At 39.9% G+C, this 144,179-nt stretch overlaps 3 protein-coding genes and 1 long non-coding RNA gene across 10 annotated transcripts in view; 3 read left to right on the plus strand and 1 right to left on the minus strand.

Annotated features, from left to right (window-relative positions):
• Positions 1-42,086: 42,086 nt before the first annotated feature.
• ACSL4 (acyl-CoA synthetase long chain family member 4) lies at positions 42,087-87,301 on the plus strand. 7 transcript variants are annotated; one of them, XM_075184330.1, is made up of 16 exons: positions 42,087-42,185; positions 62,052-62,093; positions 65,764-66,297; positions 67,799-67,976; positions 70,018-70,127; positions 70,208-70,346; positions 71,072-71,222; positions 72,301-72,424; positions 75,527-75,598; positions 76,722-76,861; positions 77,095-77,267; positions 78,573-78,647; positions 80,514-80,705; positions 80,795-80,909; positions 81,605-81,762; positions 83,769-87,301. In XM_075184330.1, exons 3-16 carry the CDS (start codon positions 65,947-65,949, stop codon positions 83,924-83,926), a joined length of 2,136 nt encoding a protein of 711 aa, XP_075040431.1. In that variant the 5' UTR covers positions 42,087-42,185; positions 62,052-62,093; positions 65,764-65,946; the 3' UTR covers positions 83,927-87,301. The 7 variants fall into 7 exon arrangements, with proteins under 7 accessions (XP_075040431.1, XP_075040435.1, XP_075040437.1 ...); XM_075184334.1 differs by having other exon boundaries at positions 66,058-66,297; XM_075184336.1 differs by having other exon boundaries at positions 42,088-42,185; positions 66,061-66,297.
• A 17,749-nt stretch (positions 87,302-105,050) lies between these two features.
• LOC142100643 (uncharacterized) lies at positions 105,051-106,457 on the plus strand. The gene is made up of 3 exons (XR_012678873.1): positions 105,051-105,167; positions 105,370-105,439; positions 106,331-106,457. It is a non-coding gene; the product is annotated as an uncharacterized LOC142100643 (long non-coding RNA).
• Positions 106,458-106,463: 6 nt separating this feature from the next.
• KCNE5 (potassium voltage-gated channel subfamily E regulatory subunit 5) lies at positions 106,464-106,793 on the plus strand. Its single transcript, XM_075186269.1, has one exon. The coding sequence runs from the start codon at positions 106,464-106,466 to the stop codon at positions 106,791-106,793; it is 330 nt and encodes a 109-aa protein (XP_075042370.1).
• A 31,863-nt stretch (positions 106,794-138,656) lies between these two features.
• Positions 138,657-144,179, minus strand: part of NXT2 (nuclear transport factor 2 like export factor 2) — a 7,127-nt gene continuing 1,604 nt past the window's right edge. The window contains exons 3-4 of the mRNA XM_075184342.1: positions 140,624-140,768; positions 138,657-139,237 (exon numbers count right to left, since the gene is read on the minus strand). Of these exons, the coding sequence (XP_075040443.1) occupies positions 139,059-139,237; positions 140,624-140,768 (324 nt within the window). The 3' untranslated portion in view covers positions 138,657-139,058. The remainder of the gene's footprint in view (positions 139,238-140,623; positions 140,769-144,179) is intronic.

The raw sequence follows: 144,179 nt of genomic DNA on the forward strand, positions 1-144,179 counted from the left end.
TCAGCTTTTTTGTTCTTGGCAGCTGGTTTGAAGGTTATTATTAACTCAAAACGGGAAAAGAAAAGAGACCATCTTGCTTGACGAGGGTTCAAGCACTGGGCAGACTGGAGATATGACAAGTTCTTATGATCTGTGAAGATCGTCACCGGATGGCGAGCTCCTTCCAGTAAGTATCTCCATTCCTCTAATGCAGCTTTGATAGCCAGTAACTCCTTGTCTCCGATAGTATAATTCTTCTCTGCGGGCAGGAGACCCCGAGAATAAAAGGCACAAGGATGAAATTTTTGCTGTTCCGAGCGTTGGGAGAGAATAGCTCCTAAGCCCACATTAGAGGCATCTACTTCCAGGAAGAAGGGGAGTGTCACATCAGGCTGTCGAAGGATTGGAGCCGAAGAGAAGGACTCTTTTAGTATTTGGAAGGCTTGAAGAGCCTCAGGTGACCATTGCTTAGGATTAGCCCCCTTCCTAGTCAAGGCCACAATAGGAGATGCAATGGAAGAAAAGTCTTGAATGAAGCGTCTATAGTAATTGGCAAAACCTAAAAAACGCTGGATGGCACGAAGAGTAGTTGGCTGGGGCCAATGTAGTACAGCATTCACCTTGTCGGGATCCATTTTCAGGCCAACTCCGGAAACTATATACCCCAAGAATGGAATCTGGGGTAATTCGAATGAACATTTTTCTAATTTACAGAACAATGAATTTTTCCGTAGCCTGGAAAGGACTTCTGCCACATGTTGGTGGTGAGAAGGCAGGTCCTGTGAAAAGATCAATATGTCGTCCAGGTAGACGACGACACATACATATAATAAGTCCCGGAAGATCTCATTAATGAACCCTTGAAAAACAGCGGGGGCATTACACAGCCCGAAAGGCATTACCAGATATTCGTAATGCCCGTCTCTGGTGTTAAACGCTGTCTTCCATTCGTCACCGGAACGAATTCTGATTAAATTGTAGGCACCACGAAGATCCAACTTAGTAAAGATACGAGCTCCCTTGATGCGATCGAATAGCTCAGTGATCAGCGGAATGGGGTACCGATTCTTGATAGTAATGGCATTGAGTCCACGAAAATCTATGCAAGGGCGTAAAGATCCATCCTTCTTTTTAACGAAGAAGAACCCAGCTCCAGCGGGAGAGGTGGAAGGTCGAATAAACCCACGCTGGAGGTTCTCCTGTATATACTCAGATGTAGCTTGAGTTTCAGGTAACGAGAGTGGATAGACCCGGCCCCTGTCTGGAGTCTTGCCAGGTAGAAGATCGATCGGACAATCCCAAGAACGATGAGGAGGAAGACGTTCAGACTGAGCTTTATCAAAAACATCGGTAAATGAAGCATATTGAGGAGGGAGTCCCGGTGAGGTAGATGAGATGGAAGATTGCTGTACTTTGAGAGGAATGACTTGGGAAAGGCAACGATGGTGACATTCAGACCCCCAAGACGTGACTTGAGGGGTGCGCCAGTCAATCTGGGGAGAGTGACACTGAAGCCATGGAAGGCCTAAGACAATTGGACTTGTCGTAACAGGAAGGATTAAAAACGATATTTCTTCATGATGCAGGGCACCAATCTGAAGGGTTACTGGAGACGTACTCTGAGTGATGAGACCGTTGATGAGACGTGATCCATCTATAGCCGTCACAGTAATGGGTGTTTTTAAGGTAATCACAGGTAGAGACCATTGATTTACTAATGATTTGGAAATAAAATTTCCTGCTGCTCCGGAATCAATCAATGCCTGTGACTCAAAGGTTTTGGTAGCACAGGAAATCGTAACGTCAAAGGCACAGACTTTAGATTTCATGGAAGATGGAGAGGACTCCAGGGACCCTAACTTCACCTCTCCAGAACTAGTTAGGGCCTGGCATTTCCCGATCTCTTAGGGCAAGAGCTGAGCATATGAGTGGAATCGGCACAATAGATACAGAGTCTATTCTTTACTCTTCGTTTCCTCTCCTCTGAAGATAATTTGGAACGTCCTATCTCCATGGGAATCACAGAGGGTGAAACTGGACGAAATTGAGGGTTAGAACGAAGAGGTGTTTTAGCCGAAGTTGTTTTCTCAGCCTCTCTTTCACGAAATCTCATATCAACACGATGGCAAAGAGAGATCAGATCTTCAAGTGACGAAGGAAGCTCCTGGGTAGTCAGTGCATCTTTAATTTTATCGGAGAGCCCCTGCCAGAAGGCGGCAACTAGAGCTTCAGTGTTCCACTGAAGTTCAGAGGCTAAGATCCTAAATTGAATGACGTACTGTCCTACTGTATGAGATCCTTGTCGCAGACGGAGGATGCTGGAAGCAGCGGAGGTCACACGACCTGGTTCATCGAACACACTTCGAAATGTAGCAATGAATTTGGCACTATCTTGCAATATTGGGTCGTTTCTCTCCCACAGAGGGGAGGCCCAAGCCAGGGCTTGTCCAGAAAACAAAGAGATAAGATAGGCCACTCTGGAACGATGGGTAGAAAAATTTTGAGGTTGGAGCTCAAAATGGACTGAACATTGGTTAAGGAAACCCCTACAAGTTTTGGGGTCCCCATCGTACTTTGACGGAGTAGGCAGGTGAAGCGTAGAAGCTGTAGACACCTGGGATGGCACTGGGGAAACGGAGGAAAGCACAGGAGCCTCAGTAGTAGCTGTCACTGTCTGTCCAGATGTTCCTTGGGAGGTTAACGATTGATAACACTGAAGTAACAGCTGTTGGCGGGCATCCTGTTGCTCTACACGGCTGACCAGATGCTGCAGCATCTCTTTGGCTGTAGGTTCCGTATCTGGGTCTGTCATGGCCTGATCTTACTGTCACGGGCACTAGGAGTCTTTACCCAGGGATCACCAGGTGGTAGGCTTACCAGAGCAATATAGATGGTAATAGGGTACTCTGGTAGCTGGGTGATCACGGAACAGGAAACAGCAGATGATGAGATGCTCACGAAAGTCTATGACTAGCAGCACTGGTAATATGGAGGTAATAGTACACGAGGAACTGTAGGACAAGGACACGTGAAGGTAGTCAGTGGTCTGCGATAGCAAGTTGTACCACTGCTATAGTGAGGAGGAATGTCCAACAGAAACGAGGAGGTGATGAGAGTCAGCGGTCTGCGGATAGCAAGTTATACCGCTGTCTGAGTGAAGGAATGGAATCCAAGTGGAGGTATCCGGGGAGTCAGTGGTCTGCGATAGCAAGTTGTACCACTGCTAGGTGAGAGGATACTGGAACAGGTGATACTGGAGACAGGGATCAGTGGTCTGCTACTAGCAAGTTGTACCACTGAATATATATGTGAGGAGGTGCACGGGGAGAGACTGCAACACAGGATATACACAGGCACCTTATATACGATCCACAGTAACATGCACAATATGTATATAAATGACTGAACAGGTCTGCAAATATAGGAAGTCTCTTGAAGCAGTCCAGCACAAGTTAACACAGTCAATGATGGCAATAGACTCAGCGGATAGCAGACTCCAGAGGAGAACCAACACAGTCCAGCAAGATATGCAATACACCAGCACAGTCAATGAGAATTATGCATACCGTGGTTCAGAAGCAGGTAGTCAGATAGGAGTGCAGGGATACCTGAGCGGCAGGAGGCCGGCTGGATGAGAAGTCCCAGGATACCTGAGGCAGCAATCAGTAGGTGCAGCGCACAGATAAGTAGACCAACAGGGACACGAATCCACAGGAATCAATAACACGTGGAACTGGACTCACGCAGGACCCAGGAGAGTGGAGACGATCCAGCAGAGGAGTAGTAGATGAGATATAAATCCAATGCAGACGGGAGGGTAGACCTGCGGGACACGTGAAGGCGTGGAGAGCGGATCAGCAGTAGATGGATGATAGCGCGATCAGCAGCAGCAGGACTCTGCGGTACACGGAGGTAACCAGTAGCAACCAATAGTTGTCAGTAGCGATGGCACACGGGATAGCAGAGCAGACCAGGAGCTGTTGATCACGGAGAGTAGCAAATGGCAATGAGAGCAGCAGTCTCGAGGAAACACAGAAGAGCTGAGAAGAGACTGCAGTGCACAGGAGCAGCGGATAGGAATCAGCTAACTTGTCACGATGATGAACACAGGCGAGTTGTAGGCTGGAGGCTGTAGTGCACGGAAGCAGCGGGTAGACATCAGCTAACAATCCCGATGATGAACACAGGCGAGTTGTAGGCTGGAGGCTGTAGTGCACGGAAGCAGCGGATAGACAACAGCTAACAGTCACGATAATGAACACAGGCGAGTTGCAGGCTGAAGGCTTATAGTGCACGGAGGCAGCGGATAGGAATCAGCTCACTGACTTGATGAGGAACAAGTGAGTGGATGTAAAGTAACGGTTGGAGTGCACAGAGGCAGCGGGTAGGAACCAGCAAACAGTCACAGTGAAATATAATAGCGATGAAGTGGATTAGAGGACTGAAGTGCACGGAGGCAGCGGATAGGAATCAGCAAACAGACACAATAATAAGTAGTAGCGTTGAAGTGGTTTGGAAGACTGTAGTGCACGGAGGCAGCGGATAGGAATCAGCTAACAGTCACGATGATATAGTTGATGGTAGAAGTGGTATGGGGACCACAGTAGTAGAAGTGGTTTGGAAACCACAGAGGTAGAAGTGGTTTGGAAACCACAGGAATCAGCAGCGCTGAAAACACGAGGAATACAGGAACACCTTCAGAGACTCATAGGGAATGAGACTCCAAGATCAGGCAACGTGGTGTTGACCACAGGTGCTTAATATAGGGAGTGTTGCCTGATCTGCCAATTGAGTTAAAGGGACATACACAGAAGTATAGGAAAGGGCTGCGCATGCGCAGACCCTCAGGATGGAGGACGGCCACGGTTCCTAAATGTCCGGGAAGAGGCACTCACGGTACGGTGAGTGACAGCTATTTTTAAAATTGTAGGCTTGCTTATGAGCAATGGACTTTATAGTAATTGAAACAGCAGAAGTGAATGATACATGAAGTGAATTAATGATACTGTTGTGAGTGTGTCTGTTTTTTTTTGATCTATACTTATTGCAAAGGCATAGTGATAGTCAGTTTATTTAGGGAATACTACATATTAGCACATAGTAATATGACTGGGGAATTGCTAAGTCCCCATCACCTGTGAAGACAGAGAAAGTAGTATACTACACCTAATGATGCTCCTGTAAAGTTGGACGCATTTTACATAAAAAACGCAGGTGTCCAACGCTTCAACAGAAACATATGGGCAGATTTGCACAAGGAGACAACAGTAGAATATGCGCTTGGTTTACTCCAGGTGTAACAAAAGCATAAAGAGTGGCCTCACATTTTAAGTAGGAAATGCTAAAGTCACATTACCCGAATTTGTATACAATATAATACTGTAATAAAGTGTGTGACAAAGGCCTCTAAGAGAGGAGTTAGGTATTCAAATGATAGTCTGCAAGTCAAGGCGGCAGACATTACATATTTGTACAGCAGCGCACCTAGTTTAAAGTTATACAGATGGAGGACATTTGTGTGACAATATAATAGTATAGAGTGTGATTTAACTTACATATTTCGAGGTAGCTTGGAAGTATCTTTTTTCACAGCTGACAGGGTGTATCTGCAGTGAGACTAATCAAGCAGACCACCTGATGAGAACTCCTTTATAAAGACGAGGTGGGAGTGCCACCTGTCCATCAAGCTAGAGCTGTGGGTTGAGTGCAATGTATTTAAGCCTGAGTTGTTCATTATAAGTGTGACCGATGCTGAACAAGGTGGCTGGTGCCTATGACTCTGTTAACCTAGTGTTAGGATCACAATAAAGTGTGTGGAACTTTGTGTTATAAATTACTTTGCCATCCTGACAATGAAAGCTAAGAAAAAAGCAAGAAAATAATCATGTGTGCATTGCCAGTGACAAGTGGTGCTGATGCCAGTGTGGATGCTTAGGGAGGAAAGTTTCTGCTACCCAACCCACCTAGACACTAACATGGAGGACATTTTGAGAGCCCTTTTGACTGTGGCGGCTGGACAGCATTAACAGCAAGCTCAGGTGCTACAAGTTGCAGAGGCACAGGAGGAAATCACCAGGCTCTAACGGGAAGAGTTAGCCCAGGTGAGGCATGAGAGAAAAGTTTAAACTAGTCCGGCTTTGCAGAAAATGTCACCAGCTGATGAGATATCTTTTGTTCTTTGAGAGAGTTACAAAAAGGGCAAATTGACCTCTTGAAGTTTGAGCTGAGAGGCTAGCACCATATGTAACTGATGAAGCTCAGCAAGCTTATATGAAACTGGATGAGGACCGAGCTTCTGATTACCCATGCTTAAAGTCTGAGATATTGGCTGGCATTGGAGTTTCAGGGCCAGGTCGAGCTCAGCGCATTCACGAGTGGCACAATGACCAAGAAAACTGCAAAGATGGGTGCTGAAGTCAGACCCAAAGTCTTATTAAAACTTGTCACAATGGTAGAGTTTTTACAGCAAATGACCAAAGCACCTGTGTTTGTGCCAAAACCAATACCACATCAAAAGCCAGGTTTGACAATCCCTGCCACGGGGCCAATGGTAAAACTGCTGTTGACAGAGGGTAGGTTACAAAGGTGTTTAATTCCGAGTGCTTCAATGTGGGAGCCAGGCCACTTCCAGGCTGAATGTCATAGATTATAGGAACCCATGTACTGTTCTGTCACGAATGTTGTGCCTGCTTATCCAAGCTGTTGTACTATCAGCCCCACATCAGGAAGTACTTGTTTGTTCTGGTTGACTCTGGGAGTGAGCTTACATTGGTTTCTAGCTCTGTCCTGGCCTAAACCATAACTGCTCGGTTGCCTAAGGCGAAAATATTTGCATACGTGGAATGCCTGAGGAATATGAGAGAACTCCTCTGTCAGTCACCCTGAAAAACCAAACTCTTATGGTGTGGTTGCCATAGCGCCTAAGCTGACGTATATGCTTATCCTTGGGAAACACTTCACACTGTTTAAAGAGGTCGTCTGTGAGCAAGTCCGGCCGACATGCCGGCAACTAATTCAACAGTCGGAAACCTAGTCTTAAAAAAGATATGACTAAGAAATCACAGTGACTGGACCTTGACTTTGGGAACTGCCAACCAGGAATGCTATCCACAAAAGTGTCACTGTTCGGGGAAGCCTGAACAATTGAAAACAGCACTGACTGGTGGCAACGAGGTTGAGTCCTCCCCACCTGTCGGTGAGGATAGTGACTGGTCCATAATAACAACTTTGTTTCCTTTGCAGGACTTTGCTCACATCCAGCTCAATGATGCAACTTTGCAACATGCATCTGAAAATGTGACTGAGAAGAACAGTGTAGCAAAAGCCACCCACCCTGCAGAAGGTATACCATTTTTGTTGTTAAAAATTATTTTCTTTAAAGAATTGGTATTGTACAAAGGGAAAAGTTAGAACAGTTAATGGTTCCTCAGGTCATGAACCTCTTGTCTTGATTTTGATGGATTTAATTGTAGTTGTCTAATAGTAGTTAGCGCTACTGAGCAAAGAGGTGCGGTATCTAACACTCTTTTGGTGTTCACCAGGGACTCCATCAAGGAGGTATGGGCTTGGCTATGTTTGACGTGCAGGTCGCAGCCCTCAGGACTGGTGAGGCAGCAGGTGCATAGAAAGATCAGGCAGGCCAAGACCAACACCAAGCAGTGATACAGGAGCTGAAACAGAATTGAAGGGGTAGTGAGGAATAGACAAAGGTCAAAGCCAAAAGATTAATGGAGCCATATCAGATACCAGTATGGGTAGTCACGGATATATAAGGTCAAAACCAGGTAGAACCGAATCAGAATCCAAAAAGGTAGTCAGGAACAGCAGCCGAAATTAAAACCAGAAATCAGGATAATGCAGGAACAATGCTGGTGCAGGCGAAGAAGACCTAATACTCTGGCACCCTAGAGGTGCCACAGTCTGCTTTATATGTAAATTGCAAATCAGCAGTCAGTGATATCACTGACCACCATTGGGAAGAAGAATAGCGTTCCATTGCCTAGCAATGGGGATGCACAGAGCAGCAGCAGGAAACTTGGGGAATCCCGTCCCATTGCTAGGCAGCAGACGTGCCCACCTGGCAATGAGATGGCGAACATCCCTGTGCCGGAGAAAGGCCGTAGGGACGCTTGATACCTCTAGTGTTCAAAGCAGCACATACACATGTCTCTGGGGGACACTTGGGGGAGATAAAATACAAAAAGGAGTTCTGCTCAGGTTTTACTGGTCCGGTGTATATATGGCAGTGAAAAGGTATTGCTGGTCTTGTCCCATTTGTCAGAAAACCTGTCTGCATACTCTTATCCCATATTTGTTGTTTGCCATTCTTGAGGTACCTTAAGCCTCAACCGGGTTTAGTCCTTTTGAGTTATTGTTCAGGAGACAGCCAAGGGGTACCTTGGATATGTTGAAAGAAGGAAGGGAACTGTAGGGCCCCAAAGAGCCAAATCCCATTACCGAAGCCAGACTGGCTGATGTGAGAAAGAAAATTGAGAATGTGGTCCACATGGATGTTATTGAGGAATCCATTAGCAAATGGAACAGCCCTATTGTGCTTGTCCTAAAACCCAAAGGGGGTATTTGGTTCTGCAATGACTTTAGGCAGTTAAAGAGCATATCCCAGTTATATGCCTACTCAATGCCATGGGTGGACGAACTGGTAGAAAATCTAGCTAGTCTTGATTTAACAAAGGAGTATTTTCAAGTTCCCCCTACTTCCTCAGCAAAGCAAAAGACTGCATTTTCTACCCCTGATGGACTCTTCCAATATAAAGTTCTATCCTTTGGGTTGCATGAGATACCTGCCACTGTTCAGCGGGACATAAATAAATTGCTACAACCCCATACAGGTTATGCAGCTGCTTACTGAGATGACATACTGATTTATATCCCACACTGGAAGTCACATCTAGCTAAAGTCAAGGCGGTCTTCATTGAGACCTGCGGGATTGACAGCTGATCCAGAAAAGTGTGCCATAGCTATGAGAGAAGCCAAATATTTGGGGTACATTGTCGTGCAAAGTCAATTAAAACCCCAACTAGACAAGGTGGAAGCAGCAGAAAACCTGACTGGGAAAGAAATCACAGTTAATAACCTTCAAATGGGTCTAGTAGGTTACTACAGGTGGTTCATAAGGGCAAGGCTGCAAACATTACACATTTGTACAGTAGTGCATCTAATTTAAATATATAAAGGTGGAGGACAAATGTGTGACAATATAATAGTATAGAGTGTGATTTAACTTACATATTTCAGGATAGTTTAGAGTTATCTGTTTCCATAGCTAAAAGCAGCTGACAGGGTGTGTCTGCAGTGAAGCTAATCAAGCAGAGCACCTGACGAGAACTCCTTTATAAAGACTATTTGGGAGTTTTGTCTATCCATCAAGATAGGGCTGTGGGAGGAGTGTAAAGTATTTAAGCCTGAGTTGTTCATTATGTAAGTGTGACTGATGCTGAACAAGTTGGTCCGTGTTGAGGGAGTTGTGTCCAAGTCTACCTTGGTTGCATTTACTTGAAGAAGCCTTTGTTATAATTGGCCTAAAAATGCTTTTTGTTTTGTTTTCGTTTGTTAGTCAGGAGTGACTTATATTTAGTTAGTGCCAGACAGGCAAAGGGCCTGTTAAAAAAAAAAAAGAGTAAGTTTGCTCCTGGACAAACTATGTTACAATTAGAGATGGGCGGGTCTGGTTCCCCGAGAACCGAACCCACCCGAACTTTGGGTATCCGAGTACCGAGCCGAGTAGGAACTCGGGGCTCGGTTCTCGCGATACTTGAAGATTATAAATACACGCCTCCACAGCAATCCATCGCTATTTGACAGAGGGAGAGAGCAGGGTGTAGTCACAGGCTGATTAGAGCAGGGACAGAGAATACAATATTCTTATTCCAATTGAGCTATCAAAAATCGCTAGAGAAGAGAGGAGGATAGAGGATTTTTTTTTTTTTTCAATATTTGGCACTCCCCAGTGCTTTTGGGGGTGTCCCCCATAATTGTGCATAAATATTTCTGGCTGTCAAAATAACTATCTGTCAGCAGTATCTTACCAAATAATTTTTAGCACTCCACAGTGCTTTTGGGGTGTCCCCCATAATTGTGCATAAATATTTCTGACTGTCAAAATTACTATCTGTCAGCAGTATCTTACCAAATAATTTTTAGCCCTCCACAGTGCTTTGGGCTCAGAATGGATTCAAAGCAGTCCACATATGATCAGAATGAGCAACCAGGTTATGTCACCAGTCCTGATGTTAGTGTTCCAAGTACGTCATCTGGGCAAGGCGATGTCAAACTACACAGTGTTTCGAAATCAGTCCAAAAAACCAAAACAATGTCCATCCAACAGTGGTATGTCTAATCGTGAGCATTCTGTTAGTGTACCCATAAAGAAGGGCCCTTTCAGCAGTTCTGCTGATGTGTACCTGAACAGCCCGAGTGTAGCCGGTGATACACAAATTGAGGATGCCACTTTGGAAATAGAAGAGGATGAGGGGGAGATTTGTGGAGGTGACGAGGGCGCTAATGAGGATGTTGATGATTAGGATGCAGACAGATACCAAATTGCCTTTCTCAATTTATATTTATATTCTAGATTATATAACGGCTGAATAGTTTTCTATTTTACTCCTAGTGGAGAGGGGATCTGATGCAGACAGATACCAAACTGCCTTTGTCCATTTCTTTGTTTATTCGAATTTCTAGTTCTACAGTCTATGCAGGCTGTTTTTTTTTTCTATTTTACTACAAGTGGATGGGGGGGGGGGGTCTGATGCAGACAGATACCAAACTTCCTTTGTCCATTTCTTTGTATATTCGAATTTCTAGTTCCACAGTCTGTGCAGGCTGCTTTTTTTATATTCAACTACAAGTGGAGGGCAGGGGTGGCATAGATAGCCACCAAACTACCGTGGTCCATTTAATTTTACTTTCTAGTTCCACAGTCTGTGCAGGCTGCTTTTTTTATATTCAACTACAAGTGGAGGGCGGGGGGGGCATAGATAGCCACCAAACTACCGTGGTCCATTTAATTTTACTTTCTAGTTCCATAGTCTGTGCAGGCTGCTTTTTTTATATTCAACTACAAGTGGAGGGCGGGGGGGCATAGATAGCCACCAAACTACCGTGGTCCATTTAATTTTACTTTCTAGTTCCAGAGTCTGTGCAGGCTGCTTTTTTTATATTCAACTACAAGTGGAGGGCGGGGGAGGCATAGATAGCCACCAAACTACCGTGGTCCATTTAATTTTACTTTCTAGTTCCACAGTCTGTGCAGGCTGCTTTTTTTAATATTCAACTACAAGTGTAGGGTGTTATATACACCCAAAGACGATGGCTACATTGCCAATAATCAAAGATGGAGGAGGTAGACAACCAGGTTTGTCTGTATAATTTGCAAACAAGTGTTCGAATTAAGGACGGCCTACCAGGGATTAAACTGTTTTTTTCATAATTTATTAGCTTTAGAATTACCTCACTTATCTAAGACACTGGTGGAGCACTAAATTAGGTTATTTTAAACAAAAAAAATGGTATTTTTTTCGAAAATAGCAAAACAAAACCAAAAACAAAACACGCAAGGGCAGTTTTGCAAAACCAAAACCAAAACACGAAGGTAATCCAGATCCAAAACCGAATACAAAACCAAAACACGGGGGTCAGTGACCATCTCTAGTTACAATGCAAGGTGTGCAAAAAAGTTTATTATTTTGCACATGAGGAAAATACTGGCTGTTTTTTCATGTAGCACATAAATACTTAATAACTTTATTTTTACACTGAAATTTAAAGTTGATGTAGGAAATGCCCTACCCCAACTATAAATCTGTCCCCTCATTTTAAATTTACCACCCCCTCCAATGCAACATGGTTTTGCCGAGGTGCAAAGTTACTCCTTTTATTTGCTTTGCTCTCCTTAATGACTCATACCAGAACATGCCTCTCAAACAACAATACAAAAATGTAAGTTGCTCAATCAATTGTTAGGTTTTCAGCAGGTGGCACAGGGTTATGTCAAGGTGGTAGAACTGTGGTGCTCAGACGAGAGTGTATTGATGGACATAGCTCCTTTGCTCAGGGGGACAGAGGTTGCCTCTAGTAGATGTTATTTATTTGCCAATCTTTTGGCAGATCAGGAGAAATTTACAAATTGTTTTACCACTGTAAATGTCTTAAATTTGGAAGTTGCAGACTAAAACTAGGTATTGCGGTATTGCATATACAGTACTTAGAATTAGTCATACGTCATAGTCACTTCAGTGTAGGTACTGCACATATACATAGTATTTAATACATACAATTTATTCTTTTTATAAAAGAGTTGTACACTGTAATTTAAAACATGAAATTACTGTATTGTATGAAAAAGCAGTCCTGCTGAACCTGAAGTAGGTGTTTGTGGAGTCTGAGCTGTAGATGTCAGTTTTGGTTGACTAAAGCTGTCATTTCACCATTTTGTTGTTTGGGTGTTGCTGTCATCTCAGAGAACCAGTGAACCTCACAGGGTCCCTTGGTGTTAAGGAACAGGATACCTCTTCCTGACTGACAGCATTTCTTACCCACTAGAGGTGACATTGACACCATATGCTAGTATTCATTTTGTCTGGAGTTACTAATAGAGTCTACAATGAAAATCCTCATTAAGGTGTTACAATCCCTCTCTTATGAAAAACTTGGTATTTCATTTTTGACAGTGTACCCTGTCACTGCTGTAAAGTAAAAACTCTAGCAAAGATATAACAGATAACTCCCTACAGTTAGTAAATGTGGGAACAAAGACACTGGTAGCTACTACATGAACAGCAAATTTCTCTCACCTGTTTTCTACTTAGCAGATACTAAGGGACATATTCAATTAGGATTCCGGTCCGCGGTAAGTACGCAGTATTGCCGGTAATACGGTACCGCAATAACGCAGATTTTTGTATGCAACCCTATGGGGTGCGAATGAAAATCCACGTTATTGCGGTACCGTGGATTAACTTTGCGGCCCGTTCCGGCGCGATCCCGCGGACCGGAAGCGTAATTGAATATGCCCCTAAAAGTAATGAATTTTTATGAGTGATGTCTATTTTTAGGAGCCAGTGGGATAGCTTCACTATTTGCTGGTCTCTATTATATGATACATGAACCATTCATTAACATTGATCTTTCAGGTAGTGTTTGGCTTACATAGATGCTATATTTAGGTAAGGCTTCATCTCTATGGCAACAGTAACCTAGAACAGATTTCATGCTTCCAGATTTTATGCAATGTCTCGTAGTAATGCCACAATTTAATATTGTGTGTTTTTGTTTCAGATAATTTTTTACAGTACTATCATAATGGATTAGATTCTACTTACACGGGGAGTCTATTAAATGTTGCTTTTGTTGGATGAAACATTTAGTGTATTAAGCTGCATGTTATAACTGCGCATGATAATCTAGATAATTTTTTTATAATTTCAAGATAAAACATTATAAAATCAAATAAACAATCCAATTGAGTATTTTATAGTAAAGAAAAGGGAACAAAGGAGAGTGAGGGAGGAATGTGATGTGCCATAAGGGGATAGGAAATAGGAGCTAAAAATATTTTAGAACCAGTATGGGTCTATTTATAACCCATTGCATATTGCTCACATTAATTTTCATTTCTTATTGCAATGATAAGAAATTAGTTAATGTGGCAATCTATTAAAATTGATTTCCTGTCCCGGCAAATATTCTATAGTAAAGTGACCGCAATTACTTTACTTCCAGCTAAGCTTTTCAGAGCTTGGTAAACAGGCGCGGGCTGAGAGAGGGAAGCCCGGGGGGTACGCAGGCGGCAGCATCACATGACAGGGGATTTTCCCTTATGTTATCCCAAATGCACCCTCTTGCCGCAGTAGGAGGGGCTCACAATGCTGCCACCACTGAGCTCCTTTATGGCGCTCAGAACCACGTTCCTTTTGGGTAACTGTCACTGCTAGTGTACTCCTGTGCTGGTACACTTGGGCTGGTAACTCCTAACCTCTTACTATAGATCACTTAATAAGACTGCGTTATAATAACATGAAAACCATGGTAGTTGCATACCCCAATGATCTTTACATCTGTGAATAACGTTTTTTTTAAAGCTAGCTCTTTCCCCCACCCCAAAGTTTTTCAACTGATTTACGTGGATATCCTTAGATAAATGTTTTTTATGGCATGTTTCAAGGTTATTAATTTTAAGTAATAGGGATTCTATTCTAACTTTTTTGTTGTTGTTTTTTAAGTAACCTAGTTGTATATATTTTTTTACCGTGATAATACATTTATGTGTTTCCCAATTGATAGTTTTCAAAGTATCTGTGTTATCATTAAAGGAAACATATTCAACAATGGCATTTTAAATTTGGGTTTTACAGTAAAAGTACCATACTTTCATTTAAACACCAGAACCATTGTCTGGGAGTTGTTTCCACTAAATGTTAGAGGGGTGCAGATACTGGACTTTGGGGACCCCTTTAAAATTTTGTTATAGGTCTCATGTAATTGTAAGTTACACGCCTGATATCCATAAGAAATGTATACATTTTACTTTATAGAGTGACAAAATATTATCCAAGGATCTACCTATATGAACACAAAACAGTAAGATTTATTTTATTTTATTTTACTTTAAGATGCTCAATTACTTATATAACCAACCACCTTAAACTTCCCATCTATCTCTTCAATACTTATATTTGTAAAATTGCTTTACACAGCATCACATATGAGCACTTTTACCATTGGATTGCCTAACTCAAATAATGATGAGATTTTGAAAATGATATAATAATTTGTATAATTTATTAGATTATGTTGTTTTATGTAATTAACCCTTTGAAAGTGAGTTTGGCTGTGGGCTTTTTCATTATTGTTGTTTCTACTTTGTTTAACATAGTTTCACAGAAGGCGTAGGGTGTACAGGCCCTTCCTCCTGAGTCAGACAAGAGTATACTAGGTTCTTCTCCTGACCAGTGCTTATTTAAAGTAAATATTGGGAGTGATATGCAGGCCTGCAAACAATTAAAAGTATCTAATCAAAACTGTGGATTCACAACACTAGCTCCAGATGACAACTGTCAAAAAACAATTACTGTGAGGATTCACAGCACTAGCTACAGGTGAAAACTGTCATAAAACAGTTCTCAATAACAGCTACATACACATTCTCTCAATTCCTGTAGTCAGTACTCTGCTAAGAACAGCAATCCAGCTAGTCACCTAATCTGAACGACTGCACAGCTTTCTTTACTCTGCAATCCGCCTTTCAGTGATAAGGTCAAGTCAGTCAGAGAACAGTTTATCTCTCCTGTTTGTGGCCTTTGTAAGTCCCTCAATTCTACCAAACTTTTGTAGAAGCAAAGTTTTGTTTTCGTGTTCTCTGCTTGTGCTTTGAAGACAACTTGTTTGATTTGACTGTACATTCCAATTTTGCCGTCTTCAATCCGTCGACCTGGGCTTCGTCCTCCACTATTCTACCTTCTACAATCCTTTCACTTCAGCATATACCTCACAACCAGTGCTCTCAGGACTAAGCAACTTGGCCTGACTTGGTGTGTCTGATAGCTACCCAAGCCAAGTGGTTCTTTCCTGGTAAATGCCAGCACTGTGACACAGATGTTTTGGTAATGGTAAACTTCTATTTATCTTGGTGAGAGTTGTTTCTGTAACGATGGTCCTTGTAGTTGTAGTTCCTGTAAAGGGTTATTTCTGTAGCTGTTGTCATCAAGTAGCTGTCCCTACCGTAGTCTATTCTAACTATACATTTACTCTCACCCAACCTATTTCAACCTCTCAAACTTGGTTTCCATAGTTATCCTGTTAATTCCCTCTCTATCTTATGTGGTCCTTTATCTGACTAAACTGTTACCATGTATCCTACTGTTCCTCTTTTGTCACAAGTAACCTCAGTCTATTCTATTCTGTTGTCTTTAGCACTCTTTCTTTATATCTCCACTGTACTTTCTTCACTCTTATCTCCCCCTGGTCTTAAACTTATTAATTATCTTAATGCTAGGTAATCCTCTCACTCTTGTCTCTATCCCCAGATGTCTTTATTTACCCTGACAGCGCTCTCCTACCCGCTCTTCTCACTATATGCCCTCAGTACTTTACTGCTACATCTCCAAATCCCTCTCAGCCCCCCTTCTCTAACCCTATTGTTCCGTTTTCACAGGCTGACAAAAGAGACCAAATTACAAAGATCTTCATGACACATAAGCGTGTTTGTTTGTATATGAACTCTTTGGAAGTAAAACAGCATAATTGCAGTTGTTGGTGCACTTAGAATTTAAGGTACAGTGCCTCCATCAAGATCCACCACAAACAATCAGCTGAGTAATAACACACATCTCTCCTCCTTTCTCCCTGATATATCTGAATGGTACACCGGAATTTTGTTTGTCACTTCTTAATGTGTAACTGTAGTCTTTATTAAGGTAAACAGCACTACCTAGCAATTTATGTCTTAAAGGAATTTGTGGTACTCATGTTATTAAAGGCCTTGAGTTTCTAGGTGCTCTCTCCCTCAGTATTACCAGCTGTGACTTGGCCTATTGTTGAGAGGAGCAGGTGGTGCTCCTGGATCTAGGAGTGTGTGTTAATTTATTTTTTGTGTTTGGCCCTCTAATTCAGGCCTGGCCAACCTGTGTAGCAAAACTACAAGTGCTAGCATGCCCTGCCAGCTCTCAGCTGGCTATCTACTGGCAAAGCATGTTGGGGCTTGTAGTTTCTTAACACCTTGAGAGCCACAGATTGGCAAGACCTGTTTGAGTTCTTGAAAAGCCATAAGTTAAGCTATATTTTCAATATTAATTTCAGCTTTGACTAACTTGCATACTCATGCTCTCAACTATTACTGAAATAGATTAATTGGAAGTCAGCATGGTTGTGATGGTAATGGGCTCTTCTTCTGAAGAGGATGTCACCAACCCCAATGCAGAGAGAGGTGAGATGCTAAACTAGGACAAGAACCAAGATCAATAGACGAGTTAAAGAGAAAATGTTTATTACTGGGAAGCAGAAAAGAATGGGGAACTTTTTGATTAAATATTAATTTCACAAATATATAAAACAAATTAGCTAAAGTAAATAATCATTAACTACTTTAAGATGATCAGTTACTTATATAACCAACCACCTTAAACTTCCCATCTGGGAAAGTACAAACTGGCCTCACCTTGCATTAAGTAATTAGCTGCTGATAATGTTACTTGTCTTGCACTGAAGACTGAGTGCTTATTTAGGCCAGTTTGTTAGAAGAACTTGATATTGCAGGTAAACTGAGTCAGCATTGAGATATACAGGAAGCCCTGTGTTTGGATCTCTACTTGTACTGGTTACTTTACCATCTGTTATCGTATGGCAACCTGAGCTAACAACCTTTCTCTCCTGCCTTTTTGTACTTATTTGTATGAGTGCAAGCTGTCATATCATTAGGGTAGGTAAAATTTAAAATTATTTATAGACTGCACAGAACAGTGCTCCATTGTGTCGATATTAACATGAATTATAATCGAACACATGCTTAGCATTACAAGCAATAACTTTAGAACAAATCATCTTCCAGCCATGGAAGCTCATTTGTTTATCCAGCATGACGAACCATAAAAACATTTTAACATAAGTAGTGCTTTGTGAATTCAGCACCAGACTGTAAAGTTGATTACTGTAGAGCGCCAATCCAAGTGCATTACTATAGGCTTCATGTGACCATACCCAACAGCACAGGGAAGCTAAAACAGAAGAACAGATGCTTCTATATGTCCTCAGTTTTAATGCATCATCATCACCATTTATTTATATAGTGCCACTAATTACGCAGCGCTGTACAGAGAACTCACTCTAATGATTTTAAAAATAATTTAAATGCCAATGGTGCTTTCTCTTATGTTGTGAATGGCAAAATAGCTCAAACAGCATATTTAAGCTATCCAGCCATTCAGAAGCAGGTATTAAAAGTGTCCTGTGTTTTCTTTTGGATGGAGGTTTTGATGGCTGTTTAAAACAAACCGCTGGCGGTATAGCTTTTTCAATCCACCATACATCGCCATTCAATTTACATTGAAGCCTCAAACCACCCGATAGTAAATGCGGCAGTTTGGACCACTAAACCACCGGTGATGGGTGGCGGTTTGAAACCGCCACCAAACTCGATTCTTAGTAAATCTAGCCCTAAGAGGTCATTTAAAAAAAAGGACAGACAAAACATTTGGTACTCACATGTCTGTGCATTCATATAAATATAACAGTCATTTTATTTACTACTCTCTTATCTGATACTTATTATCCCCACATTGTACTACATCATCAAATTAATGAATGAAAACTATTTCAGGGTCCTTCCTACAAGACTAGTTCCTACATTCAACTAGACATACATTTTATCAGAACATCTCCATAATCATTGCTATTCTATTTACAAATGGTCTTACCTGCATACAGCTTACAGCTTTCCTATGCAATAACAGCACATATTGGACATCAAGGAAATGAACTGACTAAGGCAGTTGGAAAGCTTAACACATATTACAGTATTCGGGACTAACAGTTTCTTTCTTTAATAAAACATTTTTTTTTTTAAAGTAGCAATAAAACAACAAAATGTACTTGTGTACAGTAATAAATTACCAAAAGTGGGTTTGGAAGCTTAATTTATTCTTGTTTACAGTGTGATCACATGATCACACTCTTATTGGACCAGTAGCACTGAGTTAACCTGGGACCAGTTTATTATGGGTAACAGGCTTGTTTTATTTCAATTAATGAATAGAGCCCAGGTTAATTCAGTCAGAAATTCAGTGCTGACTTTCGCCCCTGTGAAAGTATTTTAGTTGGAATGCAAATGTCTCTCCGATGAAATGGATCAGGTTAAAATCTAAGCAATGCTGGAACAGTGCAATCCCCAATGCAAAATTTTGGTAGGGGACTGGCACTTTAACAGATAATGCTTCTACTCTGCTCTTTTGAGAGCAGAGTTGGGGCATCAGTGAGGAGCAAGGATGTCCGGGGGGAATGTGGGCTGCGGAGGTGGGGGTACCTGGCAATGCCACCTCCCCACACATCACCTCAATGCCCCCATAACCGAGGCGCCACCTGCACCCGCGATAGTTTTGCCCCTGTGAAAGTATTTTAGTTGAAATGCAGTGTTAAATTACAAACTGTAATTTGGCAGGAGCTTTTAAAAAAATCATCTAATTATTGTTGTTCAGTGCTCTCTACCTAGAGTCAGCACAGAGGTATAAGGAACAATGAACAGGATGCTTCTCCCTTACAGTGGGAGCTATATTATATATATATATATATATATATATATATATATATATATATATATATATATACATATATATATATATATATATATATATATATATATATATATATATATATATATATATATATATATATAATATATATAATATATATGTGTGTGTTTAATAAGAAATATAAAAGAACTTCCATAAAGCTGCTGTCATTCACCTTCAGCAAACCTTGGATCACTCCAGAGAAGGAAATATCTGACAGCTGTAAACAAATTCCAGCAGCTGATTGGTGGAAGGATTGTCAAAGTGAACCACAGAGGTCTTAGCTATATGTAGGTGCCGGAACCCTGCTCAGTGCAACAATGTGTAAGGGAAAAGATCCCCACCAAAGTACTATTGTGTGGTAGGGTGGACATTTTAAAATATATATAGTTTAAAGTACAATATATAACAAGTTAAATACCTTTTAAGCATGCATCTGTGTAAATGTCTTTAGCTGTTTTTCTACAAATCATTATATCGTTTTCTAAATCTCTTTGAAGGGTTAACAAATATGGCTGACAGACACAGGTACAGTCAGTCAGCTACACAGACACAGGCTCTCAAAATGTAATGTGATGGCACAGAGGGGAGGGTGCATTACTGTTGACAGAGTCTAGAGGGGCGTTCCAAAGCCTCTCTGCTCACTACATCATGTTACTGTTGTTGCCATGGTAGTCTATGACACTGTACATAATTCTAAATCATTAATAGCAGCCTGAAGAAAAACACAAGGTAAAATGGTGATTCCATCATTATTGTTATAGCCTGCCACAGGATTTATGTTAAAAAAAACATTCCTAAATTTTCTTGGGATTGCTGCTTTAAATCAATGTACAGATATATCAGCATACTTATTTTGTGTACAATTTTTAAATGAGTGAGTGGAGATAGCTGAGTAAAGTATAAATTGGCTATAGGTGTATGTGATTGTGTGCTTACTCTAGGGGATTGGATTATAAAGTATATTGAATAGGTACACTCATATTTACTTTATATCAGTGCACTATGAATTACCAAATACACTTCATAACACTGTAAGTGCACTAAATATACTGGTTAGACTATACATGAGACGGACTATACACTGCATCAAGCTGACTTAATACAGGTTAAAATAATTAAATTGCACTAAACACTTTGGGCCTGATTAATTAAGGAATATAAGGCAAACAAGTAAGTTTTCTCCTAGACAAAACCATGTTACAACAATGCAATGGGTGCAAACTAGTTAATTATTTTGAACATAAGTTGAATACTGGCTGTGTTTTCATGTAGCACACAAATACTTGATAGCTTTATTTGTACACTGAAGTTAATCTAGGACATGCCTTACCCAAATTATAAATATGTCTCCACATTTTAAATTTACCTCCCCCTCCAGTGCAACATGGTTTTGCCCAGGTGAAAAGTTACTTATTTTTGTTTGCTTTTCTTTCCTTAATGAATCAGGCCCTTTATGCACAATACATCAATACTATATATATGCAAAAATATATTAATGTGTTGTTTTTTTTCTAGACATGTTTCCATTGGAAATAACAGAATAAATTGTATTTTTATTATTATCTCTTATTTATAAGGCACTGCAAGACTACCAAAGTGCTGTACATAGGGGGGTTGTTAAAACATACAACATAATGTCACAATTACAGAAGTACATACAGAGAAGAACAATGGGTACAGATAAGCAGAATAATAAATGCATGGATGTAATTAACTGAACAAATCACATGGCATACAAAGAACAATTCATCATAAAACAAAACAGGGATAGAGAGGAGTATGGAGAATGGGCAGACAGGTAGAGGACCTGGAACGTGAGAGCTTACATTCTAACGGAAGGGGGTAATGAGAGACAAAAGGAGCAAATTAGAACAATAAGTATAATGGGGTTCACTATGGTGGAGAGGTCTGCAAGATACTGAAGCAATGATTATTAATTGAAGCATGTGCATTAATAGGAAACTGTATAGACATTTCCTTTAATTGTGCTAAAATGTATAAAGTAAGTATGTTATGGATTGTTCTTTGTAATCCTATTGGTTCTAAATAAAAGAAGTGTAAGAAGAGTATACCTTTCAGCCTCCAGTGTTATTCAGTCAGTTAACAGGGCATTGATTGTCTGAAAATCTTGTTACCATGGAACAGTACGAAGTCTTTCCCAGTGTGATAACAGAGCTAAATGAGGCCAGACAGTCCCCAAAGGAAATGTTTTATAGAATGAAAATGCCAAGAAGCCAACAAAAGTAAATAATCATTGTACAGTTCCAGGCACAACTTCCATAATACGCCACGGTTTCCATCTAACAGGACATACACTGCATGTCACATTGGTTTTCCCTTTCAACAGTTTTGAAAATGTTTTTATTCTAGAGAAATTAACTTTAAATACACATTAATCAAAAATCACATAGTCAAGTCTAGGATCTTCATGGGGTTATTCCACCTTAACAGGTTTTCATGAAAATAGTCACAACATTCTTCATATATTCATAGGGGTTCTGTATTTTTTTTTTTAAACAGTTTCCTTTTTCAGTGAGACAAAGAGCTAGATTTACTAAGCTGCGGGTTTGAAAAAGTGGGGGTGTTGCCTATAGCAACAAATCAGATTCTAGCTTGCTTTCATTTTTTTAGTACTTTCTACAAAATGACAACTAGAATCTGATTGGTTGCTATAGGCAACATCCCCACTTTTTCAAACCCGCAGCTTAGTAAATCTAGCTCAAATACTTAAAGCCATAATGTTATACGCCTCTTCTCAATAGTCAACGTGAAGTAGCAGAACAGCTGTACTATTGTGAGTCACAAACCAGCATCCATGTGCTCCAGGAAATGACACAAGTATGTATAATATGGTATATCATATTATACCATATAGCACAAGCTATACTTATTGATGTCCTTTAGCCTTTCCTGGTAAGTTTTGTGATGTAGACTATGCACCATTTAATCGTACAATCTCTAATTTATTTATGTTCTTCTGGAGATACGGGGGTATATTTACTAAACTGTGGGTTTGAAAATTAATATTAATAGTAATAAACAAACATTCATGTTATGCCACACAGTAGTGCCCCAGTTCAAATTATGCCATATAGTTATGCCCCCAATTCATATCATGCCACATAACTGTGCCCCCAACTCATAGTATGCAACTGCCTCAGTTCATAGTATGTCACATAGTTGTGCCAATTCATAATTTGCCACATAGTTGAGCCTCCAATTCATAGTATGCCACATATGTATGCCCCCAATTCATATTATGTCCCATAGTAGTGCCCCAATTCATAATATCATCATCATCATCATCATTTATTTATATAGCGCCAACATATTCCGTAGCGCTTTACAATTGGAGACAAACATAGTAAACTAATAAACAAACTGGGTAAAACAGACAAAGAGGTGAGAAGGCCCTGCTCACAAGCTTACAATCTATGGATTCTATGGAATAGCATGCCACATAGTTGTGTCCACAAGTCATATCATGCCACATAATTGTGCCCCCAATTCATAACATGCCACATAGTTGTGTGCACAAGTCATATTATGCCACATAGTTGTGCCCCCAATTCATATTATGCTACATAGTTGTGTTCACAAGTCACTTCATGCCACATTGTTGTTCCCCCAATTTATAGCGCTCCTCATACTTATCTTTGGAGTCAGTACTCCTCCTTCGTTCCACAACGAAACCTGGAAGCTGGTTCACTAAAGGAGCCGATGATGGCCAAAGTGGAGCACATGTGCAGCAGCTCTGTTACGGCCATCATCGGCTGCTTTAGAGAGGCAGCTCCAGAGCTCTGGCATGCCAAACAGAAGTGATCTGTGTGCCATGTCTGGCTCGTGTGCCGGGGGGTTGCCAACCCCTGCTCTAGACCAATTCTCCAATGTACTTAGAACATTAATCATTTTGGTCAAACCCCCGCTGTGTCTCATATTACATAATTTTGTGTCATCTGCAAAAATACATACTTTGCCTTCAATACAAGTAGTACTAGTTATCACCAATAAAGATATTAAAGAAGATGAGTCCAAGTACAGATGATTGCTGTACTCCACTGGGTACCAACTCCCTTTTCTGAATCTATACCATTTACTCTCTGCCATCTATCCTTTAACCAATTTTGTATCAAAGGGTGGAACACAGCAAAATTAGGGGGAGGGCCCAGCTATGCCGATCCACCCTCCCGGTGACTGCTCTATTCCTAGGTACCTCCCCTCTACAGACTTATGTCTACTTAAAATATTGTCTTTGCATCAATATTCCTGCTGCTTAACTAAGGTTCCTTACTTCTACTGTAACTGAACATAAATACATATTTAGATGATCTGTTATACCCTTGCCTTCTTCCACAAGATTTTCTCCCTCCCGGAATGCTTCCTATTTAAGCCGGTATAACTATTATTTCTATGAATGATATCTCTTTGCAACAAACAAGAGTTTCCTCGAAAATAATGATTGTACTAATAGTCCATTTTAGACTTCAGTGATTCAGTTGTTTATTTACATGGACGACATCCTTGTGGAAACACCCAGCTGAGACCTGTTGTACTAAAAATGCTACAATAACTTAGATGGCCATCAACTGGGTAAAAACAGAGCTCAACCCAGTTCAATAGTTAAAAAAAAATGGTTGAGTCCTGATTGATACCATTTTCTAATAGTACCCCTATTAACAGAGAAAAATACCAATGCAGTGGAAGAAGCTAGGTGGTCACCGAAAGTGTCAGATGACAGCAGCAATATATTGACAACTAGTCATTTGGAAAATAGTTTAAACCTCAGATACAGTCTAGTGGGCCTTGTAACATTTGCATCCAACTCAGTTCAAGTTTCTAATCCAATGAAAGCCACAAGGGTTGCTAAAGTTTAACTAGGGTGGCAACAATTTCACATTTTGACCCAGGGAGTTTCCTTTTTACCTTTGTGCTAGATGATGATAGCAACAGATGCCACCAAAACAGAATGGGGTGCACACCTCAAAGATGAAACAGCACAAAGAACTGGACCAGTCCAAATGAGATCAAAGTCATACAACAAGAGGGAGCTAAATGTGCTACATTTACACCGAAGATTCAAGGACAAGTAGTCCAGATTTATTCAGAGAATTCCACTATTATCAGATATTTTTCCAAGCAGAATAGCATCTTCATAATAATGGCTCAGGAAATATTAATATGGGCAGAGAACAACCTTGATACATAAGCAGTCTTCATCCCAGTTATGCAAATTTAGTTATAGATATAGATATCCTAGCAGTATGACGATTAACACATATGTGGGGCAGCACAGTGGCTAAGTGGTTAGCACTTCTGCCTTACAGCACTGGGGTCATGAGTTCAATTCCCGACCATGGCCTTATCTGTGAGGAGTTTGTATGTTCTCCCCATGTTTGCATGGGTTTCCTCCAGGTGCTCCGGTTTCCTCCCACACTCCAAAATACATACTGGTAGGTTAATTGGCTACTAACAAATTGACCCTAGTCTGTCTGTCCGCCCGTGTGTGTGTGTGTGTTAGGGAATTTAGACTGTAAGCCCCAAAGGGCAGGGACTGATGTGAGTGAGTTCTCTGTACAGCGCTGCGGAATTAGTGGCGCTATATAAATAAATGGTGATGATGATGATGATGATATGTAGATGAGTATTACAATGTATAGGTACAGGAAATTTAAATGTAAACTAATTGGAATTTTCCAACCCTGTTCCAACCTAGCTCAGGTCAGTTTAAAGAAGTAAAAGGAGGAATTTTAAACTAATTAGCTTGTTTAGTACTTTTGACACATGACGTAGGAAGGGGGTTAGCCACAGATGACCATTGCCATGCTATGGTACAAGAAAAAAAAATGACAGTAATTTAAAACTTTTAGTCAATGTTTCAGGAAAGCATGTGCAGCGTGTCCAATCACTTTCTCCAACACATTTTGCTGCTCTTAATCACAATTCTCCTAGTGATGTGTCCATTTAGGAAGATGTCTTCCTTTACGGTATTTAAACATTTATATAATTTTTAGGGGAGCTTAACAGTGTATATAGACCAATGTTTCCCAACTGCAGTCCTTAGGGACCCCTAACCATCTGTGGATCTTTCAAAATGTGTCAGTTAGTAATGATTACACCTGTGCTCCAGCAAAGAGATATGGGAAAACATGCACTGTTAGGGGTACCTGAGGACTGGAGTTGGGAAACACTGATGTAGACTAATATATATAGTAATGGTCCTAAGGCCTCATAACCAATAGTGTCAAATTTGTGCATTGTACTAAGGTTTTCAACGCTTCCAATGACCCCACATCGACTCATATGTGAGCATTGCAACAGTATTACGTTTTTTCCGAAAGCTGCCAAATTTATTCATTGCATTTAACACAAGTTAAAGATATGATCACTTAGTTACAGACCTACAAATCGGCAATCAAACCGATTAATTATTTTGGGCAAACACAAATGGTGAATTTGTCTAAATTTGGTCTAAAATTAATTCGGCCATAGAAAATGTAGCATGTGTATCTACCATTATTGTCCCGCAGCTTGAAAGTTATACAAGTCTGATTTAAAGCAAATAAACAGAAACAGAAAACTTTATTTCATGTCTCACTAATTTTCACAAATTTCAGTTTGTATAACTAGAAGTGTCTGATGCATAAAATGACTGATGCTCAGATGTGAGTAGGTGGAAATGAGACAAACGCATACTGTGAGTAATACATTCATTTTACTTCCCTTTACATATATATTTATATCACACCATATATATTGCATCAAACATATGATTTCATAATAGATGTCTACACTTTCCACTCATCAGTGGGCTTCTGGCTTTTCTAATGTGTATGATTTTTTTTTTTTTCAAAAATGCATTTGAAGTCCTGAATTTGATTACAAATTAATTGGCTGGTAAGTAGCAATAATAATATGACGGTTATAATAAATCAATATCACAATATCCACCCCATACTGTGTTTTATAAGTGTCATATCCCTTAAGACAAACTTATGAGTCCATCTTGACCCATAAAAACAGGTGCAGGCGGAAACTAATTTCAGGGAAAATAAACAACCAAAAGCAACTATTTGCCTTCCAAATATATAGGTATAAGCAAACATTCATCTTTTGTGTCGCGCTGTCAAGCAAACACATGGCTCTATCATTTATAGTATTGCAGGCCCAGGAGGTAATTTGCATACCAACAAAAGAAAAACCATCCAGTCAAAGTTCTGCTACCACCAGCTTACATGCCATCTTAACAGCATTATAGGCCCACGGGCAAAGCAGTGCACTGGGGCCCTACCTACGAAACCACTCACAGGAATAAAAATGTAGATTATGGTTGAAATTAACCTTATATTTATTGTTACTTCCACCCAAATCAGTGTTTAAACATAACAAAACATGCAGTACTGCCCCCAAATCACATTATGCTATACTGTAGTGCCCCTGGTTCAAATTATGCCACACAAGAGTGCCCCCGGTTCATTTTATGCCACACAAGTGCCACCAAATCATATTATGCTATACAGGAGTGCCCCCAGTACAAGAAAGGATGGTTACAAGGTAATTAAATATACACTGCATATGGGAAAATATATTAACATACTTAGTAACCTGTGTTCTGATCTCCTGCCGGCCCAGTATTACTGGGCACGCCGGTGGAGGAAGGAGCCGCAGCTGTCATTTATCCTTTGATCCTAAAGACGGGCAGTCTTCCAAGATGTGCGCACCCGCCAGGAGCCAGGGAGAAATGTTAGAAGGAGGAGAGGAGGTAAGGATCAGAAAGGGGGGAGCAGCTCTGGGCTGATCCGCACGGCACATGCATTACAGTGTACAGTGGCTGGTTCCAGCCATCAGGAACTAAATCAATGATGGGGTCGGATCGTAATAGGCTAGGGCCGGCCCTATTGGCTTGGGCCACACAGACTTCCGTGCCGCATCCTATGTATATATATATATATATATATATATATATATATATATATATAAAAGTTGGTAAGCTTTTGGGTCCCCTATGCTTGTAGGCCCCCTGTGCCATTTGGTAAGACTGCCCTGCCAGCTTGATTCATTTCAACTTTTTCATGTGCTCCTAAAATACTGCTTGTTGGTGCCTTATGGATGTCTTAAAGAAGTCATGAGGGTTGATGCCCTAAGCTGAGCACTTTTCTATACAAATTGCCACAATTGCCACAATATCTAAACATATAGATGCATAACATTACAAAATGGAATTTGTGATGTGGGCTCACATTTTTGTATTCACAGCAGCCATCCAATCAGTGTTACCAAAACAGTGAACTAGGTGCTGTTTCATTTGAGCTTCTCCAGGGAGTTGAATACTGAAGAGGGACCTCTACCAGATGCAAAACTGTTAGACTAGTAATTCTAATAGGATAAAACAAACCATGGTGGGAAATAGACATGTTCAATTGCAACCAGTCCTAATTTTCTGTCTCTGACAATGCCCTTGTCTCTTAAATTTCAGGGTCTACTCTTCTTAATCATATCTAACTGCACCATACCAATTACCACATTATGTACGAGTACTGTCCTGAGTATCTTATCTTTTTTTCTATGTGTGAAAAACTAAACTTAACAAATTCTCATTTTGTTTGCTGGATGTACAATAGTTCTCTTTGTGTATGTGCTGACAAATGAACAGCATACCTGACTACTGTCATGATTTAGGTGGGACATTAGGGGGGAACTATCCTGACAGCAAGGAGATTTGTCCCATTATAATTGTGTGCACCAGTAGCAGTGCAGGACTGTTATTAGGGGAGGGGGTATGGAGATGGTCCAGCACTCCATGCCACATCCCTGGGGGATGTGGCATGACCCAACGTGCCAACCCCCCTTTTCGAAGCGCACCACCGTGTCCTGAATTGGGAACATCAAATGTTGAGAGGGATAGAATATTACAATTTACAGTCCTAAGGTCACGTATCTGCAGACTATTTAGTGGATCCCTATTCTCTGTCAGTGAGTGGTACTCACTCAGGAGCGCGGAGTCTAACGTGTAGGGGGTTTTCGCCAGTGACCCCCGCAAGGAGGTATGGGCTTCGCTGCTCCTATCCCGCAGGTCGCGGTCTCCCGAATGAGTATTGACAGATAAATAGTGGAGCTTGAAACAACGGATTGTTAACTCAGGGCAACAGCAGGAAGATCACTGATCCAGCAACAGTTCAGATAATCAGTGAGGATGGATTAGAACTAGCTGGCTTGTAATTAGTAACTCAAGGTAACAGCAGAAGAATCATTATTACTGCAACAGTTCAGATAGTCAATGAGGATGGATTAGAACTAGCTGGCTTGCAATTGGTAACTGAGAGTAACAGCAGGAGAATCATTGATACAGCAACAGCTCAGATAGTCAATGAGGATGGATTAGAACTAGCTGGCTTGTAATTAGTAACTCAAGGTAACAGCAGAAGAATCATTATTACTGCAACAGTTCAGATAGTCAATGAGGATGGATTAGAACTAGCTGGCTTGTAATTGGTAACTCGGTGTAACAGCAGGAGAATCATTGATACAGCAACAGCTCAGATGACAATAACAAAGATAGGACTAGCTGATCCAAGAATGGTAACTCAGAGTAACAGCCGAGGAATCGCTGATACAGCGGGAGTTCAAACAGGGGCAGACATGGAATAGAACTTTAGCTGATCCATTAATGACGATTGTAACTAACTACAGGTGAGTTACTGGTTACAGCGACAGTTCAATATACAAAATAATAAGGAAGGAGAATTTAGCTGATCCATGAATGGTGATTCCAACAACGGGTGAGTTACTGGTACAGCAGCAGTCCTAGCGTAGAGGCAGCAGTGGTGTTGAGCTAGCTGATCCGTGAATGATGATTCTAGCAACAGGTGAGTTACTTGTTACAGCGGCAGTCCCAGTGTAGAAGCAGCAGTTGTGCTGAGCTAGCTGATCCGTGAATGATGATTCTAGCAACAGGTGAGTTACTTGTTACAGCGGCAGTCCCAGCGTAGAAGCAGCAGTGGAGTTGAGCTAGCTGATCCGTGAATGATGATTCTTGCAACAGGTGAGTTACTTGTTACAGCGGCAGTCCCAGTGTAGAAGCAACAGTGGAGTTGAGCTAGCTGATCCGTGAATGATGATTCTTGCAACAGGTGAGTTACTTGTTACAGCGGCAGTCCCAGTGTAGAAGCAACAGTGGAGTTGAGCTAGCTGATCCGTGAATGATGATTCTTGCAACAGGTGAGTTACTTGTTACAGCGGCAGTCCTAGCGTAGAAGCAGCAGTTGTGCTGAGCTAGCTGATCCGTGAATGATGATTCTAGCAACAGGTGAGTTACTTGTTACAGCGGCAGTCCTAGCGTAGAAGCAGCAGTTGTGCTGAGCTAGCTGATCCGTGAATGATGATTCTAGCAACAGGTGAGTTACTTGTTACAGCGGCAGTCCTAGCGTAGAAGCAGCAGTTGTGCTGAGCTAGCTGATCCGTGAATGATGATTCTAGCAACAGGTGAGTTACTTGTTACAGCGGCAGTCCTAGCGTAGAAGCAGCGGTGGTGCTGAGCTAGCTGATCCGTGAGAAGATGATCCCAGGGCAGCAACCAGGAGTCCAGGTGCAACGGGTAATTCGTAGGTAGTATCCGGAGAAGGGGATTCAGCTGATCCAGAACAAATAAGCGAGGCACAACGGAGGAAACAAACCAACGGAAGCCAAGTCCTATAGAGAGTGTATGTAACTCGAAGAACAGGCATTGGGCAGAGAGACCATGGGAGGTTTAAATAGCGCTCCAAAATCCTAAGCACCAATGGGAACGGGTAGGAGGTAATAAGTGAGGGCAACAGGCGGCACATGCGCAGAACCAAATACAGATGAGCCTTGATACCGAAGTAGTAACCTAGATCCCCGCTTCCAGGAAGAAGGTAATGCCGGTACTTGTCTATGGGACCGACGTGTGACACCTACTGTCTCAGTAGTTGTGCATCTGGCTGTATTATCCCAGCAATAGACAGTTTAGTAAAGTTGGGAGATTCATGTTATGTTTAGGTTGCTATAGTATTTATGGCAGTCTAATAGCAAAACACTGTATCAAACTTTAGTTAGAACACATGTGTAGGAGATTGTTTCACTTCTCTCTAAGTGAAAAGTTAAACATGAAAGTGTAGGAATACGCACTCAATTCAAAGCATTGTGACCTCTGTTACACAATTTACTTTATACTGTTTTATATTGTGAGTTTAGCTTTGTCACTGTGCAATGTGAAATAGATGTTTTACACATTACGTACATCTCTGGGCTTTGCCCATAATCCAGATCTTTAAATAGGACACTGTAACTGTATACTGTACTTTACTTGGTATGTGCACTCAAAGTTACTGTTAGCTAAAGGTTGTTTTGTAAAATGGTTTTAACAATTGAATCTTTTATCCGTCTGTCTGAATAATAAGACAATTATAAAAAAAAATTTAAAAAAAAATTATATTATATTCAACGTTTGTTTATAAGGTGCAACAAAATCTGTGCAGTTGTGGGATACAATAAATATAATAAGAGATACAGATAATAACAGATACATTAAAACAATAATCATAATAACACATACATGTTCCTGAGTTGGCAAATATAGCTAGCATGGAAACTGTTACGGCTAGCAGCTATTATCATAAGCTTGCAGAACTACGGGTCAAAAGTTTTGAGAATGACACAAATATTGGTTTTCACAAAGTTGGCTGAGAAGCAACCCCACACATGAATGGTCTCAGGATGCTTTACTGTTGGCATGACACAGGACTGATGGTAGCGCTCACCTTTCCTTCTCTGGGCAAGCGTTTTTCCAGATGCCCCAAACAATCTGAAAGGGCATTTATCAGAGAAAATTACTTTACCCCAGTCCTCAGCAGTCCAATCCCTGTATATTATGCAGAATATCAGTCTGTCCCTGATGTTTTTCCTGGAGAGAAATGGCTTCTTTACTGGCCTTCTTGACACCAGGCCATTCTCCAAAAGTCTTCACCTCACTGTGTGTGCAGATGCACTCACACCCACCTTCTGCCGTTCATGAGCAAGCTCTGCACTGGTGTTGCCCCGATCCCGCAGCTGAATCAACTTTAGGAGACTGTCCTGGTGCTTGCTGGACGTTCTGGGCACCCTGAAGCCTTCTATACAACTATTGAACCTCTGTCCTTGAAGTTTTTGATGATCAAATAAATGGTTGATTTAGGTGCAATCTTACTAGCAGGAATATCCTTGCCTGTGAAGCCCTTTTTGTGCAAAGCAATGATGACTGCACGTGTTTCCTTAATGGTTAATAGAGGAAGAACAATTATTTCAAGCACCGCCCTCCTTTTAAAGCTTCCAGTCTGTTACTCTAACTCAATCAGCATGACCTCCAGCCTTGTCCTCGTCAACACTCTCACCCTTGTTAATGAGAGAATCATTGACCTGATGTCAACTGGTTCTTTTGTGGCAGGGCTAAAATGCAGTGGAAATGTTGTTTTTGGGATAAAGTTCATTGTCATGGCATAGAAGGACTTTGAAATTATTTACAATTCATCTGATCAGTCTTCATGATATTCTGGAGCATATGCATATTGCCATCATAAAAACTGAGACAGCAGACTTTGTGAAAAATAATATTTGTGTCATTTTCAAAACTTTTGGCCATGACTGTAGAAGTAGAGGTCTTTGCCTATAGCAGCCGCCTTTCCCTTAGATCTTGTCGCGCTCACAGGTACTCAGATGCCCCTAGGTCGTAAACTGAAGCGTAGTGTAAGCTTATGAGTAATACTGCAGCGCGGATTAGGAGGTGGTGTCAGGATCTGCCTCGCTTCCTCTGCAGCATCGTCTCACGACGCTGCTCCATCTTTGCAGCTCCTGCCACTAGGAGATTGGACTTTATTATTGTGTTTCATTGTATGTATATTCTGGCAGTACCTCTAATTCACCAGAGGTGCTGCTATTGCACTTTTATCCTTCTCACTACTAGGGGTTAACCTGTTGCACTAATTATCTCCTATACCTGGTGGTTCCCTGTTTATACCTGCCCCTCTCTGTTACCTCTGCTGGTCATTGTTGTTTTGTTGCCTTTTCTTATGGTTGTGTTCTCCTGCTTCTCGTGTGCTCTGGGGTTTTCACATGCTGCTGCTGATATCACTACACCGGATTTCTCTCCACTCATCCATTCTACCTGCATCTGCTGTATACCATTGCTACCAGTATTCAGCCTTACTCAAAAATCCCTGTGCAAGTATCAGCAATATTCGGTTTGTACTATTTTCTGTATCTTCTGATTAAAACCTGCTCAATAAACACCTTATACTTTCATCACATCCCAAGCTCCATAGCTGTGATTTCCATTAAAGCGTGACAGGTGGTAACAGATGATAGCGGTAGTCAGAGGCAAGCTGAGGTCTAGGGTCCATAGCGGATAGCGTGGTCAGAAACAGGCAAAGGATCAGGGCTGGCAGCGAATAGGGAAGTCCAATAACTAAGCCAGAGGTCAGGGCAATCAGCAAACAAACAGCGTCCAGTTCAAGGCAAAGGGTCAGTAACAAAAAATCAATCCCAGATCAGCTGAACATACAAATGCAGGTCAGCTGTCCAGGAAATGTGCGCTATAACCGGCAGCGAGGCTAAGCCCTCTCTGTGTTATATACACAAATGGGCCAATCGCATGCTGGGACAACACCAAGTAATTGGCCCCAGGATATCCAAATAAATTAACAACGCCCCTAAGGGCTAATGAGGAATACACTCATATATTCTGCGCACTTGTCAGGCTGCCACCTAATACCTATTGCCTAGGAGACGGTCGGAAGTGACGTCCTGCCTATTGTCATGGCGACCGGGACGCGGCAGCTTGGGCATCTCCGCAGCTCGTCACAGATACAGAGGATTCAGCTTAAGACATGATAAAAGGGTTGTATTGGGAAGACTGATTTATTCTAAAAACAGGTTAAAAAAACCATAATATTTTCAAAGTACAGGCATCTAGCCTTTTCATCATCATCAACATTTATTTATATAGGGCCAGCAGATTCCATAGCGCTTTACAATTTTGTTGAGCACATATAGTTTCTGTTACGTAGTCAAAAGATGTATTTTTAATGTAATGAATAAGGAAAAGGAGGGAGAAAACTGTAGACAATAGAAGAAGAAAATGTTCACAGTCAGTAATGGAGTTTGAGAGCATCAATAAGAGTGGCTTTACAAAATAACATCCAATCAGCATAGGTAAATCAAATACTGAAAAGATATGTCCTTAAGTTATCTTAAAGGTTAATGTTTTTATTAACAGGTGATGAAACAGCATGGAGCTGGGCAGTTACTCTCTTTTGCTATGATCTATTAGCAAATTGGACCCTCTGCATGATTTCAACAATAGCCCCAATAATGCAGATGAAAGTGGTTCCAGATGAAGGATCCCTACAATTCAGGTCACGGCGAGGATTTCTTTTTCAAATATTGATAAAAAATGGAATATACCTTTAATGGTTGTGTATTTGAAGTTTGTCTGTCACCTGCACATAAATTTTAACATTACTGAGATATGATACACAAAGTTCTATTAACTCAATGCCATTGAAACAAGAAAATCTCATCATAGGCATAATTTGATTCCAGACAAAACTCTCACATTTGGACATATAAAAATTAGGATAAAATAGGCTACTAAACCCTGTTCCACTCCATCCCTTTTGGGGTCAAAAACAGAACTATTAAGTGGTTTGCTCACGCTGAAAAAGTCTGAGATCCTGTGACGTAAAATAAAATTATACTGCATTCCTGTAACATGAATACACAAGATTACACACAGACCACAAGAGTCATATCTGACCTGTGGGCAAATTTGACACAGTGACTCCTTTATACACCAAATTCTTGTGTCAGCACATGGAGGATACAGATATACAGAAAAGGAAGGATGAGTTATGTCTACGAAAATATAATGGATTTAAAAAAATAACAGGAAGTTTATCTTGTTTTTCTTTGCATTTTTAGTAAAAAATGTAGCATCTAATCACTGAATTTCTCTCCTGATATAATTAGGGCTGTATGAGGCCCCAGACATTCAGCTTGTCGCCACTCAGTAAAATTTCACCTCAAAATCTCCCTTCAATTTTTGCTCAGATTTTAAAATAACGAAAAAGGTAAAGTGACCCTTTCCCCCCGACCTCAGTGTCAGTCTTGATTTTACAGGGATTGCATTGTTGAAAGTAAAAAAGAAGCAAATAATTAAAAGGCCCATACTTTTAATGGGACCCATTCAGCAAAGTAATTAATTTGCTTGTACTATTTTTACTGTATAGATTAATTTAATATTATATATTTGCTTTAAAACTTCGGATTCTGTGTAACACAATTTTTTCTCGTTATACCTGCTTGTTGCCGATTGTATTCGATTGATGCTGAATAAAATGTTTTAAAAAAAAAAAGGAATAAATTTGCAGGTGCACTTGCCACCTGTAATAAAAGACCAAGAAGATACAAGAAAGTTGTTGGAAGATAATGTGTGGCTGATTGTCCTTAAAGTGTCGTATACACTACCCCCTGCCATTAGCAGCATGTAAAGAGTTGTTAACCCTCCAGGCTGATTCATGTGCAGGCTGCATGAATCAGCCTGGAATGGTTAAAGGGACAGGAGGGTGGATTACATCCTGCCAGGCTATGTGTCCAAAATTGTATAAAAAGAGCCTTGTTTTACCATGAAATGTATTTTCTCATCTGTACTTCTGGAGATTATTAGTACCTCAAACTAGTGTGTAACTCTCCTCCTAAGGACTACTTGAGCTAATAAAAAATCATTGTTTCAAAATCCTGCTTTGACACCTACTTACCTGCTGTAATTCCTGTGACCTACAGATTAATCCAATCTAATCCGTTATCCGGCTGTACTGAGGTTGGGACTCAGCATTTAGCAGCTCTAGCATTGTGAGAGGCAGGGGGAATCATCAACTGCAACCCTGAACTAAAGGAAGAGGTCAGGTGTACCATCCCAGGTGCCCAGCAAGGGGGTGGACTAGAAGCAAGAGTTACTCAGAAGGAAACCACTCCTATTGCGTTTAGAGGGGTGCAATTGGGATAAAGAAAGGGGACGATGGCAAGGCAAGCCCAGCCAGTCCCTAGCAACACGACAGGGTGGCATAGGAGGTCCATCCTGTCACAGATTTCTGGTGGCAAGCGGTGGGATAACCCTACATGAATTTTTGTGCACCAGTCAGGAGAGCCGAGTTTTTCAGGAGAGGAATAACTGAAGCCAGGAGAATGCACAGGATGTCTGCATATGCCAATATGTCCAGGGCGAACCTTGAGACTCTGTGCATTGGAAAGGGCATTAATATCAGGCATCCGCCAAACAGGTAGATAAGAGCAGCACTGATAGAATGGCATCTACAGCATGGTACCCAGTCGGAGGAAACTGATGGCTGCAGTGACCAAGGTGGCGGTCCAGTTGAAAACCAGGAACAAGGTGAACAAGACCCCCAGAGAGCAGCATCCTCTTCTCAATAGATGGTACCAACAGAACCAGCCCCTCTGTCCTATGATGAGCGCAGGGCAGCCGGGCTAAGGATCCAGCTGGCAGCCTTAGGGGACAAGGCAACAGAAGCTGTGCAAGCACAGGTCATCGAGGCATATCACCAAGAGGGAAGGGCACTTGACGCGCCGCCCAGGGGGAATCACACCCTAGCGGAACTGGACTGTCATTTCTAACTTGCCCTAAATTTGAGGACAGTGTTGGTAATACTGATGAGCACCTGCAAGTATTTGAAAAGATCTGCAGGCTACATGCTGTATGCAGACTGGTATGCGTCCAGCATTTCGTGCCCACACTACAAGGACATGCCGTGGAGGCCTATCGTGGAGTGAGGTCAGAGGACTGTGCGGACTCTGATATAGTAAAAATGGCCCTCCTTAAACGGTACACTATTATTCCAGAGACCTATTGACAAAAGTTCCGGGACCCTGCCAAATACCTCTATGCCACACATGAGGAGTTTGCTAACCTTCTGCAAGTGTCTGCCAGGAAGTGGGTGCGCTGAGCTGGCGCCCAGGTCATGGAGAAGGTAATAGACTTAATGTGCCAAGATAACTTCCACCACTGGTGCACAGAGAATGTGCAAGAATGGATGCTGGACAGGAAGCCAGAACCTTGGACACAGCCGCCCAGTTGGTGGATCAATATGTGGCTGTTAGGCAATGCCGGGTTAAGTGTTTAAACACTTAACCTTCAGGGGCCCGACATTGCCGCTTTAAATTCAGAGGAATAGAAGTCGCAATGACAGGAAAGTAGTTCCGGACACCTCTTCAGTCAAAATCAGTTGCAGTCAGCATTTTCCCTCATCGGTGATCTTCAGAGTCGCTTTAAAGGTAAGTCTAATAATATTGCCATTGTTTTTTAACTCTTTCGGTTTTTATTTGTAGGTAAAGTGGGTGTCGTAATGGTGGTAATCGTATTAACATTTACCACCGGACAGGGTGGCATAGGAGGTCCATCCTATCACATGATCTATTTCTTATTGTTTTACTTGTATATACTGGGCAGCATGATGGCTAAGTGGTTAGCACTTCTGCCTTACAGCACTGGGGCCATGAGTTCAATTCCTGACCATGGCCTTATCTGTGAGTTTGTATGTTCTCCCTGTGTTTGCGTGGGTTTCCTCCGGGTGCTCCGGTTTCCTCCCACACACCAAAAACATACTGGTAGGTTAATTGGCTGCTAACAAATTGACCCTAGTCTGTGTCTGTCTGTGTCTCTGTGTGTGTTAGGGAATTTAGGCTGTAAGCCCCAATGGGGAAGGGACTGATGTGAGTGAGTTCTCTGTACAGCGCTGTGGAATTAGTGGCGCTATATAAATAAATGATGATGATACTGAACGCTATGAAACAAGCAATTAATGGTTAAATTCAGCACCCATGGAAGCAAAGAATTTTACACTGGATGAAATCGGTTATAGCAATATACTCTTTTACTACCAATTTATTACCTTGATATACAAGTCAACAGGAGAGACCCAGCCTTATACTGTGTGTATCTCCCAAAAATCCCACTGGGATGCATGTTGTGACCAGGGAAAAATGTAAATAATACACACCATTTTATTTTACATGCGCCCCTGGTGCACTACAGGTCTCTGCGGCCATGGCTGCCAGGGCATGCTGGCATTTGTGGTTCGCCCAGTGCCAGATGCCCTAGCAGCCATGGTTATACTGACATTTGTAGAACTAAAAGTGCCAGTATGCCCAGACATTTAATGATGGCCTGGGCATGCTCAATCACCATGGATCACAGACCACGGGAAAATAGCCAATTTTTTTTATAATTAACCCACACCCACCACATCAGGGGTTTGAGAATAACCCTAGTGTTTTTCAGCTGTTTAAATCAAGGTGGGAGGGGGAATAATTCTTTTGCAGGCCCGATCCTCCTAGAAAATCAAAAGCAAAATCTAGTGCTGGTACTAGTAAATTTTGGGGGACATCGCGCTGTTTGACGCCCTCCTTGATTTTGCAAACCTAGGCCAGCAGCAATAGGCTTTTTTTGAGGGTTGGTTCATGTAAAGACATTGCAAAGTTTTTGCTGATGGTCATCTTCATCTGCATGGATCTTGTACCAAGGGGAAGTCACCGCAACAGGTACCCCAGTCCCTCCCCCATTCTGCCTCTAAGCATAGAGACAAAATGGAGAGATACATCTCAGTCTGACAGCAGACTGAAACGGAAATTATTCTACTGCACATGTGCAATTCAAGATGCACGTCTTGCCTTTACCAGTCAGATGTATGTCCACTCACATATGACTGCTCATATATTATGAAGATAACATGCCTGGTATTTTGCATCTGTGTGACAGAACTCCTAATTCACAGTAAGGGACACTTAAATATTAACTCAGTTATTGCTATGTTGCAATTCAGGGATATATTTTGTTTCTGTTTATTATTACAGATATTTCCCTTCTCAGTGGATGACCAAAAAAATTAATTTCACAAATTCTACCACAATTGGATGAAATTTATCCCTAAAGTTACGATTCTTTTTATATAGCCTTGAATTCACATGGAAAATGTAAGTAATAATATCAACCTGTGAGATTGTCCACTTATTTTATGTGCTGCATAGAGATAAGCATATTATTTACAAAAAAATGTATTAAACCAATGATGAAACCACCAGGTGAAAAGGTATCAGCATAAATCCTAATATTATGGAGATTATATGTACAGATAGCGAGTATTTTTAATTATTTTAATTTACATATTTCGCTTATTTTAAACCAAATACCAAATAAAAGTTATATTTTATATAAATAATCCAATTCTCATCATCGGGAAGTGTCAGTGCACCTACAAAATAACTTCTTTCCCTCTCTTTTCCTAGAAAAGGTACAAATGTAAGGGGTTTGTGAGGGTTGGGAGCCAACTACAGATGGTATTAGGTTAAGTCACGTGCTTCTGGTATTCGGTTAAGTCTTTTCATGCCCAGAACAAAAGAGTATGACACAAAAAAGAATGACATATGGGATGATTTAGGAATGTAATGAAACACAATGACACAACATACAGCACACGATACTCCCTTTTGTTGATAGTCTTTAATTGTAAATATTATCATTGTGAAGATGCAGACTAACCAAAATATAGACAAAATGTGAGAATATGGATAAAACTGCCATAAATGCTTCTTTAATAATCCACGAGTCATCTTTGTTTTTCCTAATTCATTCTTTCCGCTTTCTGAAAATGGTAGTCAGGGTTTGTATACATTAGTGTTCAAATCAGGCTTTCAACATGTGCCAGCATAGCTTACAAAACACTTTCTGACACCAGTGCACAAAAAAGAAATGTAAGTGAATGAACATCTAAACACACACTTTCTGACAAGTGTTCTTTTTGTGTTGCATCAATTCTCAATGTTACCTGCAGAGTTTACAAATGCTAATACCCTTAAAATATAATTGGGTTCATTTAAAGCAATATTTTATAACACTATGCTGCAGTGTTAATTAATGCATCTCAAAGTTCCAAAGAGGCAAGGTCAAATTACCTCCACTTAACGAGAATTGTTTTTCAATGACCATGTATGTGTACATCGCCTTAATAAGTAGCCGGCGAATTTCTATACTCTATTTTCCTATTATGTTACTAATGGATGTGTTAGTGATAAAATTATTATACTGTCTGCATTATTGCATGTCAATCCATAATAACGTTTGCATATAATGCAGAAACATCAACATATTATTTACTTGTATGTATCACTTTGCTAATCTCCATGTTTATCCTGACTAATCACACCAAACACGGTTCTTCTACTACTTAGTACAATAAGATAAAAAGAAAAATATCTAGAAATAAATCAGGCAGCATTGAAAAAAAGCTATAAATTAAAAATAAAATATTTCCAGACATATTTGCTGTTTCAAGAACTAGTTCAAATTGACAAATTGTAGAATAGTTCAGTTATTCAAATCTATGATTTCGGTTTGAAAAGAATCACCTCAATCTTTTGGTACATGCTATAATGTGTTTGCAAAGCTTCTTTAGTACAGTATATGGTACTACTTCTGTCTCTAAATCTACCACTTTTGTTTCTTACATAAAATATAATTTGTTACATTGCTAAACTTCTAGGTCACAGTGCAATATCTTATTATTTATCCTTCTGTTGTGACATCATACACCTAATTTTATGTGACTGCACCTGTTTATATGGGAAGGTGCATGACCTTGACTTTGGGGTAAATGTTTATTCTGGTGGGAGGTGATTGGCTGATCAGGATATCTCTTGCTGAATGTGGACGAGCTGCTGCCTCATACTACATAGTTGTCAACATTTTAATATCGTTTCCAGGGACACTCTAGTGTTAATCTGGAGTTTTTCAACACGTCATTTTTGGTACAGGCAAGTCGGCGCTGGGATCTCCTGCTCATCTGTCTGGTGTTAGTGCATGAGCTGGAAAGCCCCTTTTACACTCTACAGCTCATGCGCAGAAGTGGCTGCACTGTGCATGCGCCGCTCACCCCTAACCCGTGCTTGTTCCGATACCTGTTCTGTTCTCCACCTAACTGGGACTTGGAATTTAAGATGGGACGTCGCCCGCACCGAACATCTTTTTTCTGATAGAGGCGGGCGCCCAATCATGCACTGCGCCATCCTGCCGTGCTTTTTGTGTTTTACCAGCCCTAGGCATAGTTAAGGGTAACATTTAAGTATTACAATCCACATCATGTTTATTTCTTCGCATTTTCAATGTTTATATTCAATATTAAGGTACTAGCAGGGTCACTCGGCCTTGCGTGGGTCCGATTTGTAATGTGTAGCAGTTTTTATATATTAGCAAATTATTTGGTAAATACACAAAAAATGCTATTTAGAAAATAAGATTTGTTGCTTTGTGGCGTTGTCGTTATGTCGCAAGGTTTCCTTCCAGCAGTCAAACAATTATTTACAGCCAAAAAATTATGTTTTCAATATTTGACGCTGTCGCTATGTGGTCTAATAGGCTACTTTTTCTATACTAAATAACTATGTAGGATTTGGCAACTTTACCCTGAGAGCTGTGGAAGATATTCGCCAACAAACAAACTTTTTCATATATATATATAGTTATATATATATATATATATATATATATATATATATATATATTACGCTAGTTTCAATGTCGGCTTTTAGCTCGTCAGAAAGACGGGTTAAATTTACCGTAATAACGGTAATAGTGGGGAATTCAATTCCTAGCGATGAGCAGCCTGACACAATGGGGCATATTCAATTAGCTTTTGGATTCGCGGTAACGCGCGTTGCCGCGAAAAGTGCGCGTTCTTGCGGGTATTACGGTACCGAATTAACGCGGATTTTCGTTCGCAAACCTATGGGCTGCGAACGAAAATCCACGTTATTGCGGTACCGTGTATTACGTTCCGCGGCTGTTCCGGCGCGTTACCGCGAATCCAAAAGCTAATTGAATATGCCCCAATGTTCGGTTTCGGTCATTATCGGGTACTACGGTACCCAAACATCATGGATTTTTTGCGCACCTCTATGGATTGCAAGGAAAAATATGCGATGCTACATCAGCACAAAGTATCGAATTCCCCACTATTGGGTGCGAACAAAAATGAGCAATGATGATTCATATCTTCAACACCCAGCTGTGCCTCCTAGTGCGAGAATCCTACGGGGCCTAGTGGGTAATTAAATCTGCCCCATATGACGCAGCCATCATAAGATATACTTGCTGAATAGAGGTGAGTAGTATCATCAACATGACAGCACCCATTGTGGGCGGAGCTTATCGTGAAGGATACTGAAATATTCAGTAACTGTCACGATATTCCCTGCCCCCACCGGATGCTGCTCATAAATTTGGATGTTAATCACTGCTTAAATTCGGCAAGTATAATATAACACTGAAATCTCAGGGTATGAAGCTGTTATCAATGATTATTATAGGACTAATGTAGCTGTCGTGGTTCATAATATTAATAATATTAATGAACAAAAAATGCGAAGAGAAAAATATTGACAGACGCACAAACTCTTAAAAAGGAGCAATAGGTCTCTATCCTGCTGATGCAATCGTAGTGGTCCAGTGACCATTCATGTCCTACGGGGTCTGTAATGTAACAGCCGGATTACACCCATTTGCACGTAGAACAATAAGCCCCGTGCAACACATGTAATGGTACTGCGCATGCGTCATTGGAATCCCCCCTTAGTTGACATACGATGGCAATGGAAAAGGGCGGTAGAGTAGGGGGCGGCGCTGATTGGCTGCCCCCCATCGAATCAGATGACGTGCCGGCGGGTTTCCGGAGCTCGAGGTTATTGTCGGTCATTTACCTGAGGAGGCGGCGGCTGGGAGACGGGAGATCTGAGTGACCGCCTGGGAGATCCACTGATCTGTCGTTATCATCTCCGCCGGCTGCTGCTAATAGGTGGGTGAGGTGCATGTACTGGGGCTGTACGAGGGAACCGGGTGGATAACGGGTGTGCAGGGTGAGGGGGAGTCATGCTGCCGGGCTTTCTGGTGGGTGGGTGATAGGATGCTGGCTGGGGTGGACCAGGGGTAGTGGTCTGGTAATGGGATGCTGCTGGGGTGGTGGACCAGGGGTAGTGGACCAGGGGTAGTGATCTGGTAACGGGATGCTGATGTGTGTTATTAGGATTTGGGAGTGGTGATGAGGCTGTTGCACATATTCCGATCATTGGGTGCTGGTTACAAGTGACTGTCAGGAAGGAGGTTATGCTGTAAAGATGAACTACATGTACCTGTGTTATATCTGACAGCACACCTTAATTACAGCTGTGATTGGCACTAATACTGGGGGACGAATGTGAGTGGCACTTGGGCAAAGTTGTCTGCCAGCTGCTTGTGCTACTCAGTATATGCCACAGGGAGTAATGTTAGTTGTAATGGAATGAATTTCACTAAATAATAATTGCTATGTAATTTTATTTTCTTTTTTTAATATAGTGCTGCATAGTGTTGGTAATTTATGAACATGTCTCTATTTGCTGATATGTGTCCCTATGATCCAATATGTAAATTATATACATGTTTGACAATAGGGGCATATGTTAAACATAAGCCATTTTTAGTTTTAAATGTAATCATCAACATTTATTTATATAGTGCCAAGATATTCTGTAGTGCTTTACAATTTGGGACAAACACAGTAAACTAATAAACAAACTGGGTAAAACAGACAAAGAGGTGAGAAGGCCCTGCTCGCAAGCTTACAATCTATGGGACAATGGGCATCTGATACATGAGGTTAAGTCTACATATAATGCCAGTATGATTGTTTTAGTATTGATGAATGACCCTTTTAGGATATTAACACTTATTTATACAAGTCCATTAAACATTTGTAGTTTTAACAAGTGCTGCATGTGCACTGCTTGCTAGCGGGAATTTAACTAATCATGCTTTTGATTATCACTAGCTAGAATTTCATATTTTTCTGCTATGCAACACTTGCTGGTATCACAAGCAAAAGTCCCTAAATGCAAAACTGAGTGAGTGACTCATTTGGTTCATTCAAGGGGCTGACTACAAATGAATGGGTTGTAGCACTGATCACTTACACAAAGCTCGTTATTGTTAGATACACTGCAGGTTGTCGGTCATATCCCAGATGGTGATTGTGTCAAGTAAATTATTTCTAGTAGGATTGCTGACAGAATACATCCTCGGAAAGGTGATTGTACATTAATTATTAGGGCTGTCAGATTAGTGACAAGATGTCCAAGTTCACGTAGGAGCAGAAAACCTCCATTATATAGAAGATCAGTGAGCTGGTTACTACAGATAGTGAGGTGGCTAAATCAATCCTTGATTTCAATATTTCTATTTTTTCCTAAGTATGTATAACCAAAAAACAAGTCAGTGCAACTGTAGAGTTTTTTTTTTATGGGTACACCTCTGATTTGCTGTACTTAACTAAAAGACAATTTAACCAGAAATTAAATTCACTCTGAGACTTGTGATTTGAATCATCCACATATTTTGGTTTATGAGAAGAATCGCCAAGTTTCCTCTTCAACAATGCCATCTGAAAATAGTTTGCCTGGGGGTCCTTTAGTTACCACTTAATTGGAGTTAGGAGCTGCCTTCTTCTAGGCACTGCAGTCAGTAGGGTAAAATGAGGGGTGTTCACTGATAGCAGTCTTTGTTCCTGGTTAACAACCTCCCCAGCACCTGCAGGACAAGGCTGTTTTACTGTAAGGAATCCCACATGGGAAGCGCTCCCACAGATTTCCACCTGGGGATGGGAGCTTAGTTTTGGAAAATGTTCTTATTTAAGAGTTACCTTTATTGAAATTCATTTTATTTAGTGTTTAAAATTGAACCTCAGAAAGCCTTACCTGTTTTAGTTGTCAGATTTATACTTTTTATATCATTTCATTATTTTTTTAAGCATTGCATTAAAAGTCTTCTTAATGCTTTGAGTAAAATATCAAAAATCTGTTATATTCAGTCATTCTTTTTCCAGATATGTAATATTCATGTGGGCAGCACAGTGGCTCAGTGGTTAGCACTTCTGCCTTACAGCACTGGGGTCATGCGTTCAATTCCCGACCATGACCTTATCTGTGAGGAGTTTGTATGTTCTCCCCCTGTTTGCGCGGGTTTCCGCCGGGTGCTCCGGTTTCCTCCCACACTCCAAAAACATACTGGTAGGTGCTGCTATCAAAACTGACCCTAGTCTCTGTCTCTGTCTGTCTGTTTCTGTCTCTCTCAATTTAGACTGTAAGCTCCAATAGGGCAGGGACTGATGTGAATGAGTTCCCTGTACAGCGCTGCGGAATCGGTGGCGCTATATAAATAAATGCTGATGATGATATTCTTCCTTGATATACAAACCCCCCCCCACAATGTTTACACTAACTCCTATACCTGCAGAATATGTCCGTAGAGCCTATATTCTGGTGATGACACCCAAAAAAAATATTATTTTTTTTGTTAAATTTGTTTAACGCCTCCATCCATAACTGCAGGATTCCAATTTCCCCCCACAGTTGCAGATCTATTCACTGCTGCATTGGTCAGTTACAACTCCCAGGGATGTGCAAACAAGAGAGTGGGCTGTCAGCAACAGCATGAGGCAGGCCTGAATTACTTTTTGCATAGAGCTTTGTGGTGCTATTCAAGTATGTATGGGTGTATCCTTGCTCCTATGCTATTTTACGTCTCTGGAAGCCAGTGTCCAATACCCAAAACTGTTATTTAAATCATAGTTTTGGTTACTAACTAATGTAAAACAGAGGGTGCTGAAATAATCCGAGTGTCTCTGAGCCTATTGTGTGTCAGATTCTCCTGGTATTTTGGCTGACACGCTTTTTCCCTAGGAATAGATGAATTACTAATCGTATAGTGTATTTTTGTATTAAAATATCTTGCTGCAAAGAGGATGTGTTTTTTGTTTTTTTTAAATATATTTTTCCATCAAACTATGACGTGACTTCCTGTAGCTTTTGTCTAGTAACGTCTGTTTTGTAATGGAAACTACTTTAAAAACAGCTTGTACAATTGAGCAATTAGCATTTCTATGTAAATACATCTACTAGAGACCTGTAATAAATAATATCCCTGTGGGTGTTTTGGTGCAAACTACCAATGTGGAAAAGCTGACATCAGACAAGTTTTCCTTGTAGCTCTGGTTGATGGAATGTATACACAAATTAGAAGACCTTGTGTTAATGTGTTCTGGTGTTTGTGGTTTACAGAAGTGGTGAATAATCAGCCAGGCTTGGTTCTACACATGTAATTTTAGTTGTACTAAGATACCACTATAATAAACTTCTTAACGGTTACATATACTGTAAGCTATTATTTTGAAATGTAAAGCAAAAAAACTATGCAATGTAATCTTAACAAGGTACATAGACAAATGTTTGTTTGTACTCCTCTCTCTGTTAATGTGTATGTCACATATCTGAATACTGTTTGATTACGTTTAGATTGCTAAATTTGGTGAATAATTAAATGAAAATAATATCCCAGGTTAGTGGTCACATGGAGCACTGGTGTTTGTCATTTGTCAGTTTGGAACACCTCACATTGAGTAAACGCCTCCCTAACCACACAATTTCATTATGTGTCTATTTATATACTGTATATCTGCGATTAAAACTGCTGAAACCACATTATTTTCCGACAGGACAACCCTTAATGTGGCTGGTTGTCTAAAATGTTTTATTTTAAATGAAAATATAACTTGCATATCTCAATCAGGTACTCTTTAATGAAGATACAATTCACATATCTGTTGGGTTCTTTTCATTGCCTTTCTGATCCTCTTCTTTCAAAAGTGACTGGGGTATATTTACTAAACTGCGGGTTTGAAAAAGTGGGGATGTTGTCTATAGCAACCAATCAGATTCAAGCTGTCATTTATTTAGTACATTCTACAAAATGACAGCTAGAATCTGGTTGCTATTGGTAACATCTCCACTTTTTCAAACCTGCAGTTTAGTAAATATGCCCACTGGTATCATATTTTACATTCATCCCTAAGTGCACTGGCAGACTATCTTATCTTCTAACCTCTTGTGTAAACATAGTGTGGTCTAATTTTACGGCAATCTTTATTGTAGTCTCGTGTCCTCTTGTTCTAGCAATTTTTCTGCAGGAAAGTCATAACATGTTTCTATTCTTGAATGTACAGAATTAATATTTACCTTTTTGTATAACATTGATATCCAGAATATGTGATAGATCACATACTAATAGATATTATTATTCCTGCAGGTTATTTTTAGGTCTCTTGGTTCCTTCTTTTCCCAGGCTTACATTTCAAGGATGCAGAGGTATATGCCAGAATTGCTGGCAATTTGGAAATAATGAGAACATGGGAATACTTGGTACACATGCCAGTTTATGTATAACTGTAAATATATTTGCAACCTAAGCATGAGATCCCCCAAAGAGACACTCTCCTGCTCCTCAAATACCCAGAACACAGTACAACCGTCCTCTCCACATCATCAAATCTGTGGCACAGTGGTTAGCATTGCTGCCTCCTAGCACTGGGTTCAATTCTGACCAGGGCCCCTATGTCTGTGGAGTTTGTATGTTCTCCATGTCTTTGCGTGGGTTTACTCTGGGTGCTCCGATTTTCTCATATAGTCCGAAAAACTACTGCTAGTTTAATTAGCTTCTGCCAAAGTGGATGCTAATATGTGTGTGTGTTCTAGGGAATTTAGACTGTATGCTCCTATGGAGCAAGGACTGATGTTAATTATTATGCAGCACTGTATATATGATTGGTGCTATAAGTAAACAGTGTTCATTTAGGGTCAAACAGTATATGCCTACTTAGATACTGATAAGACAGCAATGTGTGATTGATAACTGGATCTCGCTACAAATCCAAGATCTCTCTGGCTGAAGGTTATAATACCCTGACTGCAATAAAATCATTTGCTAAGGATAGCTGGCATTTTACACATTCTTCTAATAGCATAGTGTACATGCCAAGCAGATTTTAGTTTTATGTTTTTAAAAGATAATATAAAGCATAACATTTTTCTGTGTGTGTAACGGGCTATTTCTTCATCCAAGAAGGCAACTGTATGTACTGGTTTTTTTTGCCTGTAAACTGCATTGCGTTTGTGCTTTTGAACACATTTCTAAATGCATCTAATCTGAAATTTATTTTTTTTTAGTTTTTTTTAACCATGCCTCTATGACAAAGTAGAAAGTTATCTTATTGCAGTCATAACACATAGTTAAACTTTAAGTTCAACTCATTACCTTCAGTGTCCTCTCATTAAGCTGAATGTAAACAAAAATTGAACTGGAGCACAAATTAAATGCAGACGGACAAAGCATAAATATATATGTAAAAGTAAATATCATTGGTATAATGATTTCTATTTTCATGTCAGTTTACATGCAGTTAACTTGCATTATACATTGCATTTCAAGCCCAGAATTTGATTGCCATTGTATGCGTAGGCTAAATATGCTAGCATGGTTTAAAACAGATTCACAATGAACAGTGACAGTGCATACAGTGCTTCCTTGTTAATATTAAATAACAATTAAGTTCTTGATCTATTCTAATGGCGTAATCCTATAGGTGTCAATGGTGCACTTTTGATTATAGCAGTCTGAGAATTCCACATCCGAGAGAGTGGAATCGAGGGGTCTGGCGCATCCATGTATTTGGTTCTACAAATTACACATGTACAAATAGTGGGCTAAAAATCTTGTTCAATGAAGGACACCAAGGGGCGTATTCAATTGTTGCTCCGGCCACCGGGAAAACGAGCGCTAAAAATGTTGGATTGCTCTGGTTACGTATAATTTTGATAGCATGACTGCAAGAGGCGGCATCAGTGACTGAAAGAGCTATGGTTGCTGGGGTTTGTGTGGCAGGAGTTTCAGTGCCCAGACAGCTCAACTTGCTAATGTTTCATAGCAACGGTATCTTAGAAGTTCCATGCTGAACTCACAAGGGAATAACAATAAGACGGCAGTGGATACTCTAGGATTGTGATATTAGTGCATTTATTTGAACTGCAAGGCACAACAGGCGAGCAACTGCAGATCAATTTGGTTGCCACAATTCCCATAATGGAGGCCCCCCATCTTGCCCACTGCACAACGAGGTGGGCTGGATGTGGGAGAATGGCCTGGAGTCTGGGAGACCTTCCCAGAATTTGGGAGTCTCCTGGACATTCAGGTGATAGTGTGCAAGTATGAGCACAACTGGTTTTTCTATATTTAAAACAAACATTTTAAGATGGTAGCACGGTGGCTAAGTGGTTAGCACTTCTGCCTCACAGCACTGGGGTCATGAGTTCAATTCCCGACCATGGCCTTATCTGTGAGGAGTTTCTATGTTCTCCCCGTGTTTGCGTGAGTTTCCTCCGGGTGCTCCGGTTTCCTCCCACTCTCCAAAAACATACTAGTAGGTTAATTGGCTGCTATCAAATTGACCCTAGTCTTTGTGTCTGTCTGTGTTAGGGAATTTAGACTAAATGCCCCAATGGGGCAGGTACTGATGTGAGTGAGTACAGCGCTGAAGAATTAGTGGAGCTAAATAAATAAATGGTAATAGTAAATAATAATGTTTCTCCTTCATTTTTAAACATCTTGTGACAGGGAAACAAGATGCAGACCTAATCATGCAGGTTTCTCCCAGTACCTTGTGTGTAGATGACAAATATAAGCTCTTTAACAGCACCTTATAAAACTTAGCAAAGTATTTTATAGGCTAGCTTATTTTGACATATAAACTTATTTTAAACCAAGCAGTTTTGCCCTTTGATTCTGTGCCAAAGCTAATCGTTTTAGGAGCTAAATATAATCTGTGCTCTTTGAAGTCATCTATGTGTTTTCACTTTGTTCTTGAACATGATTATCTTTATAGCATAATTTATACTAAGATGTATTCGGGCCAAATCCACCAGCCCCAATCATGCAAAAAGAGTATAATTTTAACTTGATGGTTGATAGAATTCAAATATTAAAATATCACATCGCAGCTTCTTGTGACCGTTACAATGATTACAACTTGTTGAATCCTATGTCCCGTTAGAAGCCTCAATTTGCATAAGTATTGGCTTGACCGACAGTAATGATGACCTACGATGGAAGTTCTAATTAATTCTAGCAATGTTATGATCGATTAAAATATCAATCTTTAGACCTGTCATGTATATCATCTTCTGATATTTCAATGTGCTTATGATGGTGTTCTGATTTGCATTTGTCATGCAGTTGCTAGCTAACATTTTTGAGTTGCAATAAATGGATCAAGAAATGTTTGGAAAATAGCAATGCACCCAAGTGCAAGTAAAAGAACGTGTGTGGCAACGCTGACTCTTAGACCCAGTTACGTGTGTTTTCAATAGTGTTAAAAGTGCTGGTAAAGGCCTATAATATAACGCCAGTGGATACAGGGTCTAAAGCATCTACAACTACCAGCTAACACTATTAAGAAAAAGTTACTTGTGTAACTGAGACTTTTATATATGTGGGGGGGGTTTGTTGGTTTGTATATTGCAGGGTGAAAAGTAATGACCTGCGTGGAAGTAATGCTGTTTAGCGCCTTAAAGTGTCTCTGGACAAGGTGAGTGCTGAGCTGCAGTCGGTACCATAGAGAGGGAGGGATGGGTAGAGGGGGTACCATCAGCAAGGTACAAATGGAGAGCTAATACATAGTGCCACAATGACTTATTGGGAACTAGAAGTAGCTTGGAATCTGTCATTGGCTCACACTGTCACCCCTTAAAGGAAGATGTGTTGTGTGGCAAGGGGCCACAGCGTAACTCCCATGCATTGGGGTTACATCCTGGCATTCTGACTATGCCCTACAATTGATTGATTGCTGTGCCTCATTCCGGTAGCGGCATGAGTATGCTGTAGGACACCATGTGAGCTGAGTGATATGCACTGTATTCTTTGTGGACAGATACAGAAGCATTGTGATGTAGAGGTATGTAAATTAGTGGTGAAAGATAAGTGTTCTTACTGTTCTAGATATGACAATGCCTTTGGCAGCGCTTGATACTGTATTGATAGAGGTGAACATATGTGACATTTTAAGTGAACACATTACTTTCAAAGCTGCAGTTTTCAGTACTGTAACTTATAAAAGTAAACTTAATTTGCGTTTTTCTTCAATCTCTGCAATCGGGTTTCCATCTCCAACATTCCACTTCCGCAGAGTTGGATTCTCAAAAGTGATCAATGATCTAATGGCAAAGTCTACAGGGAAAATTAAATTAACTGGTTTCAAGCTGTTTCAGTAGTCCCCTCAGCTGCAGTGTGGCTACTTACTGGCACTGCTTTTACACTACACATAGTGCAGTCACATACTCATTTACTAAGTTGAAACCTGATAGATATATTATAAAAGCACATTGATTACAGAGCTTTATCACTATGATACTTATTATGAATGTACTGTGTGCAAGGCTTAATGCATAAAAGTTAAACTTGCATTATTTCCCAGTAAAAATAAAACAAGTTTAAGTTTATTACCAGATGCTTTATTTTCCTTCTCCCTACAGTGGTAGCTGCAGGTATGTATAAAGCAACAGCATTGCCTTACACTCTGCTGTACTCTTTCCCTACAAACACAACTGCTAGAACACTGTGCATAATGCTGAGACACAACTTGCTGCAGGAAAGAACATGCATCCTGTCTGTCAGTTCTCAGAGGTTATTGCAGGTCATTGAATGTGCAGATTATGTATGAAATGTTCCACAAGTTATTTCTTAAAATCACTGAATATATTGCTAACAGCCAGATTATCCTCATCTGAACTGATGGCTTGGTCAATATACTCCATGTTGCAGTTAGACATTATTGGGCCTCATGGCAAACATTTGAAGGGGCTGCCACACCATCACAAATGTCACCCTACCCCTCATCCAGCCTGAGCTGCACCATGCAAAGCCAGTACCAAAGTCCTATGCCAATGACATAGTTAGCGAATAGACAGGTGTTCCTGAGCTAAAATTTATAATCCTCAACGTCTGCTGGATCAGATTGGGTCTATCTATGATCCCAGAGCAGTAGCCATCATTTCTTTATGCATCACTGACAATCACAGTGGTATATTAATAAGCACCACTGCAATTTACTGTGACAGAGCTGCTCAAGGAACACTGGCGTTGACACCCCCCCTTCTCCTCAGCAAAGTAGTTTTCCTCTTCACCAATAGCCAGTGAATGGAGAAACTGCTATGCACTATTCCAGAGAGGTTCTATATGTAGATTAATGCCCATTTTGGTTTCGCTTCTTAAACAGATCCCTTAATATTCTAAAACCTATTAGAGTTCTGCCTTCTTTCAAAAGTGGGAACCTTCTTATCTAGTTCACCCAATATTAACTAGGCCTAAGCCCTATTCACTAATGTTGTAATTTTTTTTTTTATATTTTTTTTTGCAAAGGGAAATAACTTTTTGTGTTTTCATTGTATTAAGCTGTGTTTTCATGATCTCTTGTCATCATTTGACTTCTACTTGCCTTTGGCATACATATATTTTATGATTGTGAGACATGATTACATTCTTAGTCAGCCGTTAGGCAATGTTAAAGGAAAATATCGAAAAATAGAAAGTGCTTACTCCAACCATTTATTATCCTCTAAATAACGATCATTGACTTATGACAGCAATAGATATTCCTGCACGTTTACATGATTTTTATTTAACAATTTTCAGATTGTTCCTTATGTAAGAGGTATGATTTGTCCCTTTCCTCTTGTTCTGTGAATAAGTTATGCACAATCTTGGTTATACGTGTGTACATGTGTGTACATGACTTGTCAGGATGTTGTGGTACTTTTCTTTCATCAGGATTCAGTGAGCAATTTTCATCACCAAAACACCCTGAGAACAGTGGTCTGCCTCTTATCTTACAATGTTGGTTACACAATCAGGTATACATCTCCTCCTCTGCACAGTACAGTCTGTAAACTGTCCTACTTATATGAGCCCTTGCACAACATAATCGTTATCGGTGATGCAGCTATTTCACAGCTTATGGGATTTTCATATCTGCTTTTTTACCTTACTAGTGGTTTCTGCTACAAAACATTTCCTGTAAGTCTCCATTTGGCAAGCCAATGTCTCGACCGCTAAGTTTTTCTCTTTTCTTGATAATTTCTTCGGCTGTCTCCGTTTGGATGCATTATTTTTTTGTTTTTATTAAGGGCTCTGTTTTAATTATATTTTTTTTAATTGTACTTTTTAAGGGTTGTTTCTTTTTTTTTTTTTTTTTTTTAACTGGTTATGTAAGTAAGTTCTGTGTGTACTATACTGTTATGTTTCCCCCTCCATCATAATTAAAAGTGACTGAAGCTAGTGTTTGATTCACTGCTACCTGCTCATTTCTCCTTAAAGTTAGACCTTTTTACTGGTTCTCTGACCCCAGAACTTGTATACCTATCAGATGGTAAAGATTGAGGAAACACTATTGGGATATAAGTGTAGCCAAGGAAGAGTCAATAGCTGCATACTGTTGAGTGGATTAAAATCATAGTTGGGGATGTAAGCTGAAAGGTAAAAAAAAACCAGAGATGGTAGTTGGCTAAGCTGCAATTTTGTGTGGCAATTCTGATAAGCGCATTGCTTCTGCTGTTTGTGTCATTGTTTTGAATATCCATATGCAAATTATGGCTAGGCCAGCATAGAGAACAGGTCATGATTTGGGTGCCTTTCACAAGCAACATTTTCACAGCTGATGTCAAAATAGAACTCCAAGGGAAAAACATATTCTGTAAAGACAACAATGGGTGGAAGAGCATCCTTCAGGATCGTGATCTCCATGCATTATTCAATTGCAAGTCCATACTGGCAAGGGAACTGCAAGTCATTTGAGTACAAATGTCAGCCTGGGGCATAAACAAACATTTAATCAAAAACTGTCCAATGAGAACTCCACAGAGCAGGTTATCATAATTTGATGCAGCGCATAAACCGCTCATTACACCAGGTAATGCATTATTGTGAGTTCAGTAGTGCAAAGAGAACAGGCAATGGACTATCAAGCAGTGGAGGAATGTGATATGGTCAGATGAATCATCCATTTATTATGTCCTTGATGGACACGTAGCGCCAACCTAAAGAACTCTACAGTCCTGTCTATTTGTTTCTAACAGTGAAGGGTTCTAGTGGTTCTGTAATGTCTTTGGTTGCATCTTCCTGGCATGGTTTGGGTGCAGGCATTCCTCTAAAAGGCAAGTGTTCATCACACCATGTTCCTTCTTGGAGGATGACTATGCCCCCACCACAGAGCATGTGTGGTTGCTCAATAGTTTGAGCATGACACAGATGTGATCCATATGTCGTGGCCTTCTCAGTCACCAGATCTGGACCTATTCGAGCATTCATAGGATATTCTGGAACAACGCCTGACTTTTTTCCTGTGGAATAATGGTGCTGCATAATACCAGATGTTGGTAGATTGAATGCTACATTTCATATATGCTATATTGGCCACCCACATTATGGCCCAAGACCCTGCTTTGTGACTTTAAATTGATGTTTCCTTTGTTTTTGTTTGTGTGACTATTATTTTTTTTGTTTTGTTTTTTTACAGTTTGTATATACATAATCATTAAAAGTATTCCATTGTATCCCCCTGTACCAGGAATGCCACATGTTCTTATTTTTTTTTTATTTGGTAGTGAGAATAGTACATTTGCAATAACATTTATCTATAAAAGTGACAACATATACTGTAGTGCTGTAAAGTCACAATTACAATTTTCTGATCTGATTACTCAAAAAAAAGTTTAGATTTTTATTTGTAAGATTAGCTGCAGTAGATGCAGGTACATGTTACAACCTTTCATTATGTAGTATATTTGGATATGGATTTTTTTTTTCTTGAAAGTGGATAAAGGCTGGACTGCTCACTTGTGCTCTAATTCTTTAAATAATTCTGGATTATAATTTCTACATAATCGTTTTTATTTATTGGGAGTTTGGTCTCTGTGAAGGTGACTCCTACAACCTTATATTAATGCATTTATTTTGGATGAGTCTAACTGCACAGAATATAGTTATATACCACATTATAAAGCCCTTGCATGGGAAGGCTTATTTGTGTTTGTCTGTGGGCAAGTTGTGGAAAGTGGTACATTGCTCAGCAAGGGCTCATAGTCTACAGCTATTTAGTTTGGTTGCTCCTCACTACTATTGATGTGACTGGCCCTCCTCATAATATTGCTCAGACTAGACGGGCATCATACTGTACTTGCACAATACATTATACAAACTGAAGACTCTTGATTAGCTTGGAACATCTTGTCCATCCTTATATATGCTGGTACTTACTAAACGGTACAGAACATGCTGAAAAAACTGCCTATGTAATGATCAGTATAGTACAACTTCATATCCATATGGTAATACAAATTACAATACAAGATGCCAGCAGAGCATTAATTGAAACTTCAGGCATGCACAGTACCTTCACGTTGTCCTTCATAGAGATGTGCTGTTTGTCGTAGTCTAGTGTTTATTTTTATTTATTTTTTTCTTACTTGTAATTTTGGCACGTGTAAGTGATAGTCGTGTCTCCTGCTAAAATTGCAGGAAATTAGGATTCGCCAAAAGGCAAGAAGAAAAAACATTTTCCCCAGCAATTGTGCAAATCCACATCCATTGAAGCAATTCACATCAAATGTGTTTTAAATGTAACTTGAGCAGGGTACACACTAGAGAGAATTTCTCCCGAATCGATATCTTTAACGATTTTTTACCAACGACTGACAGTCCCAATCAGCTTGTGTATCAATTACACGATTTACCATCAGATCTGTGCTCTTCATCTGTCATAACCATCTGCTAAAAAGATTGTGACTCTGTATACTCTATGGAGATCTGCCTACATTGCTGGTCTTGAGAACATACACACTCCAGAATTTTTTTGTCATCATTCATAATGACTTTTAGTCTGTTTCTAAAATCAAATCAAACAATACGATGTTCTTTGGTATAATAAAACACGATAGTGGGAGGGTATACTCTAATGCTGTATCGTACCTAACAGTCGTTTATCATGTGATTGGCATGATAATCTGATAAACCTGTAGTGGGTACCCAGGTTTAGTCTGAGCATCTGCCAGTCTGTTTTGCATATCTAGGGTGTATCGGAGCAAATGTTTGCTTCGCATTCCTGGTACCATCTATTCTCATCGCTCTTCTAGTATGAAAACATTGCCTTCCTCACATTGCACCCATTTACTGAAGCTCAAGTATAACCCATGAGTAGTTTAATATATTACTTGTCATTAGTGTGCTTAATGCTTGTCCTGTAAAATCATATTTGGCTTTTGGTATGTAGTAAGTAGTTTGCGCAGACCAGTGTCTAACCTTTAAAGCAATGGTGCACATCACGCGCCCACCGGGAAGCGCTGCAGATAGATACAGGTTGTCCCAGGACAGAAATACTAATGCTGAAGTTTCTCTCCTGGGTAACCCTGTGATGTCCCACATTGCTTGTAGAAGGCCTTACACTCGGCTGTAGCGAACCACCACTGTAGTCGTAGTGAGACCCAGCATTTGTGAGTGATGTCAGTCTGTCGGTGAATCAGAAAATGAATGTGCTTCACTCTGATTCACTGCAAGACTGTTTGTTTGTTTATAAATGTTGCAACAGGAGGAAGGGCATGGCTCTCGCTCTAAGTGACGTGACCACTGCCACTATATGAGATGCCCACCTCCCCTCTTGTGCATAAACTCCTGTTGCTATGGAGACTTTAACAATGTTGCTGGGTATAGCATAACTGTAAAGAGGTTCCTCATTTTCTGTAACAGATTCTATGTATTTGACATATTATTATTTAAGAAAGTTTTTTTAATTGCAGCACCTTCTAATGAGTCGTCTTTCACAAATCGGCCATAAAACAAGGTTATGTATCCCTGCTTTAAAAAAAATTATAAAATTAAGTACAATTTTATTCTATTTAAACACTGCTTTTTTTTTTCTTTTTATACTCTTTAAACTCTAGTTAAATTTTCGATTTATGTTTTTTTTTTTAGGGGGGTGGTTGATTTTGTGGCTACTGTGCTGAAACACATTTTAAAGCTTTATCTGTAATTGAAGGAAACCTTATGCTGCATGTTTGCTTTCTTTTTTCTTTTTTTCTTAACTGACTACCAGCAGGCAACACTACTGCATAAAAGATGCTTTGTCTACCTCCCAATATTTTAAAACACAAGATAGGAGAAAAAAACTAGTGGTGCTAATGATGTGGCACATTCTTTTGAAGCCACGCCCCTTTTGGAGCTTTCCAGAAGTCCTAAATATTGAACAAAGTAGCAGCTCCCGCTCATTAATAAAATCAATCCTACAGAGGTCAGACACTGATGTTGGACAAGAGAGCCTGGCTCACAATCTCTGTTACAGTTCATCCCAAAGGTGTTTGATGGGGTTGAGGTCAGGGCTCTGTGTGGGCCTGTCAAATTCTTCCACAACAAAGTTGCCAAACTATGTCTTTGTAGTCCTTGCTTTGTGCACTGAGGCACAGTCATGTTGGAATAAAAAAGGGCCTTCCCCAAACTGTTGCAACAAAGATGGAAGCATAGCATTGTCCATAATGACTTGGTATGCTGAAGCATTAAGATTGCCCTTCACTGGAGAGAAGGGGCCTAGCCCAAACCTTAAAAAACAGCCCCATACTGTTATCCCTCCTCCAACAAACTTCACAGTTGGTGTAATGCCAAATCCAGACTCCCATCTGACTGCCAAACAAGTAGCGTTATTCGTCACTCCATAGAACACGTTTTCCCTGCTCGACAGTCCAGTGTCAGTGTGCTTTACACCACTCCATCCGACGCTTGGCATTGGTCTTGGTGAGATGAGGCTTGCATGCAACTGCTCGGCCATGGAAACCCATTCCATTAAGCCCCCGCACGGTTTTCATGCGTACATTAATGCCAGTGGAAGTTTGTAACTCTTCAGCTATAGAATCAGCAGAGTGTTGGCGACTTTTACGCACCATGCGCCATAGCAGACATTGACCCCGCCCTGTGATTTTACGTGGTCTTCCGCTTCGTGGCTGACTTGCTGTTCCTAAACGCTTCCACTTTGTAATAATATCACTTACAGTTGACTGTGGAATATCCAGCAGAGATGAATTCTTACAAACCATCTTATTGCCAAGGCTGCACTCTATCACAGTACCACACTTGAAGTTGCTGAGCTCTTCAGAACAACCAATATTGTATCACAAATGTTTGCAAATGGAGACTGCATGGCTAGGTGCTTGATTTTATACAAACAAACGCAATGGTATCTCAAGCCACTATGAACTGGTTAGAGCACTGTGAGTCTTCAAATAAATTTATTAAACATATATAAAAAACACATAGACTGTGATAACGCTACTAAATATCAAACAATACTGAGTTCACTGCAGTGACTGAGTTAAAAAGAATCCACAAGAATAAATAGGTGCACCTATATTTATAATTCTCACAATCTAATTAATCCTTTTAAGTCAGTTGGTAATTGTTCTGACGGCAGGGTGTTGCGATATGTAAATCGTATCAATTCTTATACTTAATCTTATTCCGATGTTGAATATACAGCAATTGAGCTCCTGAAATAATAGGGTTCGTCAGACTGGGTAAATGAATTCTCTAGATAATAGACTGGTAGTTCCACGGAGTATGAAAAGAGGCAATCTTGAGCCTGTAGCCAGGTGAAAGATAGAAGCCGGGATAGTAGTAAATAAGCTGCAACAGTAAAATAGTCTCTTACCAGATCCCTGGATATTAGATGGAATATCAGACTTTCTGTTTCCGCAGCAACTTCTCAGATTGACTGAGTGAGATGTTGGTAAAAAATCCCAGGCGCTTCAATTTAAATAGCAAGTGCTTGGATGTCTAAAGTCTCCATGTGAGAGGTGGCGTCTCACCCGCCCTAGATCTGAAGGGGAATTCCAGATAATCGGTTATAAACTCATCCGATGATGAGATGGAGATGTTGTAGTGAAATCCACAGAGGGTATTAGATGATAATAAACATCCAGATGTCCGTGCTGACAAGATGTACAAAAACTGCTTGGTTCCTAGATTAGTAGCGATCACATAAACCTTTAAAAACCATCTTGCGCATTTTATTACCATCGGGTAACCTCATCAGAGATTTTATACACCTCCTGGCAATGGATCTGATTGAAACACCTTAATTCAATGATCAACAGGTGTGGCCAAATACTTATGCCCATATAGTATGTGTACGTGTGTGTGTATGTATATGTGTGTGTGTGTGTGTATGTATGTGTGTAACTATATATATATATATATATATATATATATATATATATATATATATATATATATATATATATATATATATATATATATATATTTTTTATTTTTTTTTTGTATATGACGTCATGTGGTTTGCATTGTGTGTATGTACAAGTCAGAAAACTGAAATACATACCTCCCCTCTTACAAGCTGTACCTATGTTCTCTGGATGCCTTATTACTTAAATTACAAGTGACAGAGAGCGTGAATAGATAAGTGATTAGTCTTATGGTTAATGTGAACTACTCTGCCTCAGAATTAAGGTATTATTGTATATGAAGGGCTCATGTGTAATGTCACAAGTCATTATTCACAAACATTACCCTTCATCTCTGTTGCCAGTTTCTTACCTTTCAAATAGAAAGGATGTGATGTCAGTTATTTTTTATTTTATTATTTTTGCATTTGCCTAGAGTTGTACATGTTTCTAAAGAGATCATTATTAAAAGAACATTTCAGCAATGGGCCAAATGTTGTAACTGGTAATCCCTGCTCCACTGCACTTTGACGTCACAGGTAAAACGTGAAAACTGAAGTGAATCATTTCCCTTTACACTTTTCCGCTGTTGGCCTTTCACCTAGATGGGTTAATGTTGCTTTAACATTTTTGCAAGTTGTTGAGAAGTGGGCGGGCCACCTTCCCTTATAAGTCTGCTCACTGCAGAGGCTATTCACTGTCAGGCTCAGACTTCCAGGGATCGGTGAGTAGACGTTGCTTTCTGTTACAAACTCATTTGCTTCTAAACAAAGAGCTGTTGCAGATACACATTTTTCATACTTGGGTCTTCAGTTTCTCCTTACGATTTTCTTCACTGCTTTTAGTAGTTTTGAGTAGACTAATGTGCAAACGTTCATGGATACATTTCAGCTTTTTTTTTTTTCATCTTTCTTTCCCTTCCCTCCCTGGACTATGTGGTGTGCTACAAAGTTTTAACAACAAAAAAAAAATCTTGATGTCAACGTTGTATCTAGTGTATCACGTGCAACTAGATGAAAACATGTCTGCTCTATAACTCCTGCTGTCACACTTGTATCAACCTCCATGTGGGTCGACTAGTGGAGACGTTTCAGAACAAACTCCTGGCTTTCAGCATTAGACACGTGTTCACTAGGACAATGAAATTCAGTCTTGTTCATTGTGTGTTGTAGTTATTATAAAGCATATTCTACTTCAGCAGTAAAGGAAAATGTAATTTCATGCCACAAGTTAGCCTGCACTTAAGGCCCCTCCATTATAGACCAGTTAGACCAGTTTTAGGTGTGATGCTGGTCTGTTATGTTGTAGACCAGAGGTAGGAAACTGTTTACACAACAGGTGGAGGGCCACCAGTCCCAGCATGGAGAGGATGGGTATGGTAGGCTGGCTAGCCACAAGTTTACTAATCCCCTAGGACCAGAGCACTAGTTATATTTTGGTTTGTGGTTCATCTGCATTAAGTGTATTTTAAAACCTTAATTGTACAGAAAGCATACAACATCAATGAATCTGTTTGCCCACCATTGTATTCCCCTCAGCACACCTGTAAGGGGCATGTCTATCTACGCAGGGCTTGTTTAAATGTTCACTCTGATGTTTTCTAGTTTTGGAACTCCCTGACACCCAGGGTAACGCTTGTGGTAAGGTGTAAATGACTGATTGCATTTCATAGTATCACAAACACCTGAACACACATTTGTTAAGTGACAACAATGATATAACCAATAGAATGTCATGAAATGTCTACATCCAGCAAGTGCGTTACGTGGTTCCCATGTATGTGCCAGGCTGCATGTGGATATAAGATTTTTCTTTTTCAGTAGGTCATGAAACGATTTAGTCCCAATGTGCTTACACCACCTCAAATGCTTCTTACAATCGGGGTCATGATTCAAGTGATTTAGGGTAATCAGACTTGTCTTGCCAATGTGTATACAGAGCTATAACTGAACATTGATATAGTCATTCTATGAGCAGATGCTTTTCTTGTGTGGCACCCAGCAAGATGACTAGGCCAGGCCTGTCCAACCTGCGGCCCTCCAGATATTGTGTAACTACAAGCCTCAGCATGCTTTGCCGGTAGACAACCAGTTGATAGCTGGAAGGGCATGCTGGGACTTGTAGTTTCACAACACCTGGAGGGCCGCAGGTTGGACAGGCCTGGACTAGGCTTTTCCTCTTTTGGATTTTTCACGTTGTTCTGGCTTACAATAAATGTAATCCTTGGCCTGTTTCATGAAGTGACCTGAGCAGCATTCTGTGATATAAATGAGCATTAGCACAACCATTGCTGGCATGGAGGCTGGGCACCTTATTTTTATCTATTTATTTTGCCTTCCATGTTTAACACATTACCACCCACATTGAGAGACTGGGAGCTTCAACAGCAACTCCTAATCTGATAAAACAAAGTTGATTTAAAGTTGGTTATAAAAATCCGATATATTGTCTGTACAAATATACATACATCATATGCTGAGTTTTCAAATAAATGCTTTAATTTTTTTGTTTACTTCTGCTCCAAGCTGACCACACGCATCAACTTGCTGGGAAAACTACAAATATAAATTATAAATATAAATTGTGTTCAAATACTATGTCCAAATGCGAAGTCGCCACAAAGCTATTCAAATGTAAAATCCATCCAAAGATTTATCTAATGAGAAATACGCACCCAAGCATTCACTTTTATGAACAGTTGGGTTATCCCGATCTGGCCATGGTCAACATGTCCAAGGTTACTTTCATTCCAATAACACTGATGACGAAGTAGTCTGTTCTGGAAACACTTGACCTGGTGTCTTGCATTTGTCATCTGTGTTGGGGTTGCATTGAACTAGTCCTTGGCCCTCCCATCAGAGGGGATTCTGCTTGAATTATAGCGAAACAGTCACGGTGTAACCTCTAATGTGCTGTAATATTTTTAGCTTTGATGCTGAAATGATTATAAGTGTCAAGGTAAATTGTATAGAAAACAAATTCTTTAAATCTTAATTTTGAGGTTCTAGGGAAGACAATAGATATATATTGACTTTATAAAAAGTATCTACTCCGTTGAACTATGTGACTACACCAAGGGTTATTTTTGTGTATCTTAACAAATGGGGTGAATACTTATGTAAATATTGTGACGTTTTTGTGTTTACACGGCATAGGATAATTCTTGTAGCCACTGTAAATAGCAAGATGAGTATAGCTAAGTTCTGTTGTAGCAATAAACATACATGACCATATATTGTATAGGTCTGTAAGTATTTGGAGTTTTCGTTTAAAACCCTTGCTCTGCTGTGTCACTGCACTGAGTAGATGTTCATGCCCTACAGACAAGGGGTTAGTGTAACCTGATAGTGCTATTTACTTTTTGATACTAAGTATTTGGAAAGATAAGTTTTCTAGGACTAATTTATCTGACAATGTAAATATTGGTACACAAGTCATCCAATAAAGTTCTTGGCTACTAGTTGTTTTTAACTAAATGTATGAATGTGTGTTCTTTAAACGACTGAAATATTTCTCTTGTTTCTATGCAGATTCCACACAATATTTGAAGGTTAATCTGTGCAGACAACTCTGTAAGTAACTCTGAATCCTCTCTGCTTTGCTTGACTTGATTATGCTAATATACATGTCGTCAGGAGTGTGATATGCCCATACAGCAACATATGCAGGCTGTAGTAGATGAAATCTATTCCACCACACTAACATGTTTATCGCTAAATGTGTCCCTCTATTATGAAGGATTTTTATATTTTAAGGGGATTTGCCCCATATATTTAAACAAATGAAATATAACCCTGACTTTTGTTTCATGTGACAAAGCAGAGTTAAAAAAAATAATAATCAGATTTTAATTAGAGATCAAAATATGAGAAAACAAGAGAGAATTTTATAGACTAGCATACAAATAGGAAAGAAATATAAAATTTAGACACCTCACTAAAAACTTAAAATAATACCATCTAATGAATGTGAAATAAAGTTTATTTCACTTTTGGTATATACACATAAGGCAAAGAGAATAAAAAGGGGTCAGAGGTCTGTAAGGGAAATGAAGTACAGCGTTTCAAACCGCCAGAGAGGTACATGGGTGGGTAGGGGCAAGGGGAAGGGATCATGTGGGCCAATCTCAAGCAATCAGACAGTCCTATTGAAAATGGTAGGTGCATATTGACATAGGAATCCCAAGGCTCTCATACCTTATTATATTATTGTGAGGCATTAGAATATACTATAATTTTATTTTATAGGTGTGACAAATTCTGTTGAGAACCGTTTTGGGTTTTTCTCTGGTGTGATTTTGTTTTTTTGGATTTTTTTTTTTCTATTTCATTTTCCCATTGCCATTGTTATATGCAGGCCTCTTGTGGAAATGACAAAGTATATAATGTGTATATATAAACTACAGAAAGATGTATATAAAAAAAACTTCTGCGAAAAAATAATAAATTTATTTTCTATTTTAAAAGCAAAAAATAACATTAAATAAAAAACCAAACATGCTGTTCAGCTATTGGGAAAATATAACTCTGATGAAGTGGATATTGTTCATTGGTTGTCCTTTGCCTTCTTCAATATTACCTCAGAGTGTCTTACTGGGAACCTGCATTTAAGCTGCTTAATTAGATCTTGTACCAAAGCTGGCCACAGTTAGGACTATCCAAGTATTGAGTGACAGCATTATTATTCAGTTTCACAACACACACGGGTGACCAGTCGCATTTTTCTCCAGGCCGATAATGAGAGGATCATTATCGTGGATTGTAGTTGTTTGTAGCCCATACATGTTGCAATATCTGGCCAATTGGCCAAACCGCCTGCATTATCTCCGCATGTATGGGCTCCTTTCCAGATACAGTTACCAGTCACTGATTTCTGTTAAGTGCCTACTAATCCACAAGCTATCCTGTTGCTGACTGACCTACATGTTACATGTGTATACTTTGGGCTATAGCTGTGTTGTTGTGTGTTTTGTTTTATATGCACAAATAACTTGTACATGTTACACTGGTGTGCTTTGGGAAACATTGTTTTGTGTTTGTGTTCATTTGTCAGTTTGGGGTGTTAAATAGAAATGTTCAATGTGCTTATTTTTTTATTTTTTTTTAAAATGTATTGATGGGATGATCTACATAACCAGGACTGAAACATAACTAATTTATTATTCATTGAAGTTTGTAGAACACGTATCTCATGGGAGTAGTCAACTCGCTGCTAGTTGCACATCTCCAAGAAAGTGTGGAATAATGTACACTAATTTAAAGGTGTATGTCTTAAATAGTACATTTAATGGGACTAATGTGCCAGTAAAACAAGGATACTAGAAGTCACTATGTCATGGAACTGCAAGGTGAAGTTGAATATCCTTTGTTTTACAGTATAACACATTATTCCTTATAACACACAATTTCATTTGAAACAAAGCAAGCACAATCCTCTCATCCAGGTGCGTGTTACCTTCCCTAATATCATATTGTTACACACTCAAAATTAGTCATGTGACATCATTACTACCTATATCTAACTGAACATGTGTAAAATGTTAACCTCGCTGTTTATTAAATGCTCCTTACATAACAAAATACTCCAGATATGTAAAACTATCTTATTGCTTTCTGCCAAATGCTACCTTTCACAGTAAGGGAGTTTAGATAAGCTGATGTGTGTAATTTCCTAGTAATATTTTTTATAGGAACCAGGCAACTTCATTTAGTTACAGAAATGAACACTAATTGTAGGTGCTGTACTTTGTCATGTCCGTTTTTTTGGGGTGGGGACGACAAACCTCCTAAATTGTACATAACTGAAATAGCCTGCCCCAGCCTCCCTTGTTTCACAGGTTTTTATCTTGCACAGTATCTGGAGTGTGGTTTAAGCGTGTCGATGGTGTAAATGGACGTATAGTTTTGCTATGGGATTGGATTTTAGAATTGTCTGTAGTGTCTTTATATTTCTGGTATATAGTAACATTGTTTTAGAGTGTGTTTAAGTATATGTACTTGTATTTTAATCAATTTCAATTTTAAAATGGGTAAATAGGTGTTTTCCTTTTATGGAGAAAGGGCAGGTACACGGTCTAGTACTGTAAGGGAAGTATGTAGCTTCACAGGTATGGGGTACAAAAAGTTTAATAACTATTGCTACTCAGTGGCTCTTTCATACTCGGACAGGGACAACCACCATTTCCTCCAATACTGACTGGCAGGAACAGATGCTAAACACACTCTGGCATTCTTCTCATTACATTGTGGGCAGAGACTGAGGCTTTTTATGTCGTATAGGGTTTGGTTCTCAAAAATTGATGGGGGGGATCTTTTCTGGAAACCCCAAGTTTTCTAATTACTGGATCCTATATCTGTGTACCATGGATTATACTGTAATGATGGATATACAATGCCATTGTGTGTTCTGCCATGACTGAGGCACAGCACAGGGTTGTCACAGAACTCTTGGATGTACTGTAAGCTGTAAATTCAATCACAAGCTTGCGTAGCTAAAGCCATGAGTGAAGCTTCCAGATGTGCTAGAGAACAGTGCGTAAACTGCAAAGGGAGAACTTGTTTATATATAATGCAGGGTGGAAACCCATCTGCTGTCCTGTTTAGGATTACTGCACATGCAAAAACAGGAGGTTGCTGTTAACTCCCTCTTTACCTTGTAGGTGAGGAGCCTCAGTATATGTGTTACAGAGCTGAACGGAAGGTGTAGTAGGGATCAGTAAGCTCTCCTTTTCTCTTTATGTGGTGTGACTCCCCCCTCACCTTGTAGGTGAGCGGCTTCAGTATATGTTACAGAGCTGATCAGTAAGTTGTCCTAAATGACAACGTGTTCACAATTGAGTCAGGAAAACCTTACTTTTTAGACACCAGATGGGTTAAGTGGTGACGTGGTAAACGCCAGATGATTTTGTGATTAGAATAAATATTTAGCTTCCTTAATATTAACCATTTTGTCAGTATTTATCCCTGTCTGGAGTTCCTGACTACATCCGTTTTGCCTCCTCCATCATCTACAGGAGCTTTATAAAGCATCAAAATGTGAGCTGGGACAGCACCAGTGAGTGTAATATATGCACAGATTTGAAACAAAGAAAGGACGCCTCAGCAGATAACTTTCTAGAAAGACAGCCTGGTTATGCGGACATCCCTCACCTTGTTGTTAGTTAATTAATGGGCACAGAGATTTCACTTAATGTTTGCTAATTTCTCTCCTCTCTTCTTTTCTGCTTTCGGGCTGACTGCACAGAATCTCACAAGGCTTGGCTTCCACATACTAACACAGTAGCTCACGCAGAGTGATAAGTAATGCTTATATTTTTGTACTGCTGCCTTTGATAAAACTACTGCCGCTGCTTTACACTACTGCCTTAGGAACCAACAGAATATTCGGTGGAGGCAAGCACAGACCCCATATTTTAATACCGCCACCATGAAGCTTAAAGCTGAAGTGTCCACCTTTGTATTGCTGCCTGTCTACCTGTTAATGTTTGTGTACAGCACTCTCACTTTTATACCATGGTATTTTCTCACTAATGCAAAGAAGAGAAAGGCTATGGCAAAAAGAATAAAAGCAAAATCTGTCTCGGACTTACCTGGAAGCCCTTACCGGGCTCTTAGCCACTTCGATTCACTGGCCACGATAGACATTCCGGGAGCTGACACGCTGGACAAACTGTTTCAACATGCGGTATCCAAGTTTGGGAAGAAGGATTGTCTGGGCACACGGGAGCTGCTGAGTGAGGAAAATGAGAAGCAACCAAATGGCAAAGTGTTTAAGAAGGTAATTTTTTCCTTATTTACTTTTTTTGTTTCATAACTAGACAGCCTATTTCTGTGGAGGATTAGGTGGTTGCCTTTTATAAAACTTAATTACTGCATTATTTGCTTGACAACACTAATGAAGCATAGGTAATCACAGGATAGACTACATTGGCAGTACTCCTGCTGTAGCTACATAGCTGCTGTCATGCCACAACTTACTTTAGCTCTTTCTTCACAAGTTTTGTGGCACTGGGGTTTAAACCTGTTCTCTGGGAACATTTAAAGTCCATCATGCAAGTACCTGATATATCTTTAAGCTAGTAACAATCTACGTGGGTAGTTAGAGGAAAAAAGTTACTACTGCACATGGTTTGTGGTATAGCTCTTTAAATGGTTTTCTCAATGATTTTATTCTCATGACTTTACAATTTGTTAGCTCAGGGCAGACTCTGTCCTTCATAAAGATCGTCTTTATGGCTTCTAATGCTTGACTGTTGCATAGGGTGATCATCATCATCACCATTTATTTATATAGCGCCACTGATTCCAAGGCGCTGTACAGAGAACTCATTCACATCAGTCCCTGCCCCATTAGAGCTTAGTCTAAATTCCTTAACATACACAGAGAGAGAGAGACTAGGGTAAATTTTGATAGCAGCCAATTAACCTACTAGTAGTACTGGGAGGAAACCGGAGCACCCGGAGGAAACCCACGCAAACACGGGGAGAACATACAAACGCCGCACAGATAAGGCCATGGTTGGGAATTGAACTCATGACCCCAGCGCTGTGAGGCAGAAGTGCTAACCACTGAGCCATCATGCTGATCTTCTAGATTTTTTAAAAGCTGGTGTGCTTTCTGTGGAAATACGTGCATGGTGTTGAAATGGCTGTGGTTTATGGTTTAATGATGACTTAAGGCAGAACTGAACCTCCATCAAAAGCTTTCAGATAGAAGTTTAGCGAGGGGAAGAGCTTCATAGAGACAGGAAGAGAGTAAAGCATACATTACTCTGTACTTTAGTAAAGGTTTGCTATTAAACCACTGATGCTCTTTAACAGCTGCAAACACTATGATAAGTCAATGTTCTGAAGAAGAGGGCACTTGCACAAATACTGTTTGAGAAGTGTGATTAATAATAAGGATTTTACATACTTAAGTCATACTGGGTTTAAGATTGTATATTTTTTTTCCTTTTGGGGTTGGGAAGGGGTGCAATTCTATATCACTGCCTCTATCATAGGAATGCTTCACCCTGGCTCTGTTCTAGGAGAACACATGTAACCTTGTTATATCGCACAACACATTTCTTCGGAACATTGGCTCATTTTAGGACAGTGCTCTAATTTCTCTAAACATCTGTATGATATAAAGTAAGAAACAAAAAAAGCATGCAGTGTACAATAATGTGGATATTGTGGTTTTTTGTTTGGTTTTTTTTGTTTGTTATTTAATACAAGCTAATGATGAACTTCCGTGTATGATGTGTCTAAACAATTATAATGTGCTTGTTTTTCAGTTAATCTTAGGGGAGTATAAATGGTTGAACTATGAAGAGGTTAGCACCAGAGTCCATCATCTTGGCAGTGGACTGGCTGCACTGGGCCTGAAACCAAGGAGCACCGTTGCTATATTCTGTGAGACCAGAGCAGAGTGGATGATAACCGCACAAGCGTGTTTTAAATACAATTTTCCCTGTAAGTAGCACAAAGCCCATTACTTTAACTTAATGCTGAACTATTAACGGATTATATCACTCTGATTATCTTAACCATCTGTATCCCAGGTGGGCAAGATATTGCAATATTGTCATTGTTCATCGGAGTCGTACTGGGGTGACCATGTAGTTTTCTGCTTTGCCATAATTTGTCCATGTTGTTGCACTCAGAAGGTGTTGGGTAGAAAACTATCATTGAGATGGCAAAAATGCAATTTGCAGAAATGTAACTTTTGCAATGCAGTAGTGACAGTCCACAAAAGGAGAATATAAAAGTTGCATAGACAAAATACTCCTCATTATATCACTTCACATTATACCAGAACACACTACAGTGTTGGAATGTTGTTAAAGGGGTTTTTCCACTTTAGTAAGACTATTTAAAAAAATAAAAATAAACTCCCCATTCTTTTTTGGAATAATTATAATTCAAATCCTGGGTTCCAAGAAGAGCACCACCGCCACTATATTTAACAGGGTCCTGACATTTGCATACTGCCAGGATCTCTGCTGATCAGCTTCAGCACTGCTTGGCTCTCTGTAGCAGGGGAGATGTGACACAGTGGCTCTAATTGAAAGCCAATGGTGCAGTGATGGGCAATACCTGCTGATTTATTATAGAGGCCTTTCTTTGATTAAATGTGTTCTTTTAACCTATTGTGAGATTAAGGGTAATGCGCTGCCCTTTTAAGTTTATAGGGCCGCCTGTGTGGCTCCTGAAGTGTATCAGGTTGGCCATCATTGCCTTCAAGAGACATTGTATCAGATCTCCCACACAGAAAAAGCCAAGGTCATCCAGAGGTGATCGGCATAGGTCCTCGCTATGTGAGCACCAAATAAATAGTGAACAATAGGGATCCCAAGGGAGGGACCCTCACTTTTTAATGGTAAGGAAGGGGATTTAGCAAAACGTATTTTTAAAATGGAAAGCCCGTTTGATATCCCCTTAATGTAAGGTAACTGTAGTTGCATTTAGTGGGCCTTTTTTAAGAAGTAAAAATATGGCCTTTTTCTGTTTTAGTGACTTTTTTTTTTTTTACAGAATACAAAAATATGCCTGCTAAATTTTGCAGAAACATTTATTGTTGTAACACTTAAGGGGGGGGGGGGGGAGTCTAAGAATAGCGGTAGAAAACTGTCATAGCATGATGTCGTCATTTTACTGTAAGAGCCCAAAATTACCAATTTGTGTTGCTACATGATAGAAAAATCACACATTCGATTTCTAAAAATGACTTCCGATGTCACAACGCTAGATGCAGACCTGCGCAAATTTGCTTTATCGGAGGCCAAAGACTGACGTTTCATATTCTGTGGTCAACGCTTTATTTTTATGTTTTTTTTTCTTGTTTTTTTTTAGAGGGGGAACTTTCATTTCCACAAAGTTCCTCATTCTTTTCAAGTGAAAGAAAATATTACTGGCGCTTTTCAGTTCCCTTTTTTTTATGCTATAAGTTAGACATGCAACATTATTCTAAGGTTTTACATGTCCATGTTTGGTCAAACATAGCATCCTTATAGATTCCGGTTCACTGAATATCCTAAGAGTTAAGGCTGACCTTGTTTGTTCTAAGATTAACTTTCTTGGGATTCTTATCAGATTGATCTAGTCTAGCATGACTAATCATGGAAAATGATGAAATCCTAAATTCTTAAACTGTTAAATAAACGTAATTCAGACTGATAAATGTTTCCTGTCAAACTGCAATAACTCCCAAATTTCTGCTTCACGAAGATCCCTCAAAAGATAAGATTGGCCAAAGCAATATAGACCTGCTTGAGGCAAATGTATGCACGTAACAGGCATGGACATGTTCTGTTGGCATGGATGATTTGTAAAGTGACAAAACGCCATGTATGTGTGTAATATGGGAAGACGAGGGAGAGCCAAACAAACTAGACTAAGCTTTTATAAAAGTGTGAATGTATTTAGGTGTGCTACCAGTTTAGTCATACCCAGTGGCACTATGCAGAGGTGTTCTTTAGGCACAGAATATGACTACATTTTTCTTTCGGTTTAGTGGTCACGTTGTACGCTACACTTGGCGAGGAAGCGGTCACGTACGGCCTGAACGAATCTGGAGCCACATATCTCATTACCAGTGCTGAGCTGCTAGAAACTAAGCTGAAGGTGTGTTGCATTGTACACAATGCTGCAATCTCATGTATCTGTACAAGGTGCTTTAGTATTGTCCTGTCTTATATTCACAGAGTGTACTGTCACAAATCAGCAACATTAAACACATTCTCTACGTGGGAAAGAAAAACATAAACAAATCGGAATATCCTGCAGAGCTAGAGATCCATAACATGGAAGCAGTGGAAGAGTTAGGTGCCAAACCGGAGAACTGTAAGTGGTGCATTGTTCAGTATAACAACAAAAGCTGTCATACCCTTATGTACACTTCAGGGGAGGAAAGGCTAAAAGTAAATCTTTCAGTTCACTGACCTGAGATCATAAAATATCTAGCACACCCTCTGTAACTGAAATATGTGAGTTTAGCAAATGATTAATAGTAAAGTAATATATATTCTATTAAAATATGACAATGTGGAGTTCTGTACGTTTTTTTTTCCCCTTGTCGATATGAGCATTGGTCTGTTCCATTGAGCAATGCAATCTGTGAGATAAGATTTTTATATTGCTAAAACACAACCTACGTACTGCTTTGTGTGGCCTGAACTATGGGTGTGTTGGGCTATAGATTTACTCCTTGTTTAGTAAACGCCAGAGCACGGGTGTTTTCTCTAGACACGTGTACATGCCATAAAAGCATAGGCACTGTGATTGTAGTGTGTGAATGAATGAGCTGGGCGTTGCAGATAGGCTGGTAAATGTTTTTCCAACTCGATCGTTTGTCAGTAAAATGACTATTTCAGTACTGCGTAAAATAGATTGTAGCAAAGTGTCAGTTGCTGACGCTTGAAGGATCCAGTGCATGGTGTCTTAGTAACATTGTGCTGCAACATGGCATTTTTTGTAAATAAATGCATCTTGTATGGCAGTCAGTTTGTTTTTTAAATATTATCAGCTTTCCTGACAGTAATTGGGCGTATTTACTATTCTTTTCACAGTGAACAATCCCCCAAACCGACCTTTACCTACAGACCTGGCCGTTGTGATGTACACCAGCGGTTCTACCGGGAGACCCAAAGGAGTTATGATGATCCATAGCAATTTAATAGCTGGCATGACTGGGCAGTGTGAACGGATACCTGGCCTTGGGTAATTTTCCTCATATCTATTTGCTTTAGAGCAAAAACATGTCATGAGATTTTATGTATATTTTATTATTCAAATATTTTTTTTTTTTGTGTGAAACATTACATTTTTTTTTCCTTGCTATACTAATGGGTGCCAGAGACAGAATCCATAACCACAACAAGCATCTCTGAATTATTGCTGATTATTGCAGTTACTTGTTGCTTTCCTTCTGCTTTTGTTTTGTTATCTCCTAAATAAAAATAGCTATATTTAATTATTTCAGTTTTGCTGCTTTTCGAAAACATTAGTTACTGCTGGATGTAATTTCTAAAAATATGTTGACGTAAGATTCTTTGCATAAAGCACTCTGCATGTCCATGGCTTTTCCCTTTCTCTTCTTTAGCCTTTACATTGTCTCTGAAACGTTCACATTTGTGCTTCTGCACCATGAAGGGACTTGCAGCAGACCTCCTGTATGATGAACACACACCTCTGACATATTTTCTATTGCTGTATGCATGATATAGTTGTATGAGCATGGGTTAATGTCCATTATTGATCCAACTATACTGATTATTTTATACCTGCAATATGGCTTTACTCAAACATGTTAAGCAAAACGGTCTTCACTTACTGTAAAGGAAAATATATTTCCTGTTAGTAAAATAAAGCAGTTATTTGAGCTATAACAAAAGCATATTAACATTTACATATAGTAGGTTGAGAAAAGTTATACTCCTATTCCTATCATTTGCTGTACATATTCAGCTTTGTCTAGTGCCCATACAAACATTTAGAATGGAGTCTTGTCTATATGCACACTAGCCAACTCTTAGTATCCGGGAGATCCCGGAGAGGAGGTCAGGTGGCAAGAACGGGAGGGGATGTGGTGACATGATTGTGTCTCCCTTCATTTAAGATCCTCCTGAGATTGGGAAAGTACATCATCTGGGGAGGGGGACTCCATGAATTTCAGGAGTAGACAAGTATCTGTTTGACTGGTACAAAATGCACCTACAGCTTTTATGGTTAGTTTTTTTTTTTTTTTCTCCTATTCTATACAATATATGAACCTAAAATCATTTTACTACTCTTGCAGGCCCAAAGATACCTACATTGGCTACTTGCCTTTGGCACATGTACTAGAGATGACTGCAGAGATATCATGTGTTACCTATGGCTGTAGGATTGGCTATTCCTCTCCACTAACCTTGTCAGACCAGGTAAGAGCATATTATTACCAAATATATTGGCTATTGTGTTTCTCTGTTGCTCTTTTGAGCCTCTTGATGCGAGTATTGGGGTCAGGTGGGAGTTAACCTATGCTTTATACAATTTGAGGTGTCTTAAAGTTGTTTAAGTTGGTAGAAAAATTCCTAGAAAGCCATATAACTTGTGGATAATAGACGTGTATATAATGGTAAAGTAAGACTGGTTAAAATGATTTGTGTGACAAGGTCTGCTTAAATATAATTGATTTCATTTAGAGTGTTTGTTTTATCGAGCAGTTTGGATACTTCTGTCAGTGTTTAATACTGATGTAATGGTTTAGTAGAGGTCATGTGACCTCTTCCTTATTACACACACATTATTGTAATTTAGAGCAGACACTGAGCTTTAATCATGGTGATAAAAGTGCCCATCTGACACCACCTTAAAGGAGGGAAGCAACAATCTTCCATTTGATAATTTCAGGACAGGTTTGTTCTTGCCTTTTAAACACTGAATTTTCATAATCAGTTTAGATGTTATTGCCCCACCTCTGTTTGCTGCAGACTGGCAACGAAACGTAACACAAGGTGAAGGCAGGCGGGTCTGACATGGTAATCGTCTCTTTCATGCTGTGGTGTTTTTTTTTTTTCCTTTGGGATTGTGTTATTTTTTTAATTGAATGCATGGTCTTCCATCTCGTTAATCTGTTTCTGCCAATAATTGGTTGTCCCTTCTTAAAGATATTCCTAGCCTGACGGTCCTGTCCCCAGCATTTTGGTTTTGGTGACTACAAGAACATAACTAAAAGCCCAAGTGCCTCTGGGTATTTATTTTTATTGGGGGAAAAAGATCCAAATCTCTAAACTAGATTATATTGTGTAACAGTCCATGCAACCAGTTCTGTCATGGAGTGACTCTCGGAAGTAGCTGTTTGTGATTGACAATGGCAGCATGTTATCGTGTGATTGGGGTGTTGGGTAATTGCCCTTTTAAGAAGTACTCTAAAAAAAAAAAAAAAAAAAAGGATAAAAAAAATTCTTGTGGGTTCTTTTGAACTGATATGATTTTCTGCCTGCTAACACCAGCTATTTTGTGAATTTATGGGCATTTTTGTCTTGCTCTGTACAAAGCAAACAGGCTTTTCTATTAATGAAGTATTTCTTCAGGAAATTGTTACTTTTCAGAAGTCTCCTTGTTTTCTAGTATGTCCTGGATGCATCATATTAGTGACCTAATAAAGGCAAAAGGCCTTAACAAACATATCTTTATTCTCTATAATTTATATTTCAGTGGGAGAAGGTTGACAAACTTCTCCTGAACTGCACACTTACTATGCCCTTGTCTTGAAGTAAATCTTTGTTCCAGTCCAGTACACTGCGCCAGACTTTGGCAAGTGTTTCTGCGTTGAGGCACAAAGCCAAATTTTCCCCAGCAGAAAATCTCCACTCATTGACTAGCCCTCTGTATAATGCGTTGTTCTTTCTCTGCTGTGTGTAATGCTGGCTGGTCTACACACAACTCTAAGCTAAAGTTAAACCTGGAGACTAATGGGACACTCGCTCAGCCAGCCAAGAAGGAGGAGGGGATATAAATATTTTAAAAGGGTAATCTAGCTCCAGGGTGTTTATCCCAGTGGCACACACAAACCAGAGCTCGAGGGGAGATTCCTGAGATGTTACTACACTAAAATGTCAGTGTTGCGCAAGTTCCTGCTAATGCAGCCAATTGTCTGGCAATGGCTAGAAAATCAAATGCTTAACCATTCTTGTACATTACGCACTGTCATTTAACATTGACTGCTGGGGAATTTTGATTCCTTTCTGAATTAAATGTAAACTTAATATTTTGAGTAGCTAAAAAAGCAAATATTGTGCTTTGTAACTATAGCATAGTAATAAGAATCTGTTTGATTAGCCTGGAATCTCTAACCTCTACTCCACTGAGGTGTTTAAACAGCGTATCTTGCTTTATAAAAAGTATGTAACAGGAACAAGTGATTCAACTAATGAGCGTACACCAGAGAAATGATGTCCTAATGAGATGACTAACATTTTACAGAGTGCAAAAGTTTAAAGGACCACTAGAAAATGTCAGCGGGTTTGTCCGTTCTTCATGTCGCTATACTACCTACACTGATGTAATGTTCTGCTTTCTGAACAGGCCGAGTCTCTTAGTAAATCCTTCACTGTGGTTAAAGAAACATCCAGGGATGTTATTACTATTGCTGCTAATATATGGCTAAAACCTTAACATGTAGTATTAGGTGTGGCTGATACCTGAGACACCCTTAACAAATATTTGGAAGCATTTAGATAATTTGTTTTACTCTTTTGACAACAGACTCCTCTATGGAATGATCTTTTTAAATGGAACTGCTTTGTTTTGATTGGTGGATTGAATTACACTTTATTTTGTTTGATTATGGGGTGTTGTGTTTTGGCTGTTGACAACATTTAGTGGTACATCCTTAGCTGGTCAGTAGCTCCTGTAGGATAAAAATGTATGGTAAGGTTGTGCTATTACAGTTAAGGAGTATGACTAAAGGTAAATCTGTTTTGTTAGAGAAGTACAAAATGGACTTAATCTTTTAAATGTTAAGTACTGTATTTGGATGCGGATGATGTATGGGGAAAGATGCCTTCTGTCATATTTATGTACAGGAACACTTTGTTAGCTCATACAGCTCAACTGTTTCTTTCTTGGATTGAAATCCTGGTTACCTCTTTCTAGGGTCTGATCTGTAGGCAAATATAATATTTTATTGAATCGCACAAACACCTGGCTCAAATGTCCAGCAATTGTATACAACCTTGGCATAATGCTGAGGTTGGGCAAGTTGTCATCTGTAGCTTTTTTTAGAGTTAAGATGTTTTTTTGTTTTTTGTTTTTTTTTTGCTGTTTACTTCTGAAAGCCTGAAGTGCATGACTGTCTATGAATACACTTCAGTCTTTCTGTGACCATTTGAGATTTTGGTAGATGGAAGATTAATGTTTAAAGGGGCAATAATTAGAATGCTTTTGAAGTTATCGGGTCAGAACACAATGCTCTTAAATTGCTTTGTACCATTTGAATGTGATTTTTGATTTTAAATTCTCACTTTGCATCTTTGCAGTCCAGTAAAATTAAGAAGGGAAGCAAAGGTGATTGTACGGTTCTGAAGCCCACACTGATGGCTGCCGTGCCGGTGAGTGTAACAATGTGCTTTTTTTTTTTTTTTTTTTTTTTCTTTTATAATATTTATCTTTATTGAAGTTTTTAAGGCAGTTTCAACAGAGATTCACAAGAACACATAAGTGGGTAACAAAACTACCTCATTAATAGAAAATGTCACAATACACATTCAAGTAAATGTTATAATAGAAGAAGAAGGAAAAGACAGAGACGGGGATAGGTAAGGGGGGGGGCAGCAATGTTTCCTAGTACAGATTATTACAATGTGCTTTTTATCTATCTCTGAGCATAAAGATACATTGATGTTGTGGTAACTACTATGTTGTGGTAACTACTGCAGTGAACATCCACTCTTGCTATTTTCTGCAGCTGCAGTGGCCTGGCTGCCGGGAAGCTGGCCCAAAAACATAATAATAGATTTCAAGTTTTGTTGTAGTGACAACCCTCATTGACTTTTGCATTATTTATTAACACCTACTTATATTGCACAAGAATACACTTAGGGGGGGGATTCAATTGGCTGCGTTACAGGTAAAACTAACGCAGCCTACGCATTATTACTGTTACGGTAATAATGAGCTTTATTACCGTTATTACGGGCAGAAAGCCGGGTTAAAACTACTGTAATAATGGTAATCGTTTAAACGCTGCGGAAATTCAGGGGGAATTGAATTCCCCCCCTTACATTGTAATAATTTTTTTTTAAGAAAAACAGAGCTAACTTCTCCCAAAGCTATTTTGTGACCTATTTCCACCCCTGCTATGAGCATAAAGTTGACCGAAATGAACTCTGGTCCACATCACAGTAGATATTACTGAAGCATGTGTCAAATACATGGTAGTAGAAGTGTGTGAGGCCTTGGTTTCCTTTTCTCCAGTTAAGGACTGAAGGTCTCGAGTGCACTGTAAGGGAGAGAACCTCTGGAAAGTCTGTTGGGATTGGGTGGGCAGAAAGTGATCAGACCTTAATCCCTACCCATCCCTTGAGTCTAACTCCCTGAAATCGGTCTTCTAAACCTTTATTCACAATTGCACAATTGTGACCACTCATGATTGCAGGTATACTAATGTGTACTGAACAGGCCACACCATCTGCAATGCATCTGTTGCTTTAATAAGTTACTGTTCTTTTTCAGGAAATTATGGATCGCATTTATAAGAATGTCATGAGCAAAGTGCAAGAAATGAATGTTCTCCAGAGAACTTTGTTCAAGCTGGGTTATGATTACAAGCTGGAGCAGATAAAGAAGGGATATGACGCTCCATTATGTAATATGTAAGTAAAACTGAATAATGTGTGATTGGACCGTGGTGTCGCTGGCCCCCGCACATTGAGGCAGCTGTTAATATCAGATTGTTCAACAATAAACTCTATATTTCTGACTAAATTACAGCATGTAGAACCTGCTTATATCTTACCATGTGGCAGAGTTCTGCTTTGCTATAAATTGTAATGTTATAAATATGTTCCTCCCCCAAATCACTTTGTCTTTGTGTGTTCCCTTTCAGGATACTGTTCAAAAAAGTGAAAGCTTTATTAGGAGGGAATGTACGTATGATGCTGTGTGGCGGAGCTCCTTTGTCTCCACAGACCCAGAGGTTTATGAATATCTGTTTCTGCTGTCCTGTCGGCCAAGGTTATGGATTAACAGAAACATGCGGAGCTGGTACCATCACTGAAGGTAAATACTCCTCTGTAGGCATTGCCACTAAAACAATGACTGCATTGTTTAATGATTAGTAACCACTTCCAAGGGCTAAATTTGGTTACAGAAAAATCTAAAACAATAATACTTCACTTCCTGCTGCCAGCAGTGGAAACATGCTGCAGGGGTGGTTAATCTTTCTCTATAATATGTAAATCAAACTACAAACTAATAGTCCTGACTCCACAATAGTGTGAGTCTAGATTCACTTTACATTTGGGGATGGAGAAAAAAAAATATCCACATGGGGTACAGTTTACAGCAGACAGAGAAGATCCAAACATCAATAGCTAAGAACACAGCACAGTTATATATACAGTGTAGTAGGAATTTTAGGGTCTGAGTTATTAAGGAAAGTAAGGCAAAAAAAGAGTACATGTTCCCTGGGACAAACCATGTTACCAATGCAAGGGGTGCAAATTAGTTTTATTATTTTGCACATAAGCTAAATACTGGCTGTTTGGTTTTTTTTGTTTGTTTTTTTTATCAAGCAGCACACAAATATTTGATAGCTTTATTTTTACACAAGTTGATCTAGGACTTGCCCCTATCCCAACTATAAGTCTGTTCCCACATTTTAAATTTACCTCCCCCTCCAATGCAACATGGTTGTACCCAGGTGCAAAGTTACTCATTTTTTTTATGCTTTGCTCTCCTTAATGACTCTGGGCCCTTAGTCTTCAACCTAGTGATGTGAGTTTTTATGTTGTCGGCGCATACTAAACTCTCAATCGCTATTATCTAGAATCCTGGTGGTAAATTTAGCTCCTATTAAAGGCATTTTGATTTTGTCTGCACAGGGAAACCGTGTGACATAAGTATACCTCCAGCAAGAGATATATTGATGTTTTTATCATGCTGTGTACACTGTCCACATGGACAGCAGAGAAATATGTGACACAGAAGTAACTGGGTGAAAATAATGCGGACAGAGTACATGACCTAGGGATTAATAGATCTCTTGCTGGTGGTATGTATCAGGTAGTATACTCGTGTCGTGTTCTGGCTGGACATGGGCTGTATACGTCTGTCTGTATAGATTGTTACTTGTAACGTTACCATTGGTTATGATCACTGGCATTATAGCTAGAGTGAAAATATAAAATATGCTATCTTCTTTTTATAGTTTCTGTTCAGAACCTAATTTATCATTGTGTGCAATCGTACTGCTTTCTTGATCCCATCACTTCAAACCTGCCTACTATATATAATTATGTTGCATATTCCAACTTCTTATATTTGTCGAACTGTAAAATAAAACTTTTCTTTTCTTTCTTTCAGTATGTGACTACAGCACTGGCAGAGTAGGCGCCCCTCTTACCTGCTGCGAGATTAAACTCCGAGACTGGCTGGAAGGTAGGCCAGTTGTTCTAGCTAATGCTGCCATGTTTTGTATTTAGTTCACTGCAATGGTTCAGTGCACAATTTTCTCCTTAATGTAATGTTGATAAATGACCCCTATTAAATTGATTGTTTTACACATTGCAAATTGGTAGCAAATCCAGATGGGGGGATAGATAGGCTGACTGTCCAGGACAATAGGGGGGCCCACGGCTCCAGCCCATCCACCATATAGTAATATTAGTCCTTCAGTTCCTTCCATATGAAACTGCCACATCAGTTATATTTGACATGTGTGGAGTTGGCATACACATGGCCACAGATTATCTTAGGCCGTCATTGGTGGATGACGTGCCGTCATCACTATCTTGTGAGTCAACTCAATAATGAGATCTGTGTTCCATTGAACAAGGAAAAAAAAACACTATAAGAGTTTAGTTTAGAGTTGCGATTAGAACGTCTTGGTAACTGGGAGGATAAACATGCTTAGGATGAGTCTTGGTCGAAGTGCGCTGTTGGCACAGGATTGGCTGCGTGGGTGTAGATATCAGGAGGGTGCCAGGTTTTCATGTTTAGACTGGTAGTGCAGGGTTCAACAGAACTAATTGGGTAAAGCATAATGGATTTATTTGTTTATTGCTGTCACTAGACACGTATTTTTTTTACTGCATGTTGCAATGAAAAATTTTGAAGTAACAGTTGTTCGTTGTATGCACCTGTTGGGTCACAGCTTAGTCATTGTTTATGTCTCTGTCATGAGATAACAGATTTCTGTTAGTGTTTTTCCACATGAGCATTTGTAAATAAAGAAGATAAGTACACACACAAGCTTCAATGCAAAGCTTAAAATTTCTTCTTGGAAACACTGAAATTGCAGTCTGAGTTACAGGGTCAGTGCTAAGGGTGACTTGTAGGAATGATTAAAGCTTGAACCTTGCTATGTGCCTCTTTATGCTCTATGACCGTTGTTTTGAGCAGTGTTCTGCTGGTGATGGCCTAGTTCTTGTATCGATTTCTGGCAGGCTCTGTCTGAATGTTAACTACCATTTCTATGCAGTAATAGGCCTACCCCATTTATATTCTGGCTTAAATGACCCAGTCTGTCTATAAATATCAGAATACTGCTTCTAGGGCAATTTGTGTTTCATACATAATACAGAATGAGCTTGAAGTGCGACTACTTCCAAGGTACTGGAAGCTCATGTCCTACACTGATTAGGTGTGCACTCTGGAAATGACTTGTTAGGAAATCCCATTGTGCAAGGGTGCACTGAATAGCAGATACTCAATGCAAGGTTTAAGTTCACATTTGATTAAGATTAATTCTTTTAATTGCAGAGCATACGTAAAAGGAGCATTTTTTCTGATTATGCAAAATTCATATCCATTTTCAAATTCTATACCTCAGCCCCACATAAAGGAAGTTGAATAAGCCACATGGGAGGGTCTCTGACAAACACCTTGGGCCTGGGGTTTGTTTGTGTTTTAAAATATTACTCCCACCACTCACCCCCCCCCCCCCCCAGCATTTATTCTTTTGTCAAACCATTTACAATTATGGTACAGTTGTCTAACTTGTCTAAACTTCTTAATAGCACTGTATTGATCATTTCAGTTTTTCTCCCAGAATGGGTTAGTACACAGGCCTACTTTAGATACCCAGAAGGTGATCTCTTTTCACAATCCAATATATGCATTAGTGGCCCAAGTTGTATTGACAGATGAACCCACTAGTTATAACACACGCGTTCAGGTATAAATGGGACTTTTTCCGTTCTGGTGTTTACTGCCATCTAGGCACAGTGTCCTGTTCTGCATAGATTGGGTACATCACTAGAATTAAACAGTTTATACTGCATTCTTTTGCCCATTGTGTCATAGGAGGTTATACAAATCGGGACAAGCCAAACCCGAGGGGAGAGATTGTCATCGGAGGACACAATGTTTCAATGGGTTACTTTCAAAATGAAGAAAAAACCATAGAGGATTTCTATGTGGACGAAAACGGGCAGAGGTGGTTCTGTACTGGTGACATCGGCGAGATCCACCCAGACGGCTGCTTGCAAATAATTGGTAGGTTATTCAGTGTACCCATATCCTGCTGTCAATTTTTATAATTTGCAAAGCTAAACTCACCAATGTGTAACTTTGTTTCCATACAGATCGTAAGAAGGATTTGGTTAAGTTGCAAGCTGGAGAATATGTCTCTTTGGGCAAAGTGGAAGCTGCTTTGAAAAACTGTCCACTCATTGACAATATCTGCGCATATGCCAACAGGTACCTTTTTTTTTTTTTTTTTTCTCTTAAATTACATTATGCTTACATTGGACCACACTAATTGTACTTGTCACCACATGACAAATTCATCCAAGCTATTTAATATTAGGAAAGCTATATAGGATCTTGCATGAAACTGTTGTTTCCAAATGTGTTGTCGTAGCCAATCAGATACTAGTCAGTTTTGTAGAGTAGTTTGGAACATGAAAGCAAACACATGATTGGTTGTGCACATAACACCATTTTATGAAAAAAGCCTAATAAAGTCCCAATCAGCATGCTGATTCATGTGTACACAATATACGTTTTACACGATTTACCTTCAAACTCTGCTCTTCATCTGTCAGAACCATCAGCTGAAAAGATTATGACTCTGCACACTCCTTAGAGATCTATGGGCACTGCTGGTCATAAGTGCATACACACTGCTGAATTGGAACGATACTGTTCCTTTGAACGACATTTTAGTTCAATTTAAAAATCAAATGACACAATGTACTTTGGAACGATAATTACTCATCATTGGAGCGTACACACTGATGCAGTATCGGGCCGAAACAGTTGTTTATCGGGTGATTGGCATGATAATCTGCTGAAAACACTGTAGTGTGTACCCAGCATTACTTAGTGGAATGTTTTGAACTGTTTATATCTGCATTTGGAGACTGACTAATCTCCTTTGTATCCTGTTTCAGTTACCAGTCTTACGTGATCAGCTTTGTTGTTCCTAATCAGAAGAAGCTGACAAGTTTAGCACTACAGAAAGCGATTGAAGGAACTTGGGAAGAAATCTGTAACAATCCCACTATGGAGGCAGTGGTATTAAACGAGATTAAAGAGGTAGCAAGCTCAAGTAAGTGACATCCTGTTTGTTCCATCCCTTTTAGCCTGGTTATGTCCAGCTGCTGCTTGTCAGAAATATCTACTATAAAACAAGACTATTAAATATAATAAAATTTAATAAAATTGGTAACTTGGAATATCTGAAATAGGGTGACTAATAGTAAGGCAAATACTTTATGTAATATTTCTTTACAACTGACAAAGGCATCTTCCAGCTTACCCAGAAGTGCTGTTCCTTTTCTTATCTTGTTGCATTAGACCTCACTATTCACATGCACACCACAGCCGATAACCTAGACAATGGACTTTCAATCCTTACACACTGTTTCTACGATACATTTATACAGTACAAATAGATAACCATATAAATTGATACACCTAACATTAGAAGGACATTGATACTTCTATCATTGACCACAATAACATCACTGTGGGGGGCACATTATAGGATCGAGGAGGGGTCCCTACTTCACATAATCATTACATATCTGTTAGATTTCTCCATCTGCAAGTGAAGCTCATGAGTGTAGTGTAGAGATCTGTACAGGGTGGGATTTTGACTTTATGGTAACACCCCAAACGCCTATATTTATCTTGTGCAGCTTACAAACGGCAGCTGTCACATAGGATACAATTGTACTAAAAATGTATTGTTGCCAATTTTTGATATAAATGTTTAAACAACGCCAATATAACGGCACATATGCAAGTCCGTTTAATACGGCGCATGATACAGCGATAGTTGGTGCGTCTCATGTCCATGTTTGCCAGTTAATGTTATCCATTTTTATTTCCTGCAAGTTTTAATAGTATATTAACTGGATGTTTTACTGTTATTAATATCTATTCCTTATTAGTTGTACTCTTTATCTAGCACCAATATATTATGCAGCACTAATATTGGGCTGTATTATAAACAGTTATTAAAAAAACGAAAACAAAAAAAAAACAATTTATACTTTTCACAAAAATACAATACTCACTCCACTCATTCTGCACAAACTACATGGTAGCAGATAGGAAATACCTGCTTAACAGGCGTCAAGTCAGTTCACGGACAAGTATTATAAACAAAATATCCATCTGCCCCAAATTTAGTGAAATTTCTATGGACAGCCATGGTCCACAAAAGTCGTTTTGTTTTTTTTTATGGTCAAATTTAAGGGCATCATTGAGAGAGGGTCGGTTTTGTAGGCCTCTTGCCTGCCTAGCATAGTATAGAATGAGACTGAAGAAGAGCCTGTCAGTATTCAAGGGCTTATCCAACAAACACAGTAGACAAAGACTTAAAAAAAAAAATGTGTAGAAATAAGTACTAGGAAGTCAAAGAACACTTTACAATCACAAGCATATGACCAGTTTTATGTTTTTATGTTCAGCCTGGCATAGCTGTCCGAGGCTAATACATTTATAATTGGAATTTATTTACTGTAAATGTGATGCAACATGTAAAGGGATAATGTGATTTATTTTTTGTTAAATATGCAACGGTTAGTCCTGACTGGCAAAAAATGACTGAAATATAAAATTGGTCAGGAGGGCTGTGCACAGTTTGTGTCTATTGCTTTCTGAAACACAATGCTGGGTACATGCCCCCTGCCATCCACAGACCTTTTGTTGCGTCTTGATGGACAGGAAAGACCCAGTGTCTTGTGTTTTTTGTTTTTGTCCAATCAATCTCTTCACTTGGAACCAGTGCCTCAAGAATACCAGTTAACAAAATGCCTCTGGCACTGTTTCCTAGCGAATTAATAGGCTGCATTCCTGTGGACAACCAGTTCAGCCAACAAAATAACTGCCTTCCCTGTGTGTTGGTGGCAAGTGCTCTTTAAGAGCCTATATCTCTAGGGACTCAACTTTCCCATCAAGTTTTTGGTATTCTAACAATATGCAAGTTATTTATTTATGGTACCTAATTTTGTTGCGGTGTGTTTTTTTGTCTTCTAAAGATGTTTTTGGGGAAGGAAAACTGTTGATCTTTGCTTCTTACTTAATTGTGTTTATTTTGTTTTGCAGTGAAATTAGAACGGTTTGAAATTCCCATCAAGGTACGATTAAGCCCAGACCCCTGGACTCCCGAAACTGGTCTTGTTACAGATGCATTTAAACTGAAGAGAAAAGAACTGAAAAACCACTATTTAACCGACATAGAGAGGATGTATGGGGGGAAATAGGAAAGGAACGCCATTTGACTTGGAGATATAGGAGACTATTAGTTTGGGGTGTTGGTTTGTCTGATAATTTTTTTTTATTTTTTTTTTAAACAAAGGGACAGCTTTCTACAGATTGGATATACACTGTCTATTTGGGAAACGTTGTGACTATGCATGTTTGTGCTGTTTAAACTGAAGAAATGTGTTTTTGTTTTTGTTTTTTTGTTCAATTACTCATGTAAAACAGTTACCAGACACCTGAATTCAGAATAATGAACTAGGCAACGGTTATGTATTTGATCAAATCATTTGCACACAAACACCCACCACCTTAACTTGTTTTCATATTATCAATATGTGAAAAGACCTTTTTTAATTTCTTTGGTCGTGAAAAGAACTTGTTGATTAAGAGTATATGGTATGGTGTTTTTGGGCATTCCTTCCAAACAGTCCTGATTATAGGTTGGACAGTCCTGTCAGCTGGGAATGTTGTGGAAGTATGTCCTGTTCACCACTGCTCTGCACAGTAGAGGTATGAGCAACAGTGCAATGGTGTTTTGGGGGATGGAACAGTATAATTCCTGGTAATAACACATTGGCCTGTGTAGGAGTGTTCACCGTGCAGCACATTGTACTCCCCTGAAAACCTACTGCATTATTATGTGTTTGACTTCACCAAACACGCCTAAATGGATTGGGAATGCATGTAGAAAACCATGCATTTGCTTGCATTCCAAGTCTGTCTGTGTGTTTTGTACCCTTATAGTAGAAACTGTATAATCCATGGATACCAAAACCCTTACTGAATGACTCTTTGCTTTTGCACTAGGTGGGAGCCTAGGTTTTCAAAGTTGTAGTCCATTTGAAAACACTGCCACTGTAAGATATGCATACATAGCAATCAAACATTCAAGTTGTGTGATCCATTTTATAATGACAATCCCCCTATTTATATCCTCACTATGCTTACCTGCCCTAAGATGCTACATAGACATTGTGAATCCTCAATCTGACCAGCAGAGATGGTATTGGCTATGCCTGGCATGATGGCAGCATCATAACTGACAAGCCCCTTGTGCAGTACAGGGTAGGGGTGCTTACTGCCACTTTAGAGGGAATATAATCATTGTTCATGTCATAGACTTCTATAGATTTACTATAGAATTTGTGCTGTAGATGCCTATTAGACTATACAGTTTAGTGCATTAGATATTCTTCCTGCAGCAAAACTGTATATCAAATATCTAGGAGCTTCGGCTTCTACGTCGCTACAGACTGTAATACACTGAAAATATTATAATTTATTTTGAAGGAAGCCTTTTAGAAAAAACAAGAAGCTGTTTTGTGGGGCATTCCAAGAGACATACATTGCAGTCTTCACTGAGCAAATAAGTGGTTAGTTTTTGGATACAAGACCTTTAAAACAAGAAAAGAAACTGCTCTTTCAAGATTTGTGTGTAAACAGTGTGTTTTTTTGTTTTTTTAAGTGTTTACTGTATGCATTATAGGATTTTACATATCAACACTGCCAATGTTTCTATAGCACTTCTTCTAATATGCTGTTAGTTTCTTCTTAAATGGGAAGATCATTATATGAACCAAAATATCCCAAAAATAGGTGTACAGATATTAAAGGGACTACTACAGGTGAAAAGTTAAATCACAAGAATGTTACTTTTCTCCTCTATATATAGACTGGAAATTCTACATGTATTGTACATTGAGATAACCCACTTAATAGGGGCTGCTGTACTGCTGGCTATAAGCCAACAGTTCTCCCTTATTCCAATGGTCTGATTTAGTCCATCTGTTAGAGGTTTACGTGTAAAACATTTAAATGATGTAAACAGGCTTAGGCTAGCTAATGGTCACCTGTTGTTGAACTACAATTGCCAGCATGCCCTGCTAGCGAGCAGGTCAACAGCATCAGGGGTCCCAGCTTGCCTTCCTCTGCTGTAATAAGTGATGATTCTTGATGCAGATGTACTTGGCACTTTTTCCTATGATGGATTGTTAATGGTGTTGAAACGCTTTGTACAGTTGTCAGCTAGCCACAGAACACGTTCTTTGTAAGATCTTAAACTATTTATTAGGATGAGTATATTTTGAAACCTATTTAAAATCCTAATGTATTTGATGACTTGAATTGTATTTTATTGTCACTGTATGAAAACTATATGGGTTTTAGGGACTTTTTTTTTCTTTTGTACTTATTTGTTACTGAGACAGGACATATTTTCTATGGTATCTTCTTTAGTGAGTATTTGACTAGAATATTTGGGCTGTACTTCACCATTAAGCTTGTTCTAGAACAGGTTTTGACAAGCTGCAGCTGTTTTTATCACAACTCCCAGCACACAATTAGATAGGCATGGTTCTGTCTGCAGTTACACAACAGCTGGACAGCCAGGCTCCCTCTCCCTTCCTCAGAGACTAGACACCCAGCAGAAGGCCTTTCTCCTCAGACTAAGTGATACTGTATTGTGAGAACACAAGATGTCAAACTACATTCTTGTCTGTTACAATCACATGGCTCTTCTGTTATTTAAAATGGCCCTTACAGGTATCTGTTAGCCTGTGGGATGTTTGATACACAAAATTAAAATTTAAGCTTTTACACCATTAAGATGCAATTGAACATTCCTTATCAGTGACTGTGATGGGTTTAACAAAAAACAAAACAAAAAAAACAGTCCAAATATTCCCTTAAAGTGCACTTGTCCCATTGCCCATAACGGAGGCAGCCATTTTGTGGTCTGAACTAATATTCCTGAGAATGTGGCCTATCAATTACCTAGGTACTAGTGACTCATGAATGTCAGGCCTCATGAATATTAGTCACGCAGTGCCTTGGTGATGTTACCAACTCCTAGTGTATTGATAGTCTGTGTTCTTGTGAATATTATTTTAACCTACAAAGACTGGTGTTCTTTTAACTGTGTGAAAACAGTCAGACGATATTTTTCCACTTGACGGAAATGCTTGTATATTTACCACTGCCACAGAAGGGACCACTTTAACCTTCTTTAATGGGGAAAAATAAAGGGTTTTATGGTTGTGTGTGTTTGTTTTCTGAACATATCGAGGTATTTGAGTCTTTGCTATCTGTTAATTTATTGTAATTTTTCAGCTTTAGATGGTAAAGCTGTCAGCGTGTCATTGGTAGGAAAGCTGTCGGTCTGTCATTAAATGCGTTTGACATGTTTATGAAGTTTGACTTTTTTTTTTTTTAGATTTTTTTTTTTTGTTTCCTTTTTTTACAAACTGTGTATAAAAAAAAAAAATCCTTTGTGTGTCAATTTCTGATTGTCTCAGGACTAATGCCTCCATTGAGGAAAGGAAAGAGAAACATGCATTCAAGCCAGGATAAATAAAATGATTACGTTTGGTTACAAAGCACAAATGTCTCTTTATTTTTGTATGTTCTGATTCACAATATTGATACATTTTTACACCCTTCAGGCCACATAAATATATTGTGATCCACAAAATGTATAAATAGGACTTGGATTTCAGTCTGTAACTAATTACTTGTACTCCTGCTTTAATTCCCAGAAAAAAAGCTTTACTAAATTGGAATTTAATAGTCTTTTCGACATCCTGACAACTTTAATGCATTTGTTTGTACATCTGTCTCTTGTGTTTAAGTGAACACATTACTGAAAAACATAGAATTTAGAAAGATGAGAAATTTCTTTATCATTTAGGCAAATTTGTTTGTTTTTTTTGCCCATGTATACTAAATAGCTTTGCTGTGTGTACTGAAGGGCTAGACAATAAAAAAGGCTTTGGTGAACAACAAAGCGTTAAGAATGATAAAGCAGTGTACTTAATAAAGAAATAAAGATTAGAGAAGTCTATGCCCAAAACAATCCAGTTGTTTAAAGATGCAAACTCCCGATTAAAATGGAGTGCCACATATTTTTTTATATCTTACATTTTATTTATTTTATTTATTTTTAGGTCTGTTGGTAAGGTCAGACATGCAGACTTATTAGGCATTGCTAAGATGGGGGGCATTTAGCTAGCGTAATGGCCTAACACATGGTGATCACCACCTCCCATGCTAATATACACAAAGTATGCAGCAAAATGTTCCATACATTATGTGGAGAATACACCAGTCTAGACGTGTATTAGCAAATGCATATACACATGTTCTAGTTAAGGGTTTCTCAACTCTAGTTCTCAAGTACCCTCAACAGCTCATGTCTTGTGCAATTCTGTCTGAGTAAGTAATTGTCCCACCTGTAATATCAGTCAAATAAATTGACTTCTTAGATGCCCTTGAGGACCAGGATTGGGAAACGTTGTATTAGATCTAGAAAACTGTGTTACATTGTAAAGTCATGTTTAAACATGGCTAAATATGAGGTAAGAATTACCAGCAGAGCAGCTACTGGGATGCAGATAATCAGATGAATGATGACTTTTAGGGCGCACATGATTACTATTGACCATGATATATGAGCCTATAAACAGTAGCATGATAAAGGGGGTATGGTTGCTTGTTGCTACTTCTGCTCTTCTATCGCTCTCTATGTACCATCAATAAATTAGAATATATCCTTAGGACAAGAAAAAAATGAACAATGTTTTCTAGGTTACATAGCTACATTCCACTAAGATAGAAAAAAGCTCAAATCATTCAGAGCGCTTCCTGGTATTCCTGCACTACGTCAGTAACTGAGTAATCAGGAGCCTCCCAGCTGGAACAAATTGAGCACGCAAGGGAACGGCACATGCAAGACTGTAGTTTCCAGGAATTTGAAATATAAACCCTACAGGAATCTTAAAACGTACAAACTAACCTGTTTGAGCAAACCACGTCAATACTTTTTTCTTCCCCCTTCCCTCTGTACATGGCACCCTCCTCTGATCTTTGTGTTGTAATTAGGGTCCTGTGCCATATTATCTAAAGACTTGTAACAGTCTTGTTAATAAACAGGGAAGTAAACAAGTAAATCAAAGCCAAATATGTTTTTATTTACAAAGAACCATACGCTTTTATAGTATTCTGTTTGTAGCCTAAAAATATACATACAATACACAAAATTTACTGACATCTATGAAAAGGACTGACTAGATGGAGGCTTGGAATAAATGCTATCCACTGTTTGGCTTTTATTACAGATGTGCTTATCCTGCTAACATCCACCTATTTTACCTTGTTTTACGTTCAAAGTCAAGTTACGGAGTGTCTGCTGTTCCTGTGTCATCACTGTCCTGCTTAATATTCGGTGATACATGACCTGGTTTCCACTGAGAACCTTTTATGGAAGCAGGAACGAATTAAAAAAGGGGAATGATAAAGATATTGCTCTGCTCACACCTTTATGCAAAACCACTCCAGATACTGATGGGGAAAAAAAAAAGTTTGTGACAGTCTCCACTTTATAAATGAATTTACTCCAGGAAGGCTTGTTCACCTTTAGAAAAACCCAGATTATTTAGGTCACCCCACCTAATCTGAATCCACCCTGCATTCAGTCTGGAGACAAGAGGGCTGTTCAGAAAGTTAATAATGTAGTTGGGTGGGTGTAATAAGCATGGCTGCTCTCCATTGAGTTTTAACTATATACTGAGCTGGAGTTTGAATCCCCTGCTTCCCTTCCCTCTGTGCCCCCTACACCAGAAGTACTCAGTTTTAGTGCTTAACTAAGGCACTTTCTAGTTTAGTCTTAATTTTTTTTTTTTTTTTTTTTAATATGTGGTGACCACCACGGGTCTTTCAGGGAGAGCGCCCCTCCCTACCTGCAGTGCACACAGATGCATAGTGATCCCTGTGGACTGAGAACCAGTAGATATAGAGTGGCTTAGCAGATTCTTTATATCTCTTGAGTGTTCGTATGTTTCTCTCTACTGTACACCTATTGGGTTAAACTACAGAACTTTTTTTGTTCCAGATATAGCTGCTATATAGCGGGCCAGACAGGCTTGGACAGGACGTCATCCTGTAACAAAGCCAGCAAATAGACAGCAAGACTTCGTGCTTTCCCCGACGGATGCTCTGATGCTGGGAGCGCGCCTACTGTTCCACCACAGACACCTGGGTAAAAGGGATGGTGTCTAGGGGCTACGTTATAGACCTAGTGGGGACGCCTCCATGGCGCTTCCTGGTTGCACCCCTTCCCAGAGTGTCAGAGGAGAGGCAAGGAGCAGTACAATCCCTTTGAGAATCCAGAGTGATGGTTCCGCTGCGACAAAGAGGTTAGGGTTTCTACTCATCTTTTTGGTGCAAAAACCGGATCGGGCCTTCAGGTCTATTCTAAACCTGAAGACCCTCATTACCCACTTGTGGGTACCCAATTTTTGTATGGAATCCATCCGGTCTGTGTTAAATTACATGAACAAAGGCGAGTACTTGGCCTCCTTAGATATAAAGGATGCTTATCTACACATACCGATATGGGCAGGTCATCAGAATATTCTTAGGACACCAGCCTGTTGGGTGGGGTGTGCTGGCGCTATATAAATAAATGATGATGATGGGGTGCTGTCACTCTTCATCTCGGATTACAGGGGACTTGGACACCAGGGGAAGCAAGGTTACCCATAAACATTCTGGAACTGAGGGTAGTATTCAACGCCCTACTTCAGGCACAGTCCTACCTTCAAAATTGGCTGATTCGAGTCCGATCGGACAATGCTATGGTGGTAGCATACATCAATCATCAAGAAGGAAAAAGGTATCAAAAATCATGAAATGGGCAGAACAGCAGGTTCCTGCCATTTCAACGGTATTCATTCCAGGGGTGGAAAACTGGGAGGGCGACTACTTAAGTCAGCATGCCCTTCACCCAGGGGAATGGTCTCTCCATCCAGACGTGTTTGCATAAATAGTCCTTCAATGGGGTCAGCCAGAGATGGACATGATGGCCTCTAGGCAAGACCGCAAGGTAGAAAAGTACTGTGCTAGGACCAGGGACCCTCAGGCATTCTTAGTGGACACCATAACAGTTTACTGGAACTTCAGCTTGGTGTACCTATTCCCTCCACTTACGCTACCTCGGATTTTGAAATAGATAAGGTGTGAAAGAGTTCCAGTGATTCTGCTGGCACCCAACTGGCCGAGAAGAGCGTGGTACACAGATCTTCTCGACATGTCCGTGGATCCGCCTTGGTGTCTTTCAGGGAGGATCTCAGCAAAGACTCATTCTTCCATCAGGACCTAGCTCACTTGGCTTTGACTGCTTGGAGGTTGAATCCTTGATTCAAACGAATAAAGGCTTCTCGGAGAATGCTGTCAAAACTATGATCTAGGCGAGAAAACCATCATCTTCCAACAGTTATTGTGTTTGTAAGTCCTACATTGGCTGGTGTGCGAAGCACAAGGTGTCCACCTCTTCCTTTCGATTGGCCAGGGTGTTTGCAATCCTTCAGGTGTTTTGCTGGAACCCCTAAAAAGGTGGTCCCCAAAAGAATGTAATGCATATGTTGCAATCTGGCAGCCCAAAAACATATTCTGCTCCCGTTCTTGGGGTACCAACCTATAGGTTGTGCACATCTGCTTTTAAAAACGGGCATCATGATGGTCTATACCAGAAGTCCATTATTAAAACAATTAAAATACAAATAACGTGTAATGTGTTTACTATTACTGTAAAACTTATGCCTTGTAACCCTCTACTCTCATGAGGCTTGATTTGTTTTAATTGTATTGCTTGTTAATGCTATGGAATTATTCAGCATATATGGTACTAGTTGGCGCTTTACTATTAGGGTCTATGGGTGATACCTTAATTCACTTCAGTTTCAGGGCAAATTATGTAATTTGATAGATCCAATTTGTACTATTAAATACAAATTTGCAGAAAAATAATTTATACTCCAAAGATGGATTTCCAGATTGTGAGCCACAGCTCAGTCCTAGAGGCGGTTGTCCCTGAAGGTGACTCTCTCACTCCACCTGCTGTCTAACATGGTTTATGGGTTTTTTCTTATTATTATACTGTATAGTTTACAATTATTGCAAGGATTTCCATGTTATACTACATTGGTTAAGTCAGTATTATTTTGTGCTACATTGGAATTAATTATAGAACTGTCATGCAAAAGACTATCCACTCAGCACGTGATGGAAAGATAAAGGATGTGATATACATACATATACTTCTCTATTTCTAATGGTATTTTATGCTTAAGGAGCAAGGTACTATAGGAGGAAGAAAGCTGTCATGTTGTGTGTATTGTATATGATTAGAGTTCGGACAGGTGCTTTATTAGTTAAAGTCCCTTTGAAGGGGCACCTACAGAGTTGTTTAATTTATCGGTTTGTGTATTCTCTCCTTTAACTTTTACTAAAAGCATTGCTTTATCTCTCTGTTTGCATTCTGTGATGTTCAATAAAGTTTTTAAATCCACTGGGGCCAAGTTATTTGCTTTTGGATACTATATCCCTCACACAAAATGGTTTGATTTGTGTTTTTACCAATCCAAGGGCAATGAATATAAACTCTGCCTAGTAGATATAAAGTCCTTGGTTAAAAAAAAGTAAAGGAAGCCAAAAAGATAAAGCAATGTACCGTATTTAGTAAAAGTTGAAAGAGCATGTAAAAACAAATTGTTTTGGGGTAGAATATCCATTTAAGAATATGAGGAAGAAGTTCAAAAATGTATTAATCAAGTGTAATTAATAGTAAAATGTTCCATAGAACCAAACAAATGCTTTTACCAGCCATCGCCGCCTTAAATTTCCCCTGCAAAGTCGCAGATATCCGGCGACTTGCAAAAATCGGAACGTCTTACATTCACCCCTAGGTCTTTTAAAGCTGCCAGTGATTTGCCAGAAATATGCCTTGTATATTAAAATTTATGCATTAATGCCACTCCGTGTTTTGATTGTATGTATCTTGTGTTATGCCTGCTCCCCATTATGCACCCCTCCCCATTCCCTTACCATTGAATACCCCCAATAGAAATAATTCTGGTAAAAAAAAGCTGACAGTGAGTGAACATCTGACAGTCAATATTACATGACAGTTTCTTTTTCTTTTACAGGTTGGGTAAGGCCTATGAAAAGAGCTTATAGTAAATGTAGAGAATTATGGGGACATACATCACAGGTCAGAAATATAGATTATTTTTTTTCCAGAAGTTAGGGAAAGCCAAATTCTGCCAACTGCTGAACTTCATGCTTTAACACTATGTATTGGAAAAAAAACATGTGACATACTATATAAGTATACACTACACTCCTACAATAAATAATGTGGTTTGTTTTAGTCACATTCTGTTTGGAATACTCCATGAGCAAACTCCAACAAAATGCTTGACACGCACACCATGCAATATCGGTTAATATTGCACTTTTTTGGGTTAGTTATAATTTAGCAGTTTTTTTTGTTGTGGCAATGTTACGTTACAAAGGTGTTTTGTTTTTTTGACACTAACTTATTAATATTACTTCTTAGCATACTGAGCAGTAAATCAGTGGAGCGTATATCAGTGAAACAGTGTATCCATGACATACTAAAATAGTCTACATATATAAGAAGCAGGTCCATGCTGATGTTACAGTGTGAAAGTCAGCAGCCGTATACAATGCTGTTGGTTACATTTTAGTTCAACTTATTGCATATTTTATTAATCCTGATGTATTTTATAAAACACAACATGAATGAGAAATCATTTCTTAAAACGTTATAAAATAAATTCCTCTGAAACTCTGCTTCTCAAACGTACCACATAGTGAGCATTTTGTGCAATTACTGTTTTTCCAGTAAACGTATGTAATTGCTTGGCTATGATCCCTAAAAGGACATTTGAATGTGGTCTGCTATGTGTATGCCCTTAAGCAGACTAACTACAGGGTATTCTGGTATAGTAAACATGACAATTATAGCAGTAGCTCTGCAGTCATGTATTGTACATATTTCTGAGCAAGGGTAGTACTGCTGCAAGACAATAGCATTAACAGCAGTGTCCACTGCATATATCAAAGTCTGTTGTATGCCAATATGAACAACAGTCTGGAAAGGGGGCTAAAGGGCAATTACCCCTTTGGAATGAAGGTTTATTACTTCCAGGGTAGTAGTAGTAGTAGTAGTAGTAGTATAGTGCCAATCATATTATGTAGCACTATACAGAGAATATAAATAAAATAGAATATAAATAATATATATATATATATTCTCTGTACATGGCTACATAATATGATTGGCACTATACTACTACTACTACTACTCTGGAAAGTTAAATCCATTTCTCTGAGTCCATTACTGGAGCCCTTGGGGGAAAGAGGCTCAGCCAGTCTATCCCCTTCCCATCTACCAACAGGAAGCACCACAGAGCAGAAGAGGAGGAAAACAACATCCTCCTGCAACAATAACATTACAATATAAACTGAGAACTGAAGTGTAAAAGGGTGGGTGCCCAGTGTCGAACAATGGACTCAGAGAAAAGTATTTAATGTAAGTAGAGAGAACTGGATTTTTAGATCATCTAATTGGGTGACACTGGAAACATTGGGGCAGTCATAAACAGCTGCCTCTAAGGGGGAGTATGCTCAGTAGAAGCTGTGCGAAGCACTTTCCATCGAAAAGTAGCATTCATTTATGAAAATACATTAAACTTGTAAAATGTGCGGCTCTGTTCCATCAAGGAGGCACTGACTGATATGGTAGAATGCACCTTCATATCTTCTGTAGCAAACTCCCCTGCTCCAATGTAAGCTTCTCAAATTACGGGAGTAATCCACTCAGCAATGGTTTGCTTCGACTACAGCCAACCTTTCTTATGGGCATCAATAGGTCATCTGTCCTGCACACTTTATAGGGCCTATGAACCTAGGCCAGTGGATCATAAACTTTCTCAGTTCGAGCTATCCTTAGGATCTCCATAATTTTTTAAAGGCACTCCTAAGCCAAAATAATTACCAAGTAGTCCCTGCCTTGCTTATCACCAGAAACACAGACCTAGGTTCCCAAAGCCTTGACAATTGCCCAGAGAGTGAACAGAGCCGTCTTCTTCTGGGGACCTACCACGGTCTAAGTCTGTAATCATACCCTGATTCAGGTGGAACTTAGACTGCACTTTGGACTGAAAAGAAAGTTTAGTATGAACAACTGCCATATCTTCATGAGAAATGAGATATAGAGACTTACAGGAGCAAGATCCCAGCTGCAACACTCTCCTAGCTATATATATAACCAAAATAAAGTCTTCCAAGTAAGGAACTTAAACTTCACCGAACCCAAGGAGCCTACCTGCTGAGAAAAATCTGTTCCCCAGTTCTCCACCCCTGGAATAAACACCACTGTGATAGCTAGACTATTTCTCTATGACCTTCACATTACTTGTTTCACTCATGGCAATGGAGTTCTTGGTGTTTCCCTGATGGGTGGCATTGTCTAACTGGATCATTATGGCCCTTTCTCGATTGGGATAGTGTCTTCTGTTGAGAGCACTGAATACCAGCACACAATAAAAGACCCCAAAAATCAACTCTGAGGACATTTTGCCCCCCAACACCAAAGGCAGGCATCCATTGTCACCATAGTCTACTCCCAAATGGTTAAGGGACGGCCCTTGTTTAGGTTGTCAACTCTCAGCTACCTGAGATGAGAGTGACACACTTTTGAAGACAGTCTGATGAACTGACTGACCAGATGATGGTGTGACTTGTTCCATTTGGAATTTCGTTCAATCTGGAACTACCCTAACATTTTCATGCAAAAGTGAAAAGATGTCTGTTTGCAAGCTAACATAGACTTTACTAGTACTCAATCAAGAACACCCTCTGCTGTTTGAGATTGAACAGTAGTCCCAGGTAAACCATTGGGTGGGAAGCAGTTGATTTTGTGTAATTTAAGGATCTAACTATGAAATATCAAAGTCTGTGCTGTTTTTACATGATCCTGAAGCAAGTTCGGGGACCCTGCTCTGATCAACAGATGGCCAAGGTTGGGAATAATAGTCACCCCCCCCCCCCCCCCCCCCCCCCCCCCATGACATCAGAAGAGCAGCCATAACTGCCATGGCCTTCGGGAACACCATTAGCGCTCTCTCAAGGCAGAGCCCAAAATTGAAAGTGATGCATCTGTATGGAAAATCTGAAAAGGACTATTGTTTTTCCCAGATCGGAACATACACATCCTCAATGTCCATGGACACCATAAATTTGGTCTGTTACATGCTGTTTGTGATAGACCTCAGGGAATCCATCTTGAAACGGTCCCCCTGAAACTAGGTGTTTATGGTCTTCAGTTTCAAAAAAGGATATAATTTTATGGATGTCACACTGCAACAGTCCCTTCTCGCCCAGCTTCAAGCATTGCACAGTCTCCACCTTTTTTTTTTTTTTTTTTTTAAATTAAAGATTTTTTATTGGTATTTCAAAAAACAAACAAACAATAACAATACTATGCAAAAGAAAACCAAGGTTAAAAAGAAATTGTAAATAAATGCAAAGCAGTCAGTCCATATATACCCCGGTCATTTAGGAGTATAAAACAAATAGGTAACAGCAGGAGTGATCATTCAGATAGGAGCATAATCATTTATTCAGTAACCAAAGTTTTAAGACATTACAACGTTTGCACATTGCAAAATGTTTAATATGGGCACCAGCGGGCTCATGGAGGCCAGTGCGTAGGGAGACTCAAGTCACCTGCATCATATGGTTTCAAATTTCTTTAAGGCCTGTCTACTGGTATACACAAACCGCTCGTGCCCTATGGTAGTATTGACCAGTGCTATCCAATGTTTAATAGTAGGGCTCGTCGGGGCCAGCCAGAGTATGGCTATGCTAACTTTAGCTACCAAGAACAACTGAGAGATATAGATTGACCTTCCAACACCACGCGCAGCTGAGCGCAGAAGATCATAGCGTAGGGAATCTGTAAGTCCCGTAGGTGTATCTTAACCTGAATAAATTGAGCCGTACTCTTTTGTACATCCAGGGTGAAATCAAGATACACCGCTACTTACTGATCATTGTATTTCAAAGGAACCTTCTGCAGAGCCAGCCGCAGCACCACATCTCGGTCTCTGTAATGCACGATTTTGGCTATGTAGGTGTGAGGAGCTGCCCCGCAAACTGAGCTGTGAACAAATCTTTTCCAAACAGTTGAATTCACCACTTTTCCAGGAAGGTTTCTGGAGAAATACCTTCTGCTTTCCCAGGTAGTCCAAACAAATGCATGTTATTGCGGTGTATCCACCCTTCGATATCCAAGAGCTTTTGCCTGCACAGGTAGACTTGAGATTCCAAACTTGAGATCTGGCCTTTCACTATTGCAGAGGCATCTTCTAATGCAGATATACAGGTCTCCGCTTCTCCAATTCTTTCCCTGATTTTTTTGCATATCAAGCCGGAGGAGAGAGAGGTCGGCCTGCACTACTCCAATTTTTTCTGTCTCACACATTTTTCAAGTCCCAATGGCCTGCAAGACCTGTTGTATTTCAGCGGCATGGAGTGCGGTGCGTCCCGAACCACCAGCAGCAGTGGAGAAGCGAGCACACTGCTCCAGCAGTCCAATCAGAGCAGCCTGGCTATGCTTGCCCATAATGTCAGAGGTAGTATAACACAGTGTGAGGAAGCTGGAGAGTAGTTATTTTACAGTCTCGTATGTTAGCTTGCAGCAAGCCTAGAGTAATACAGATGCCTGTATGTCTCAGAGTGCAATGATGGATCTGAGTTTAGTCATATCTGTATATTTTGGCAAGTCACAACAAGTATTTGCCTGTCAGCTGCACTGTGGCAGAGCGTCTGTGCCAGTTGGAGTTTCAATATTACAGTATTCAGCAGCCCTAGAGAGCACAGGCACAACCTCACACCCCTCAGACAGCAGGAAATTTGCAAGGGTTAAATAGATTTTAGCATTTCCAGCAGAGGTGACCGTACCTGTGCTCCAGCAGGCGCCTGATGTTAATTAGCAGCAGCAGAGTCCATCCGTTCACACAGGAGCTTAGTGCACTCTCACTCCTAGATGTGGTCTTTATGGCGGCCGTGGTGTGGACTGGCGGGAAAGGAGAACCACCAGCTACAGACAGAACATTGCCCAGAGCATCACACTGCCTCCTTCTTCCCGTAGTGCATGCTGGTGCCACCTCTTTCCCAGGTAAACAATGCATGGGCACCCATCTGTCCACATGATGTAAATAAAAACATGATTCATCAAAGTAGGCGACCTTCCTCCATTGCTAGATGGTCCAGTTCCCATGTTCACATGCTCATTGTAAGTGCTTTGCCAGTGGGCAGGGGTCAGCATAGGCACTCTGACCGATCTGCATCTATACAGTCCTTTACTGTGATGCATTGTTTGTTATGACACCTTTTTATCATAGCCAACATTAACTTTTTCAGCAATTTGTGCTATAGTTGCTCTTCTGAGGGATTGGACCAGTCAGCTTAGCCTTCACTCCCCATCAATGGGCACCCATGACCCTGTCACTGGTTCACCAGTTGTCCTTCTTTGGACCACTTTTGATAGCTACTAACCCCTGCATACTGGTAACACCCCACAAGACCTTCCATTTTGGTGATGCTCGGACCCAGTCGTGTAGCCATCACAATGTGGCCCTTGTCACGTTCAGATTCTTATGCTTGCCCATTTACCTGCTTCCAACACATCAACTTACTGTTCACTTACTGTCTAATATATCCAACACCTTGACAGGTGCCATTGTAATGAGATTATTCAATTCACACCTCAGTGGTTTTAATGTTGTGGCTGATCAGTATATAAAATATCTGTATTCACTGTGATGTGTCTTCCATTCCTATTTGCTGTGCAATGCTGCCTTCATGTGTGTTACTCTTCAGATAATGTACGTATCCTACTTCTTGGCATTGCCAGGAGCAGAATTATAGCAGTCGCAGGTGGCATGATGGCCATGGGGCCTGACAACAATTAGTAGGGACTTCTCCATACCCTATGCCATCACCCCATTTCGGTCTTCTGTACATAATTGGGGGTCGTCACATGTGCAGTAACGCTCTGTCTGGGCTTTCCACAACTAAAAGTCTAGTGGAGATTTGGTGCATAAACAAAGGTGTGCCTTAGTGCATGAGACCCCCAGGAAAATGCACCTAAAATATTGAGAGTGACCGTACAATGTATCATCATCATCATCATCACCACCATTTATTTATATAGCGCCACTAATTCCGCAGCGCTGTACAGAGAACTCGCTCACATCAGTCCCTGCCCCATTGGAGCTTACAGTCTAAATTCCCTAACATGCACAGACAGACAGACAGACAGACTAGTGTCAATTTGTTAGCAACCAATTAACCTACCACTATGTTTTTGGAATGTGGGAGGAAACCGGAGCACCCGGAGGAAACCCACGCAAACACGGGGAGAACATACAAACTCCACACAGATAAGGCCATGGTCGGGAATTGAACTCATGACCCCAGTGCTGTGTAACCACTACGCCACCGTGCTGCCCTATGTACAGGACCAGAGTTTCACTGCAAACACATGATGGGGAGGTATAAAGCAGGCACCAATTATTGTGATCTGTTCTTTGTGCATTGTGTGCATTTTTCTATGTTGCTCCTGAACAGGGCTGTGAATGTCTGAAAATACTTAAAAGTTGTAGGTCCAACTTGTAGGATATATAATATGTCCATATACAGTTCATAAAGCTGTATATGCGATACCTAGATTGGATTAGTTAACTGACTTTCACTCTAGTTTAGGTGGATAACTGAAATAAGCAGAAATAAATGATTACGCCATAGTGAGACGGAGCCAACAAATCAAGTAAGGGAAATAAAAAGCTTATATATATCTTCGAGAAAGATGTATAAACATCTTCATCATACCCTTGATGAAATTACAGAACACAGCGATCATGTGACTTTTAGCATCACTGTTTCTCCTCTACCGGGTCCGGGAACAAATGTTTTCCGCTGAAGATTCCTGCCCTAGTGAATAATCATCCAGATAAGCTCTACATTCACTCATTTGATGTATGAACATTTGCCACTATTGCCCTCCTTTTTTTCTCTTTACTATATGCCTGCCAGGGGGATCTTTGGTTGTGACTCTATATATGTTTATGTGAGTCTATGGGGCATATTTAATTAGCTTTCCGGTTTGCGGTAACGCGCGTTACGCGAATCCTGTGCACTATTGCCGTTAATACGGTACCGCATTAACGCAGATTTTCGTACGAAACCCTATGGGCTGCGAATGAAAATCCACGTTATTGCGGTACCGTGTATTGACTACGCGGCCCGTTCCGGCGCGATCCCGCGGAGCGGTAAGCTAATTGAATATGCCCCTATATGTACTAGTGAAAAAGTGTAAGATTGCGCTAGGAAATCTTTTATGTATAATTGTTGACACAGCAATGCACATAATTTTGACCCCACCGCCTGCGCCAAAAATCCACAGTTGCTTCATCACTCAACAATGGCAGGAGTAAAATACGTGTCTGGAATGAGTTGAAACGTTTAAGAGCTAAACTGTTTTTTCAGATGTGATTGTGACTGACCGTTAAGTTTAAGCTTGCCTGCAATTTAAATATTTCTACTCCATTAGGGAGGATCATCATTAAAATTATTGAAGCCTCCTACATGCCAACAAACAGGAACCCTCCTGCTTTTCTCCTCATTCTAGGGACCAAGGGGCACATTTATCAATATTCGCATAAATTGAAAAATAGTTTTCAATCCTTATCGCATTGATATGGATTGAACTATTTCTCAAATTTATGAAGAACCCAACACAGAAACAGCAGTTCCGATAAACTGCTGTTTCTGTGATAAAAAAAACTCACACTTACCCCGCCTCTTCGGAATGCGCTGTCTCAGGATCTCCTCCTTGTCCTCTTCGTATCTTTTCTTACTGCAACTGCGCATGTGCAGTTCGAAGTACTGCACATGCGCACAGACATCTCTACTCTCGCTCTGCAACTATAGTTGCAGAGTGAGAGCAGTGAGTGACAGGGATGGATCATGTGATCCCTCCACACATGCACTGTAATTTTTCAATTTTGTTAATTAACATGACAGGTTTCCGAAACAATTTTTTTTTTTGGAACTTGTTAGATTGCGAGAGGGAGCAGTCACCATACTATTGAATTGTGACTGCTCCCAAAAACGAAGCAGAATGCAAGGCAGCAGATATCCACGATATCTGCTGCGATGCACCGTTCTTAATTATGCAGAACACACAGAGGGCAGTGGATTTTACGGTAAGTGCACCATCACTAGTTAAATATGCCCCTTAGTATACAACACAAACAGAACAGTTTTCATCCTGGTAAGCAGAACACAAAGCAGGAGTCATTCACCTGTAGTTAAATGCAGAGCAGGAACCAGAGGCCATTCTTATACAAAGCATATACTAATTACATACAGTAGCTAGAATACAAAGCAGACCTCAGTCTGGTGGGTAGTGTATTCCATACTTGACAACTCTCCCTGAATGTCAGGGAGATTCCCTGAAATAGGGGTGATCTCCCTCACTCCCTGAAGAGTCTGGCATTCTCCCTGATGCTGAGCCAGTACAAGACGTGGTTGGTTTCGCCATCTGTGGCATGATGACACTGTTCAGAAATTGTCCTATGTCCATGTATTGATGCCTATGGAGGTGGCCATTTTCATGGAGACCAAAATTTAATCAAAGACTGACAGGTAAGACAACATGACTTCAGTAATGGAGACAGAAATGTAAAAGACACTTCAGTCTCTAGAGATTCATTAGCTGCTTTTCTTTAACGCATAGTTGCCTACTCTCACACAATGTCCAGAAGAATCCCCCATTTCTGGGAGACCTCCTGGGCTCCCGGGAAAGCAGGGCAACCTCCCGGTTCTCGCCCCTGCAATAGATAAGTTGCGGGGGTGGGGCTTAATGATGCAAATATCATGTCATCTTAGCCCCGCCCCCTGCAGTAATTGGGTAAAATTGTGACAATCGTTTAGGTGGCGGTGCCAAAATGATGCGATTTGTCAAGCCCCGCCCCTGCACGCCTACCTCCCCCGGGATCTCCCTGAAGCCAACAAGGAAAAGTTGGCAAGTATGGTGTATTCTACCAGCATTGACCAATAACAAACACATTTTAACAACAGCAACCAACACAATATCCTACTTTCCTCCACATTTCTGGGAGAACTATCTGAGCCCATTAAAACTGCCACATGTTAAGATATTTCAAACGTTCTATCACTTGGTTGATAAGCATGACTGTAATGTCTTCCGTCTGTAACCAGGTCACAGTTGTATTTGATGTATCCAGGACATACTCGATAATGAGGCATGACTCAATTTATCTTTTACTAGTAAAATACTTAATGAATAAATTACATGCAATGACCAAATATGACATCTTGTAATAGCAAGCGCATCTAACCCAACAGCGTCCAACATGTCCGACCAAGGAAGCATTCTCCACGTAACATCCAACAGTGTACAAAATAGGACAACATACCCAATGACACAATTATCCTCCAAATACCAAGTTAATTTTAATTTAGTACACAAAATTCAAGAGTGACACTATTATATCAGTTTTATACAATTTTTATATAGCTAGTGAGCAAATTTTTCGCCAGCTTATAACATACCTAAGAAAACCATTATTTGCTTTGCCTCCTAATGCCTGAATTGCCTTGCATGCAGGCATAAGGAGCAGGTAAACGCTGTGTTCCTGTGTTTGATGTACGCTGGTGCACAAAGAGCTATAGTGCCACAATACTTGTGTCGCTTACCAGCTTGCTGTTTCCTGTCAAGAAAAAAGAAAACACTATTCTCCCAGCTTTGCCTTATCTCCACAAAAGTATCTCTCCCCACAGACTCCATCCCTACACCAAGAACTCTTTTCACCTCAGTAACCACTAATTATAAAATACAGGTCGATTTGTATAAGATAGTTAAGAGTAACAGGGGTCTTCTTTATCATTGGTGGATAGCGCTACTTCCTCTCTCCAATGAAACTCTTGTGCAAAAGGGACTGGCTCCATTGAAGAAACTGAGTTGTCAACTGTGGCCTAAGAAGGAGAGACGCATGCAGCCTGCAAAGAGGATCCTATCCAACAGGACTGCACTACATAAATAGACCCCACTGTCACTGAGCTATATCATCATCATCACCATTTATTTATATAGCGCCACTAATTCCGCAGCGCTGTACAGAGAACTCACATCAGTCCCTGCCCCATTGGAGCTTACAGTCTAAATTCACTAACATACATGCACATACACAGACAGAGAGATAGACTAGGGTCAATTTGATAGCTGCCAATTCACCTACTCGTATGTTTTTGGAGTGTGGGAGGAAATCGGAGCACCCGGAGGAAACCCACGCAAACACGGGGTCAACATAAAAACTCCACACAGATAAGGACTTGTTGGGGAATCAAACTCATGACCCCAGTGCTGTGAGGCAGAAGTGCTAACCATTTAGCCACCGTGCTGCCCATATATCAGACTTTCATAGCTGAAAACATTTTAAATAAAGTGACTGTGGGTGTAGAATATTTTACTATACACATCAGAATGACTACTGAATATTACCAGAGACATTCTCCTCGAGTCTGGATGACTGATAACAGAGAGCAACAGCTTACATCAGTTTCCCCAAATCTACTCCTCAGGGAACCCTAACAGTGTATGCTTTTCTGGTCACAAGTGAAATAATCAGTACATCTGCCAGTCAGTTATGAATACACCTGTGCTCCAGCAAAGAGATATGGAGAATATGCACTGTTAGGGCTGCCTGAGTAATGGATTTAGGAAACATACACTCTGCTTTATAAAAGTAAATAATATGGCAAACATCTCCAGTTCTGTGAGGTCTGCCAGCAATTCAGCTGGTTGTACTTCTTTAACAAGCACTCAAGCTGTGTACATGATTTAAAACTAGAGATGCTCAGGCTCGGTTTCCCGAGAATCGAATATACCCGAACTTTGCAGATCCGAGTAACGAGCCGCTCGTTTTTCAGATTTGAAAACAAGGCAAAACGTCATTGTTACGTCTTCGGATCTCGCGATTTTTGGATTCCTTTTTAAGATTCAACATAATGATGGGTGGGAGGGAAGGAGGACCCAAGGACATTTCCATCTTGCACCATTTTTCTTTTCTGCCACTGCTGTGTGCCAATGTGTCCTAGATGTGCTAAGAACTGCCGTGTGTTTGTGTCATTGCTCTGTCGCTTTCCATCCAGCCAGGTCGCTGCTGCAGTCTTTGTCCGAAAGTGTATGAAAATAATAAATTGTGTTCTGTGAGGTGGTCCAAATTCACTGCAAATGACTTGAAATTAGTGTTATTGAGGTTAAGAATAATGTAGGAACAAAAAAAGAGCAGAATTATGTGAGTTTAGCATATTTTAGGATTTTTTGCTAAAAAATCCAAAACCAAAACACACGAGGGCGGTTTTGCCAAAACCAAAACACGAAGCTAATCCACATCCAAAACCAAAACCAGTTCACGGGGGTCAGTGAGCATCTCTATTTAAAACCAGCATGAGTACCAGCCCTTTGCTATTTCATTAAAAAAAAAACAACAGGCAGGTATTACCATGGCTGCAAGCAGAGCCGTAACTTAGAATTCTAGTGCCCTGGGCGAGAAAGACAAATGCCGCCCCCCTAGCCCTCAATTTAAACCAAATTAACCTAAAATATTACTAAATTGCGCCCCCTTTAGCGTTGCGCCCTGGGCGGTCGCCCCGTCGCACAGCCCTAGTTACGGCCCTGGCTGCAAGTTGTCAGTAAATTGACTGACTATAAAAAAAATAGAACCATGTTTTACCTTGCCAATGGTTTTAGGTCTTAATAGCTGATATGGACCCCTATATTTCGTCCCTGGCCCCTCTACACTAGAGGCTACTACTTTAACGTGTACATTTTAGAATTACATAAACATTGTGTCGGCATAAATGGTTGTGAATTGATATTTTCAAGGCTTGGCAACCATGAGTATTAGTCTAAAGAGACAGAGGACACATTTTTTACGTTATCCTGACTTAAAATCATAACGTGAGACAGTGTACACGGGGTCTGTATTGCTGCAAACATCATTCAAAACAAAGTAACCCCGAGTCCAGCCTAATGCTAACACTCGAGTTACCACTGATTTTCCTCGCGTGACAAGTCACAGACTTCCATCCCCACAATAAACCCGTCTCAACAAGTCCCTCCCAGGATCCATATATTATCCGAGCCATGAAAACCACGTGACCCTTCCAAACACGACCCCTCTCATCACCCACCCCCAATGGGGGAGCTATCGGGTGGGTGGGGGGTGTGGTGTTTATCCACATCTAGGATCTGTCCTTTCACATACAGCTCCGGGCTGCAAAGAGGTGACTGTAGATCTCTTAGGCAGTGTGTTTCCCATGTTATTGGACACCTTGTGCTCTCTCATTGGAATTGGGTGGGAACAGACTAGTTGTTGTGCAAGAAGGGTCTAGTTTACACGATGACTAAGAATATTTCTTTCTTGCTATTTTTGTAGTTGACTGATCGTTAATTTAAAATGTAATGACACTCCTTTCTCCTCCACAGATCATCAGCACAAGTATTAAGGAGCACAGTCTGTCTCTATCTACTGTAAGGAAGGATCTGCAAAGTGAAGGTGATTAACTTTATAATGCTTTCTTTATCACAGTATGCCTAATCTGATGCTTAGTCTTCTCACCCCTTACTAAGGATTCTGAACGTTCTAGAACTGACAACATTGGCACCTTGTGCTCCTGTATGTTTAAATGCTCAGTGGACCACATCTTAGTGTGACTTTTCTTTGCAACTCAGATCCTTCACACAGCTGCCTTTCTGGTAAAAATCTGCTCTGCCGATAAAGTTTTATAGCATCCTGGAACTCCGGATTCAGCTGGTTGTTGTTATGTTTCTCAGAAAAGAATAACTGCATTCGTTTTAATGAATAATGTATAGTTCATATTTTGGCTACAAGTGAAATTTTAGTTTTCTGAAAATGTCATTATTAAGAAACTAAGTACTTGTATGCAATAATTTAAAAATGCAATGAATAATCTATTAATGCACATAGTAGAGGATTGTGATAATCCTTTATATGTATCATGGATACACTTTTTTTGCTCTCAACTCACAATTAAGATAACCTGGGTTAAACAGGTGATTTAAAGTGGAAAATTATTTATTTTATACAACAAAATGTATACCAACCAATATGACCCGTTACACAAATTATCGTGGACAGAGTTGAATAGCCGATTTTAAAGGAGTTATGTGTTCTTCATAAGTTTAGTGTCCTAAATGATTCCAACACTATGGACAGTGGTCAACATAAAAAAAAATATATTTGTTCATAGAAATCCGTCTTGCAAGTCTCGTTTGGAATAATTTATACCTGTAAACTTTACAGTTAGAGTTGTGTGTGTGTGTGTGTGTGTGTGTGTGTGTGTGTGTGTGTGTGTGTATTGTTTCTTATTATTCTAGCATTGTTACATTATGAATAATTTAATTCTTGCTTTTAAAACCGAAACAGGGGTTATCCTGTGGCACGCGGGAGGAGGTATGCAAGATTCTTTCCCTGTGGTGTGACATACTTTCAGCAATCTGAAACACGTTCGGGTCTTCCATTATTATTTTGTATTTCGTGGATAAGTACAAGTCTGATGATGGACCTTAACTGCAGTGATACATCGCGTCTCAAAAAACTTCTGGCTCAAATCCTGCAAGAGCTGAACAGGATCAATGCCACCAGTGCCACACCTAATGATGATGATGACAGTGATGATGCTTACTTGTATATCCTACTCATAATGATCTTTTACGGCTGCCTGGCAGGGGGGCTTATCCTGGCTTACACCAGATCCAGAAAACAAGAGTCCAAAAATGACCCTTACCATCTCTATATAGAGAGAGAGTGGGGTAAAACGCCCAAGAACGTTCCACTTGTGGAGGAGGAACAACACAGGGGCAGTATAGAGAGTGAACAATTGTTGTGAAAGAAGTGGATACGTATTTAGAACCGTATGGATGTACATACTGCAGGGACATATATACAAATGGCTACTGCAAACACATAGCTGTACATTGCCTGTTAACATCGATACAGGATCTATAATTAAAAATACTCTACTTGGGAACAGTTATAAAAAAAAAGTACCATCTCCGTTACACCTAGCCTGAGAAATGAAGTGTGACTCCTCTTGTGTTTTTTCTCCTACACAGTGATCAATATAGACAACAATATTGCAGTCATTTCCTGTGGTCAAGTGCTGGAGTGTCCATTAATGCTTGCCTATAAATTCCACACTGGTTTAATGGCCTTGCACAGCTATGTACACACAAATCGCCTCTGTCTCCTGTTTACAAGGAAAATTGTATCATTAGCGTGACATTGATTATTTCGATCCTACACAACAGATCGATCTACTGGTATTCAGCGACAAACTTCTGTGCATAGTGTTTAGAAATTGTGCTGTCAACGTTTTCACTTGGCAGGTAATTCACTGGCACTCTGAGTAATTCCTTGCCCGTCTCATAATATGCTAGCAAATGGTAGAAAATCCTCAAGGACCTTCAGGACCCTCACAGACATGGTTGACAGCCCAGCACTATAAATTGTACTTTACAGCAAGACAACTATTCCACTCTTCTGTAGCGTGGTATTTGATGCTTCCAAGAAAGCGTTCTCCCTTCAGTTTACAAATAGGGGACACATACACTTGACGCTATCAGGATAAAGGAAAACAAGTCCCTTTCACAGGAAGTTGGATATAGATTGACATGTATTCAATGTGCTATGCCAGCTTCACACCAGGGGAAGCTATGGCAACGTTTACTCAGTAGTATGAGAATTCTTTATTCATCTGCATACCTTCTTAATATAACCTGCCCCAGTGTTTCAAATAGAAGGGTCCCACACTGTTGCCTGAAGCTGAGAGTCCGATTGTAATGCTGCAGCTTACTGACAAGTATTAAAATTCATCCAATCCTTTGCATTATATGTTCATGACTCTAGAGGACACACGCAGACTTGTGTCCTCTTAGTGCTATGGCGTGTGGTACAACTCATCGCACTGTTCTAGATGATGTTTAGTGAGCTCCCTATTTCCTACACAGTGATGAAGCAAGTTATTAAAAGGGTTGATCCAATAGTGGAAATCGTATTAATAGAATAGAAGGATTTATTTTTGTTGAATTTGATCATTAAGTGGTTATTTGTAAGATAAGATTATAAATATAATTTTTTATTTTTTTATTCAAACTGTTTTTATTGAGAAGAAAAAAAGTAAAGAAACATCATACAAACAATAGAAAGTTGTTTTTTTCATATAAAAATGTAAACTAGAGCAATAAGACCAAATACATTGGTTTTTTTTTTAGGAATTCTGTAATGTCTAAAAAAATGTTATGACTTTATTTTACATGTATCCATTCAGAGACTTCAAAAAATGTTTAAATTTAAAAAACAAACTTAATGTAAACAATAATAAAAAAAAAATCATACATGTTGTGGCGAAACTAGGAACCAAGTGTCAACATACCTGATCAAATGTTATCCACAGATAGCTTCAAAGTCTTAAGTAGGATGAAAGTGTTCATTAAGTTTTAACTATTTATAGATAGAATAGACAATATGTGTCTGCTTGCTTAGCAAAGCATGTGTGAATTATAGTTGAATGTGTTGCCTAAGCTTCATTTACTGGGCAAATTATTTTGTAACTAAAATTAATACATTTTTTTTATGGAAAAACTATTAACAAGGTATATACAGCTGCCATTAAATTTGTCCCAAGACTATGTAGCAGACATCATTTGGAACATTTTTTTTCTTCTATGAAACCAATCCCAAACATAATAGTTATATATATATACTGTAGATGAGGATGACCTATACTTTTATCTGTCCTTTCATATTAGAGCAGTCATTTTTACTGAAAAGTTGTTTGATATTACTACATGCATCCTGCCATATTTTTGTGAAATTTTGTTCCTGCCTTGAATCGATAAATAAATTGAACAGCTATCCGCAACGTATCGTACAGCATCCTTTTTTTTTTTTTTTTAACCCCTGTACTTGTTTCTATTTCATTCTTAAAGAAAACAAGAAAGCCACAGCATCTATGATATAATAGAGTATTTCTTTGTTCTCTGTATATACAGATCAATACCACCCACCATACATGGAGTTTTAAAGTGGGGCTACATTGAAAATCCATAATTGTTCACAATTACATTTGATACAATTAACTGTTTGGCCAGGATCACCCTTGCAGTGGAACACAATCTATACGTAGATTACTTGCTTGATTCAGCACTTCTAGGTTGAGCCCCTGCTCCACTGCTGCCATCATTTATGTCCCAGGTGAAGGAATATCTCCTGCCATAGCACACCATGAGGCTCTGTCCCAGGTGAAATAATTGGGCCATAAAGTACAAACTAATGGGTTAATGGTTTCAAAACATATTTATTAGGTTATAGGATTTGGAAAAAGGAGGACAAGACCACAGTATTATTTAGACTAGTGTGCCAGTTTGCTGCTATTGAATATTGACAGGAGATTGACAGTGTGGTGGGTATGACCCTGAAGGTACATAGAGGGCCTCATCACAATTCTGTACTGGAGGCAGGTATTTATAGTTACATCCTTGCTCCCAGTACTCATTACTGGTGCTCACACATATCACAAGTGTTGGAAGCACTAGCGTAAAGCAGGGTGGTATGAGTGCACTGAAGCAGAGGGCTTGTGGTCTGTGAGTTACACCGTTGTAGGCTGTGCGTGCAACACTGGCAACGTTCTTCAAGTTTCATTAAGATTAAAGATTAAAATGATCGTCATTTTGCTCCCTGAACAGAGCAGCCAACACAATCCAGACCTGCTGGGACCCCTCAGACAGTCCTTGATACAGTGCTCTTGGACCAAAGCTCATCAAAGTAAATGGCAGACTGCTCCCGGGAAGGCCGTAAATAGAGCTATGTAAAAGGGTTAATCGCCCATGGAGCAAAGCTGAACAGGGTGCAGGTAAATTAATATTTTAGGTTAATTTAGTTACAATTGAGGGCTAGGAGGGCATCCGTTATATTCTTGTCCAGGTGCTAAAATTTTTAGTTACAGCCCCGGCTCTCGGCACTCTAATGCATCTACCTGTTCAGTGGACTGTAGCTGGGAGTCAGAGTCCAGGTCCAGTATATAAACAGTTTCCTGTCTGATGTGGTTACCAGGAGTTTTCTACCATATGTTAATAGCATTTACTAGCAGGTAGTACTACTCCCTATTAATAACCATTAGAGATGCTCAGGCTCGGTTCTTCGAGAACCGAACACACCCGAACTTAGGGGATCTGAGTACCGAGCCGAGTCGGTACTGTCGCGCACCCTCGGTATTGTAAACGAGGCAAAATGTCATTGTGACGTCGTCTGATCTCGGATCTTGCGAGTTTTGAATTCTTTTTAAAGATCCAACATCACGGAGGGAGGGCGGACCCCCATTTATCTTTTCTGCCACTGCTGTGTGCCAATATGTGCTTGATGTGCTAAGAACTGCCGTGTGTTTGAGTCATTGCTCTGTCGCTTACCATCCAGTCAGGTCGCTGCATTATTTGTCTGAAAGCGTATAAAAATAATATTGTGACCTGTGAGGTGGTCAAAATTGACTGCAAATGACTTGAAATTAGTGTTATTGAGGTTAATAATAATGTAGGAACAAAAATTATGTGATTTTAGCATATTTTAGGTTTTTTTCTAAAAAATCCAAAACCAAGACACACAAGGGTGATTTTGCCAAAACCAAAACACGAAGCTAATCCAGGTCCAAAACCAGTTCACGGGGGTCAGTGAGCATCTCTAATGACCAACAGATGGGCTTGCAGGTAATGTTGTAAGGCAGGGGTAGGGAACCTGTGGCTCTCCAGGTGTTGTGAAACTACAAATCCCAGCATGCCTTGCCACCTATCTGCTGGTTATCTACTGGCAAAGCATGCTGGGACTTGTAGTTTCACAACACCTGGAGAGCCGCAGGTTGCCTACCCCTGTTGTAAGGGGAGGAGGGGGGCTTACTAGATTGGAGGTTTGGTTTGCGTATTAGCCACCAGACTGGGCTTTGCATGGTACAACTGCCACAAGAATGATCTCTATTGTATACTAACATGGACAGTATAGCGGCCCTGAATGTCAGTGACTTGTATAGTTGCACAATAAACAGAAATATGTAATCAAGAACTTAATGTTTTCACTACTATTACAAATGACTTGTATAGTTGAGCTTTAATTTAACAGACAGAAAAAAAAACAAGAATCCCTTATTAATGCAGATATATGTGATCATAGATCACCTTAAACATTTTTTTCCAAAATGAGCAGGTTAAGTATAATATGGGTTACATTTTTGTACTTTGTGCAGTGGACAATCAAGTGGTGGTAGAAAACACAGACTTCAGGCTTTCTTCATTATACTAGTTTGGCTGTGTATCCAGTAGGCGCACCCAGGCAATGCTTGCTGGCCCTCATTGCTTACAGTGCTTTGATTCAGCAGTGCTAACCACTATGTCATACTGCTGCCCATATAAATTGCAATTAAACTTTAACTAGCACTATACCATTAAGTAGAGGTCCAGTGCTTAAAGACACTGAAAGACTTGGGGCCAATTTATCAAAATGCCAAAAGCCCTATTGCTTGCATGTGATTGATATTTGCACCCATTGCTTTATGTAATTGATTGTACATTGTGTATAGTGGTTAGCACTTCTGCCTCACAGCACTGGTGTCATGAGTTCGATTACCGACCATGACCTTATCTGTGTGGAGTTTGTATGTTCTCCCCGTGTTTGCATGCGTTTTCGCCGGGTGCTCCAGTTTCCTCCCGCACTCCAAAAACATACTAGTAGGTTAATTAGGCTAGTTACTGACAAAATTAACATGTATGTGTATGTTAAGAAATTTACACAGTAAGCTCCAATGGGGCAAGGACTGATGTGAATGACAAATATTCTCTGCGCAGCGCTACGGAATTGGTGGCACTGTGTAAATATATAAATGATGATGATGCACTGACATCAAAAGAATAAGAACATTTAGTAGGTGATTCCCCTGATTGTAGTATGATGCATACATACAAGCTGTCCCGATTTTCAGCAGGACAGTCCAAATTCAAGGGGACAATCCCTCTGTGGGCACATTTTTCCCAACTGGCCAGAAGTCTGTCCCAGGTCACCATGGTGCCTCTGGTTCGTGTTATGATTCAAGGGTGTTTTTTGGCAGGGGAGTTGGGGGTAACCAAATGTTTCAGAAGACATGGACACACAACCATTGTGAGGTGGGCATGCTCCTAACATAACACGACCATGCCCCCTTTTGGAGGAGCTGTGGTTGTGTTCTGTTTAGAAATTGTAAATGTTGGGGGTATATTAATTATTTGTCTTCGAAGGAGATGTTGATCCCAAATGGTTTTTACTAGAAGCTCCTTCTAGCACTGTGATTGGTTTCCCTTCCCCACTTTCTCTACCATGACCACTAAAACTCTTAGAGCATCCTATTCTCCATGCAGAAGGGATGAGAAAATGCTAAATGGTGGAATGAGGCATCTCAATGTAACAACGGAGAACTGATGGGGGCAGCACGGTGACCCTAGTCTCTCTCTCGCTCTCTCTCTCTCTGTATGTGTGTTAGGGAATTTAGACTGTAAACTCCAATGCGGCAGGGACTGTTGTGAGTGAGTTCTCTGTACAGCGCTGCGGAATCAGTGGCGCTATATAAATAAATGGTGATGATGATGATGATGATACTGGTCCTGTGCAGAATAGTCCCTTCTCCTATGCCTGGAGATTATAGAAGATCTTTGGAAACTGATAATGGTCCTGTCCAGAATAGTTCCTTTTCCTATGCCTTAAAACTATATAATGCATCTTTTCTCAGTAATGGCAGAGATACAAATGGGTCTATATAGTGGACATTTAAACTTAGATTTATTTTTAGAAAAAAACATTCATAATCAAACATATTTCTGTTGATTCATCTGCAAAGACATGAGATATGACTGAATATGCACCTGTAATATATCTGAAACTACAAAGCAGCCGCTCTACCTGTTAATTTTCCTGCTTTTATATCTTTAAGCAAAAGGTAAATAAAAATCTTGTTTCACATCATTCTGTAACAAAATATGCTTTTGTTCTGGCAAAACTGTTCAAAACGTTTCTGTTTTTGTTCTTTTGTTTCTTTTGCGTGACTCAGATTTCCAGAATACCATAGTTACAGGATAACAGGTTTACCAAGCAATGAACTTTTGAAAAGGAAGTTTGCATACCCACTAACACTGGGCTTATTTCTATCCTCTAAGGATTGGAAGAAACTTGTTTTACAACTTTAAACTGAAAACCTGTCTAGCAAAATATGTGAAAGAATCTGTGACAAATATAAACAGAAATACAATTTGACACCACTGTCATATGTAGAAGTACGTTGTGGGGGAAAGCCACCATGCTGTGGGCAGCACGGTGGCTTAGTGGTCAGCACTTCTGCCTCACAGCACTGGGGTCAGGAGTTTGATTCCTGACCATGGCCTTATCTGTGTAGAGTTTGTATGTTCTCCCAATGTGGGTTTCCCACATGGGAAGATGATGAAACTTTAAGTTGCACATATTTATGTTGTTTAAAAATATGTGTAAGTGCAATGTCAGACACTTAAAATTAATGACACAAAGACTGTTTCTGTTTTGGATGGATAGTTCACACTGCCAGGAGTGACATTTTACTGGTGACTGTGTCTAATTTTCCACATGGGACACTGAAGATATGTAGTAAAAATGAGCTATAGTTAAAGAAAATGGTGTTTCTATGTGTCTGGAGATTAATTATTCAAAGTGGACCTGTTAGTTGTACACAGCAGAGGCAGACATTTTATGTGCTTAACCAACATTAACAAGAATGCAGAATATCAATTAGTGCCTCATTAATATATTAACCATGAATAGGTCCCATGCTGAAATTAGGCAGCTTAAGGCAACTGCCTTGAGCACCAGGACTTGGGGGTGCCACAACCCCATGGTGCAGCCAGCGTTCAGAGAGTTAATGGCAGCATAACAGGGCTGCAGTCCCAGCAAGCACACTGTTAGTGCAGCAGTGGGGTCCTTACTGCTACTCGGTCTCTCTGTCTCAGAGTCATGTGACTATGGTACACAGTGGAAGCTGCAAACGTGTAGCTGAAAGCAATGGAGGAGAATCCGGTAAGAAGATGGGATAATATGGGGCACACTGGTCAAAAGATGGCATTTGTGTGTGAACTTGTGGGCAGAAGAATGTGTAATTAAAACTGGTGGGCAGGGAGCATGAGGGAGAAAAGCTGGGGGGCAAGGGGCATGAGGGAAAAAGTTGGTGGGCAGATGGGCTTGTGGGAGAACAGATGGTGGGCAGATAGACATGTGAGGGAAAAGCTGATGCTCAAGGGTGCATGTCAGTGTCTACCAGGGGGTTGATATTTTTGTGTGACCTGTGAGGAGTAATCAGTGTGTGACCTGTGTATAGTGATCAAATTACATTGTGTGTATTGTGTCAGTGTGTCCAGTGCATAGTCATCAGTATGTACCTGGTGTGTGATGTCGGTGTGACCTGTGTATTGGGTAAATGCTGTGTCTGTTGCTTTCTTATTGTTACAAATGTTATTTACTTGTTTCTGAAATCTAACATTTGGAACACCCCCCTCCTTTATGAATCCTGTATTTGTCCCTGTGCAGCAGTGGAGCGTGGACAGCGCCCCACATCAGATATCGGGACATCGTGCATATGGATTCAGCCTTGCTAGCCAGTAGGAGGTAAAACTTATTATTTTTATTTTGCAAAAGTCAAGTGTGTGAGAGACTAGTAAGTGGGTATTGGGAGGGGGATGGGCGATAGGCTGAAGCTCCGCCTAGGGTATAGAGAAACCTTGCACTGGCCATGACCATGAAGTACCTCCATAATGTCACTGTTTTGTAATGAATTGATAAGCTGAACTCTCATGCATGTTCACCCAACACAAAACGGCTACGTCTACTGTGTGTAGATGACAGAGAGTCTTTAAATAAGACATTTTGGGCTAGATTTACTAAGCTGTGGGTTTGAAAAAGTGGGAATGTTGCCTATATATCAGATTCTAGCTTTCATTTATTTAGTACCTTCTACGAAATGACATTTATCTAGTACATTCTAAAACATGATAGCTAGTATCTGATTGGCTGCTGTAGACAACACTTCCACTTTTTCTTTATAGAAGGTTTGAAAAATCTACCCTATTATGTAGCCTCTATCATCATTGAAGCACTCTGTTACTGCTTCCTAATTTGTTGGTAGGGCTGTAATCACATATGACTGTCTCAGTTATGTGTAGGGCACTTTAAAGGCACAATAAATAAATTAAAAAACAAAAAATACAAACCTTCATTTGTGGGTCTTTCCTTGTTTAATTAAAAACGTATATACTAATGAATATTCCACAATGACATGGGACACTGGCTAATATAACCCAACTGAGGAAGCAGGATGGCAGCTATCACTCATGCTACTAACTACAAATATGCAGATATAATAAGTACGTGTTACTCCATGCCCATTTGTATTAAGGAACATTTAAGGAACATTTAAATAAAGGGAAACCTATTTCAAGTTATGTCACATTAAATATCTGTTTAATATTTTTTATTTTCAAATGGTGTGGACTGCTGTCAGGATGGTACACATGTTAGGATGGACTCTATTGTACATGTGTTATGAAAGTGTTCCGATCAGGAAATCCATGTTGTAATGTTCCAGAATTATCCATTTTCCCAAACCACCTAGGTCATGTTATGTCACACAGCAGTGCCCCCAGTTCATGTTATGTCACACAGTAGTGCCCCCAGTTCATGGTATGTCACACAGTAGTGCCACAAAGGAGCATGGGAGTAGGTGCTGTGGCTGAACATGCGCAGCAGCTCCGCTTTGGCCGTTCTGTATATATTGCGACTGCTTGAGAGAAGGAGCCATTGCCATTGCGTGGCTAATGTGAAAGGACGGCTTGTGCCCCAACCTTATTTCGGTGGGGCATTAGAGTGTGCCTGGCCTCACCCTGTGGGCATGCCTATACTTACATTGTTAACAAAATAAATGAAGACATGAAAAAAAGATGACATCACTGGTTATCTATTGTTTGTTTTTTTGTTGGCTGTTTATTCCTGTTTTGACTCTGACATTCTTTACAAAGTACCCTGCCTCGCAATGTCTCCTTAGCAGGAAGGTTTAGAATGATACAGTGACATTTGTGCATGATATCAATAAAGGAAGCATTTAATTGTGTGTTTATGTGCTGGATGGTGGCAATAAGGAGTAAGGAACACAGGGAGCCTACAATTTTGAGTGAAGTGAACAGCAAATATATGTGCTTTTGTCTTCACTCCCCACTAATCACAGGAGAATGTGTTGTGTATTAAAAGGCAATACAAATAAATATTTCAGCTGCCCATGAGTCATTAATTTCCGGGCATATTTACAGATAAAATAAATACTGCAAATATAGCTGATATACCGGTAGTCTTTATAATCATACTCCTCCTTTTGATTCTTTTTAGTAAAGGCTTTCATAGCTTGCAGATGTAATTATTGCATTATCGCAGGTGTGGTTTACATATAAATACTGCTTAAAACATTATAAAGTGTCTACTCTGGGTTCTTTGTAATTTAATTTGTAATGACTCACATTGCAGTATGTAACCTATAGTTTGGAGGTAGGCAATCCATGACATTAAGCTGCTGTGGAACTATACATCCCAGCATGCAGAGACTGACCACCCCACAACAACTAGAGAGCTACATGTAGCTTAAGCCTGCTGTTGATATTGCTTAATGCTATTACTGTCTTAAATAATTCTAATCTTGTTTATAGAATAGTAATTTGTCTCAAAGTCTCTTTTAATTTGAAAGCACTAAAAGCAATAAGATTGTATAATCTTCTTTCCGGGCCTTGCTGGGTTTGTCATGGATATTTTTAAACTCTAGTTATATTTTGACTAAGTCCATTTTTGTGTCTGTGTTTTGTGATTAAGTCTATCGGAGGAATGCAGAAACACGTCAGTACAGGAAGTGGGCAAATAGATATCCATGGCAACCTTCAGAAAGCAGAACGCCTGGAAGCATTTATGATCATTTTAAAATAAAACCAAACCCTGGAGTCCCTCTCTAAGTCTAATAACCACGCATGCCAGAGCCTTTCATTAAAAGATTCACATGTATTATTCTGTCACTATATCTAGAGATTAAAACTGCAAAGTGCTTTTCTATATGTTGATTAAAATGTGTATTTATCTTGTTCTGCATAGACAGACTTATTTTTCTACATGTTTGCACTTGTCCATGTGTTTTTCACCCCCAGACTACTTATATGTACTGGTTTGTACTTTCTGCCATACCTCCCAACACTTGGGATTGAGGATTTGGGACAAAGTGTGAGAATGGGCCTGGTCATATTACATTAGGTGTGTCAAGTCCCCTGGGGGCCTGCCCAGTGGTTCAGAAGCACTGGGTTGTTCCCTTTACCGAAAAACACCCCTTCAAATCTTTGCTCCCATAATTGAACCATTAGCTTCTAAAATACGGGCCACTTACGCCATTTTGGGCATTCAGGTCGGATCCATGGAGAACAAGATTGCCCTATATGCTGACAATGTCCTCATCAGCATATCCCACCTGGTTTCCTCGCTCTCCTACTCTCTGAAATAGACATATACGGACACTTTTCGGGCTACAAAATAAACCCGACCAAAATCAAGACCCTTGATTTCTACAATCCCTTTACTGGTAAATCTATTTTAGCCCACACTTTCCCATTCACATGGCATCTTCCTGACCAAAAGCCTTCACCAACTCTTCCAGGCCAATTTCCTCCATACTCTATTCCGCATAAAAACAAATTTTAACCACTTGGTCCCAAAAGTTCATTTCCAGGATAGGCCGTATCAATGTGGTTAAAATAAAAATCCTGCCTCGATTACTTTACCTTTTCCAAACCCCTTCCCATCCGAATACCTCCCTATGTTTTCAAATTTTTTCAACATGAGCCTCCCAAATTTATCTGAGCAGGTAGACGCCCTCGCATTCGGCTTCGGGTGCTTCAGAGGTCCTTCCGGGGTGGAGGTCTTGGTATTCCAAACTTCAAATGGTAATATCTTTCAGCCTACCTCGCTCAGTGTGTCTTGTGGAATGGCCCTATATCTTCTAGGGTTTGGTTAATTATTGAGGCTGAAGGTCTTGGCCTACTCTCCCCTGCTTCCCCTCCTCGGGCTCCCAAAGGTGCCCTAAAAAGGTCCTGACCCATCCCACGGTTTCCCACTCCCTAGCTATCTGGGATCTAGCCTCCAGACTATATGGCTTTTCCCTGCATTCCTCCCCAATAATCCCTCTTTTCAATTCTCGAGAGTTCCCTCCAGGTTTACAACCCACCGTATTCTCTCCCTGGTTCTTTGACCTGCCCACACAATACTTTTATCAATATTTACAAATCCGCAATCTCCACTCTACAGTTAAATCCCGCCTTACCTCTTGCCCCGCTACCACCATTGAGGCATTGTGTCTGCACCGGGCATCAATGCCTGGTCTGATCCCCACTATCTACCACAAATTGACCTCCCCGAACTCCTCTCCCTGCGACCCTCTCAAAGTAGCTTGGGAACGTGACTTAGGAAGCCCCTTAATGATGAAGTATCAAAGAAAATATATACAAACTTCTGTTTCAATGGTACTATGTCCCTACTTGCCTTCACAAAATTTTGCGCGACTCCTCCGAAAGATGCTGGCCTTTATACTCTGGCATAGGCTCTTTTCTTCATATTTGGTGGGACTGTTCAAAATGAACCAGGTTCTGGTGGGAAATTAAAGCACTCAGAATCTATTATCCAGATCAAGGTCCCGCTTGAACCAACATTTTTCCTCCAGCCCCTTGGATTCCCCTCAGCTACTAAACACCAAAACACACTGGCCTGCCATATTTTATCTGCTGCCACATGACAAATTGCCTCTGGAAACATAAAGCTCCCTTTTCTTTTCCTTCTATTATTACCAGGATTTGGAAGGTCCACCGCATGGAATTCATGACTAGCATCATTAACACCTCTAAAATCTTCAACAAGATTTGGGATCCCTGGCTGTCCTACCACCAAAACCGCTCCCCCTTCACATAAATTACATTCCAGGTCCTCTCCCCTCTTTCCTCTCCCATCTCCCTTCCTTTTTATCTTTAGACGGTTCTTTGCCACTCCACCCCCTCTTCTCCTCTACCCTATTCTCCTCTTTGTGCCCTCTCTCTTCTCTTTTGATTGATTTCTGTCTCTTCTTTCTTCCCCTTGTCTTTCTTTCACTCTGATCCTTTCTTACGATACAATTAAACCCACAGTCTTCTTGTTGTTATACCTACATTGTCCCTGAATACTGCAGTCTCCTTCCTAGTGAGCAGGGCGGATTGGCCACAGAACCTACCGGGAGTTTTCCCAAAAGGCCGATGGCCACAGGAGGGCGCTGAGTGTTATTTTTATGGGTGGGGGCTGAATTTTTTTTTTTTAGTGCAGCCCGATTGGGGGCAGAGCGCGGGCGCGGGACATGGGATCCCCCGAACCGGCAGCCGGCGGGGGTTATTGTGGTAGTGGGTGGCTGGCCCCTCCTCTGGGACCAGCCCTCTTCCCCAATGTGGCCACGGATATTGATCCATCCCCCCTCCTCCCAGAGTGGCATCCTCCATTCCCCCTAGTGTCTGATGTCACATGGGACAAGTGCCGTCCCATGAGTGCGCGGAGTGGAGTCTCCAGGGCTGAAGGTAAGTTTGAATGACAGGGGTGGCCGCTGTAATGTTTTATTAAAATTGGGGGGGGGGGGGGGGTTGCTGTAATGTTTCAATGATGGGGGCTGATTTAATTTTTTAATGAGGGGGGGCTGCTGTAATCTTTGAATGACAGGGGAAGGCCTGCTGTAATGTGTTAATGAAAGAGGGGGACCTGCTGTAATGTTTGAATGATGGGGGTGTCTGTTGTAATGTTTAATAGTGGGGCCTATTACAAGAGCCTTTACTTTCATGCTGGGGAGGTTTGGGGCTATTAATTGAATGTGGTGCTGAATGTAGGGCGGAGGGTTATTTATTAAATGTGAATATTAATTATTTAATATTGAGGATGGTTGTGGGAAATGGTAATATTGAACGTAAATGCTATTAATTTTTTGCTTGGGTTGGTTGAAAGAAAATAAGTATTTATTAAATGTGTGTACTATTAATTTAATGTCAAGGCTGGTTGGCGGTTTCTAATTTTCATGTACTCATAATTTTTTCCAAATAGGGCCTTCAACATTCCTGGATCCAGACAAGCAGCAACTGATCTAAAGAAATCAGCAGCCACAGGTGGTGAAAGTGACAAAAACAGGTTGGAGAGAGCATTTTTTTGTTAAACGCACAGTACACATATTTATATATTATATATAGAGAGATATTACTGGTAGTTTGCATCTCATGACGTCAGGGAAAGATGCAACAGTGTGTGAGGTGCTCCTGTAGACTGATCAAATACAATTGTGCCAACATGTTTCTTAAACGTTTTAAACAAAGTCAGATATGTTTTTCTCAAGGGAATTTTGAAAGGATATATTAGTAGACAACTAAACAAGTTTGAGCTCAGAGGCATAAATCAGTTGCAGATAATGCGAAAGGATTTATGTAATTTTATAACACAGGAATGGCAGCTTTTGCCCTGCATTGCATTAGAAATTATCCACTGTGTCTTAAGTCATCACACCTAGTTTTTCCTAAGTGTTACTACAACCAAATTCCAGTAGTTCTAAATCCCACCTACTTTTATGTTAGCCCCACCTACATTTGTTTTAATCCTGCCCACATGAGGCCACTTCAGTTAATTTTTCCAGGGCTACTTTAAGTTCCCAATCCGCCCCTGCTAGTGATATTCTTTTTTTTTCTTTGTTCTTTTGCTTTTAAAATTTATGTACCACTGTATTCGGATTTTGTGGTGTTATGTTTGTTTTCTTTTTGACCGTTAATAAAGACTTATTTAAAAAACATAAAAAAATAACACCCATTCAAAGCTGGGAGTACCTGCTGCTGCTGGTACATGTAGCATAGGAGGAGCATCACTCAGTGGGACTTATCTCCCAACTGTACGAAATTTGGACAAAAGTCCTAATTCACTGGATACAGGACTAAATTGGCACTGTTGGAGGTATGCTTTCTGTAACGTTTACAAAACGCATTGCTTTATATTTATGACTTCCATTTGTGCTCTCACCAAGGCATTTATATCCAGGCCAGTGGTGCAACTAATATAAAAAGTATATAGGAATGGCGCTCAGAAATTCTAAATAACATGTGCATAGATAAATGCATTCAAGAACTGGAGGACATATAAACATTAGACAATACCTCCCTCATACATAAGACACAAGAGTCTGTTTGTGTCAACTCAAATTTTTGCAACAAAGTCTCTTCTCAAAAAACTTCTCCATACAACCAAACCCACAATGTAAATTCTTAGATGATAGTTTCTTCTCTCGCTGGTCCGTTTGAAGTAATAAATCAGAAGTTCATAAAAGAAAACCAAAAAAAGGGATCATAGTGCAGATTGATAAACCATACTAATTTTAAGAGCAAGAACTGTGAAAATTGTTTAACATGCAACACTAAGTTCATCCGGTGTATTTGAATCACCCAAAATACGACTGCCCTTAGGGGTATGCACTTACAAGAAGCAAATGAATAAAGCCCTTGTACCAAGTATCTTTGCTGTTTGCTTCCTCTCCCACCACAGCTTTCCTCTTTGGTTTAATTAGCGGAAAGGTCTTCAGACAAGGGGATTAAATCACTGACATGTGAGAAGTTTCCATATTATGCTCTCCTTCTCCCGACTCAGATATTCTCCTTCATTTAAGCGATCTCCGCTTAGAAATGCGTGGATAAAAAAGCGCTAATAGCAGGGCCGGACTGGGACTAAGAATCAGCCCTGGCATTTAAATTACACAGGCCCACCTGAGGCCTAGTAGGAAAGAAATTGTGTGCCGCCGCACAGCGGCGGCGCCGAAAAGGGCGTGGCCACATTGTGGTGTGGGTGTGGCCAACATGGGGCATTGATACATACATTATAATAAAACATTACATTTATCACACCCTCCCATCCACATCACGCCATCTCCCCAGACACATTATGACACCCCCAGCCCACTGTACTTATCTATGCTTCTGGTGCTGCTGACATCCATCAGCATAGAGTGAGCAGGGAAGCTCTTAGTCTCACGAGATTACCACATCTTGTGAGACTTAGAGCTCCTCGGCTTGCTCTGCAGGCTGTGTCCTGTCCAGGGACTGGGAGCAGCTATCCGCTCATTCCTCCTAACCAGAGCTGGATTAACGCTCGGTGGGCACGGGGTATTTAAGACAGGGGGTCCCTATTATGTAACATGGTTATCATATTAGACAAAATGTTAGACAAATACACAGGCAATACTGTGTGCAATACTGTTAGTTGCACGCAGCTTTGCCTTCACAAGCAGTACAGTGTGAAGTGGGACTTACCTCCCAACTGTCCTTGTAGTCGGACTAAATCTCACTAAACGAGACAGTCACCAAAATTTGGGAATTCCCCACCAGTGTTCTTGTCACTTTCACCACCTGTGGCTGCTGGTGTCTTTAGTAGCTGCTTGTCTGGATCCTCGAATGCTGGAGGCCCTATTTTGAAAAAAAAAATGGGTACATGTAATTTAGAAACCTCCAACCAGCCCTGGGGGTAAATGTATCATACCCCGGTTTTCTCAACTCGCGGGAGATCGTAGTCTTCGCAGCTTAAATTTAAAGCGGCGCTGCCTTGTAAAGGGAGGTTTCCCTTTACAAGGCAGCGCCGCTTTAAATTTAAGCTGCGAAGATGCCGATCTCCCGCGAGTTGAGAAAACCGGGGTATGACACATTTACCCCCCGGTGTTTAATCAATGCAACCCATGTTTTATAATTAGGCCTCCCTCCAGACTAAACATTAAAATACTAGCATTCACGTTTAATAAACCTATATACCTCCCTCCAAACAACCCCAACAATAAATTAAATCGCATTTACGTTTAAGAAATATACCTATTTCCCACAACCATCACTGTCATTAAATAATTCCTATTCACATTTAAAAATAGACGTTATTTTTTTCCCAAACAGCCCCACTTTCAATTAATAGCCCCCAAAACATATTATGCCACAATAGTGCCCCAGTTCGTACAATAGTACGCCCAAATGATATTTGTCTCTTATTTCCCCCCCCAGTGGCATACTGTTTCTTATTATTCCCCCCTTCCCCGAGTGGCATACTGTCATGTCTCTTATCCCCCCCCCCAGTGGCATACTGTCATGTCTCTTATTCCCCCCCCCAGTGGCATACTGTTTCTTATTATCCCCCCCCCAAGTGGCATACTGTCTTGTGTCTCATTTCCCCCCCCCAGTGACATACTGTTTCTTATTATTCCCCCCCCCCTCCCCGAGTGACATACTGTCATGTCTCTTATTCCCTCCCCTTCCAGTGGCATACTGTTTCTTATTATCCCCCCCCCCCAGTGGCATACTGTCTTGTCTCTTATTTCCCCCACCGTGGCATCCTTTCACTTCTCCCCATTTTCTATGTACAATCCTCCTCCCCCCCTTTATTGTACTCACCTGCATGTCTCTACTCGTTTCCGCTGTCGTCTGCCTTTTTCTGCTGTCCGCTCCTCTGACAGCTGCAGGACCCGGCCAGGACATGTAGCGCTGCGCGCGACACATTTCCTCTGGTGGCTGGTTCCTGGGGAGGAGCCAGCCACCAGGAAGCCTGTCAGTGACAGGCTGTACTACTCTGACTGCCCTGGACGCGATCTTGTGAGTATACAAATGCTCACATGATCGCTGCGCAGGGGAACGGACCGGCCCAACTGACCATCGGCCCTTCTGGCAAATGCCAGAAGTGCCAGATGGCCAGTCCGCCCCTGGCTAATAGTGTGTCATCTTTTTAAACATTTTATTGACACACTAATACAAAACATTCATAAAACAAAACAGTTAAAAATCAACAAATAAAACTTCCTCTGCACACCCTATGTATACGTTGGCCCCTTACCCCAATTCAGATGGAAGATAGCATATAAGGTATGTTACTGGAGAGCCGGCTTTCTCCACGCACACCGAATAATGAGGAATGCAGTGACTGCCACGATACCTCAGTGTTTAATCCCAACCACCGACGCGTTTCTATTACCAAGTAATCTTTTTCAAGGCTCCCGGGACTATGTGACTTTCTGATATTTAAAGAACCTTTGTCCAATCATCGAAGCGTGGTTAATTAAACATCTGTGTTTCTCTTAATGATGGTGTATGTGACCATCGAATACGGCAATTTCTAATGCATATAGAATGATATAAATTAATTATTTGTAATGATATATAACTCACATGACAACAGTAAAAATTCATAATGCTCTTTTCTAAGACTCCCGGGACTATGTAATCTTCCCATATTTTAAAAACCCTTAGACCAACCATCACAGCACAATAAATTAGACATCTATGTGTCTTTAAATGATGATCATAAAGTGCAGCAATTTCAGATACATATTAAAATGATATATATGAACTAGTACAGCCGCTATGGGATGGAAATGCCAGGTCACCCTCCCAAGGCTCTGCTCTCAGAAGAGAACACTGCTGCATTTTCTTAGCTGTGCACTGAAGCCCCTGATACAAGCAAAGTTTGTTTAATTTCTTAAAACATGTAAGATGTACAAACTAATAAATTAAAGTAATCTGGATGTGGAAAATCTCTGAGATGCCATAATGGTTGGTCTGCTGTTCTGTAAAATAGAATCCAGCGTAATAAAACTGCTACCAAGTTGTTTGATTTTCATGAACTCTATAACTCTATTGCCAAACTACACTGTATTCAAATAAGTAAATTTGTATTCTGTTTATTTTTTAATGCACAATGGTTGCATTCTTGGATTGAAAAAATGGTAGAGCTCACAAATGGCTGAGTGCCGACAACTGGCACACTGTATATCAGAACTCACCATTAGAGTGCAGAGTAATTTATTTTTGTAGGACAGGCAAATTGATGAAAGATTTTCCAGTGTACCCATTTATTTTGCGCTCCAATCTCCTTTTGTTTGGTAATGTGAACACACTCAGAACAAGTGCTCATTTTCTTCTATCTGCCATGCTTGTCTCTGAAAGTAATGCATTGGAAAAATAAGCCTTCATTATAAAAGTTTTGAACTTGACAAGGCAAGCTAAGAGTTAACAGATATAGTTACTTTTTATGTTATTTTCTCTGGACAATATATTTGTGTGCTAAGCAGTATTCAGATATTTCCAGATACAGAGCACACTCCTATTCATATATGTATTTGTTAAACTGGGTAAACATTTATGCAATTATCGTTAAACGACCATTTGGTCAGATATTAAGAGTGTGCACGCTCCTGTGATCATGTTTTATCCTACCAAAGCACATTGTATCATTTGATTTGGTTTTCTAAACTTCCTAAAAATCATGATCAACGATGGAACGATGTTCTGCAAATTTGGAAGTGTGAACGCCGGCTGAGCTTTGTGAACTTACAATGTAAGAACAAAGAAATAGTGATGTTTTCATAGCGAATCAATAGTATATGTTCTGCGCTATATGTCATCTATTTGTATTTGTTACTGTTATGACCACAGCTAGTAGATGAGTCTTTAGAACCAAGCTATTAGAGGTCTTCACCTTTAGCAGCCGCTTTTCCTGTAGAATAGGTGTTGTTTGGAGGTACTCAGATGTCCCCAGGACTTAGGCTCTAGGGTAGTAAAGGCTTATCAGTATAACCCCGGTACAGGATGGAGGTAATCGGAATACTGTGGGGAGACGTATGTGGGGTTAGACGTGTGTGATTTCTGCACTAAGTGGGATTTTCTCACAAAGTGGACGAAAATGCACAGTTAGACAACACAGCAACTAATCCTCATCTTTCTCTTCTCTTTTCATCTTCAGGTATGTTCATCCATGCTGCTACTACTACTCTGATCATTATTCTGTGAATTTCATCCCTGCAATCTGTGTTTAAGTATGTTCATCCATGCTGCTACTACTACTCTGATCATTATTCTGTGAATTTCATCCCTGCAATCTGTGTTTAAGTATGTTCATCCATGCTGCTACTACTACTCTGATCATTATTCTGTGAATTTCATCCCTGCAATCTGTGTTTAAGTATGTTCATCCATGCTGCTACTACTACTCTGATCATTATTCTGTGAATTTCATCCCTGCAATCTGTGTTTAAGTATGTTCATCCATGCTGCTACTACTACTCTGATCATTATTCTGTGAATTTCATCCCTGCAATCTGTGTTTAAGTATGTTCATCCATGCTGCTACTACTACTCTGATCATTATTCTGTGAATTTCATCCCTGCAATCTGTGTTTAAGTATGTTATAGGAAGCTGTTATCTGTTTAAACTTAGGTTGGCACAGTCTTTTATTGCTGCCTAATTTATGATAGGTATCTGGCCTCCTCTATCCTTTCCCACAAATGTTTTCTTTTCCTTTGATTAGCTGACCAATTAGCACATCTGTAGTGTATTCCTAAATTAGACTGACTACATCTTAGTTTCATTCTATGGGGAGACGTATGTGGGGTTAGACGTGTGTGATTTCTGCACTAAGTGGGATTTTCTCACAAAGTGGACGAAAATGCACAGTTGGACAAACATTGGACTACATTTGACTTGCTTTAACTCCCAGCAATAAGCAACATCTGCCACAGCCTATTTCTGCACTACTTGTCTATTTATATGGAATACTGCTAAGAGGTAATTCTTAAAATATCCTTGCTTTTTGCTTTTACCCCTTTTTTCACAATGTTTCACAAATTGCTTTTCTTAGTCTCATTTCATGGCATGATCTTTAGGACTGTGTCATCTTTCACCCCTCCACCAACACACAAATTTGTTCATATTGCACCTGCATTACTCCACTCACCTCTATTTAACACCCATGAACTGTTGTCCTATTTATTATCTCTAACAAGTACAGCCTCCACCTGTCGCCAGAAAATAAAAGGCCACACATCTTACAATCCCCTTGCCTATCTTTCGCTCACTCTGCTTCTATTAGCTGGTGATATATCACCTAATCCAGGTCCCCCACACTCCTCACACACACATACATCAGAACACTACCGTTCTATAGCAAACCTCAAACACATCACCTGTCTACCCTCTCTTCCCAAGTCCTTTAAATGTGCCCTTTGGAATGCACGATCTGTTTGTAACAAACTTACCTCCGTTCATGATCTCTTCCTCTCAAAAAACCTCAACCTTCTGGCAATAACAGAAACATGGCTCATGCAATCAGACACTGCCTCACCTGCAGCACTTTCACATGGTGGCCTCCATCTCACCCACACCTCCAGACCTGAAGGCAGACAAGGAGGTGGGGTTGGACTACTTCTCTCCCCACAGTGCACATACACAGTTCTACCAAATGTCCCATCACTCACGTTCACATCTTTTGAAGTACATGCTATTCGCATTTTTAATCCATTCTCCCTACGTGTTGCGGTGATCTATCGTCCCCCTGGAGCACACCAACAATTTATTGAGGATTTCTCTGCATGGCTCCCTCACTTCTTATCTTCAGACATCCCCACCATCATCATGGGTGACTTCAACATCCCCATTGATAACCCACCTTCCAAAGCTGCTTCCAAACTACTCTCTCTAACATCCTCACTTGACCTCTCCCAGTGGATTGAATCATCTACTCATAAGGATGGCCACTGCCTTGATCTTGTTTTCTCTAGACTATGCTCAGTTTCTAACTTTATTAATACACCCTTCCCCCTCTCGGATCATCACCTTATCAGCTACACTCTCACCCCCACTGCTCTAACCTCTCTACTGTCTAACTCAACCAAGCCTCCTCATACTCGTAGAAATCTGAATTCTATTAATCTTCAACAGTTTTCCACCTCTCTCCAACACCTTCTCTCCCCTATCTCTACATTCTCATCCCCTGAGATGGCAGTACCTCATTTTCACCTAACCTTAGCAACGGCCCTTGATCAAGTGGCTCCAGCGACACTTCATACTACACGTCGACTTCGATGTCAACCGTGGCACACCAAAGCAACACGAAATCTTCAAAAACTGTCCCGTAAAGCAGAACGTCACTGGCGTAAATCTCGAAGCTCTAATGACTTCTTCACATATACTTCTGTCTACCACTCCTATCGAAATGCTCTGGACACTGCAAAACAAACATACTTTCAATCTCTTATCTATGCTCAGGCTTCTAACCCCAAACGCCTTTTCAATACATTTAATCATCTTCTCAATCCTCCCACCCCGAACCCTCCATCTACTATCAGTGCTCAGGATCTTGCTACCTACTTCAAGGACAAGATTGATAAGATCAGACTAGAAATGGTATCCTCTTCCTCAACAAGCCATCAGCTCATTTCCTTCCCACTACCCTCTGACACCCTCTCTTCATTTGACCCCACAAATGAAGAGGAAATTTCTACGCTCTTCTTATCTTCCTACTCTACCTCCTGTCCTCTTGATCCTATTCCCTCGCAAATTGGTAGATCCCTGTCTTCTGTGCTCATTTCACCTCTAACTCAAATCTGTAATCTCTCACTCTCTACTGGCATCTTTCCATCACTATACAAGCATGCAGTGATTACTCCTATTCTAAAAAAACAAAACTCCGAACCAAACTCTCTCTCAAATTACCGTCCCATCTCTCAGCTCCCTTGCCCCTCCAAGCTTCTAGAGAGACTTGCCTACACTCGCCTCACACGCTTTCTTTCCGCAAACAACCTGTTGGATCCTCTTCAGTCAGGCTTTCGTTCTCAACACTCCACAGAGACTGCGCTGACCAAGGTTGTTAATGATCTGATCACTGCTAAGACTGAACGCCATTACTCTCTCCTAATTCTCCTTGATCTCTCGGCTGCATTTGACACAGTTGACCACTCTCTTCTCATACAAACGCTGCAATCCCTAGGTCTTCAAGACACAGTTCTATCCTGGTTCTCATCTTACCTCTCTAATCGCTCTTTCACTGTTAATTTCTCTGAAGCCACATCTGCTCCGCTTCCCCTATCAGTTGGAGTACCACAAGGCTCGGTGCTAGGTCCTCTGCTGTTCTCTATCTATACCGCTTCTCTTGGAAATCTAATAAGTTCCTTTGGCTTTCAGTATCATCTCTATGCGGATGATACCCAAATCTATCTATCCTCTCCTGATATCTCGACATCTGTGTTGTCCCGTGTAACTGACTGTCTTTCTGCCATTTCATCTTGGATGTCCTCTCGTCAACTCAAACTTAATCTTTCTAAAACAGAGTTAATAATATTCCCACCCGCCAACAAGAGCATACCTGACATTTCTATCTCTGTTGATAACATGACCATAAATCCCACCCCACAAGCTCGCTGCCTAGGTGTAATCCTTGATTCACGCCTATCCTTTGTTCCCCACATTGACTCTATATCTAAATCATGTTACATACATCTAAAGAACATTTCCAGAATCCGCACATATCTCACACAAGACACTGCTAAAACCTTAATTCATGCACTAATCATCTCCCGCATTGACTATTGCAATTCCCTCCTTACTGGTCTTCCCAAAAACAGACTCAAACCCCTAAAATCTATTTTGCATGCTTCGGCAAGACTGATTTTTCTTGCAAATAGCTATTCCTCTGTTGAATCACTCTGTATGTCTCTACACTGGCTGCCTGTCTTCTACCGAATCCAATATAAAATACTTTTACTAACCTACAAGGCCATCAACAAGGCTGCACCAACATACATCTCCTCTCTTGTCTCAAAATATCTCCCAACTCGGCAACTCCGTTCTGCAAAAGATCTGCGTCTCTCATCCACCCTCATTACATCCTCCCATTCCCGGTTACAGGACTTTTTTCGGGCTGCACCCACTCTATGGAACTCTCTCCCTCGCACAATAAGACTCTCCCCTGTTCTACAAACTTTCAAGCGTTCTCTGAAAACCTACCTATTCAGACAAGCGTATAATATTCCTCAACCACCATCTTAACCTCACTACCTTTAGCCTGTTACACAATTTCACACAAGACAACTACCCCCGGACCAACATTATTGTGTGACAGGATCATTTAGCTTATGAGTCACCCTACCTTTGCAGTCTGGCTGGGCCAAGATGCAAAATGTATACTTAACCTCATGTGTCAATCTCCCATTGTCCCATAGATTGTAAGCTTGCGAGCAGGGCCTTCTCACCTCTTTGTCTGTTTTACCCAGTTTGTTTATTAGTTTATTACGTTTGTCCCCAATTGTAAAGCGCTACGGAATATGTTGGCGCTATATAAATAACTGATGATGATGATGATGATGAATACTGGAGACTGATATCCGGGACAGGTCAGGGTCGTGGGTCAGAAGCAAGGAAGGTAGGTCGTGAAACAGGCCAGAGGTAGGTACCAGCAGCAAACAGAGGAATCCAGGAAACAGGCAAAGGTCAAAGGGGCACAAGCATAGAAGCAGAGTCCAATAAACAAGCCAAGGGTCACAACGGGTTAAAAGTCTTACAGAGAAAGTCTCCAACAGCAGGTCAGCAATCTGTGCAGCAGACTAATGCTATAACCGGCAGGGAGAAACAATGCTTCTGCTAACTCTAAACAGTGAGAGTCCCTATACACTGGGTCATACATTCATGTGTTTTGTAGAGTTCATAAGTTTTGTATATATTGTGTATGAGTTTTAATAAATGTAAAATAAATTTATGTAATCAATCATCCATAAGTCTCTTTAAAGTCTAATGGTACAGAGTGCGCAGTGCCTTTTTTTTTATTTTTTTCTTTAGTCTTTGTGTTGGGGGGAGTGTAGCACCCTCGCAACTAAATGCCTTGGGCTATTATCATACCCAGTGCTGAAAGGTTTTTTCTTTGGCGTTTAAGGTAAACCGCCTTGTAAAAAAATCCGGTTTTACCATACATTAGCTTCCAGCCCAATGCCACTCACCATTGTGGCCATTTCTCTTGGGTAAAGGGGGGCTTGTGTTGCACTACAAATGACAACATCCACATAGGCAGCAGTGCATACTGTCACTTGTAATGTGACAGGTATGCACGACAAGTGTTGGCCCCCTTAGTATAAAGTATCTGTGCTTCCTTAGTATTACAATACAATAATTGTGCCCCTTAAGTATATGAAATTAAGAACTATTTTGTCCTTATTATTAATTTTAATATTATTTCCCAGCAGTGTGAATGGGTCTCCCCCCACAGTTTTCAGATCTGTGGAACAGAGTCCTCAAATCAGGGCTGTAATACCTAAGTCAGGACAGTGGGGAGGTATGCATAGTGGATAGTGGATTAATAGGCTGCATTCTCATGAATTTTGGTTCAAACCACACAATGGCTGTTTCCAGTATATGTAGGCAATGGTCCCACCTGAAGTATTTGCCCTTTGTTCTTGGTGGCGCGGTGTCTCTACATTCTGATTCAGTTGTTTGACCTGACATAAAAACGGAAACAATGAAGGATAAGGTTTAGTGCACATGTGCACCTTTGATGATAATAAATAATCATCATAGTAAAGGACTAGGTCATGACAGACATAATAAATCCACCAGAAATATAAAAAAACTATTTGGGGTGGAATAAAATTGAAGATTTATTTATCTGCATCCTGGATAATTTGCCCAGTTCCCCCTGATACTTCTAGCAGCCTGAGCCAGAGATTCTCTTCTTCTTCTTCCTTTCTCCACAATGAACTTCCCATTTTTACAAACCAGAACAAGGCTCCTTGAGCAGAAGGATCAAGGCCCATCAGAAGCAATTGGAGGGTCCACTGAGTGCAGATATGTAAAATGTTGGATTTTTTTTTAACACACGTATTTATTTATTTTTTGGGGGTGAAATTAGCTTTGAAGATGGGAAAACTTTTTGTTGCAACCATTTTCATCTCCCTTCATCCTGCTCAAATAAATGAAGTAATGTTATTTTGCAGGCATAACTGATAGCACTGTGTGAAGAGGACACAAAATCGCAGGTTTTAAGGCTTTGATCTTCTTCCGAAAAGTAAACAGAATTGTTATCTTATGAATTTTGCAAACTACTTCGTACCAATCAGATCCACCTTCATAAAAAGTCCCAATGCCCATAATCAACACACACATACACTGTTCAGCAAACCAGAGTTACAAAATACCTTACAAAGTACTTGTATGTGCAGCTGTCGGGTTATGCAATGCTTACAAATATAGAACAGATGGAAAATGTCAAGGAAAAGCATAAAGCCGGGAGCATAGAATTTCATTGTGCTCCTGACATGTGGTGGTGTAATAACTCCTCACACAGTACACCCATAGGAAAGTATTATTATGATGTAAGAGGAATATGTTTATTCACTGAAAACCAGTCACAGCTTATTCATCAAAACTGCATTATTAAAGACAACTATAAAATATGTATATAAATACATATATAATACACAAGTGATTTTAATGTATGTATAAACCCCTGTAAATATTTGTATGACAGTGAGTTCTAATGTAGTCACTGTTCATTAGGATGACTCCCAACTGTAAATGATAAGAGATACTAGACGTTAGCTCAGATCATTGATCTCTAGGAAGAGGTGGGTGATGGAAAAGGGATGAGGTAAAACAGAACACTGTACTCCCTCCCCCCATTCGTGTGTCCTACCATAAAGATTAATGTAACCTTTCATCCCTCCAGCATTCGCCAGCTATAATGGAATGGAGGAGAAAAAGAACTAACACCCATATAGCTTAAGCCAGGCAGATCTCCATTATTTGTTTGATGGAACAGATTTTGTGATAAAAACAGTTTGAAAAAAGAGTCACGTGGGGTTCACTTAGCAGATCAGATGCATATTTGAACTCCTCTTACCATTCTGGGCAATTAATAGCTGTTGTAAACACTTTGCAGGACAGCCCACAACCTTTCAATGTCTGACTGTCCTCCAAAATGCAGCAGCTGACTGGTAAACCTGAAAAGGGAGTCTCTTCAAAGGTCTCTCATTACTTCACACACCAGGACCAGCTGGGCCTACAGCCGAGCAAGCTAATATGCTCAACTTAGCTCTTGTCAATAAAGGAGATATTCTAACTTCACTGTCACGAAACTGAGAGCAGCGACAAGGAACTAGAGACAGAGACACTGCTACTATGTATAATTCAGGGATGGATCCCAATTGCAGGTAGCCAGAAGAGGTCCAGGGGTGAAGTCAAGAACGAGCCAGGGATATCAGATCTAGAGTGGTTGGCAAACAAAGCCAGAGGTCAGAATCCAAGTAACCAATCCGCAAACCAGCACTATGCAAGAGCTGGACTATCATCATCAACATTTATTTTATAGCGCCAGCAGATTCCGTAGCGCTTTACAATTGGGAGCAAACAGTAATAAAACAATACTAGGTAATACATACAGACAGAGAGGTAAGTTGGCCCTGCTCGCAAGCTTACAATCTATGGGACAATGGGAGTTTGAAACACAAGGACACGTTCTACATCATATTGCACATTGGTCCAGCTAGAATGCAAAGGTAAAAAGTATTGAGTGGGCTGTATGATCAGTCACACAATTATGTTGGTCAGAGGGTTGTTGTCTTGTGTTAGCTGTGTAGAGGGTGGTAATAGGGTAACCTAGCGAGATTAAGAGGCTGGTTAAGGAATATTATAAGCTTGTCTAAAGAGGTGGGTTTACAGAGAACGTTTGAAGACTAAGCAAAGTCTTATTGTGCGAGGGAGGGAATTCCACAAAGTGGGTGTAAACGGGAATGGGAGGATGTGATGAGAGTGAGAGACACAGATCTTGTACAGAACGAGGTGTGCTAAGTGTGAATTAATCAGGCAACAGGTGCAGCTGGCTTCCAGCCTTATATCCCCCCAGAATGCAAGAGATATGTTGTAGGAAGTGGGTGGAGAGCATGTTCCTATGTATACTTGTGAGGTATAAGGAGACAGGAGCTTTGATCCTGCTGTGACTCACCTGGCTGAACCACTATTGCCAAGTCCCGCAGGGTACAATCGTGTTTTTGTTGCTAGGGCATGACAAAGGCCTTTTCACAGAGCTAATGCATTAATTTGAGGTAGAGCTGCAAAAGACAGTAACAGTAACTGAATCGGGTTTGACTGCTCTCACTTCTCACACAATTGCCCTGGAAAAGAGTCTGGAAGACTACATTTGTCCTCCTAAACGAGAGCTTATTAAAATTCCCACAATTCCAATTTGAAATATCCGACTACATAGTGAGTTATTATCACAATAATTTGCAAGATACAGTTCAAAATACCATAATTTGAAAAGCCCACAAAGTCAGAGTGAGAAGAAAAATGATTTGGTATATTCACTGCAAAAGGCAACAAAAGCCATCTTATAGAGGTCCTGACGGAGAAAGTGTGCTCACTAGAGAGTTCCCATAAACCAAACCCCTCAGAGAGAACATATGAAGATCTAATTAAGACTAGAGGGTGCACAACAACATATTGCAGTAAAAGCAAAACAGAACCCATTGTTGGAGAAAGGGCTGAGATCCATTAGGGTCCCCCATCCCGTACAAGCAATTAGGAATATATATATAAAAAAACTCAAATGCGGTTTTCCATGGGCGTATTAATTAGATCTTCGAATTGTACAATGAATCACTTTACAAGAAGGGCTCACCAGTTGATTCCAGCCTTGCTCATTGTATCTGTGCTCAAGTGGTCTGTCCATAATTGTCAATACCTTGATCCTAGGCTTAATCAAGGAAATTGCTGAAGAAGTCAAGCATGTCATTGAATCACCAAAACCTTTAAAGGCTGCATCAGATGGGTTCCCTGGGTCTTACCACAAAACCTTTATGACAAGTTTAACTACCCAAGTTGTGTGTATACTTGATGGCAAATATTTTCACCAAGAGATGGACGGTTATCAAAAATGCCAATTGTTCAAATTATCAACGAAACTCACTCTTAAACACTGATCTCACAACCTTCATGAAAATTTTAGTAGAGTGAACCACCTTCTGCCTAGACTGATAGACACTGATCAAGTGGAGCTTATTCTATCCAGACAGGTGTTTGACAATATAAGGCATATAACTAACATCATTCACCATATCAATGTATATAGAATTTCATCTCCAACTCTTGGTCAGCACACCTAGAAGGCCTTTGAGATGGTCTCCTGGCTGTTCATGGTACACACCTTCATTCCCGGGTATTTCGGTCTCAGCAAGGGAATTAGACAGCGTCATCTCCTTTCATATTTTTCATTACCCTGAAACCCTTTACATAAAAGATTAGGCTTAATCCTGATATTTCTGTGATACAAATGAATAATTACCTATACAAAATAACCTATTTTTCAGACAATGTCTTTTGATCCTCACTAAACCCCTATCCTCTTTTCCTAATCTTTCGCCAAAGAATTGTCTGATTTTGGCTCTCTATCTGATTATAAAGTCAATAACCACAAAACAGAGCACCTCCTGCTCTACTTAATAGTTATTTCCAAAGGAATATGGACTTGATTAACTACCTAGGTGTTTCTATATCTAAATCTTATGATCAGCTCTTTCAAGCCAACTTTTCTCACCTATTCAACAAAATTAATCAGGATATGGAGCCTGGGAGAAACCTTCTTGCCGCACCCAGCAATCAGTGAGAAGTTTGGAAGAATGGGGTAGTATTCCGTATCATGCCATGTAGCATATCACTGGCTAGCTGTTTCTTCAGTCTAATAGCTGCAGAAATTGACTGCTGCCCCTATCAGCCTTTAAACTGCATAAAATCTGCTCTTACTCCTTTTAGCAAACTTGTGCTAAGGGATTTTTTGTGGGATGGGCAAGATTGTGTTAAACATTGTCATACTTTCCTATACAGCTATCCATTACAATAAGCTCATAATACTACATTTTGCAGTATACCCAATCCAGGACCTCAGGCCTTCAATATATCATGCATGACAGTGAAATATTTCAAGTAATTAAAGATAATTCGTTACTTTGAAACACAAGAAGGGTATGGCATGTGTTGAGGCATAAGTTCTGTCTGTCTGTCTAAATGCTCATAAATCAGTTTTTCTCCCAGTGATCCAAAATCCAGAGTTTAAGACTTGCATTGCATCCTATCCCTTTAACATTTGGAAATCTAGGGTGATAAGTTAAATTAATTAAGTTGCGAGATTGAACATAACTTAATTAATAAAAACACCAAAAAAAAAAAACCTTTATTTCGAGAAGCGACTGAAAAATATGAAATATTACGGACATCTTCTGTAGCATTTTTTAAAGCACAGTATTGTCAATAAGAGCGTTTTCTGATTGCAATTGGCAAAACCCACTTGATCAGCTCTTTCAACCAACACTACCTAAGCGTCAAGCTATATCTGTACATTATAACGCACTACAGGAGGTTGATCCGTCAGGTATGCAATACTGGATTGGAATTACATATCATTTGGTTTTTGATCCTTTGAGAGCATTTTTGGGACACATCCTTGTTATATGCTGGACAGATAGTGACGACTGCTCCTGCCATCAATGATATTTACATTGTATTGATTCAGGATATTGTCATCTTACCCTCACGCGCACAGACACTTTTTTTATTGGTCTTTTACTGGTTCATATATTTATTGTTAATTTATTATGTGAAGTCTATCTAACTGTGGTCAAGCACAACTGACAAAGTTGTTTTATATGTGATTTTGCAGTCATTTTTATCCATAATAAAATCTTACCTGCTAGATTACAGATTTGTTGACTATTATTTAACATAGGCCATTGAGGGTGGTTACATCTAGCTCTGGTTCAAGTGCATAGCACCCCAACCAGCAACTCGCAAAGTCCTATAGAGGAACTATAATCCCACCTGAGTTTACATAATTTCACTATCACATCATTGTCACCCTGACCCTCTTATCTGTTTTCCTTTGAGGTCATTTGAACAAAAACCTCTAGTCATTGGTTAAATGATATACAAACTGGATAAATTCCATCTTTAGAAGACTCAGATATATAATTGAACGAAGACATGAATATCTTAATCTCCTGATAGTCCTTACTGGATCCTCTCATCTGTAACCTTTACCGGCCATTTGTGAGTTCCTCTCAGGAGATTATGCTTCTACACAAGTGTTAATGACCAGAGATACATCACGCGGAAGATAACAATCAAATACATTGGATACTCTTTAGACTTTATGGTATATTTCAAAAACTCTTCCATTTGAGTTTGTTGCAACAAACTCCTGAATGGAGAGATGCTTTTCAGTTATTACTGCACTAAATGTTGTTTTACCTCTTTGTAACATTAATATGGTTGATAAAATCTATATCCATTTCAATTATTATTTTATGTTATTGTAGATGTCTGGTCTATTAATATGTACACCAAATAGGAGGTTTTGGTATGAGTGCAACTAGATTATTGTGTGTATGTGTCATATATATATATATATATATTTATATATATATATATATATATATATATATATATATATGCACATACACACACATATATATATATATATATATATATATATATATATATATATACACATACACATACATACATATACACACACACAAACCTGGATTACGTTATCCCGGCCATCGAGCAAATATACATCGATCAGCCACAGCATTATGTACAACTGATAAGTAAAGTGAATAACATTGATTATCTTGTTACAATGGCACCTGTCAAGGGGTGGGAGGCAGCATGTGAAGAATCAGTTCTTGAAGATGATGTGTTGGAAGCAGAAAAAAATAGGCACCTGTAAGGATCTAAGCAACTTGGACAAGGGCCAAATTGTGCTGGTTACTTGACTGGGTCAGAGCATTTCCAAAATAGGTCTTGTGGGGTGTTCCCAGTATGCAGTGGTTAGTACCTACCAAAAGTGGTCCAAGAAAGGACAACCAAAGTAACAGCTACAAGGTCATGGGTGCCCAAGGCTCATTATGATAAAAAAAAAAAAAAAAAGGATGAGAACACACAGTGCATTGCAGCTTGCTACATAGTAACCGGTCAGAGTGCCCATCCTGATCCCTGTCCACCGTCGAAAGTGTCTACAATGGGCACGTAAGCCCCAGAACTGGACCACAGCACAATGGAAGAAGGTGACCTGGTCTGATGAAACCCCTTTTCTTTTACATCATGTGGAGGTTTGGGTGCGTATGCATCATTTACTTGGGGAAGAGATGGCACCTGGATGCACCATGGGAAGAAGGCAAGCCAGTAGATTGTGTGATGCTCTGGGCAATGTTCTGCTTGGAAACCTTGGACCCTGGCATTCATGTGGATGTTACTTTGACACGTACCACCTACCTCAACATTGTTGCAGACGAAGTAGACCCCTTTAAGGCAAAGGTATTCCCTGATGGCCTCTTTCAGCAGGATAATGCACCATGCTACACTGCAAAAAATGTTCACGAATGGTTTAAGGAACAAAACAAAGAGTTCAAAGTTTTGACTTGTCCTACAAATTCCCCAGATCTCAATCCGATCGAGAATCTATGGTAGATATAAATAAATGATGATGGCCGTTCAGTCTGATCCCAAAATGTGGAAGACCAAACTGACAGTCCAGTCATATGATCAGTGAGATGTAATGCGCTCCCTATTTAAAAGTCACGCAATGACAATCACACGCGCTGTTGGGGACATCTTTCACTCAGATTTTCTGTTCTGCCAAATCTATGACAACCAAGTTTTTATTGTATAAAATAATAATTTGGGGAGTCAAAAATAGTGCAAAATAATCTGCATGTTTGGCCAGTTTCACCACATGTGACTTCTGCATTAGAGATTTAGACAAGCATGGTTTCAATATTAGGAAACGTTTATAGTTATGTGCCAGAGTTATAAAACGATATATACACTCACACACAAATATAATATTAAGACCAACTTGTAGTGATAGATGCTCATAAAATAATCTAATCCAATACATTTAATTATGCTGTAAGATGATTGGAGTATTAACAATAAGAAAACAAGTCCTGTAGAAATTACAAAAATCCACATTAAACATATGTACAAAACTTGAGAAATACACACCGTGTACATGTTGAAAAGGATAAAAAGCAAAAAAAAAAAAAAGTATAAAAACATCGAATTTAGATGTGCATGTACGAGAAGATGTATCTCCTTCCCTTACTAGAGTCACTGATATCTTATACAGTCGGTGGGAGCTCAGCATTATAAGGCTGCCCTGTAGCAGCGGCTAGCTGGCCCAGTCCTGGAAGCGGAAACAGTCACTTGCGATCTTCCATACACTGTTAGCTGGGGTGGTGTGTAGAGTCAATAAAAAGTTTTGGTTGAAGTAATGGTGTTTATTTCCTTCAAACTTCACTGAGCCATGGGCAACAACTAGCACCGTTTTCTGTCCTTGGGTAGCTTGTTCTTTAAGAGAAATAAAGATCGTATCATTGATAGATATTGTCTGATGCTAGATAATATCAGCTTTATCCCAAATTTTTGCCAGTCACTACTGCATAATGCAGATAAATATTACATTATTAGGGCATTGTAAAAGTTATTTAGCCCAAAAAAAACCCAAAAGGGTTAAACTTACTAGCTGCACGGCGTCATAAAATAACACTATTTAGAAATCTTTGCTCAAATTCCATTCAGGATACCAATAGCTTCAAAACCAGCATTGTGTTCACAAAGCTGTCTCACAGCCACTACATAGACAGTCCATAATCATAATGGCTTGTAGCAGCTGAATGCTATTATAGAGGTAGGGTTTGTTTTTGAGAATGAAAGGTTTAACCTTTTTTTTTTTTCTTTCAAACCTAAAGAACTATGTAACCAGGGTATTGTGATCTCCCCCCACATATTTTCTTCAAATGGACACATTATTCACTTCTAGCTGCCCACCTTGCAATGCAAACCTTTATGTCAGTATCAGAAACATACCCCTATTGTACAGAACCAGGGATTATGGCCTAGAAAGCACCCCAAAATCATGTGTACATTACACAACTACTTTACTTGCCTATTAAACAACATACATGATTTGTGTATGTAACAAATCCTCTTTGTATGTACTAGGCTCCAAGGCAAGAGGTATCTAAAGTACTTTATTGCTCATACCATCCATGGATGGATAATTTGAACTATATAGCATCCAGTACCATGGCTATACAGAAAAGGGTTAATTCTAAAATATTTAAGAAGCTTGTGCTAGCAAATCTGTAGTCCCTTATGAAATAATACACTCAATTCAACACTTCCAAGAGATAAGAGCACCATCTACTGGTCAATTTAATCTGTTACAGAATGGTGATATGTATTATTATAACTTAATGTTGCTGAAGTACTCAGACCAATGACTACAAACATTGTTGTATAAATATATATATATATATTATATATTATATATATATATATATATATATATATATATATATATATATATATATATATATGTATATGAAAAAGAATGCAATGCTTCATATATGAGTTAATACCCAATAGCAAACCACATGACCCTACTGTACATCTTACACACAACAGGATGTACAATAAACATTATTATTCATGGCTTTAGTGCTAAATATGTTCCCTGTTTTCTATCTTACCTTTTGAATTAATAATACTGATGTTCTCACTGGTACATTTGTACAACAGTACAATTTTAATGATACTAAAATTAGGTTGTCCATGTGATATTAAAATAAAAAAATATATCCTTAAGGTCACAAAGATAACACTGAGGAATGTAAGCCATGCCAATTCAAGTCCTGATCATATAACAAACACTGTGTGATGAACCGTTCTTACCATGAACAGGCTGGCAATCAAACATGCTGACTTGAAATTCGCTGGACGGCAACATCTCAAAGAATTCAACGAGTGCTTCTTGTCCAGATATAGGATTTCCATTCCACACTAACGTAGCAGAGTCCATATAGAGCTTGGTCAGTTGCTACAAATAGGAGAAAAAGATTTTGGAAAAATCTTTTACAATCAAAAATATATCTTAAGGAAGCACATTTTACAACATTTGTTAATATTATATTTACAAAAACGGTGATAAATCAAACTAGTTTTTCTTCCAGATATTTGTGGAACAGATGTCAACAGAAGTTCTCATTCTGTAAAAGCTAAAGATCATTACTCCTAAATCAATCTGGATCTTCTATGGCCTTTAACAGGGTTGGTTAACACTTTCTCATTCTACCGCTGAACATTATCCTTACTTATTCTTCATACCACATCTCTATCTTTCAGAGTATATCTACTCTGTATCCTTTATCTAACTGCAATAGGTATTAATCCCTCCTAAGAATAAAAGGACTCCCTCCTTTTATTCTCAATTTATATGGTAAATTCATTAGTTTAGGTTTTTAGAACCCTCTAACTTATCACAGTAAAATTCTGCCATCTCCGTTTCTGCTAAAAATTCTATTCTTACTCCAGTCGTCTAAGAGCCTGTGGTCTAAGGGCTGATTCACATTCCGCCTTGTCCTTTATACCTCACATTCAATAACCACTAAAAAATTTTTTAAAAAAATGCTCCCACATCAAAGGCATCTCTCGCCTTCACCCTTTCATGATTAAAACACACTAATAAAACACTACTACTACTGATGTAACCCATTAACAACCTCTAAGTGGACTCTACTTCATACCATCCTGCATAGGGCTGCTCCATAGTCATTTCATGGATGTTGCTACCCTTGTTCAATCTAGGCACTGGCTAACTTTCAAAGTCCCTTTTTATCATCTACTATTCCTGAATCAAAATCTTTTACAATGCTCTTTCTTAACCCATTCACTACCTGAGGTATGTGACAATTGTGCGCCTCAGGTCGTCATATCAAATATCACATTATCTGCACTGGTTACTCCAGAAATAATATTTTACTTTATTTACCTTAGTCACTTTTATGCTTTTCTTCTTACCATTCTTTTAGGATTGTTGGGTCAATGAGCATAGCTTTCTTTTTATAGCATATTGGAATAAATATCTTCATTTTTTGGCAGGATAATAGGAACACATTCTACTTAACCATGGACCAATAGTTCTAATATTCATGAATAAGTGTTGACACCTATGTTTAAGGACACTGAGGGAGAGGTCTTCAGGGATTTATAAGACACAGGTCATCTCCTTCCAACAGGAGAAATATGGGGATGACATCCATAGATTTTTGACAAACTTAAAAAGCACTGTGGCCACATGTAGTATGTAAGCTCTTACGAGCAGAGCTCTCTTCCCTCCTGTTTCTCTACCTATTCTTCTCCTCCAACTCCCCTGTGCAAGCTAAGTTTGGAGCTATTGAAGTACTGGTATTTTTTGCTTATTGATCTGTACTGTTTTAGCCTGTATGGTCTACTGTCTGTTTTCTGTACAACACTGAGGAAATCTTGAAGCGCCTTATAAATAAAGATTAATAATAATAATAATAATGGGGCACTGCAATCTAATATTAGATTGGATGCCTCATGTTTTAATTGCTGTCACTGACCATGACATTAAGTATCTCTTAGGTAGGGAGCGATGTGAATGATTAAAACAGTCTCTGTGAAGCACTGTGTAACATATTGGCTCTATATAAAAGGGTAATAACCAAATGGCGGCCTGTAAGTGTAAAACCCAAGGCACTGGCATTGAAAGAATTAAGCAATGTCTAAAAACACCTCTTCAGGGACATACATTACATTCCCTAACTACTGGCATTTAGTTCTGGGACTCTACACAGACTTGTATATTGGTCATGTTTTTACACCTTTTATTTTGGTTACAATGTATTTTACTTTAATAGCCCATATCTGAAAATGTCAATTTTTTAAGTTTTGTGAAAACACCACCACCACATTTATATATTTAGGGGACATCTGCTCACCAAACACTTTATTTCTGTTTAATACCACACCAAGATGGGTGGTGGGCGCATTTGGAATTATCCTTTTCTCATTTTTCACCATTTTAATTTTTCAAGGGGCTTTTATTTTATATTTAACAACCCTTCATATTTATATAATATAAATATACAGTAACGAATGTATAAAAATATTTATATTATACAACTGTTACTAGTTAATACAATGGTGCTGGCAAATGTGCTTGAATTGATCACTATTCAGCCATCTCCTTCCTGGTCCCTCCTGTCCATCTAATTTAGTGTAATAATTCTCTCAATACAATAGATTGGGCTTGTGAATTAATGACAAGTATAGGTTTGACATCATTGGAGGCAGGAAACGACATAACTCTGCATGTACACTCTTCCTTGGTAGGCACAAACACTGGAAATTGTTGATATGAGTTTCTCTTTAAACAGTAATGATACATTTTGGGCACATACATGCAACTATATATGGACATTTAGCTCTAAAACTACTCAAATGTCCATCAGAATCGGAGCATATATGGGTATATTAAAGAACCACTAAACATCTACCATGAAAATAAAATACATTGTTCTATGTTAACCAGTTATTCACTCTGGTTCTGAAAAGAAAAAGTATACCAAGCTGTCAGTCACTATCTAGCTGCTTAAATAGAGAAGCAACTTCTTACATGGAAACCCTCTGTAGAGGGGCGAAAGGGTATGATGAACACATATAGCCCAGTACGAAGACTGCGGTTATCTCAAGCGCATTATTTAGTAATACACAGCCTTTATTATAGCCAGTTGACAGGTCGATATTGCAACTAAAAAAATAAAGTAAAAAAAAGCCCGGCTTGGGATTTGTAACAACTGACCTCAGCTTCTCCTACTCCTGCGGCATTCTGGGATTGGTGAACAGCGCAGGTGTACAACGAGAAAAGAGTAGACTTTAGTTTTTGTTTTTAACTATTGTTCTGAGATGTGTTTTAATCCCCTTACCATGCAGTAACACACACACTTTCCATGTGACTGGACTCCGGTGTTTCAGTTGAGATGAATGCAAGTGGGTCAAATGAAAATGCCCACTCTGCTGCAAAGTCCCTTATTTAGTGGCTTACTGCATAGGGTCACCGTCACATGGTACAATAGAAGAAACTTGTGCCACTGTATCTTTCCATCTCACTGAAATAACGTTTAACACTGTAAACGTTAACATGTAGCTGGAGTTAGAAAATGACTGGTTCTTGGCTCTGCTAGAACAAGAAGAAGATTAGGCCTAGACTGTAAAGGAATAAGATTTGCTCTGCTGGTATAATAAGATTACTGTATTATAGCAAAATACAGAATAGAAATTGAACTGAGAAGAATCTAATACAAATTGGGTAATTTCTAGGGTAAAAAAAAAATCCAGAGACAAATCTTTAAACCGTGGAACTGTCCCTGTAAATTATGGTCAGTTTGCAACTATGCGGAGTGTATGACACTGTCACTACTTGTAT

This window comes from Mixophyes fleayi, chromosome 9 (genome assembly GCF_038048845.1).
Source record: "Mixophyes fleayi isolate aMixFle1 chromosome 9, aMixFle1.hap1, whole genome shotgun sequence".
Lineage (NCBI taxonomy): Eukaryota > Metazoa > Chordata > Amphibia > Anura > Limnodynastidae > Mixophyes > Mixophyes fleayi.

Bases quoted from the DNA above. Each gene is read 5' to 3' on its own strand.
- ACSL4 (XM_075184330.1), top strand. From the start codon at position 65,947: ATGAAGCTTAAAGCTGAAGTGTCCACCTTTGTATTGCTGCCTGTCTAC. The intron at 77,268-78,572 runs GTAAATACTCCT...TCTTTCTTTCAG, and splicing joins AGCTGGTACCATCACTGAAG to TATGTGACTACAGCACTGGC. The intron at 81,763-83,768 runs GTAAGTGACATC...TTTGTTTTGCAG, and splicing joins TAAAGAGGTAGCAAGCTCAA to TGAAATTAGAACGGTTTGAA.
- KCNE5 (XM_075186269.1), top strand. From the start codon at position 106,464: ATGGACCTTAACTGCAGTGATACATCGCGTCTCAAAAAACTTCTGGCT.